The sequence below is a fragment of the Rhinolophus sinicus genome, chromosome 13 (genome assembly GCF_057876585.1).
Source record: "Rhinolophus sinicus isolate RSI-liver-muscle chromosome 13, RSI-T2T, whole genome shotgun sequence".
In the NCBI taxonomy this organism is placed as follows: Eukaryota; Metazoa; Chordata; class Mammalia; order Chiroptera; family Rhinolophidae; genus Rhinolophus; species Rhinolophus sinicus.
The window spans coordinates 9972212-10116390 of NC_142513.1; the positions used below are offsets into that span (position 1 = coordinate 9972212).

The following is a 144179-nucleotide window of genomic DNA, read 5'->3' on the forward strand; positions in this document are numbered from 1 at the left end:
CGTGACTAGAGTAGACAAGCTATTGCGTGGGGACTGACCCCACAGCAGAGATTGCTTTAAACGGGCTATCGTGCCAGGCAAGTACTCCCTTTGGGTGTGTCTGTGGAGCTGGTTGGGGGTGCTCTGGTGTGGTCTGAAGGCAGCCACTGGGTATGTTGGACCTGGAGTGTTATAGGTGGGGCTCTGGTGCACCCACTGTTCATGCCTGGCTTGGGGCCACCTAGTTAGAGCTAAAAAGTGATCTGCAGTTAGTTGCCGCTGGTGGTGGGCGTGGAGATCCCGGGGACAGGCTACGCTGGGAACTGAAGCCAGGCTTGTGGCTAATGGAGGGACCATGCAGTTTTAACCAGTTGTCGCTTGTGTTGGGCTTGGGGCTGCTTAGCAAGAGGCACAGGGGATGCCCAGGCCAGCCACTGTTTGTTTGAGGTTTGTGGGCCTGTGAGAAATTGCAGGAAAGTTCTGTGCCCCCCCAAGGCAGGTCGCTTATGTGGAAAAGCCACTGGAAGTGACTTGGTTGGGGACATGGGAGGCGGATTGGTGTTAGATTAATGGAGCTCAGACTGGCGCCCGCCCACGCCTGCCAGCTGGGTGGAGGACAGACTCAACAAAGGAGCAGTGGTGCCTGCCAATGCTGCTTCTGTCCTGGGAAGGAACTGTCCTGACCCTCCAACTCTTGCCTGGAAGCTCCAGTTCCTCCGATATGCCCCGGGCGGTTTTTGAGCTGCTGTCTTGGTGGCACTGGAGCCCAGGGCAAGTGAATGAGCGAGTCTGTGCACAGGTCACTCAAGAAGAACTCCTGGGAAGCCAGCAGCCCTCCGTCTCACTTGGATGCAATTCCTGCTGGTTTTCACTGCTGCGTTATGGGGACTCTTCCTCCCGGCACTGGTGCCTGTAGCTGGGGAGCAGAGTGGGGGTCTGGGACCCATCACTTCTCAGGAGGGACCTCCTCAGCTGAACTATCCTTCCCAGTTCTTAACTGCCACACTGTGTATATACGGGAACTCCCCGCCCCTCCTACCAGTCTTATTGGAGCTTCTTTATCTCCTTAGTAATAGGACTTCTGTTCATGTAGTTTTCAGGTAGTGGTCTATAATTTAGGTCATGGGAAGAGGGGAGCACAGTGTTTAGCTACTTCGATGACTGGATATCCTCCTTGGGAAAGTTCTGTGGCCTCACTGACTGGCCACGTAAGGGTACCAGTAAGACCATCGCAGGGACTTTTTCCCTTGTTCTGGCCTGAGCTCTGTAGTCACAACAGAGGAGGCTGTGTAGGGTTGGCTCCAGGTTACATTTGGACCTCAGGAGTGGGTCTGTCCAGCCTTCCTAGGACCCTTAGGCCTGCTGTCTGGGAGTGGCAGGACCTGTGGGCGGGACTCCCTTTTTGCCCTGAGGTTGGAGACAGAGCAGGATCCGTGTTCTCAGCTGACATTTGCTGCAGGTTCCTGGAAGCAGCATTTCCCCCTCCAGATGCAGAAGAGTTGACTCTAACTACTGGCAAGAATATGGTGCAAGGTAAATAAATCTCTTCTCATTTGGTTCCCCACTTCTCAAATAGGTCTCCTTTTGCATCAGGCCTGTGAAACGTTTCCCCGAGCTGTCCCCTGTGGCTTCCACGTTGCCAAGTTTTTCTCTCCCATCAATTTATAAGGCAGGAAACGCAGAAATAGGGAAATGAATCCATACACTTCATGGCTGCCTTCTCCTACCACACAGGAGCCTAACACTAGCCTTTACCATCTATCATGCAGCAACCCCAAAGAAGAGTATTAATGTTCCCTTGTAAAAAGACTCAATAATTTGAGTGAATTATTTGGAAAAATTTAAATTCATCATAAAATGGTCAGAGAACATCAAAAACCTGTCCTTAAGATGTTCTTAGATACATATTTTAGGGTTTTATTGTGATTACAGGCTTGAAACTATGAAATGTGCACTTGGCGAGTCACACAATGGACTCTACTTACATTTCCAAATAAAAGCATAAGGAAAACAGACGAAAGTACAAAGGACAAGAAAAACAAGATGGCAACAGCCTCAAAACAAGGTTTAGTAACAGACAAAGTCTTCAGTCCAGTCAGTGTCCATCAAAATTTTAAAATTATCACACAGTGCAAATGCTGAACATTAATACTTGGCCCTTGAAGCTGCAAACTGGAAACGCCACCCACTTACATTTTTGATCACACAAGCCACCTAATTTGCTCAAGCATTCTTTACAAGATGGAATTTGTGAGAGGTTCAAAAGAAAACTTGCTTTGTTTCTGCGCAGCTGTGCTGAGAAGTCACCTGGTTTCCTCAGAAACCTTCCTAGGCTTGGCCAAATCGCTCAATGCAGTTCACAGCAGTGTCACACTGGCTGCCTGAAGGTATCCTTGCAGATACTGGAGCGCTTCTGCGTTGAGGCTGGTGCTCACCATTGATGGAACCTACAAGAGACGGGAAACGGCTGTTGGCGATCCTGACACATCAACACAAACCCCACTGTCTACAGGAGAGCTGCCACAGCTCTGAGAAGGGCAGTCTGTCACCGACAACTGTTAAGATTCCCAAGTAACTCAACTGCTTTTATGCCTTCAAAAATGGGTAGGTCTAAAACGCGAATCAGTAAATTACTGTTGTTCAGTGTGACAGTGGCCTTGTGCTTATGTGTAAAAATGCCCTATGGGTTAGTGATGCATAATGAGTACATATGGGTGAAATGACATGCTGCCTAAGGCTTGCTAAAACTCTCTAGCAAACAAACAAGGAACGAATGAAAGAAAATTGGCAGAATATTGGAAATTATTGAAGGTTGGAACATGAGAGTTCATTGTGCTGTTTCTATCTGTTTGAAGTTTTCCATAATAAAACAATGAAAAATATAAATTTAAGACTATAAAAGGTACTAATGGAACTATACAGCCATTATTAGGGTTTACTCCATATTCCATTATTTAATTTATGGGTGTGCTACAGTTAATAAAATCAATAAATGCCCACATTTTAATAACAGAGATTATTTTAATCTGGAAAATAAATCCATTTCTAGTCAAAGGACTTTATCCCTTGAAATGTTTCACTCCTAAAATACTTTCTGTAGCACATCATACAAAAAAGGGGGCCTACCGTTTTACCTAAAGAAAAAGAAGCCTTGCCTGTAACTCGGTAGGATGCTGTTTGGTTATGCTGACCCATGACAACAGGCACCAGAACAACTCCGACCCTCTTCCCTTCCCGTAAAGGTCTCCATTAATCACACAAAGACCTTACCCTTCCGGGACAAGCAGTAGACAATTTGTGAAGTGACTGTGCCAGGTGAATCTTGGGGTTGTTCACCATCTGACCTACGGGATCATGCTCTCTTCTCCCAGCAAATGCCAATTGTGAGAAGGCAGTCTGGTATCCTGGTGCGTCTTCTATGTCAATAAAATGTTCTTCATCAGGAATGGTATCATCTTCAGGTAACTCAAAAAGGCCAATCAGAGACTGCAACAAAGGAGTCCTGGATTAGAAGAAAGCAAGAAGACAAAAAATTAAGTAAATACTTTGAAGATCTTTATAGCAATTCCTCAGAAACACAAATTATGGACTCAGTCTCAAGAGTAAGGGACTGCTGACATTAAGAAGGACATCAGTGCTTATGCCCACCCAGAAACCATCTTTCAATTCTATTGGCTGCAGCACCCCAATGTCTCTCTTGAAAACTACTCCATCTTCAGAGCTCTCAAACTGGCTGTGACCCAGGCCTAGCTGCCAGAAGGCTATGTGACTCAACCTAAACCACGGAGACTCAATGCTAGAAGTTGGAAGAACTAAGCCTCAAGTTGGAAATTGCTGCTTGAGTGAAACCATAATAAGAAAAGGAGAAGCAAGAGGCCAAGAAACGCTGTCTGCCGGACACTGAGCACAAGCATGTAAGATCGTCTCTTAGTCTGTTCAGTTTCTCCTCTTAAAGACTTAAGCCAGTTTGCTTGGGCATCTACTGTAAGATAGTCTTAGAGATGATCTAGAACAGGCATTTTCACTAGACTCTCAAGGGGCTCATGAATGGTCTCTAACTCCCCCAAAAGTTAAGAATCAGAAAACAGGATCTTTTTAGGCCCTGAAGGATCCATAAGTCATATCTTGGATCTGGTGGTTGCTACTGGAGAAGCCGAAACCAGAACCCAATTCTCTTAGCCCTAGAGAATAAGCTTGGTTAATTCTGCAGTCATAAGGAAAGGAAGTTGTAATTTCCAAAAACTTGAGAGGACTTACCATAGCTTGGTATACTCAGTGTCCATCATTGGGGGACATTCTGTTAGTAATTTGGTTATACCAACCGCACAAATCTTTTTCTCTACATTTCCAGATACTTTCTGAACTTCAGGAATAATGATTTTTTCCAAAACCATTCCAAACATTCTGTTAATCGAAGCAAACAAACCCAGTCAATATTAAATCAGACTACACTATAATTAAAGAGTGAATTGCTTATTATAAGAAAACTTTACAAAATAACAAGATTAAAATATTTGGTCAGCTGAATGGAAAAGACCTAGAGATGACAAAACATCAAAGCTCTACCCAGTGGCCAGTCGCCATCTTTTGTGAACATTACTTAAGCTTATGTGCAAGTGGAATCTTTTCAGCCATTTTTCGGTCTTGTATACTTTTTAAAAAATTACTCAAGAAATCTTTTAAAAATGAGAAAACAGGGATAAACAAGAGCAAGAAGAAAAAAGAATCACCCAAATAACTGGTTTTAACATTCTTGAACTACAAACTTCCCAACTGTCTATGCTTGCATACCTATAACTAAATGTTAATAGCTATATTAAAAAAAAGATTTAGCCAATCATTCTCTGTTGTTGCAAGCATTCAAACATCCTAGAAGTAGTTTTTCATGCTTCTAAATGATGCAAATGTCTCTGTATACATTAGTAAGTTCTCTGAAGTGGAAATAGTGGTATCAAAGAGTATGGACATTTTAATGCTCTATATGAAGAGTGACTTTTGCTCTATAGAAAGATCATATCAAATTAGGCATCCAACTAGCAGTGCGTGGAAACCGATCTCCTAACAAACCTTTAATGCTAAGAAAGCATATTTTCTGGTACGACTTCAGGTTAATTCATTTTTTGCACTGTATTCAATTTGGAATTTTTTTTTTTTGATACAATACAAATACAGGGATCTAACTTGAGTTTTTTCTCCAATTTCTTTATATCCTTCCTTTCGCTTCTTAATGGGGAATGCCACCTAATTACCTTCTTTGCATACACCCCAAAGTTTTATCGATCCAAACTCTTCTCATTTGAAAAGTCACACTATTCGCCTGAACAAAGGCAGGCTACTGGGGACAACATGGACCATCTAACTTCACATAGAACACTGGCTGTAGAGAATGTCAGAGTGGGGAGTAGGTTAGGGAATTAGGAAAATGTTTACAAGGATTTTCTTCTTTATGACCCAACACCCCAAGAATATTTTGAAAACCACAGATACTATTACTGCACCAAGAACTATTAAATAGATACTGGTTTATGCTAAAAGAAGTCAAATTTTTCACTTTTAAAAAGAAAATAAAAACAAACTTACTTTGGTTGTATACCATCAAATATTTCTTGTAGTGCCAGCGCCCCGTATTTTATGCAGTACAGATTAATAAAGACTAAGAAACCTGTTGAAAGGAGATGCAGATCATCAGTACAGAGGTCTCACTGCACTAAACGTGCGATTTAGTGGAAGTCGGCCAAATAAAATATTCGTTAATCATTAAAACTCAACAACTAACTTTGGCATCAACACTTGCCTTTTAATACAATTTAACATAGAATTTCTGCCTTGACAGTATAGGCATAAAAAGTCTTCACGTGCAGTGTCTCTATTTCTTCATATTATTTCTACTAAAAATATCTGGAACATGGGGGGTGGGAGATGAGGGTAAGGGGGATCAAATATATGGTGATGGAAGGAGAACTGACTCTGGGTGGTGAACACACAATGGGATTTATAGATGATGTAATGCAGAATTGTACACCTGAAATCTATGTAATTTTACTAACAATTGTCACCCCAATAAATTTAAAAAATAAATTAAAAAGAAAAAAAAATATTTGAAACGTAATATATTTGAAACTGATTTAGTGTTTGAGGAATATATACATCTTACAGCATTTTATATATAACATTTATAACTGACAGAAAGTTTATCTATAACCATAAAGCCTAAGTGTTTGTAGGAACACCCAAATCATTTTACTTACTCTTAATAAACTTCGTTGTCTTGGAATTTTGAAGTCTTTGGAATAGTAGAATGAAGATTTGCTTCCTGTATTGGTCAACTGACTCACTAAGGAATTGAATAAAAGCAACGATATAAAGTCAGCATTTTCCTGAGTCTATCTAACAGAATCCTTGTTTAAAAGTACTATGAGGTTCTATTCATACTCACGGAGGCATGTGCTCTATTATACTATTTAAAAGATAAAAACCTTGGTGGTCGTTGGCTTTGGATGCAATCAGCTTCTGGAAGACACCTAATAACCCAGGCTACAACAAATCAGATAAAATAATAACCAGTTAAAAGGATTAACTATTCCAAAAGTTAAACAGGTGATGATACATCTTAGAAAAGAGTACATGCTATAATCCAAATAAACAGGTAATAATCTAATTAGCATTTTTTCTTTAGTTCTTACTTTTGAAGTGTAGACAAAAAAATACTCCACCACAATAAGCCCCTAAAGTTAAGTTCTTGAAATCAATCTATGTGGCTCTTATTTTCCACCACGGAGATAACTACAAGTATACCTAATTCTAATAAAATATACATTAACGTTTCCTAACAATCATTTCCCTTTTTATTAAGTTCATTTTAAATAGAGAATTTTTAATGTCTGCCATCCCTAGTTTCTCTCTGCTACCTTAGAAAATTCAAGTTACATCAAATTAAATCCGACTCACAATTTTGTCAGCTGCAGCGTTTGCTATTGTATTTGAGCCACGTTCTAAGAATGCTTGGAGAAGCCTCACTAGAGCAGGGATATTTCCTGTTCTTTCCCAAAGCACTGGCTGAAGGAGATGAGGAAATAAGGCCATATAGGAAGACGGGATATCATTTTTGTGTGTTTCCAGAAGCAAAGACATCACTTGAAAGACATACGGAATAAACTCTGTTGATAAAAGTAAAAACAGAGCAGTCAGTTTCAGAAGCAATGGCTCTGACACAAGACACATATCTCTTAGGCTGCGTTTTATAACTTTAATCATTTTATTCAGTTAGAAAGAAAATAATGCCCTTTAACTTACCTTGTACATCATTTTGTAAAATTTCAGTAAACACCAGAAACAAAGCTTCTTCAAAATTTACAACAGCAGCAGGGTTGGCTTTGCAAGTAATTCTTATGGATAAACATATTGCTTCGAACATGTAGTGATTAAAATGAGGTTTGCTTGGGTTCTGAAATTAAAAGATAAAAAAGCTTATTACTCTAATAATCCAATGACTACATTAAATATCATTTAAAATACACCTAACCTTTCTAAAATACACTGAGATGCCACCTTTAAAAAAAAAATCACTTAAAAAAAAACCAATTAAACTAAAAAGCCTGCATATACATTAAAAGTTTACATTGACTTGAAGATTCAGAAAACGAAACAATACGTGCTAATACCTGTTTATTTGGACTTTTTTTTTAAATGAGCAAGTCTACTATGAAAAAATACTTCAGTCACAGGGAGGTGACAACACTAGCTTCAGCTGCCAGTGCTATAAGGAACTTGTCTTAAACTCATCTGCTCTCAGAGCTGTCACTGTAAATGGTGGAAGAAACAAGCAGGAACATATAAGTCCTGGTTCTGCCACTAGCCTTTTGTGGGACCTTAGACAAACCTTAACCTCTACAGGCTTCAATGTCTGTATCTACAGACTTACAATCCTTCCTATCAGCTGTTCCCAATTTTTAAGCAACAAAACCCTATTTTCCTTTGAACAAAATCCTTGGAAGGCTACCATATAAAGCTGATGAACTAGGAAGATGAGTGAGAGGGAGGGATTGAGGCATGGAATGGGACCCTGCTTCTCTCTTGAAATTTCCCAAGGCCAAAAGTAGTCCAAGACCCTTACACAAAACTCAGTGGAAAAATAATCACTGCTTTCCAAAATCCCTCCAATACTTCCTATGAATTTATCTCCTTTTCACAGTTATTAAGAATAAGCATCTAAAAAAGGAATTGTCAGCCTTGAACTGATTTTTTACTTTCTAAAACTTAGTTTTAATTTTTAAATATGAATCAAAATATCTAAAATTTTTGATCAAAGAAGGAGGGAACCTTATTTTTGGGAAAGGAAGAACAGTTAATTATCATTTATAGCAGTCTGAATAGCCTCTTTTGTGTCTATTTGGTACAAAGCCCACTTTCCTAAGATACTTCAGATCTGTACTTTCTCAATTTTTTTCAATGAACACGTTACTTTTTTAATTAGAAAGTGTCTTAAAGTTTCTAAGCCTACACGTAAAGGTGAGTGCTGCCACGTTTCCAATCGAATGCCATCCCCACACTTTCAGAAATGTACACTAACTGTCCGGTCAGGAAGAATTCAAAGACCTTTCCCTAAGTCTGACCTATCACCAGGGAGTCCTGAGGTGCAGTCTGGAGCATCAATTAAAAACCAACTGTACTTTCCAAACAGATTCTGTTACCTTACTAACGGCTAACAGCTTCTGTGTAAGCTGTGTGATGAGAGTAGGGATGTAGGGGATGATGGCTTCTTGTAGGAGGGAAAAGCTTCTCATGATAGCTGGAAAATACAAAAACAGCAAAAACAAACAGTTCAGTTAAACTTTAGAACACAATAGTGACTGGGGGGAAAAGCCCACTGATTCATCAACTAAAAATTTAAGACCCTTAAACCACAAGACAGCTCTCTACATTTGAAATAATCTCATTTTCCCTTCATTTTAAAATGAGGCCAAGCATTGGCAATGGAATTTAGCTGGGAAATACCAAGTATTTCCAGAGGGTGTAAGGCTTAAAGTATTTAAAAGAGGACAGTAAGAAAAAAAAGGTGACTAAAGAGGCAAAGAGGAGGAGGAAAAAATAGTGCTGTTTCAAGTTTCTTTCACTTAGAAGTAAGTGGCAGGAAATGTTTAACCCTAGCCTGCTGGAGTGCAGCCTACCCAAAAGAGAAGTCCACCTGCCCATTCCTTCTAAAAAGATTAGGAGCCTCAGAAAAATCCAAAAATACATATAAAGCTACGGAAAGTCCATATATTGCAAAAATACTGCTCATTAAAAGATACCAAAAAGCATTTGGCCTGGGAGATAAAAACATTAAGCTAAAAATGTACGACAGCCACTTTTGCACCAACAGAATAGGTGTTTACTAGTAGAGCATCTACTATATGCCAGGTCCAGGGGACAGAAAGCTATCCTCTCTTGCCTCCTAAACTCTGCAATGATGTTTCCTCTGTCTGAGCCAAAGATTCACCCTTCGACTTGCTGACTGCTACCTACCCCTCACCTCAGCTTGGACACCACTTGCTAGAGAAAGCCTGTCCCTGAGCTGAAAGCCTTCCCTTCCTCCATCCAGGCTGGCACAGAACCCTTTCATTCGCTCATGTACCAGTATTTACTGAGAAGGTACTACTTCCGGGTGCTCTTACATCCGCTAGGAACACAATAAGACCAAAGACTAGTTTGCTGCCTCAGAGAATTGGGCAGTAAACAACAGTAATTCCACTTCACTGTTGTGAGAAATACAGTGCTGAAAACACACAAATACACACCTAGATACACACTTACACAACATTCACACCCCGAGGGTCCTGACCCAGGACAGAGTCATCAGGGAGTTTCTTTGAAAAGCATTTACTATCAATCCCACTGTGCTAGACTCTTGGAATGCAACAGTGAATGAGATTGAGATTGTCCATTAAGTCAGAGCTGTCACCAAGACACTCCTAATGTGGCACCTGGCAGGTGGTTACAGCTGCCCGTGGCCCTGGCAGTATGCCCATGAAGACAGGACCCGTGTGGGGTTCACACCGAGACCCAGCGAGCAATAAGTGTTGCCTGACCTGACCTGTGCCCTCAAGAAAGTCAATCTAGGAAACAGAAAAAAGGAGTTTGCTACTTTAATAGAAAGAGTTCTCTATCAAATTAGGGTAAAACTTTTTCCTGAGAACACTGCTGATAGTAAACAAAACAATATTCTTCATTTTAAAATGTCCAAACCTACCTAATTCTTGGCAAACAGTATACAAGTCAGTGATTACCCTTTAATCTGAGATTAGATACTTATAGTCTATACACCAGGAAAACGGCCTACCTTTCATAATATATTCATTTTCTGAAGAGCCAGGAAGTGTGAGAGCTTTGAAAAGGTTTGTTAGCAGAATCTCAACAAACGGTGCGATTTCTGCAGCTGTAAAGCTATAGATGAAAAAACAGCTTTCAGTCACTGCCAACTCTTGAGTTTGTCACTTTGGAATACCCTTGGCAACTACTAAATCACACTTCTCAGCATAAAAGTGAGGCATCTCCATCACTGACTAGCAGCAGACAGCTTAGGTAAATAATTTTTTACATGTGCTCATGTTAAGTTCCTAAGAAGGCACATCTGGGACCAAACACAATTAAATACACCCCAACCCCGGCAAACCCCTCATCTAAACTGTTCAGGACACCCTTGGTTCCTATCACCACCGAGAACAGAACTCAGACCCCCAGGGGTCTCAGTCATCTCTTTTTCCTGGAGGTGGAACAGACTTGGAACTGTCTTCTGCATACATTCTAGGCCTGAAGACAGGTACTGTCTTGACTCACCTCAAAGGATGTCCTTTCAACCCTTAACTGGCCACTGAGAATATCTGCACTTCCAAGTTCTTGATGAAGAAAACCTAGAATTGTTTTCCATCTCTTACCCAAAGCTCAGTTTCAACAAATAACACTGTTGAAGAATGGCCTGAAAGACATGCAGACCCTCCATTCCTCTACATTTCATCCTTGGATCAGGCCAGAAGAGCTATTATCTTGGACCCCAGAGAATTATTTTCACTGAGCTGTCTTAGCTCAGCACTGAGTAAGATTATAAAAACAGCCCAGTGAAAATGATTCTGTTGCTTGGTGCTACTTAGAACACTGACACACAAAGAATTCCCTTAATGAAGGCCCACTTCTGAGATGCCTCTAAATAGTTTAAAGTTTAAGCTCATGGACACTGTGAAAATTTTACCTAACTAAATTTCCCTCTTTGCCTTCATTTCTAGAAGACTCTACATAAAATTCAGGAGTTTCTTTAACTACAGGATTCTCTGACACACATTTCTGTTTATTAAACTTACCCCATTTATTTTCTTTTGTTCTAATTTTCTCTATTTAGCTTTGTTACCAGAATGTATCTATTTTCGTACAAGTGAGTAAAAAGTACACATTTATTTTACAGCAATTAATGAAATGATGAGTCCACTCAGTGACAACCCTGACCACTCCAGCATCACCCCCGCCCCCAAGCTGACGCAGGTGCCAACACTCACAGAGCAGCGCTGTTCGGGCCCCTCATGGTGAACAGCCTCTCGAGAGCATGTGCTGCGTAAGAATGGACAACAGTACTTTCAGCTTGAAGATGGTTGATCAAGAGAGGAACAGAGACTAAAAGATGCTCTTTTGGTACCTGGAAAATACAGTAATATACATGCTCTAACTCAATGATGCTATCTTTGAGTAAAAGATAAGGGCGTGCTGATTCTAAAAAGTTTTTCCAGCTGTTAACAATGGGAAATGATTTGTTGAGAAATCAAAACTTCTACCCCAAATAATGGTTCAATTCACATTCACTTTTCCAATTCCTTTTCTCTGAGCATAGAAACTATGATTAGGGTAAAATCTTACAGATAAATGAACACACCATAAACTACCACGGAAAAGCAGACTAAGGTTTCATTAGTATTAAGAACTATACTTTTCCCTAGCAAGTATTTCTTGGAAAAGTCATTCAGCTCTTTGTGCCTTATTTTCTCTTATTAAAAAAAAAGGGGTGGGGAGGATATTAATCTTCATTAAAAGCCTCTAAAATTTTAGAATATCCATTAGACTTTAAAATAGAACAGCTTCACAAGGTTGCACATAACCTTTGTAAATACTTGCTAAAGACACATACAAATTATAAATCAAGAAATTAAAAAATCATCCACAGGAAATAAACTATGTATGCATAGTCTTATGATGGAATACTGCACAGCTATTAAAAATGAACTATAACATCTGCTTGATGAATAACTCTTTAAAACAATGTTAAGCACAAAGTAAGAGAAATGTAAATTAAAACTGTAATAAGATACCATTTCTCGTGTATGAGGTGGCAAAATTCCAACATACACTATTGTAAAATGACATTTTACATTATATTTACATTTATTACTGTAAAAGGACATTTTAAGACAACTGAGGAAAACTAAGCCTGATCTGGAATCATAAGTTCTTAAGGAGTTATTAATTTTATTAGATGTGAATGTCATATGAATGCATAGAAGGGAAAAGAAGCTGGTATAAAATAACTCTTAAGAGATTAAGTGGCATATAACATATAAATGAAAAGCTACTTACTTGATTCCTAAAAATCATAATGTATTTGATACCATCAGCTTTAAGGACAGGAAATTCATTCACTATTAAAAAAAATAAGTCAAAGTTATTTAAGTGCTAAGGACTATTACTCCCAAATTGGTGGCAACATTATCAGATTTTTTTTTCATTATCAGATTTTTAAAACATGGTCTGGGTAACCAAAATGTCAAGTAACTGAAGCTTAGTTATATAATGGTCTACTATGCAGCTATTAATTCTGGTTAAGATTATCAATACATTTTTTCCTCCCTTTGAGTTTCATGACAAATGAACATGTATTACTTATATAATTGAATAAAAATGATTTGGACCATGAACTAATGACCATATCACCTTCTTTCCAGAACTGAAGCTATTCTGAATCAACAGCATGTCTCTGGCTGAGAGTTGCTTTAAATTGCACTAGTGGTGGCAAAATAAATTAGTGTATGGGATACAATATTGGCCAATTGATAAAAATTCTTCAAGATGGATGATATTAACATGGAAGTTCATTACAATATTCTCCCTATCTTTTAGTGTATTTAAATTTTCATATATGAATTTTAAAAGGGGGAGTATCTATGTATCTTGATCAACAGTTTCCTCAACATAGGAAATTATCCTTAATATTTATCAGTTTCAATTACTTTAAACTTCAATTTTTAAGAGTACATTTTTCAAGTGAGAAGGAAAAGAAAACCAAAGTGAAATTCCTAGACTATCTACCAGGATAACAAAAAGCTCAGTTACAATTTAATCTTACTTGTTTCTATTTTCCTTCTACACAAGCAATATTTTCTTTATAGAAAGTTAATTTCACCTGGGCAAAATCTGGGGAAAGTATTTGAGATTTTATTCAATAAAAGAAACTCCTGCAACAAGGACAGGAATTAAATGCTTTTAGTATAATAGTGATTTAGAGACCCTATTATGACTTTTGCTATAATGTTACTTGTTTTGTAATATAAAATAACACTGCAAATAAAAATGGCAAGTACAGTGTTACAAGTTATATAAAAGTTTTTTTCACCAAACTCACCATTAGTCGATTTTAAATCAGGGAGAATGTGGTTCACAAAGAATTCAGTCAGATTTACAAGTTCATTCGCTTGTGTAATTCCATGCTGAAAAACAAGTTTATAACACGGTAAAATAACATGGAATACCTGTATATATCTACATTGGAAATTTAGGCAACTTTAGAAAACCAGTTTAAAAATGGAGATGAACACGTCAAAACACAAACTCCTTAAAAATAAACCAAGACTATTTTAATAGACAATAAAGAAACTTCCCTAAATTAAAGATCACTGAGTCTCAGCTAAGGGAACAAGTATGCCATCTGTCAATTTTTTGGTCCATAAGAAACTCAGGTGCTTCATACATCAACATAAAGTCATCCCTGGAGATTACACTGATTCTAATCAGAACTAATAGGTTATATATTAGAGTAGGCTGTGTCCTCCCTCAGAAATATATTACTTCTTTTTTACCTTTGTGGTTAATGACAAGTCTGTTTTCAAAACAAAACTATATTGAAAAGATTCACCTTCTGTGTCTGGGCTTTCGATGCCAAAGATGTCACTAAGTAAATGGCTGCATCTTTATGTTTCCAGTTGACAGATGGATTTTTTGCATATTCTTGCAGCATGGAATTAACATAACCAGAGAAGATTCCTGTCACAGGTCCCTCAAAAAACTTGCACAATCCTCGTACTAGATCACAAGCAGCCCTGCGTCTAGTATCAATATCTATAAAATCAAAGGGAAATATATCATGAGAGAAAGAAACAACCACCAACCAAGCGATCAAGTTTAAAAGAAAAAAACATGCTATCTGATAGCTATCAGCAACATAAACAATGAAAAGAACATTTCCCCCTCCCCACAAGAAACACAAAATGAGAATGAAACTGAAAAGGTCATGGTAGTAAGACAAGCATTAATAAGTATATGAAAAAGAGAAGGCAAATGATTCAACTGACACAGCTCACATAAGAGCTGCTTTTTAAGGTGTTCAAGTGAAAGGAAAACAGATCTTCAATGAAAGCCAGTTGAAATGACACGCTAATCCTAATTCTCATTCTTCCCCACATTTACTACCAAGAGCAACTTTAAAACTGGCTTGCTAATAGACTAACAGTTAAAACTCAAAATGTATTACCAGAGCCTTCCAAATCTCTTCTGATGTACTCCTCGGAGTTATCTTCAAAGGCTTCTTCATCAGCAGCTACAGAGAGAGGACATTTCAGATAACCACTCAAAAGACATGATGACAACACTGTATTTTGCAGCTTACTATGCAGAAAAGTATGTGGAATTGCCATGTTTTACATACAGCAAAGTGGTCTTTCCCAACAACATATGACTACTTTATATATTCTTTTCTTTTTTTTAAAGAGGGCACAGCTCACAGTGGCCTACGTGGGGATCGAACCGGCAACCTTGGTGTTATTAGCACCACGCTCTAACCAACTGAACTAACCGGTCACCCCAATTCTTAATCATTACTCAGAGCAGCAAATGCTACCCTGAAAGGTTAGGCAACAGGAAATCCACACAGCTATGATACTAGCTCACTTGTTCTAAAGGGACAGGGTTCTCAGAATTGGACTTTACCAGCAATTTTCAAGAGTGAGGGTCAGGAACCAACCTAGTATGCCAACCTTTTATTTTGCCAGATAAGGGCATTAAAAAAACAAACAAGCTAACAACTATCATCACCATCATTTCACAAAATTCATTTCGTCACCAAAAATGTAGGACAGACAGTATCAGAATAAAGATCTGTCCTTTAAATAAATACAGTTTTTTGACGACACAAAAGGAACTAAACCCTCTCATCACTATTGTCCTCTATGCCCTCATGTTGTCCCAGGTAATTTGAGAACCACTGACTAATGACTCCTGTGATCCAACACACAATTCCTTCCACATTTACCACTTGCTCCTCCCAGCTGTCAGAAGAAAGATGTACTGTATACAAATAGACTCTTACGACCATCTTAACCCTGGGCACCAACTAGGTGGGCTTCCACTGTTAGCAGTCACTTCTAGTCTCAGGTCAACGATTTAAAAACAGCTATTTGCCTTGACAAGGTACTAAATCAAACAAAAGCAATTATTTTCCTAAGTTCAGATTCTGGGTAGTTTACTTTCTTCTCAAAATGACAGAATTAGAAAGTCTTAATCAATATTTCTATGAAAAAACTTCCAGTGTAAAACAAAGCTCATCATAGCAGCACTCATTTCACAAATGCCTTTTATACCACATTTTCTGTCTTGGTTTAGAAAATGACCTACAAGAAATTGTCCCTAGCAATTTAGAAAATTAGAATATGCTACAAAAAGCAACAAGGAGAAGACTTATTAAATTTATATAAACATATTCTTTAAAAAAGTGAGCTTTTGGGTCCCTGAAAAAGCTTCCCACTTCGCCGTAATTACCTCTGAACTCCATGTTGGGCACAATGACCTTCTCACAGATGCTCGTCAGCGTGTTCTGGTCCTCAAACAGCTTCTTATAGTGAGGTCTCTCACAAACCGAAGCCAGAAACTGAATTGCATTACTTACCAACTAGAATAAAACACAAAAAGAAGTCTATTTTTAAATGCATAACTGAACCATTATTTCTTGGGGGAGGCCGGGAGGGGCATGTCTTAATCCTTTGTCTCCACCACCTTACCAAGTCATATTTAACCTCTTGACCTGTTGTAACTAGTAAATTCCAGATGGCTGTGACAAAAGGAGGCAGGTACTGTTGAAATTCTTCATCATACTTTTGTGCATACAGCGCAGCATTATCACAAATCTGGGATTTTAAGAGCTCCAATAAGCCTGCTTCCTCTTCATCCTCACATGAGAAAACAGAAAACTCAAATATACAACTTTAATGCTTCCATAATACAGAGAGCAGTTGTAATTCCTGAACTCTTTAAAAATTTAAATCCAAAGCTAAATGTTGTAAATGACATTTATGCCACTGTCAATTTATTTACTTGGTCTTTCAAACAAATAAAAGATGAAATACTTTTCATTTATTAATCACTGAGAGCAGCTCTCAAAAGTTTTCAAGTTAAATAAAGTCTTCTGGTTGTGGAATTAGAAAATATTTACATATAAGATTGAAAATAACACATTCCTACACAAACCTGAATGATAAAGATCATATCACACTTTTCTTTGTAACGTGGTTAGTGGTATTGTCTTGCTCTCTCCCAAAAGGTTCTTGTTTCAAGTATTACATATTAATACTTGATGTGTCCTCCCCCCAATAAGGTAATGCTATAGGAGTCTCACAAATAATATTTTGGCTATAAAATATTAAACATTTTAAATCTAGGGTCAGCAAACTATGCAGGTCTGCTGCCTATTCTTGTAAGTAAAATTTTATTAAAACATAGCCATGCTCATTACTTTTTTTCATTTATACAACATATTGAATTGCCTACAGCTCCTTTCAACTACACCTGCAAAGTTGAGTAGTTGGAACAAAGACTGTATATAGCTCTCAAAGCCAAAAACATTTACTACCTGGAAAAGTATGACCAATCCAATGTAATCCAGGACAGCGATTTACGTAATAATCTCTATTATAATAGCAATCCACAGATACTTTTTGAGCTGTAGTATGTGCCAGGGAACTCAAAAACTTCCCAACAGCTGGTTTCTCAAGGCATAAATGGAGGGGATATTACAGTGAGACGACACAAGGGAAATACATGGTCAAATGGGCAAACAGCTCCCTGTAAGAATCCTGTGAAAAACTTCCTTTAGATGTAAGCATGAACATAAGCTTTGTTTTTTGAGGGAGGGTTTTTTCCTACTGGACTGACAGAATATTTTATGGAGCCATTATCTTTTTTGGGTGCTTTTTATTTACCTAATATATCTCAGAGGCAAAATTTGCTATACACTCACAGTAATGATTCTTCCTCTGCACCCCACTCCCCCAAAGTGATTTGAATCACCAATTCTAATTTTTATTTTATCTGGTGTTGAAGTCTCTTAATACTCTACTTTTTATGTTTTTGTTTCTTTGGGGAAAGGTAGATCATAAATATGTTAATAAATAAGCAAATGAATAACACAGAATAAGTACTGTATGTTGAAAGGCACATATTACAAAACCCAGATCAGAAATTTACACATTGTAAGCTTTCATCTTGCCCCCTATTTCCCACACTGTGGATGACTTTTTTTTAAAGAATCTGTTATTACAGAAGTTTAAGTTTTCTTAATATCGTCAATGATAATTTTTATTTCATAAACACAATGTGAATACTCTATGGCCTTACTTTCAATAATATAATGAAATAGTCTTATCTATAAATTGTGATCTAAGCCAGGCCCACAATAAAAATAATTCTCATAGTACAAGTAACCAAATAGGAAGCATTCCACATAACCAAATTATTAGTTGCATTCTTAGAATTTTATCTATTAACAATGTAAGAGTAAATAATTTTTAAGGAACCAGAATGCTAAATGTTCTCAAATCACTTTATTTCCTGAAGTCTAATTAACCTCCAAGGTTTTCAGGATATTCAAATAATTTTTTTAATTTAAAAAATTGAGATATAATGGATATATTTAAAATAATTCTTAATTTTACCAAAAGGCTACTCAGGAAACATTTTAAGCAATACTTACATCCGTTTGTAGAAGCTTATTATCTAATGTCAAGAGGGTATGAAAATTGTTCATCCAAGTTTCCATATTATCTTCAAAAAATTCAGGGAGATCCTAAAGAATAAATGCTGACTTGAGAATTTTGATTAAGAGAAGTACGCTATTTACATAAGGTTTCCCCACCACGTCAACATTTTCCACATGCCTACAGACTCACACACTTCTCAGCCTGAGCCAACCAGTACCTATTCTGACAAGAATTCTGTCTGCTCCAACTAGGTCTGGCAGCTCAATAAACCATCCTGACTTGTCTCTGTACATTTTCAACCACAAATGATGCCACCTCTATTTCCTGTCCCAATCTAAATCTACTTATTTCTTCAAGGTCGAGCTAAGACTGTATGAAGTTTTTCCTTAAAAAACTCAGCACTTACTTATTCCTTTTCCTTTCTGAACTACTGCATTTAGTCGAAGATGACCACCAAATCAGACTTATTGTCATACAGTTAATGACTTCCTGTGGCAAAATACTGCCTTCTTAATGAGGGATAAACCCCCCAAGGGTAAAGATTATGCCTCCTTCCTTTGGTGGCCCTGACTATTCCTAAAAACTTATTAAGAGCCTCATTGTACCTTACTTCTAGGAAGTAGAATTCAAAAGAAGAAATAAGCAATAACAGTGGTATCCTTTAATTAAGAGTTTCTCAAATTGCTGTTCAGCTAAGCACTGAGCGGGTATGCCATTTTGGGCTGTTCATTTCCTATTCTACCTGTTCCTTTTGTGGAATGCTCTCACTACCACTGTGAGTGTAGTCATGTTGTAAGGATTTAAGTCCAGGTACTTGGCTCTGGCTTTCAGCAATGCAAAGGCCAGATTCTTCCTCCTGCAACTGTTTAGTAATCTGTACCAATTAAGACCCCCTTCTCGTTCCTGGAGCCCTGAATCTTAATGATTCAAGAACAAAGAATGATTAGAGGCCACTTTCTCAGTAGCAACAGAGTAACTAGGCATTTTCTGCTCTGAGACTGTGGCTACATTTCCTCTGAAATGCTATTGGTTCTTATACCTTCCAAAGCCTGGTTCTTCAGCCTTTTGTCTGCCAGATGTGCTTCCAATAAAGTCTTGTTGTATAAGCTAGCCACAGACCTCTAATCAAAAGATACCTCCCCCACTGTTAAAATCCACTTAAATGAACAAGAAGGCCAGAGAAAGTGACCTCTAGTGTCTTCAATAAAAGTATAGAAGGTAACTCTCCAAAACAGTGATTCAGGACGTGGGGTTTCTCTAACTTACTGGTCTACAAGAGAATGGCACTTTTCCCCATGAAACATCTACAAGCATCCCCTAGGAACTACTATAAAGGAGAATACTATCTGTAGATAAAGAATGGGGCGGGGAGAGGAGGGTCAGAAAAAAACTAACTTCTTTCAGAAAAATCAATGCTGGCAAAGAAGTCTTTATCAAGTGAAAAACTGTGTATTTGATAACAAAGAATAAGAATCAAAAGCAAGCAATAAAACAAAGCTTACCTGAAAGTTTAAACTGTAGAACAGTTTTGAGATCAGGATCAGGGAAGAAAAAAGTATTCTCAGGGCAGAGGCATCATTTGCATGGGTACTGCAGAGTTCAATAGTGGCCTTGGAAAGGAATTTGGGAACATAGTTTTAGTGTATTGTAAACCTTAGTGAAATAGCCTTGCACTGGGCTAAGACTACTTATTTCTTCTCCAAGATTTGGCTTTTAAATAGTAGATAGTCATTGAAGAGATTTTAGAAAATATTTTAAAGTAAGTATTTTAAAATTGCCAATCATGGCACTACTGAAAAGTCCAATATTTTGGACTAGATCCTTCCACTCTCCTTTGTGCATTTATATAAATATATTACACAAAATCGTCTTTATATGCTCAGTAATAATTCCCGTCACTTGGCATGTTTCCAGTCGTTTATTATTCTAACAGCAATAAGTAGGCTTATCTCTAAAACTTTGTGCACACCTCTCATTTTCATAGGTTGAGATTCTAGAAGTGTATGCAGAACCGTATGCTTTGAGCACAGGTTTTGGAAGCCATACAGAGCTGAATATAACCCAAATTCTATTACTCACAATGAACCTTACTTTGAGCAAGTTATTTTATGAGCCTAAATCTCCTCATCTGTAATATGAGAACAATGTCTGCCTCACAGAGAATATGAGAATTAAATGAGAAAAATCTACCTAACAGGTCCTAGTACTTTGTGCACTACTACTATGTAAAAGACACTCAACAACTGTTAATTCCTATGTCCTGGAGTTAGGAAAAAATGAATATTAAGGCTTTCTTAATGAAATGTCAGACTCCATAAAGCTAGTACCATTTATAATCCAATGGAGAGGACACCAGAATGTTCATTTCATTGCACTCTGCATTTCTTTTAACATCATTAAAAAGAAATGAAAATCTTTGCCAATGCAATAGGTGGAAAAAACTTAATCACATTTTGTCCAATATTAGTTTTTTAAATAAAAATGGGCCATCAGTAAGACATTCTAACCATGAAAAATCCCGTGTTCACTCTACATTTTAGAAAGTTGTGAATCTCACACCTCTTTCCCTTTTAGAAACAGGAAACGAGCACCTTTTCTAGAGTCAGCAAAAGTAGATTTGAGGCCTGGCTCGCTCTCTTTTTTTTTTAATTAGCTGTCATACTGAACACTCTTTCCTTATCTGGAAAAAAAATGGTTAACAATACATCTCTTTCAATCTTACAGGATTCTCACAAAGATGAAAAACATGTTTAGGAAAGTAACCTGTGCACTACACAATGATGTACAAAATATTAATTACTCAAACTACATAAACAATCTACTCAAAATGTGGGTCTAATTCCTTTAAAGACACATACTCAAATACTTGAGTGAAATAATATGATGCCTGGGATTCGTTTTTAAATATTCCTACAAAATGGGGAAGGAAACAAATTTTTGAAAAACCAAAATGTTAGTAGCTGTTAAACTTCTGTAATAGACAGACATGCGGGAGGGAGTTCATTATATACAACCTGCTCTATTTCTGTGTAGGTCTGAAATTTTTCAAAAGAAATACTGGTCTAAATATTACTTAGCGAATAAGCTTTCAAGACATTCTCTTAAAATTTCTACAAGTATTTAAGCAATCTTAATCATTAAGTAATTTTTAAATATCACTAGGATAGTATTCCATACCTTAAATAGATTAGTCAAAGGCAAAGCAAAGGCATCCAGAACAAGTTTAATTTCAGTCCATAACTCGTTTGACTTAAATTCATGGCGATATCTAGAAATTTAAGGTAAAATAGGTAAGTTCACACGTCTTTGTTTGCTTACTTTAGGTCTTCAAGGACAGTTTAGAGAAAAAGGTAGGGCTAAGCAGCTTTATGAAATTCAAAGGAAATTCTTGGGTTTCTTTTCAAAGGAATCAAGCACAGTTTAACGACACTAGATATTTCACAAATAACAGGCCAATATGAAATATCGTATTTAAGAAGAAACAAACTCAGTAATGAATTGAGAGGCTTATGTTCTTATTCTAGGATTGTCATATTCAAAGGAATTACAATAGGCACATAATGTAATTGCACGAGCAAAAGCTTTTGAAAACAAGTATTTTAAAAATATGAGTATCAATACCTTTTAAATAAAGAATGTGCTGTACGAAGGACTCCATTAATAACATGAAAATCTCCACTCTGAAAGCGATTCACCATTTCTGTCAACAAGTCAGGCCATTTCTGAGGGAAATCTTCTCTGCCAATGATGCTAATGGCATCACTTAACTGGGGGGAGGAAAAAGGTTAGATGACAGCTCTATAAACAAGACTGCCTAAAAAGCAGGGCCTTGCATTACCTGCTTCTGGATTTGCTCCGGGCTGCTAAGCATCAAGTGCACTATGTTGGCTTTAATGGCTACTCGGTCTGCTTCACAAATTTTGTTTGGTTCATCTTCAACCTAAAAACAAAACATCCGTGAGCAAGTAACGTAAAATCCATGTCCGTGGCCAGATAGATGGGTTTGTAGACAAACAGAACTGTTTAGTACTTCCTGGCTTTCTAAGAAAAACATAGAGGAAGGTAGGGCCTTCCCTCTACATGAATGGGTCAGATTCCTTTAATAATCTGATGAAAGCTTTCCATAGAAAAATGTGCATTACACCCCAAATGCAAATATTTTTACACACAAATTAATGAGCTTCTGACTTCTTGATGCCAATTAAGACTCTCGGTTTCATATGTAAACTAGTCAGAACACGTGGCTAAAATCTTTATGTATGCTACTTAGCCCATGTTCATCTTCAGAAATGTCAATTTTGACTCTCATCTTAAGTTAAAGGTATTTTCAAGGAAAACCTCTTGACCATTAGGATTTTGAATGCATCCAGGACTGTATCACCCAAAAAGGTTCTGGATGCCTTACTAGTTTTACAAATCAAGATAGAGGGAGAAGCCTAGCATATCTACGAGTAGAGGGAGGGACTTTTCAAACATTCTAAGATTCACCAAGTCATTTCTTCACATGTGGTTAACACTTGATGACACAAGCTTAAAAAAAATATTTACTATTTTAAAATTTTATGGAATGAGAAAAAAGATTCTAAATAAGTATTTAAGCAGATTTAAAGTTGACTTTTTAAGAAAAATTGACCATTTTTGTTAACTGTAATGCTTTCTAAATATCATTGCTGCTATCACTACAAAACCGTTCTCATTTTTTTCTTTATCCTAAGCAAGGGTTTCCTCAACCTCACCATTACTGACATTTTGGGTCAGATAAATCTTTGTGGTAGGGATCTTTCTTGTACGTTGTAGGATGGTTACCAATATCCCTGGCTTCTACCCACGAGATGCCAGTAACACTCACTTCTCCCACCCCAAGCTGTGACAACCAAAATGTTACCAAATATCCCCTGGTGGGTAAAAATCACCTGCAATTGAGAACCACTGTCCTAAGCTAAGGTGTGGAAAATACCTTTCTTAATTTATAATTTTATATTAGTCATTAAACTTGTAGCACAATAATATTCACCTTAAAATTAGAATATACCAGGGGTGCCAAAAAAGTGTATACACATTTTAAGAGCTATTAACATTTTGGTCAACATTGATCAACCAGTAGTTCGCTGTCAGAAGTGTCTGGACGCTGATGTAACCACTTTGAGCACCTCTTGTAATTGCAGAAGTCAAACGAGACTTGTATTCATCTTTTGTTATCAGTATGTATTAATACAGTTTTTTCCTTTCTTAAAATGTATATACATTTTTTGGCACCCTATGGGTTACGCGCGCGCGTGTGTGTATGCCGTTCTTCAGCTTTGTATACTTTTAACTAGTCCACAACAGAAATTGCTTCAATGATTCATTTAGACTATGTCTTCCCACACGTCTCTTCAGTAGACAGTGAGCTAGAATTAAATTCCAAATAATGGAAGTTAAAACCAAGTCTCACAACCCTCTAGCAACCTGGGTTATGAAGTTGAAATAATCTATATGAATTCAAATGAAACAACAGGAACTTTGGAAGTGTCCTGCTTTTTGTTCAGATTTTTTACATGCATGATCATGCCATCTGTGAACAAAGACAGTTTTACGTCTTTCCTCCCAATCGGTATACCTTTTATTTCCTTTTCTTATTGCATTAGCAAAGACTTCCAGTATGTTGGAAAAAAGTGGTGAGAGGAGACATCCTTCCTTTATACCTGATTTCAGTTGGAAAACTTCAAGTTTCTCACCAGTAAGCATGAAGTTAGCGGTATGTTATTTGGTAACTAGTCTTTATCAACTAAAGTTCCCCTCTATTCCTAGTTTATTGAGAATTCCTATCATGAATGGGTGCTGGAGTCTGTGAAATGTTTTTTCTGCATTTATTTATATGATCATGTGATTTTTTTCTTTTAGTCTATTGATGTGATGGATTACATTAATTAATTTTCAAATGTTCAACAGGGCTTTCATACTTGGGATACATCCCACTTGATTATGGTATATATTTTTATACTGTTTTGGATTTGATTTGCTAACACTTTGTTTAATTTTACCTTTAATCTGTGTCTGAATCGTTCAGAAGCACTACATATATATAAATCTTGTAAACATACAGGGTATTAAACTATGATTCACAAAATACTTACAATTCTCCAGTTTCTTTTAATATAATTCTTGAATGTTACTGAGGCACACACTTTGATAACATTATCCTGGGACTTCTCCAGTAACGTTAAAAGCAACAGTGGGTAATTCTGATTTCCTTCTACAGATTCAAGAAACTTCTCAGCTGTAAAAGAATTTCCACGTTAGAAGATTTGTTACAACAAAACCTTTCCACTTTATGCATCTGTGAACTATGAATATCTGACTGAAGCATCACAAAAATGGAAAGATTAGTATACTTTCCTTTGGGGAACCTATCAAGGCTCTACTATGCCTCTCACTTTTCTTATCTATTAAATGGACTATATATGATGTTACATTAAATTTACATAATATCTCAGTTTTCAGATCACTTCAATCCATTAACTCATCTGATTCTCACAAACCTATAAAGGGGCCTGATTGGATGATCACCCCATCTGAAGGAGAATCTACTTCTCAGAGAGACTGAGTGACTTCAGGGCAAATGTTATACACCCTGTCTTGTTCCAGAAGGATTATTATTAGTACTATTAGTAATGGTAGTAATATTTCTTTTATAGTACTACTGTGATTAGGATTAAGTGAGTTAACTTGTGCTAATATATATTATTAATATTATGAACCGTATGGGTCTGGTGCTTTACTCACATAGATTTCATTAAGTTGTCACTACTACCCAGAGAGGTAGGTAGCAGTACCCTTATTTTAAAAACAAGGCCAATGAGGTTAAGTAACTTGTTGAACATCACACAGCTAGAAGATTTCATCACTGAAAGAGTTTTAGTCCAGTCCTTATTCTACCATTACTAGCCCTTAATTAATTTTCTTCTTGAATTAAACATTTCTAATACCAGCAATAAATTTACTCAAAAACTTATCCACATATTTAGACTCATATTAGGGATATTAAGTCTCCTAAGTTTACCGATCACACAGTGAAGGTTTACAGCCCGTCTAATTTTTCCCATCTTAAGCTTCACAAAGCAACACCCATTCTATGGTTCCGATATTTACTGAAAAGGTCTGCCGTCAGCATCTATTATTTTCTACAATAATATGACTTAACACTTTTCTTCTTTCTGAACTGAGTTCTAAGTGTTTAACTTCCATCCTCAAGCCTTCCCTACTTTGTATCCACCAGCTACTTCCTGAAAGATGAGAATGTTGAACTGAAAAATGTATTTCAGTAGGGGACACACTATGGTTTTGTATGAGTCCTATGAGGCTGTTTCCTCTTAGGCTGGTCAGCATTTTGTACAGGGCAACACACTGGATCCGTGACTTAGGAAAAAGCCCATGTAGGTTGCCAGGTCTCTTTCCTAAACTGTAATTAATATCCTGGAAGCAGTCTTCTCATGAATTTAAGTCTAATTATTCCTTTCTGAGTTCATTTCTCTCAGTCTGCTCACAGAACAGTCACACCGACATGTTTCTACACACTCAAGCAGCCTCAGAATGTCTTCCAGTTCATCTATTGCACTGTCACGCCTCAATAGCCAAGGGAGGGAGCACAGTGATATCTGTAAGCTGGGCTCCACTACACGTTTCCACATCATTTTAGAAAGATGCTGAGTCAGTCTATTATCAATCCCTGAGAAATGTCATATTCATAACTCTTCCCAGAAACAATGTATTTCTACTCTGTCCTGGATTCATAAAACAACAGCACCTTTGCCTTACAAAGACACAATTACTGAAAATAATTTTTAATCAACAATGTTGGCAGAGGCTTTCTGGGAAAGTCTAAGAAGATTAGAGCCCTTAATTTCCCTTTATCCAAGAACACATTACTTCTTTAAGCTCTAATGCGCAGATAACAATTTTCCATCTCAGAAATCACAGACTTCACTAGGATAGGATGAATGCATTAACACGTTATGATTCTATTATATGTAACATAAAAATACGTGTATTCATTTGTGTCTTCCTGGGGCCCTTCCAAAATCCTCTCCATGAGCACGCACCTTAGTAAATTCTGAAGAAGTGGATTAAGAGCATTTCTGGTTAATATGGCTTACATCAAAGATTCATCAACTGACGACTTACAAAACACATCTGACCCCCGCAGAATAGTTGGTTTGGTTTGTGCGTGTTTCAAAATTGGTTCAAGTTATTAGATGCTATCATTTAAAAATGAGGACACTTCATATAAACAGCCTTATCTTTCAAGTAAAGCTGGAAATCTGGTCTTGCAAAACTGGTTTGAATCCCCCAAAGTTAGCTGGTTCCAAATATTTGCCCCTTAACAAAGGCATATACAGTCACAGGATATCACCAGTCCCCGCTTGGCCTGCCCCCCTCATTTGCCTTCACATCTGACTCCTGTGGGTATTTGAATTTGCAATTCTAAATTTATTGTGTTTCTAATGGAAACTGGTCATATTTGGGAGAGAGGGAGAAAGGAATCCTAAGTTTTAAAATATATTAATTTAATCAAACCAACATGACGAAAATTAAGAGAAAATGTCTGATTACCTGGTTTCATTCACTTAATCATTTTTTTGGCCATTAACTCTCATCTCTATTCCCTAATTATTATATTGCTAAAACAGGCAGGTGTGGGGAATTTCAGAAAGGTGAAGGGACAAATAATTTTAAACATACTAGTACTTTTTACCCCCAAAAGACACCAAATAAAATTCTACAAAATTTGGGTTTTTTTTTATTCTACAAAAAAACCCAAAACAAAAACCAAAAAACCAAACCAAACCCACCCCACACGACACCGTATGTTATTAACAGCTGCAAACAGGCAACCACACATTTTATGGCTAGAGAATGAAAAATAACCATGTCTGAAAATCTAAGTGTAAATCTTTTTCTTTTCTTCTAATTTACAAACAGGCAGATTGCACAAAGGTTTCCCTCACCTGTCCTTTAAGAATAAATCAACCATAGAACAATATTTATTCTCTTTACCTGGACGTCTGATGGCAGGATCTGGATCAAGAGTTTTCTTTAAATATTCTGTTAGTGTTTGCAAATTTGCATCGCTGAGCTCCATTGCAATAGGACCTAAAACAAAAACGACGTTTGGGTAATTGGTCACATGGGGACACAGTAATTTGCGTAAAAGAATCCTTTTCTATTATTGGTCTTTCCCTCTCTGAAAGTCATCCATTTGTTATGTTTTGGGCATGGGCTATAAGCCTGACTCTTAGCTAAAATAAGATGGGCTTTTTGAAACAATGGTGAGACAATTTTGAGATAAAGAAGAAAAAACATATTATTTGAAAGATAGGCACAGAAAAGCAAAGTTGAAGAATTTATCAAAGTCACCATAAAGTTGATCTAATTTAAAACGCTATGAAACAAAGCAAACAAAAGGGTTAAAAAAACTCACTACAATTTTTTTAAAAAGTCCTGCCACAAGAAGTTAAAAATTTAAGCAGTAAATAAGGATCCCATAGAGTTCTGAAATTGAAGACACTAGAATAAATTCCTTTGTGTACAACATGCAATCACAAGTATTCGTAACAAACTACATGCTGAGCATTTGCACCTGGGGAGATAACTTTGGGGTTCAAAAGATGTCAGCTGTGATTATGATTAAAATGCAACTTTCTACACCAAAAGTAAAGGTAACAAAAGCAAAAATGAAAAGAAGTGGAACTATGTCAAATGAAAAAAACCTCAGCATAGCAAAGGTAACCATAAACAAAAGGAGAAGGCTGCCTACAAACGGGAGAAAGTATTTGCAAATCATATATCTGATAAGGGGTTAATATCCAGAATACATATAAAGAACTCATTCGATTCAAGGGAAAAAAACAATTCAATTAAAAAATGGGCAGAGGATCTGAATAGACAATTTACCAAAGACATACAGATGGCCAACAGGTACATAAAAAGGTACTCAACATCTCTAATCATCAGGGAAATGCAAATAAAAACCACAAGATATGACCTAACGTCTGTTTGAATAGCTATTCTCAAAAAGACAAAAAATAACAAGTGTTGGCAAAGATGTGGCAACAAGGGAACCCTTGTGCACAGCTGGTGGGAATGTAAATTGGGGTAGCCACAATAGAAAATAACAGGAAGGTTCCACAAAAAATTTTGATTCTCACATGGGCCAGTGGGCTCTCAACCACAAGGTTGCCAGTTCGATTCCTCGAGTCCCGCAAGGGATGGTGGGCAGTGCCCCCTGCAACTAAGATTGAACACGGCACCTTGAGCTGAGCTGCTTCCCGGATGGCTCAGTTGGTTGGAGCGCGTCCTCTCAACCACAAGGTTGCCGGTTCGACTCCCGTAAGGGATGGTGGGCTGCACCCCCTGCAACTAGAAACAGCAACTGGACCTGGAGCTGAGCTGCGCCCTCCACAACTAAGACTGAAAGGACAACCACTTGAAGCTGAACGGCACCCTCCACAACTAAGATTGAAAGGACAACAACTTGACTTGGAAAAAAGGCCTGGAAGTACACACTGTTCCCCAATAAAGTCCTGTTCCCCTTCCCCAATAAAATCTTAAAAAAAAAAAAAAAAAGAAACTTTATTATTAATTATTCAAAACTTAAACTAAATATAACTTAAACTAAATATAAATCACAGACTGACCAAAAAAATCACATCTGATATATTACAAATTATAAGCTAAATAAATGGCTCATGTGGATATAACTGATAACACAAGGCTAAGAAATATACACACAAAAGCAATAGCACATACATGCAGATTAAAAGTGTGTGCATCATTACCAATGGCCCAAAAAGCTTGAAAATGCTATAAACGGGACTTTATGGTCCAAGTTGTTGGTAAGCAGGTAAAATTAACTGTGAAACAAGAATACTTTTGGGAGGTGAAAGAAGTATCCTAAAATTGGATTGTGGTCATGGATACATGACTGTATAAATTTACCAACACTCACCAAACAGTACACTTAAAATGAATTCATGCTAACTTATACCCCAATAAAGCTATTTTTTAAAACCCCACTTCTGCTTAGATCCCAATAGGCAGCTTTAGGGACAAAGTCACACGTAGCTCCTGGGGAACTGTAGCCTTTTCAGGGCAACCAGGCACCAAATTAGTCAGGGGTCTCAATGACAAAGAAGAAAAAATTAAGTACATAATAATTTTTGTAAAATGTGATAAAGCTAGGTGGAAAGAGGTCAAGTATACCATAATTCAAATTATGTTAAAAATTTGCATACACCTAAATACACAGGAAAAACAATATACTCCAAAATGTAAACAGTAGTAACATCTACATGATAAATACAGGGGATTTTTATTCTCTTCATATCCTTCTAGATTTTTCTAATATCCTACAACTAACTATGTGTATTACATTTACTGTCGGAAAGTTATCAATCAAATAAAGACTCTCAAAGGAGCTTAAAGACTAGTTGGAAGACACAACTGAAATACCAACTACAGACCTATAACCCTTTTCCTTTCAAGCAGCTAAACTTGGCATGAAGTTCCTAAAGCTATAAATTTAATTTTTCTCTCAGTATGAAAATTTATTTCACCAAAGAAATAGTCATATGTTTGATTGCAGGATGCTACCCTCAAGCTCCATTGGGATGTTGCATAATCCACAGTATGTGCATCCAATAAAAAAAATTCTGAAACACATTTGTTCCCTGGAGTAGAAGGGCCAAATGAATCACACAGACAGCAACTTAACTGCTAGGAAGTTAAGAAGAGAGTCACCGGGTATTCGGTGGTCCAAGATGGCCCAGAGGCTGTGAGTCTTTTGCAGAACTTGAAGGATATACAGATTTGGATAGGCAAAGTCCTTGTACTTAGGAAATAATGTGAGCAAAGTAACAGACATGGGAAGACTTTTTAGCTCCTTTGGGGAATAGTGGACTTAAAAGGCTGAGATCAGCTCATACAGGTTCCTCAATACTTAGCTGAAGAGTTTCATGATTTAATGTACAATAGGAAGGTTTTTTGAAATTGGTAAAAACTTAATGTGGAATATAGGACCTTTGGGCTGGTAATAGTTTGCAGAATGGAGGTGAGGAAGAGAACAAGAGAAGCTATGTTAGGATACTTTTTTAAGTGAGGCAAAGAGCAAAGGTCACGTCTATGAACCAGGCACAGTACTGGATGTTTTATATGCTTATTTCACATCAAAACCATTTTACATACAAGGAAGAAGACAAGAGAGATTAACTAACTTGCCCCAAGTCACACATAGTTAACAAAGACCAGCTCCCACTCAGCCTGACTCTAGGTCTACCTTCTTCCTACAACCTAAGGCTATCTATCCCTCAGGTAGAAATAATGACGGAGGACTGAACTTGAGTGGAAGCACTGGGAACAGCAATAGAACAGGATGAGGTGAAAAAGAGCAGTCAGATGGGAATTAGGGAGAGGAAGAAGTCAAAGATGACGCTGAGATTCTGAAGACTGATCCGACCAACAAAACAGCCAAAACCTTTCATTTCACACTAAAAAAAGCAGCTAGAAAGGGGATATATGTGTATCTAATGCTGTGCTTGTGCAGAGTACTCCTCCACAACCAGAAACCACACCTTCTAAGGATAACAATCTGTTTGAAATTATTTGTATTCTCCCTTCCCTTCCCTTATTAATTACAGTCCCTTCCCTTAATTAGAAAACATTTTTATCACAGGGGAAGTCAATATTCTGACTGATTTAACAGATTCCACCACCTGTCTATATACACTTCCTTTGACCCAGGGCAAACCACTCTACAGGCATGAATACCAAATCCTATGCAACCACACTCACAATTTTTAGGAAATTACCCTTTTTGGGTTTTATATCAAAAGTTTGGAAAATGTTACACATTATATACCCCCTTTTTTTGGAGATTCACTTCAGGAACAGTACATTATCAATATAACATTGTTTAATCCAGAGGTCCCCCTACTACTTGGCCTCGGCCACAGAAACACTTTATTATGGGACACACTTTGGAAAGCAGTGATTCAATCAATTCATTTCCCATTCTTTTTTTCTGTATTGAAATGCTGACTCTGAAATCATAAAAGTTTGCTATTGCCAAGCAAAATCATTTACATCAATGTATATGAGCTAAAAAGCTTGTTCTTTCTTTGCCATATGCAAATTTATTCTACCTTTTGGGATTTATGCAAGGCAACATATTAGAAACTGTGTGGCGGGGGTTAGGGGGAGATTACAGAGGTCAGTTGGATCTATTTTGTTGAGTTTTTTAAATACACTCAATAAATCTGCATTTCATTTTCTGTTATGTTCCTATAGCACTGTACACATCTAAACCCAATCTCTTAGATTCCTCATAATGATCTGTATTAAAAATCCAAACCCCTTACTTCCCACGGCAGAGTCCCATGCAATCTGGCACCTGTTAACCTCATCTCACATTCTCCTTGCCTCTCACTATGTTGCGGCCACAAAAGCCGCCTTTCTGTTCCTTGAAGCAGCCTAGACAGTTATCCCTGCTTGTAATACTGCTCCTCCTAATTTGGTATCAGGCATCATTCAGCCGTCAACTCCTCAAAAGGGCCTTCTACAACTATTATCTACCTCATGCCTGTGACACTGTTAACAGCATTAATCCTCACATGAAATATCTTCCACTTGTTATTTCTTGTTAACGTTTCAGGGCTTGGTACGTCTTTATATGCCCAGGACCTTCAACACTGCCTGGCACATAGTAGACACTGGATACACATTTGTTCCATGAACTAATGGATGAGTCACTATGTCAGCCAGCCAGCTAAAACATAAATGCCCAGTCTGGACTGGAGAGTCTTCTTTGAGGATCAGCTATTGTCAGCCGCAGCACAACGTAGGAACTCAGTTACATCTGTCAGATAAACAAATGACCAACTTGCCTGCCATAATTAATTTCTGTTTATTCAAAAGTACTTCAAGAAAGAAGTGAATGTGAAATCTGTCCTGTATTTCTGTTCATATATGGCAGTGCTTATACTTTTGTTTCAGGGTTTTGCACTTACTGTCCCATCTGCCTGGACAGTTCTGTCCCTGGGGAGTGGCATGACTCACTGACCATTTCATTCAAGTCTCTTTTCAAATGTCAACTCTTTTCAGAGATGTCTTCCTAGACCATCCTACCTAAAAGAGCACCCACCTCAGCCACTCCCCATTCCCTTACTCTATTTGTCCAAGTAAATTTTATCAGACACATTAATTTGCTTTCTTGTTTACTGTGCTTCTCCCTCCACTAGACTGTAAGCTCCACGAGTAGGGACTTTGAATTTTGTTCACTGCAATCTCCCTAGAGCCGCACAACACTGATGGGTACCTACTACATATTTGTTGTACTCTTTTCAAAAGCTACTACTCTTGACTGATTTTTCCATCAAAAGTACTACCATTCGTCCCATACGTTCTGGTCACATTTATTATTGTGACAAACAGGAAGAGGCGGAGACAACTGACTCTATGACCACATGATAGAATAACCCAAAAATGACACAGTTGAAGTGGTAGGGGAGGAATGTCTTTAAGTTTTTTAAAAAAGGGTGTTGGAGGGGAAAAAAGTGTGTTTGTATGGGTGGGGGGACGTTGTATAAATATGCATGGTATAGTCACTGAAAGTTAAAACACTACATAGATCCTAGAATTTTAATGTTAGGTAAGGGACTAAGTATTTGTCAACAAACCTTTTTTATATCTCCTTAGTGATAATGTCTATAAAACCAAATTATAAGCTTATCCTTGATTTGGAAAGTATGACAAATCAGGTAGTTTTATAAAATACTCTACAGGTGTTCACAATGTATCAGCAAGATCAGGTCTAATTAAGCCATCTTATTTGGTAACAGATGAAAATGCTGTGACACTTTCAAATATTAGCAACATATAAATGTAAAAAGCATTACTGATTTTAAAATAAAAACTCAAACTAGAAGTGGAAAATCCATTATTTTTTCTTTAAATGAGGGGTGATACGTTACTTTCTCTACAAAGCTATCTTTGGAAATCCCTATCAATACACACACAAAAATGAAAAAGACAGGTACCATAATAAATCAATTATGATAGACTTATCTAAATTCCAAGTTCTTCCTGTTGAGTGAATGGCTGGACCTAAGTCTAGCCTCTTCCCCACAGGCCCTCATAGATGAAGACTTTTGGAACAAAAGCGTTGCTTTCCAATGCCATCTCTTAAACATAAGCTGATGCAAGATGTGTGCCTTTTCCTTAGATATTTCCTCCACATTAGAGAACCATTCCTGAGGCCTTACATCTGGGAAAGGGAAAGAGATCCAATGAATGAAAACTATCTGCACACACATATCAAGAACATACCCCAACATCTCAACCCACCCTCTGCCTTCTAATCACAGGTACGTACCACTTAGAATCAAATCCAAATTTTTCACATTGCCTACAAAGTCCTATGCGATCTGGCCCCTGGATACCTTTCTTCATACACTACTCTCTAGTAAGTTGGATTTTCCTCGGATATTCCATTACTCCAAACTTGTTCCTGTCCCCGAGCTCTTGCACTTTCTATTCACCATTGCAGTTTCTATTCCCTCTGCCTGGATGTTCCGTCCCCTCACTTTTCCATGGCTGGTCTCTCAGCTCAAATGTCAACTTCTCAGAGAAGCCTTCTTCATCTGTCACATCAGCCTGTCATTTCTCATTGTCTGACATTATCGAATTCATTTTTTTGTATTCCTGTTTCTTTCCCCCACTAGAATATAAACTCCCATTGAGAAGGAACCTTGTCTGTTTCTTCACTGCTGTATTCCCCGAGATTAACTGGCTGCTCAATAAAATTATTATATGAAAAAAAGAACAAATTAATTCCAAAGCTTGAGCAGTGCTCTCGAATCCATCCAATCTTGTATAGGAAATGGTTTCCCTCCATCCCAGCCCCCAACTAGCAGAAATCAAAATAACCAGAAGGGGAGAGAGAATTCCCTTACACTATTGGAAAGAAGTAAAAGATAAAGGGTCTTAAGAGGAAAGAGGCTAGGGTAGATTAAGAGTCCCACGAATTGTTCAAAAAATGGAGACACACACAAAAAAGGAGCAAAAATTCCACTATGGGGCCCAAGGGAAGGAGAAAAAGAGCACTGGTGAGATCCAAGAGTAAAATCTCCTTCTGTGCCTCCAAGGAATGCTACTACTTGTGCATACGTCATGTGGCAAGCACTGGCCACCTGGATACAGCAGTAAAAACAGAAAAGAAAGTAAGGTCCTTGCTCTCAAAGTTTACCTCTTAGCAGTTGAGAAAGAAAATAAACTACAAATGATTATAGATACTGATCAATGCTAAGTAGTAAATAAAACTAGGGTGATGTGATGAAAAGTTGAAGGAAAGAGGTCCTTATAGAGAAGTTGGTCAAAGGCCTGAGGTGAATGAAACCTGGAAGGGCAGGGAGCCAGCCTTGCAAAGATCTGATGTTGGTAATTTCCTAGCAAACAAGTCACGTCCACATGCTTGATGGTGGCCATGAGCTTGAGACATTTAAGGAAGGAAGGTCAGGTCAGTATGGCTACCGTGGCTAACGAGAAGAGATGGGTGGGAGAGGTGGACAATGTCCCCCTTCGGGTAGGACTTCGTAAACACGTAATAACTCGGGGGATCCTCATAGGCACTTTACGAGGTAGATTGTTTTCAACCCTATTTTGCAGATAAGGAAATGGAAGCTCAGACAGAGAAACAAATAGCTCCCAAGTTACGCTCCTAGGGAGAGGCTAAATATGGAACGAACCCAGGCATTCTAATTCCAAAGCCCATGCTTCGAACTACCACACCACAGCGTTTCCTTCAATAGGGGGACCCCCCCCCCCCGACCCCCGCAGGCGCATGGACTAGAATTTAATCCTCATAAACAATTCAGCAAAGTGAGGTCACGATGCCCATTTTACAGTCGGGGAGATTAAAGCAAAGGGAGATTAAGTTTCCCACCCTCTTTAAGAATCAGGCGAGTGCCGGGAAGGCGCTGTCGGGCGGCGGCCGGAATCCCTAACCCTGCAGCCCAACAGGCCTCGCCGCCGCTCTCCGCTCACGTTGTGGGTGGCCCAGAGCGCCGAGAACGACGCACGGGCGTGACCAATGAGAAGCAGCCTTCCCGAGCGGCACGGCGGTGGCGCGGCCAATCAGTGCAGCGCAGGAGGGGAAGGGGCGGGCGCTCAGACAGCTCTCGTTAGGCCGCGCCGCGGCTGTCTTCGCCCCTCAGAGGCCCGCGGACTGCCGGACGTAGGCCTGAGACCTGGGACGCCGTGAGATGAAGCGAGGCCGATGGGCGAAGGCGAAAACCTTACCCGAGGACGCTGCCCGAGGCACAGGTCTAAATTCGGCTCTCGCGCAGAGGCGCGGTCCCTGCTTTCCAGCGCTCGGAAGTGCAGGGACCGCCTCATCCCTCCCCCAGCGGGATTCCCAGAGGCCACCCTGCTAAACGATGCACGCCCTGGCCTTACCTTGTGGTATTATGGGAACGGAAAAGAAAATCTCAGCCGCGGACTGTAGCCGGCACTACCCACTCCAGCCACCTCTCCACCGCACATTCAAACCCCGGCAAAATGGCGCGGCGGCGAGACTGCGCCCGAGGCGCATGCGTGCACAGGGCAGAGGCAGGGGGCGGGGCCAAGCGCGCTCGGGCCCCACCCAAGTTCGAAGGGCCAATTTCTAGCTTGAATGACCCCGCTGTGTTTGCGCTGAGGTCACAAGGGACAGTGCCCTTTCCTCTGACCGTTCTAGCGGGCATCACAATCCCCATTTTCCTGAGACGAACACAGAGGCACCGAATGGCTGCTGGATTGTGGCTTTTTCTTGATGTCAAGCACGCTAGTAAGTCTTACATAACTTTTTCACTGCCCAAAGTCATGTCCGCAAGTCGCAGAGTACTTCCGGTCCCTCGTGGAGCTCATGTTTTAGAGGGAGAAACGGAATAAACAAGATAATTTCAGAACTTGATAAGTGCTACGAGGAAACTGAAAACATGGTGAGCTGGCAGGCAGTGACTTGGAAAGTCAGTGGGATGGTCAGAGGCCTCTGCACACGTGACCGTTGACCTGAATTTCAGCGAGACAGCTGTGTGTGTGTACATCAGCGTGGAGAGCATTTCAGGAAGATGCCAGGAGCAAAGGCTCTGAGTCAGGAATGAGCTAGACGGGGTTGATGAAATAGAGCATGTCAGGAGATGACGTTGGGCGAGCCCTGGCCCGGGAGTAGGTCTCCTAAGCCAGTGTTTGGACCATGTCTTAAGTGCGTGACCACCGGATTTATATTTTAAAAGGCCCACCAGTTGCTGCTTGGAGACCGAACTGTATGGGCGGGGGCAGCAGGGGAGAGCTTGAAGCAGGGAGACCAGGGAGGTGGGTCCATCCAGGAAGGCGTGTCATGGCCCGGACTAGGGTGCATAGCGGTGCATGGAGAGAAGTGGACAGCCTCAGGATGTAGCTGAGAGGTAGAGCCCTTGGGATCTTGTGATGCACTGAGTGGCCCTCAGTTTTGGCCACCTCCTCCTCAACAGGCCCAGTTTTCCACTTAGATCCCATCCTTGGAATCCGTTGCTACTCCTGGACTGAAAGGCACACTATTTGGTCATCATTTGAGGAAGCAAATATAAGAACACAAATTATGTAGCCATTGAGAACTGCAGAGCTCTCAGCACATAATGACTCTGCACTAAAAGATGACCAAACTCCAGTATGGCTTCTAGCAGCAGAAGGCCATTTCCCTAAGGACGATTGAAGCACAGGGAGGTTAAGCTCAGTGCTGCCAAGAGAATTGACTGTTTTTCTAGCCGACACCTGAGGATAGGTCCCAACCTCCCTTTCTTAGAGCATTTACTAAAAGGTTTACAACTGTGAACTGTTCCTCTGTCCCTTTGCGATGCATGTGGAGCTCCTACAACTTAGGAGTGTCTTGCAAGGACCTGAAAGCCATTCCTTTGAAACGTATTAGTCAATTTCAGCAGCGGAATATTTTAAGTACAATAATGATTTACAACTTCAGAATATTTCAGAAAATAGACTTTGAATTCAGAGGCAGTAAAGCCAAGCCTAGAGTTTACTGTCTTTATTTGTGGGCACGCTGTATGAACCTTAGATTTGCCTCCCACTCGATGACCCTGTGAAGTCTTCCTCTGTAATCTTGCCCTTAATGCCAGCAAGAGAGATTTATGTCTTTTCTTGGGAACTAATGTACTGATCAAACTAATTACTGAGTGAAAGTGGATTCAAGAGATAAATAAGCATCTTCTCAAGATGATCTTTTTCCCTTTCATGGGGGGGGGGAAGAGAAGTAGGGGATTCTTATTTTAAAAAATTAGAACCCACAATTAATATTCTCCCACTAATAATTATATTTGTTAAACTATAAGCTTATACCTGCCGTAAGAAGAAACTAACCCCAAACTCTGGCTTGATACATATATTAATTACTACATTAAAAATGACTTTTTAAAAGTTTATTGATTTATCACCTGATTAAAGCATGGGATATTTTAACAGTATTATACATAATATTTTTACATAGAAAACTTTACATAGCATTTAATATTATATAATTCTGCTTATTCTTTCAAAAATGTATACATCAGGAATGCTTTTCATTAAATTACCAATATTAAATGCACTTAATCATCGTGTATAGATTAAACAAAAGTAGCTATTAATTTTTAGGCATTTTAAGGAGGTAAAACATTTTGCACATAAAGAAATATTTGATGCAAATATGCAGATAAAATTTTTTTAAAAATTAGAACACTGAGAAAAACTATATCTTTGATGTCTTTTTTTGAGGGCAAGGACTTCCAGATATATTCATTCTTTTAAATATTCAGCTTTGGTTTCTTTGTATCCCAAACTACAAAGCTGCTGATGGCAAAATTCCAGGATTTCGTGTGAGTTCAAGCTATGTTTACCTTAACACAAACATTGAAACAGAATTCAGAAAATGCAGTATTGAGAATCCAGCTTCTGTTTAAACCAATATCCACTTGCATCATAACAACAAACATTTGAATGAGATGGTCATATTTGCATTTGTCAACAGGTATCTTTAATAACTATTAAAGGTTACTAAATGTATAGCCATAATCACAACAGAACAAAAAAGTTTAGGTGTTTTTTTTTTTGCATTTTGTACAAAAGTCACCTGTCAGAGGAAAATGCTCTGTTTTTAGATATACAATTTCCATAATGTATGTTCTTTGGTTGTATGTGAGGAGTGTCAGGGAAAAAGTGTATTTGACTCTAAAGATGCGTATTAGAAATAAAACTTCCCATCTGTTTGTTGTTAAGATACCAAAGCTGGTGATTTCCATAAAGGACAATGAAGAAAAACAAAATTGCTCAAAGCAGCAGTATTATGACAAATAACTTCTCTAGAGACCCAGCACATAAAATCAACACTTAAAGCATTCTGAGAAAAGAAATAAGGCCTTGGAAATGCTTCTCCTTTCTCCATAACTTGATTGATAAATGGTGTCCTGGCCCGGTGCTGCAGAGTCATACACACCCTTTTCACTAGTGTTTGAGTGGCACAAGCCACGCTTATCATGAAATAGATTTACTCACAAAGTAGAATTTAGGGTGAATGGCTTATTACTGGAGGTAAGGGATTTCCTTAATACTTCATGGTCCACCAACAAGAAAAATTACCCTAAATGGTTTTCATCCAGTTTTTAAAGGTCCATGCTGGTACAATTCCAATGCTTCATTCAGAAAACTGAATTGTTTAAAACAAAAAGAAATTAAAACCTGAATATTTCAGCAAGTAACAGATGGACTTACACATTTCTTACTCTGCAAGAAGAGGCAAACATTAAGGGGAAGGCAGGAGAATACTGGAAAAGTCTTGTAGTCACAATTGATGAAGAAAATGTCACATGACAACCTCAGAAGGAAAGGAAAAATCTCAATCGGATGCATTTGGACAGAAAATATAGTGAACTCCCAAATACACCTTTAGTACAAATAGCGGTGGAGATGACTGACTTGCTGAGGTTGTAACGAACTATAGTACCAGAGAGTAAGTCTCAGAACGCAGCTTCCACGTTGCTGTGTAAAGATGTAACGGATTCAAGACAAGTCAGTCAAATGTGCTAACATTTTCCATTCACAGTGAAACACTCTTTCACAGTCCCTTCCTGCTAAATTATATAGCTCCTCTTCGATGTATGTAAGTAACGTAAAAACACAAACCCGCTCTTTTATTCTTTGGTAAAGAAATTAAAATACTTTTGGGAAAAGAAAAAAGTAGACAGTACTGCTGGCCCAAACCAAACATTTCTCAAAGCTGTTAAAAACAAAAAAATTTAAGAAATCAGTTTCTTAATAAACAAAAGCACCAGAAATCCTTCTCTATAAAGAAAAATAATCCGATTTTATAGATAGGTTCCCAACTTACTATCTTCTAAGGCACCAGAGTTGACATCAATACAACCCAATTTACAGGACCAAAGGGCATAGGTAGAAGTCTGAATGTTTTAATAACTCTGTGTAACACTTTTGCTAATGCTGGATGCCGCTCCAGGTGAGTGGATGAGAGGGCAGAGAATGAAGTGTGTATTCTCTTTCTCACTGACTCATACCGCTTGCAGGCTTCAGGCCGTACCTGTCTACTGCCCCACTTTTACATAAGCTGCATCAGATCCAGTTCTACTGCAGTCAAGAGTATTGCACCATCATTAACATAAAAAGGGCCTCGGAATCTAACCTTTCCAAAGAATTCAGCTACTAACAACTGGTACACTCACTGTTCTGAGGTAAAAAATAAAAGGTTTACTCAAATATAAACGAACTCTGTTAAATTACTACTTCATTTTCATTACTACTTCATATATTAGATTTCAGAGTGTGTGAGATGGACAGTGTATTCCGGAAGTTTTAATTTCATACCCATCCACCACGAACACTTACTTCAAGGAAGGCTAATCATCTTCATTACATTTTTTACTGTTTCCTATAGACTTTTCTCCCCAAGTTACTGAAATGGAGAGTCAGGAGGCACTACATTTTTTTTAACTTTGCAAGATCTTAATTCTAACTTAATTACTAAACTCTGCCTTCAATCATATCTTCCATATCTTTTTGTAAAATACTTTAAAATCACTCAGTCATAAACAAAATGGGGGGAAAAAAACCCAAAACCCCTTTGTTCCCTACCTTTCCCCAAACTAATCTAACTACAGCTGACTCACAACTGACAAAAACACTCAAACTTCTCTAACACACTCAGACAAGAACAAAAAACCCAGCATATTTTAGGTGGCACTTAGCCGTTACAAGAAATTTTATTAACATACTCTCTAATAATCACGAACCTATACAACTATGTTCAGTATTTTCAAGGAGAACGACTTCCTCTGACAAAATGTTTACAGCCAATCATGGGACCTTGCTGAAAATGACGGCATGTGCAATGACAGATTTGACAAACAATTCAATCAGTAAAATGGAATGACAGAGATGAAACAGACACCCCACCTACTGTGTTAACTGGGTATGCAACAGCTTAATGAAATACCACAATGCCTTAGTCAGGGATTCGGATGGGACCAGCGTAGAGGCCATCTTTATCCAGACCATTCTGAGCTCCAAGATACTGACTTCTTGTTTCTATGATCTGACCCTTCAGATGTGCCAGGTAGAGGTGGCATAGTGAACATTCTACAGAGGAGTAGTGGCCCGGGCTACCACATTGGTGACAGGGTCCCTGGTACTTGTGATGGCTCTTCTGGAATCCATATCTTATACACAACACCTATCCGTAAGAAGAACTTCCGCAGAACTGCTCGGAGCTCAGGAATCAGGTCAAACTGCATAATTTCACACAAGTAGGGGTAGTACATTGAAGCATGTGCTTTAAACTTGAGGTGGAAAGAGAAGGAAAGAGATAAAATTAGACGTGAAACTATATTTTGGTCCTAGTTTCTCAAAAGTATTCACCTCACCCTGGAACTTATTGCAATACTGGTGCTTTTTCTTGCTATTAGAAAGATGGTACAAAAAATTTGCCAATTAAAGCTTCTTTTAGTTATATTTAACCCCAAATATAAATTATTTGGGGACAGCCTTCCTACCAAAGTCAACTTTCATTTTAGTAAACCAAGTTTCCGGTTCTAAGCCAGTGTTTCCCAATCTCAACCCTCTCTTCCAACACAGCCACGTAATCACCGTAGCTGTTTAACAGCAATATGTATGGTTTCAATTTCAGCCTTTTCCAACTGGGGTTCTTTGAGATAAAAAGCCCCAATAACCTAAGGCATCCATTGTTTGCAATGAACTGACTTTTCTCTGATGCATCTAGCATGGTGTTACTTCTATAACCATCCCTGGAAGAATTGAGAAAATAGTTACCTTGAACTCTTGAAGAGCCAACCCAAACCTACACCCTAGTGGAGACAGAGTGTTTTTCTTTACCTTTTCATCGTTTATTTTGAGAGTTTTTGTTAGAAGTAACAGCAGGAGACTTGTCCAGGCCTCCCGATGGCTTTCGGAGTTCACCGTAATGAAATAGGCAAGAGCTTCACTGCACACACTAGAAGAGTCAGAGAAGAGGAGGCATATCAAACAAAAGATTGACAGTTCGCATTCTACTGGAGTAGAGAATTCTTGATTCTTGCAATGACTATTTACTGAACACCTGCCCTGGCTGTGCCATCTAAAACGAGTCGCTGAGACTCAGTTTCCTCCACTGTGAAATGGGGATCAATAACGGTACCAAACTCAAGGGGCTGTTGTGAAACGGGGGTGTCAAATGTTAGCTGAGCTCATCAGACCTGGCACACAGCTACGGCCGTGTTTGCAGCACAACAAGTACAAGAGTTTATTACCCATACTTAATTACACACTGCCTTTCTCTTCTCATCTTACATAAAAGTGCTAATTTTTTAAAACATGTTATGCTAAAAACATTTATGTATGTCTTTAGAGACACTTTATGAGACTGTAGGTAAGTCTCTTTGGGGCTTGATTTAAGTTGAAATGAGCTACTGGTGTCCCCTTTAATTCCTTTTTCAGTTTATGACTTGTTAAGTCATGTATTCTTACTGCAAGACAACTGAAAAGTGCATAAAATTATAAAGGAGGAAAATACCCATAATCCCTTCATCCTAAGGAACACATGACAGTATTTTGGCATATTTCCTTCCAGCTTTTTTGTCTATGATTTTTTAAAAATTACTGAAAATCATAAGTATGTAAAGCTTTACATCTTTTTTTTCTTTTTGTGTTGAAACATTGATTTTTCACATAGGAAAATTATTTTTTATAAACTTAATTTTTAATGGCTGCAAAATAGAATTCTAATATACGTAATACCACAATTTAGTTATCCATTTCACAGTTGAGCTGTTTTAAATGTTTTCTTTTTTCTTTTTGTAAGTCTGCAATGAGTATTCTATATAGGAATCCTGGTTCCCATTTCTAAGATATTTTCTTAAATAGATTCCATAATAGTAGAATTACTGACTCAAGGAAAAGGGAATGAACATTTTAAGGCTCCTGATGTATAATGCCACTTGATTTCCAGAAAGATCCCATCATTGTTCACTCCCCACCAACAGTACAGGAAAGTCTCATCACACAGATGCACAGGAGCAGCACGGAGTGTTAGTGTTTTTAAGTCTTAAAGGAGTAAAAGGAGGCTCAGACATGAGCATCTATCTAGCTCACAGGTGTCCAAGAAGCTGCATTGTAAAGATCTACTCTCCTCTCTGGGCATCTCTCAATGACGTCCCACTGCCTCTCCATTGCTGCATTTCCACATGATCAAAGTAAGTACACCCTGGCATCCATAGGATTCTGATACAGTCCTCGTGGAAAGGAGGAATGATGGTATGCTAGAGCTGACATTGTTCTAAAGAACTCCAGGCTTGCTGACTGAGTTCAGAGCATTTTGCACTGCTCATGTTTTGGTACCTTAAGAAACTTATGAATGAAAGAAATGAGGCTCTGACCTCTTCGGGGCACTAAGAAAAGTGAAATAGAAAAGTCACCAAACACAAGGAAAAAACATGGAAAACAGCTTGAGAGGGAATCAGTGTGTAGACATTTTTCTCCTACCCTTTTCAAATTCACAGTATCGATGCACTTTTTATACTTCAGATAAGAAATTTAATCAAAAACCAATCTCCTTACTTTAAAAGTCGCTGCTGTATTTCTTCCCAGGAATCCCTGCGGTTCTCATCGACGTACATTCGAAACAAGATCCTCAAACAACAGGCCAGGCTGCTGGTTTCTTGTTTTAGAAGATTGGGTTTAGATTTGCCCTTAAAACCTAGAAATCAAGTAGTCAGAGAAAATTGTGCACATTTATAGGTTAATGCTGAGAAATCATGTGGGAACCAAAATAGTCACTTTAAGCAATACTGAAATATTTTACATTCTTAATACAGCTTGTGATATCAGACAAAGGCAGTTGTGACAGCTCAGCCACTGTATAAGATACACTTCATTCCTCACTGACCTGCACTGTTCTCCACTTAGACTCCGATCACTGGCCGGTGAAGCCATTTGTTTCATTTTCTCAAGTGTAACGCTTAAAAATTCTAGTATATTGCAAGATTTTTTTTCACAAAGCACACATATGAACACATTTTCCTAAACAAAGCAGTACCAATCAACCAGATGTGTAAACCACTCTCATAAGCAAAACCTTATAGGGAAAAGGCATAAAACATCTAGATATTTCAGTCAGAGAAAAATGAGATTTTAATATTGTGGGTTAAAATAGGCCTTTGGGGATAAAATTGAAAAAGTAGTAACAATATAAAAATTACATAAAGTATTGCTTTTGTGCAAAGTTCAAAAAATGAGCCTCCCACCATCACCCCAGGATTTGTGTATTTATTTTTGGAGGTGAGGAACCCCTAAAAGCCTCAGAAAATATATGAACGCTTTGTTTCTCCTAGACTACCACATTTATTATATCATATTTATACAATTTTAATCTAATGTAAAATTTCTTGACTTGCTACACCAACTCAATTCTCTAATTTTCAATTGGTTTTTCCATCAAATACTTAACTGAGAACCTCCTGTGTACTAGGCAGTATTTCTGGTACTGGGATGAAATCTATCCTGCATTTCCTTTCTTTCTCCCTCCAGCATGAAAATACCTGGTAAATTACTCCAGTACTCCAGTTATGTTTATACTATGAGGAATTTCTCAAAGGCTTTAATGTGTTCGGATGATGACAGATGTGGCCACCTGTCCTGTCTACTGTGTGTCCTTACCTGCTCGCCACAGGACAGTTCGCTGCTCATAATTGGAGTTAAAAGCCTTTGAGAATGAATGGGACTCCTGCAAGCAGTCCAACAGCTTGAAGAGGTGCTGGGAAGACATGCACTTATACATGCCCTGATCCTCTGTCTCTATGTGGATATCTGCATCCAGCGTGTCTTGCTAGATAGAGAGGGGAGGATAGGAGAACTGAGTCAAGAAGACGGAGTGGTTTTGGACATTGTAGTTATCAGATAAAGGCAGTCGTAACTCCCCAAAAGTCATCCTCTGTATAAGCTATGCTTCATTCCTCAACAGCCTGAACTATTTTCCATTTAGACTCTGCTCTCTGGCTAGTGAGAGAATATACTGAGCTCTTGCATGGTGGTGGGTTCTGCTGGCTGAAGTTTTAGTTTTGTCAGTAGTGCCTTCTTTGCATGAGCAGAAGTGTGTATTCCTCCAATTATTTCACTATAGGGTTGCACTGTCCTCTTCTTATTTTATAAAGAAATTGGAAAATGAGACAATCTAGATGCAGTATATGTGATAGGAGGTGTAAGTCTCAAAACATACTTGGCTGAAAGACAGAAATTGTTAGGCAAAGCCCAAGTGGCATATTTAGCTTCAACAGGTGATTAAAGAACTGAAGTTCAATAACTGTATTTTCAAATGTGAAGGAAAAAACTCATAAAAATATGTATGAAATGCTAGAAATTTTTCTTGAACATGTTGCCTAAAACGTGAGACATAATTAGAGATTTTATATTTATTGAGCCCTCTATAAGCCATCTTCCTTATAAGCCAGAGGTTACAAAAGGATAAAAGGGGCAGAGTTTGCACTATTCTCCAAATTGATCTATATTCAACACAATCCTTATCAAAATCCCAGCTGACTTCTTTGCAGAAATTGACAAGCTGATCCTACAATTCAAATGGAAATGCAAGTGACACAGAGTAGCCAAAATAGTTTTGAAAAAAGAGAAGTATTTGAGATCTTGCTTCCTGGCAATGTCATCAGTTTGGCTCTAATTAAACTCTTATAAAAATTTGAAGGAAAAAAAAAAAGGAGCACAAAGTAGGAAGACTCACACTTCCCAGTTTCTGTAAGCCACAGTACGCACGACAGTGTGGTACTGGCATACAGACAGACGTAGAGATTAAAGGAGCAGAACCGAGAGTCTAGAAATAAATCCTTACATTTATGGTCAAGAAATTTCCAACATGGGTGCCAGGACAATTCACTGGGGAAAAATCGTCTTTACAACAAATAGTGCTGGGACAACTGGATATCTATGTGCATAAGAATGAAGGTAAATCCCGTCTTCCATCACATAGAAAAATTAACTAAAAAATAGATCAAAGACCTAAATGTAAGAGCCAAAATTATAAAATTCTTAAGAGAAGACATAGGCTTATATCTTTGTGACCCTGAATTAGGCAATGCTTTTTAAAATTTTTTTTTAATATTCTTTTTTCCCCTTCTTCCACCTCTCCGCCCTCCAGGTTCAAGCCGTTGTTTCTCAGTCTAGTTGTGCAGGACACAGCTCCCTGGCCCATGCTGGTATTATGAGCCTTGTGCTCCCCCCGGCTGAGGCAGTCAGTTGGTCAGCCGCTCACAGCAGCTCAGAGCTGCCGGCCATTCATGCAGCCCACGGCAGCACTCAGCAGCCTAGGGCAGCACTCACGCCAACCTCAGGCTGCTCCTGGCAGCCCAGCTCCAGGGAGAGCTGTTGTTCACAATCTTAGCTGTAGAGGGCACAGCCACGTGGGAATTGAACGGGCGTTGAACAGGCGAGCTCAGCGTTAGGAGCACAGCGCTCCAACCACCTGAGCCACCGGGCCGGCCCAACAATGCTTTCTTAGATATAACATTAAAAGTACAAGTGACTAAAGGAAAACAGTAACTTGAACTTTATCAAAATTAAAAACTTCAAAGGACACCATCAAGAAACTGAAAAGACAATACACAGAATGGGAGAAAAATAGTTGCAAACATGTCTGATAAGGGCCTACTATCCAGAATATATAAAAACTCAAAATTCAATGATAAAAAGATAAACAACTCAATTTAAAAGTGGGCAAAGGATTTGAATAGAACTTTCTCCAAAGATACAGAAATGGCTAAGATGTACAAAAGATGCTCAACATTTGTCATTAGGGAAATGAAAATTCAAACCACAGTGAGATACCACTTCACACCCACTCGGATGACCACAACAACTTTTCAAAAAGACAATAACAACCATTGGTGAGGACATGGAGAAACTGAAACCTTCATCCACTGCTGACAGGAATGTAAAATAGTGCATCTACTTTGGGAACAGTCAGTCAATTCCTCAGAAGGTAAACACAGAGTTCCATATGACCCACCCAGCAGTTCCACTCCTATATCCTCAAGAGAATTAAAAACATATGTCCACATGAAAACTTGTACACGTGTGTTCATAGCACAATTATTCATAATACATGGACAATGGAAACAATCCAAATGTCCATCAAAAGGTGAATGGATAAATAAAATGTGGTACAGCCATACAACAATATTATTCAGTTATATGTAAAAGTAATGAAGTACTGAAACGTGCTTCAATTATGATGGATGAACCTGGAAAATATGCTAAGTTACACAAGCCAGACACAAAAGCTCCCATATATGATTCCATTAATATGAACTATTCCCATCGGGCAAATCCATAGAGATAGAAAGTAGATTAATTGTTGACAAGAGTTGGAGCGAGGAGGGAACGGAAAGGGACTGCTAATGGTTCGGGCATTCCCTTTTACAGTGCAAAAAATTTTCTGGAATTAAAGACAGTGGTAATGTTTGCATAACTGTGAATATACTAAATATTGTACACTTAAAAATTAAAGAAACAAAAAAAAAGACAGCCTTTGGACTGGATCTGGCCCACAGATGTATTTTGTTCATCAGTAATTATAGCACTTAATAAGCAGGCGGTTTCCTGTATGGAAAAAAGTCTTGATTCTGGCTCTATGATAACATTATTTATCATAGCTTTATGGTAAATAAAAACTGGAAGACTGTCATGACTTGACCCCAACAGCAACACGCCCCTGGAGCTGGGAGGTGGCTGAGGACGGGCCGGGCTGGAGCTCTCGGCCACAGTCCCACCCACCCAGCCTGCCGCAGCACTCACGGGACCTGCTAGCCCAAGGCACTGAAGTTTGCAGTCCACAGTGTGAGGTCACTGTCGTGTTTTGGACTCAAGTCTCTGTTTCCAAGGAGGCTGTGTACACAGAAGACTGCAGATACAAAACAAAAAAAGGGGACCTTCTCAAGGAAGAACTGGTATCTTGATCCACATACGTATTATTTCCCTCTCAGTTATTTATGGTTAAATTATAGAGCAAATATTAGGAATAGGCCCTGTGATAAGTAACAATCAAGGTGGTGGGTGGCATCTGAGCAGTGTATGCTGGTAAACTGGCTCACTGGGGAATGGAAAAAAAAGCAGCCCTGATGTTTAGCGTTTGCTGATTTCTGTGGTATAAATATTCTCATCGTCGCCAATGTCAGGCGACCAATATGATGGTGAACACGGGGGTGGGAAGGATGAGCATGACGTACGAGCTGGCTCCAGCACACCACTGCACCCGAGCAACCTCCCCGCGGACAGACGCCCTGCCCTTGTTACCTGGGCAGCAACCATGTGCTCTGCATCTTCCTTTTTGCTCGTTGCAGGATAGAACACGATGTTGTCAATGGTCTGGATCAATTCCAACTGGACCACACACTTGATGAGGAGGCTGGCAAACAGTTTCTGATCTATATTAGATGATAAAGATTAACCCTAATAATGACTCAGCCAGTACTGGATAAATATTCACTGGGTTCCTACAATGTGGCAGGCACAGTTCTTGATGCTGTGGCCGGACAAAATGAATAAGCTGGATAAAAATCCCTGCTCTCATGGCAGGGACAGGTAACAAACAAGAAATTCAAGTATAGGATAGAGTATGTCAAACGAGGAGGACATAAGGCAGGGGTGGCGATAAGGCAGGGTGGGGATGCAAGTTTAAACAAGCTGGTCAGGAAAGGTCTCTCTGAAAATGTGATATTTGAGCGAAGATCTAAAGAAACTCATATCCAGAAAAGGGATCCCTGACACGTAAAGAGCACCCCCAAACCATTAAAAAAGAGCAACAATCAATACAAAATGAGCAAAGATTATGAACTGATAGTTCACAGAAAATAAAATAGAAATGGTTCTTAAACACATGAAAGCTCTTTAGGTATTGATTTTCAATGATCTCTAAGATATACTACCAGTAAGTGAAGAAAGAATAATGCATAGTATTCGATAATTTGCATAAAAAGGAGAGAATTCATAAATATAGATAATGTACGTGTGTGTGTGTGTGTGTGTGTGTGTGTATGGATATGCATTTCTTGTATATGAATAAGTGTCTCTGGAAAGGTACATAAGAAACTGGTGACTCTGGGTGCCACAGGGGAGGGACTGGCTTATCATGTTTACCCTTTTGTACCTTCTGAATAACTGAACCATGTAACTATGTTACCTATTTAAAATAAATGAAAACAATAAAAAAAGTGGCCTTACTTGCATATGGTCTCCCTTTCCAGCTCTCATCGGTCGGGTTAGAAAGTTGGCTCTGGCCTCTCTCAGAGGCATTTTTATCTATGCTGCTTAAAGACTGGCGGTCCAGATCCACATCCTAAAAGTAAACCAGAGAGAAATACAACGTTCACTACTCTTCATGCATAATTCAGTACCTGGGCAGAGAAGTTCCTGTTTTAACACTGAGACCCAACCTGAATTTAAGTGTCTTGCTCAGCTTGAAGTAAAATTATACTGTGTGCTTAATGTGGCACTTCTCAGAAACTACGTAGAAGAGATTACGAATTTCAATTATTTCTTTCCTCCTTTAACATTTCACATTTTCTTATTCTACTTTAGAGGGCATTTCTCGACATATTAGGATTTAACTATGAGTGTGACCAATTTTAATGAGATCAAGTTAAAAAATAAACTAGTGCAATAGGTAGCTTTTTCAAATTGACAGTAGAAGACGGAATTAAAAAACAAAATGTTTAAATAAAGGGCTTCGTTGTTACATCCCAAATGCTAATATTACAAATCCCTTTGTAAACCAAAGTCTTTTAAAGTGAGACTTGAATTAGAACTTTATGTGGTTTCACACAAAAATCAGGACTACTATTTAGGAGGGTAATAAATAAGAATAATTACACCAAAGTGTTATTTATGACAGTGGAATGCTACAATTGACCTGTCCAATAAGGGAGAAGTCACTAAATAAATTATAATAACGTGCAGCCACTGAAAAGGCTGTTCTCAGAGAATATTTAAGAATACGGAAAAATGCTCACAATGTCAAGTAACACATTATGTGCCAAGTAAGCCCAAATTTCAAATGTGTGAGTTACATGTGTTCAGTCACATAAATAAAAATGAGAAATGTTTTGTGGTTTTGGAACGGGGTGATTTATTTTCTTAATACTTTCTCTAATTTTTTAAAAATATGTAAATGAACACATGTAGTTTTTAGATCCTGTATTTTTTAAATTTTATTTTATTGGGGAATATTGGGGAACAGCATGTTTTTCCAGGGCCCATCACCTCTAAGTCATTGTCCTTCAATCTAGTTGTGGAGGGAGCAGCTCAGCTCCAAGTCCAGCCACCGTTTTCAATCTTTAGTTGCAGGGGGCGCAGCCCACCATCCCATGTGGGAATTGAACCCGCAACCTTGTTGTTCAGAGCTCGCACTCTAACCAACTGAGCCATCCGGCTGCCCCTAGATCCTATAACCTTTTTTACTCACCTCCCATCAGGAAAGCACAAACTCTTTGGGCTGCTTAAGTTTTTAATATAATATGAGATCAGAGAAAATACAACAACAACAACAACAAAAAGTCTTACCAAATGTTTTTCCGATGTATCTTCCTCCATTCCTACAGGCCTCCATGTCAGCAAACTTGAGGGAAAGCAAGAGAAGAAAAATGATCAATGTGAATGGCAAACCAGAGCTTTAAGACACACTGAACATAGAAATAAGTAACAATAATCACATTAACACTTACACGTGTGGGATAGTTGTTTTGAAAATATCCAGCATACAATTGCATGTTTCATTCCAGACATCGGGACTGAATTTCTCTCCATTGGATATTACTAAGTTTTCTAAGCAATTTGTACCTGATCGAGCCAACTGCTCGTTATCTGCAAAATAAAACAACATCTATCACTAAACTTCAACAGCTGTTTTAATTCCATCCACATCACTGATACTTCATATTATGAGGTGGAGACTATGTAATTGGTGGGTTTGTAGGCTTTCAATTAATGAACCATTGCTACACACAGTGTTAACATTTTTATAGTTTAAGTAGGCTGTAAAGAGGTAAAATTATTTATCATAGCTTTACTGCTAGGGATGGAAGAAGGTCAACATTTTGCTACCCTAATTAACTGGCTTCTTGTATGAGAAATGGTAAAAAAGATGGAAAATATTAGAATAGTGTTTCTAAAAATTTAGTCACTCAAACACTACTCTTACCATATCAGTATCAACTGTTTTATCATTTATTTTAAAACGGAGTCACTTTTTGAAAAACTTAATTAAGCTTTGTCCTCGGCCAAAACTATCTATGGGATCCAAGTCTAAGGTGCTATGTGTGTATTTTTCCTGATACATACTAAAATAAACACATAAGTACTCAAACAGAAAATGTTCATTGAAGAAGCTGTTAGATTTTGACTCCCCACAGTACATTTTAAAAACATTTCCTTATAGAAAATTTCAAACACATATACAAGTAGAAAGAATAGTATAAAATACAAACGTACATCTTTTAAAATATAAAAATCACTACATCCCACCTTAAAGAAATGCTTTATAAACTGGACTGGTTGGGAGATTATTTTTATAGTTTTAAGGACTATGTCAAAACAATGATTCCTAGAGACGCAGAGTACCTTGTTTTACACACCACTGCAACTGTGCAAATACATCAGAAAGAAGGACTTCATTCAAAGCTTCGTAAAACTGGGTAAATACATCACAAATAGCATAAAGTGCGTGATTGCAAGTTGTTGTCATCCACTCGGATTTCTGGAAAAACAATATAAAATAAGAGAGTTTAAAAGCTACTTTCCCTGCAGTGAGATGGGCACTCCCAAACATCACTGCCAAACTGTTCTGGAAAGCAAATTGGCAGTATGTATCAACAGGCTTAATGATGTTCATGTCCCCTGATGCAGTAACATTTCCAGGAATGAATCCTAAATAAACAATCAAAGATTTGTGGGTGTACGTTGTTTATCACACTGGTATTTACATACTGTAAACACAGATACATACTAATGTCCAGCAATGTGGTGATTAAACTGAGTATATCCATCTGATAGAACATTAAACAGTCATTCAAAGAGTCACAAAAAGTTTTAATAATTTGGAAAAAATGAATATGAGATTATGCGAAATACACCATAAATTAAAAATTTAAATATTAAAAATAATGCTGAGTCAATATTTTTCAAAAAAAAACATATAGAAATGACCAACAGCTACATGACAAGGGAAATGCAAATTAAAACCACCATGAGATATCACCTCATGCCTGTTAGAATGGCTATCATCAAAAAGACAAGATATAAATGCTGGCAAGGATATGGAGAAAAGGGAACCCCTGTACACTAGTTGATGAGATTGTAAATTGGTATAACCACTATGGAAAACAGTATGGATACTCCTCAAAAAATAAAAAATAGAACTACCATATGATCCACTAAATTCTACTTCTGGATATATATCTGAAAGAAACAAAAACACTAAGTTGAAGAAATATCTGTACCCCCATGTTTGTAGCATCATTATTCACAATAACTAAAACACGGAGACAACGTAAGTGTCCAACAACAAATGAATGGATAAGAAAATGTGGTATAGATACACAATGGAATACTATTATGCTAAGTGAAATACGTCAGACAGAGAAAGACAAATACTATATGATTTCACCTTTGTGTGGAATCTTTAAAAAATCCAAAAAAACAAACTCAAAGAAAAAGAGATAAGATTTATGGTTACCAGAGGTGGGGGGTAGGGAGTGGACGAACTGGATGAAGGTGGTCAAAAGATACAAACTTCCAGTTATAAGATAAATAAGTACTGGGCACATAATATATAATACAACATGATGACTACAGTTAACACTGCTGGATGGTATATTTGACAGTTGCTAAGAGAGTAGGTCCTAAAAGTTCTCATCACAAGGAAAAATTTTTTTTTCTTTTTTCTTTAACATCTATATGAGATGATGGATGTTAACTGATTGTGGTACTCATTTCACAAAATATGTAAGTTAAGTCATTATGCTGTACACCTTAAACTTAGTCAGTGCTGTGTATCAATTATATCTCAATAAAGCTGAAAGAAAAAAGAAAAAATGATGGTGTAAAATGATCAAAAGACATATTCAAAGAGATTTATACAATTCTGAAAAAGAAAAGGGTTGCTAAGTAAGATTTCAAAACTGGAAACCACAAAGGAAAAAACTGATAGATTTGGTTACTTAAAAGCTAAAATTTTCCAAAACAACAAAGAAATGAGAATAACAAAGTGGGCAAAATCATCTTCAATTTATGTAAGGCTATGCTACATTATTTTTATATTAACTTATAAATCAATAAGAAAAAGGTCAATCTCCTGATAGGCTAAGGCTATGAAAAGGCAATTCACAGAAGAAGTGCAAATGATCAATGATGTGAAGGAAAATATGCAACCTTAATAGCAATTTAACTTCTCTAACGTGATTTGGACTATCAAGTTACCGATTAGAAAAATATGAAGAGCTAGAGTGGGTATGGAGAAGCAGGAACACTCATGCATTGCTGGCAGAAGAGTGAATGGAGCTATAAGTGCATTTGGAGGTCAACTTAGAAGCACTATCAAAAGCCTCAGTAATGTGAAGCTCCAAACCCAACAGTCACACCACCTGTTCTAAATAAAAAAAGAATGAGTAAAAGTGTAGCTGCAAAAATGTTCATTTCATTGCTGTCTAAAGAAAGAAAAATTGGAAATAATTTTTCATGGACTATGGAACATTTCACAGGTAAGAATGTTTTGCAGCCCCTAACACTGTAGAAGACAAGTTACAGATGTGGAAAAACAGTCATGTATTAAGTTAAAAAAGCAGTTTTGGAATATGTGGTGGGATTCCATTTTTATAAGAAAAACATGTATCTCAAACACGCACGTGTGCGCACGTGCGCGCACACACACACACACACACATTCAGTGTGTGTGAAGGGGTAAATGGTGGTTACCTATAGAAGAACCGTTGGTGTTAAAATTTGTTTTCTGTTTTCTGATTTGCTTTATAATGAACAAAAATTTAAATTACTTTAAAATAAGATTAGAAAACTGTATACTATGACTTCAACCATATTTAATTCATGTAAAAGACTGAGGGAAATTTGCCAAAATATTAATTCTAATTTCTGAATGGTAAAATGACAAATTTTCTGTATATTCCTAATAGTCCATATTAAGCATGTCACTTTTATACCAGGGGGATGAGGGAATGATGTTTCTAAAAGAAGGCATAAAATCTTAAGCTAGAATATCCTCTCCCTACCCCTCTACTTCCATGGGAGAAATAACAAAGGCAACTAGAGGCATCAAACATCCTTTTAAAAAAAAATTTGCTAACATCATCTCTGACTGTAACTTCATTAAAAACCCTCTTAATGGGTTTTTAAAGGGACCAGAGTCACTCCACTTTTTATTGACTCTTCAGGAGTTTATATGAACCAAACAAGTAAGAGGACCAGTCAGGTGGCCTGGCAGGTATGATGCCTGAGGGCCAAGCGGGCAGAGCATGGTGACTTATTTCCTCTCACTCGTCCGCAGATGGGGAGAATGTCTCAGTACTAGTTGATCCTGGTAGAAGAGTGCCAGGAAGGGTGTTTCCATTTTCAAACACACCATAAGTGGCTCAGGATTTAAGACTTCCGTGGGGATGACGATGTAGCCCCCCGAGGCAGACAAAGGCCAGAGAGGGCAGTGCTCCAGTCATCACCTACCTCCGACTGCTGTTCAGGGAGCTTCATGTTGTCAAAAATCCTGAACACGATTCTGAACAGGTCCTGCCACCAGTGCTTTTCAAAGGTGTGGCCATAGCTCTTCATGATCTCGAACATGACTGTGAGTCCTCTGGAGGAACAAAGCCAGGTGCAGGACAGAGAATGAGGTGGGGGAAGAGCAGAGCAGAGCAGAGCAGAGCAGAGCAGAGCAGAGAGTGCGAGAGCACGGGGTCAGGTGAGCAGGTGACTGAGACTCACTTGGCGACGGAGGGGGCACCGCCCTGGGACACAGTTACCTTGTCCGTACATCTAGCTTGCATCTGTTAATGATGCAGGAGAGCTCAAACAGGATGGGGAACCAGCCTCGGACCCAGACTCTGTCACCAGGAGCCACATTCATGTCGTCACTTGTGTATTCTTGTAGCACCTACAATGAAAGTCACCTCACAGATGCAGACTATGCAAGCGAAAGGAAGGAACTGAAAGGGAACTATACAAAGAGTAGGGCCCCGCACATTTCCTTTCCTAAAAACATCCATTCAGCAATGGGGAATCCCAAAGAGCTAGAGACAAGTCTGTCCCAATGACACCGGAGCAGTTGCCCCATAGGAACCTATGGACCTTGTGGGTTTTAGACTAAGTTGAGTGGGTCAGATCACAGGAGTCCTGGGGCTGGAGGTGTTACATGAAGAAGAGCACTACAGGTCAAATGGTGTTAGCAAAACATCCAGGAAGATTCAGTATCTTAGGTCTCTCTGGGATGTTACGGTAATACATCCTACTAAGATAATAGCAGCAGCAGCTACTATTTACTGGGTGCTTGCTGTGGCCAGGAACTGAGAAGGTGCTCTACACAGGTTAACAATTCTCACAATAATCCTTTGAGGCAGGTGGAAATAATGGTCCCATTTTACAGATGAGTCAGTCAAGGTACTACAAGATTAAGTAAGCTGCCCAAGGTCATGCAGCTAGGAGCTGGCAGTCTTCCCGCAGTCTGGATGTGAAACCCTATCTCGGAATATCAAGCCATCTGCTCTGTAACCTCTCGTGAAGTGGTGTTGTCTGTTGTAATGGAATTTCTTTTGCAACTCCAGTTATCTAAAATTAGGCAATATCTCTGTGCTTCAGTTAACTCCCCTGCACAATGGGGATATAATTACCCATCCGCTTGGTCTGATGTGAGGATTAAGTAAATCAACACAGAAAGTACCTACAATGCTGCCTGACAGGAGCTAAGTGGCTTTCATGACCACCACATCTTAATGAGCTGTTGCAGGGATCAGACATATCGTCTCACGGGTTTATAGTTCCGTAAAGAATGCTTAAGAAGAGATCTATATAGGCCACTATAGTTTAGTTGCTTACTCCCACCCAATTTCAGTGTTTTGAGACTTCTATTTAAACCAAGCAGAACTCTTTGGAAAGGTGAGACATAAGAGAAAAACCCCAAATGTTTTCGAGAGAAAACAACAGTTGATTTGTAAATGGGATTTCTCAGCCATGTCCCAATGGCATAATGTCATTTCCTAAAAGGGAGGTTTGTTTTCTTTCAACTAGAAAAATATCTAGCTTCTTCAGCTTTGCCAAAATTCAAAGGTAAAATATTATCTTCTACAAAACAACTTGTAGGATACCATATAAAAGTTCAATATGAATAAAATAAATAATTTCATGCATACAAAATACAGAAAAGGTGTAACCCCTAGAACGGCAGCACTGTGAAATAACACCTAGCTTAGGGCAAACAGGCGTTTCTAAAAGAGAAGCTGGAAAGCTCTTGCCAGGAGTGAGGGTTTTGGCCCCATGGCTCCTTCCCCTCACCGCCCATGAGTGAGGAAGGAAAGTGTACCCGCGGCCTCTCCGAGACATATTTCCCGCAGAAGCGGATGAGCCGGATGGCTTCCATGCTGGTGTCAGGGAAAGCGGCGTTGCAGGCAAACTCCGACAAGCACTTCACAGCATCCTGGAAGGAATCAATGGCTGCGGGGAAATGGTGCTGGAACGTAGTTGCTGGGGAGACAAAGGCACATTTATTTTTGTGAGAACAGGATTCAGAATGGGGATTGCATGTGCGCACACACGCATACACCCCTGAGATGATTACTTTTGTGCAAATCTAAGAAAAGCATGTCAGATTCTCTGAAAGACAGTTTCTTATTAAATTATTCAGGAATAATTAGCCCACAGCTTGGGCTACAATGGTTCCCGAGCCCATGCAATGATGTAAAGGCCCAAATATTAATTTATTCAATGAACATCTGAGTGCCAACTATGTGCAAAGTATGGTTTTGGGGACACAGAGGTGACCAAATTTCCTGCCCTCACAATGTTATCCATGGTAGTTTGTTCTATAAAGTGGCTGTGAACACTGAATGCGCAAATACTGAACCACTGCTCCTGGGGGAAATACAGGGTTAGGTTTCTGCGAACCTCGAGCCACATTTTCATGAGCCAGTCAACACATAACCTTGTTTTATGTGTGCTTCTGTTTAAAGACACTTCATTTATAAATGACTGATTCAGTCACAATGAACGCCAGGCCGACAGCACTAGAGCTCATGCTGGAAAGAGTTTATGTAAACAGGTATTTTCTCCTTAAGGCACACCGCAGCCTTCCTGCACGTGGGGTTACTGGACGGCACCATGCTTCAGGGCCACTTTAAATGGCGAAGTCAGCAAGCAAAGGACAAAAATGTGGCAGTAGGTACACCACAGAAAGAACACTTGAATGCTTATACAAAGGGGGCAGAAGCAAGAAATCAGAGGGTCGTCTTGTTCAGCCTCAAGCTGGGAACGTGTGCCCTGGGCAACTCAAGTGTTTCGCTGCTCTGCGCATGTGCATGCCCACCAATGACCACAGAAGCGCCAGGAGCACTGGTGTTGGGGTTACATGTAACTTTAACAAAGTGGTGAATCCACAACAATGGAATCTGTGAATAATGGGTGTCAACTGCATTTTCGTCACTGGGTTGTGCACATGACATGAACTAACACCACTGCCTGGCACGTTACTGTATCGCAGTACCGCTAACACAAGGAAGCCTCTTTGGGGAGTACAACAGACAGGAAACAAGCGGGCCCTCTTTTCCACTTGCAGATGGGACGTCGGGGGGAAGAGAGCCACGTACTGACGATGTGGCCCGTGGTCTGGAAGGCCAGCTCCACGATGTTCCCGTCGTGATCGGAGGCAGCCTGGTGGAACACGGCAAAGATGTTCTTCCAGCCTGAGCGGATGTTGGCCGCCTGGGAGCTCACCATCTGGGCAATGCAGCGGATCACCATGTCCCGGATGGTCGGAGACCTGAGGATCGAATGGGGCAGCCATGTCATTCGTACTTTGCACAGTGGGAAGACATATAGACACAGCTCATCATGTAGAAGGAGCACTTAAAAACAAACAAACAGTTTTTAAAGCACACAATAATCCACACTCACCAAGGAGGTGAAAACAATTAGAGGTAAAAACAATTAGAACAACAAAAATTAATAATAAGACAATCACTGTGGCAGGCAGTTAGCTGCCTACCCCGGAGCCCCCCTGCCACCTCCTCGGTAACAGAACTCTGAATTCCTCCAGGCAGCAAGATGTCCGACCTCAGGAAACCATCATGAACAGTCTAAGATAACACAGCAATCTTGTCTCCTGTGCCAGGTCCTCAATTTCTAGTCTCCCTTGCCACTAGGGGCGCTACATGACCTGCTCTGACTAATCAGATGTAAGAAAACATCCTGGGGATGGGAAGGGAGGTTTCTGGGAAGGTTCTGCTTTTATCTTAAAAGGAATATAGTGGCATACTCTGCCGCCTGTCCTCTTATTCCCATTCTGAACACAGCACGATGGCTGGAGCTAGAGCCTCTGTCCAATAATCACAAAACAATAGGCTCAAGGATGAAATGCGAGCCTGTGGATGGGTCCTTGATGACAATTTGGGCTATGGAATCACAACGGGATTGCATGCCTCTGACTTGTTAAATAAACAATACATAGCCTTGTAGTTTAAGCCATTGTTGGTCAGTTTTTCTGGCCCAAAACTTTTAGACTAACATACTTTTAATAGTGCTACCCAGAGACCAGCATTCCTAAATTCTTAGCGCAGCTCCTCTTAGATTTTTGGACAGGGATAAACATGTATGGTAAACACATACACATGGATGGGAGTACACACATATAATTTAAGATGCAATATTTTAAATTTAATTATTACAAAACAAAACCCGAAGATAGGAAAAATGGCCCATTTTCTCAAGCAGCTGCAAGGTTCAACATGCTACCTGGATACTTGCAACAGATTGGCATACGTATCTTGCAACCTATTAGGACATATACGACTAAGGGGTGAACTAACTCTATTATTTCACAAACAACAAGAAGCAAGGCTACACAAATCTATTGCTTCTGTAGCACGAACTTTGAAAGTTGTTAAGAGTGGCTTTGGGATTACAGACTTGACTTGCAAAATCCAGCATTCCATCTGGCTTAGGATAACATTCATGTGTGTCTGCTGGACCCATACTAACTCATAATAGGAGAGTTCAGTTAGAGAAGGCAAGAAGAAAGTCAAAACAGTTAAAAATTAGCTAAAAGTCCACAAGTAAATATGTCACCTGCAGATAACGGAGAACTGATTGCAACCTAGATGACGTTAATACATAATACAACTGAATTCATGGTTGTCTCCCCATGGGGAAAAAAGTGACTTCTTGCTAAGAACTAAATATACTTATTAAAATGATTTTTGTCTGATTGTTAAAAGTAATAAATGATGACAGTAAACATTATGGAAAATGTAGAAAAACATAAAGAAAAAAATTCCTTTATGTGACGATACAGTACTTCATAAGGAGAAACACGTATTACTATCTTTATTGTTATACTGTCCAATTCGATAACCTGCCCTTTTCTTTAAACTATTAAACATTTCCAGTGTTAAAAACTTTGTGAATGTTTTTACAGCTGCACAATATTCTATGCTGTGGCTGTACCAAGATTTACTTTAATACTCGTGTGTATTTAGGTGGTTTCAGCTTTTTAAAAAACTGTTCTGTGTGAATCACACCATTTTATTGTATTTCGAACAAACTCCTTAGGAGAGTTACAGAAAGATAGACTTACTGAGTCAAAGGGCACAAAAACATTAAGGTTCTTGATGCACAGTGCCAAAATGCTTTTAACAATGTGATAGGAATTTACAGTTCTACCAACAGTGTCTGAGAGTGGCTGGCACTGTGTGACTCGAAGCTTATGTTGTCCCTTTTCCAATGCTGGGTGAGCAGCAGCAGGACAAGCAGGGAAGGCCTAGAGTTAGGAGAGGAGGGATTCTGCGCCATCGGCGCCACCAGCCATCCAGGCAGCCTGAACACGCTGCTTTGTCCCATGAGGCCACCCTCTCCTTAGGCATACTCATTAGTGTTCCCAAAGATAGGAAAATTATTTTTGTGTACATGCTAAACGTAGGGGTGATGCCAGATTCTGGAGCGGGCTTAATTTTGGTCTCTTAAAATAAGCAGCAAGGTGAAAAATACAGACACCAAGAGAAAGAGACACATGTCAAGGAGACTTTTCTGCGGCCCTTCTTTTTGCTACCTCAAATGGCCCACATTGGCTTAAAGCCTTCGAGCTTGTGAGCTTTCATTATCTTTCTAAAAACAATGATCCAAGCAGATCTGGAGTACACTCTTTCAGAGTGGGGAAGACATAAAGGATTATGCCCAAAAGTCATCCTTGACATTTCTTCCTTTTATCCATCCCCACCATGACCCCCAGCTAAGTCATCAGCACGTGCTGCAGGCTTTGCTTTCAAAATGCATGCAGAATCCAATCCCACGAGCCTGAGCACCGCACTGCTATCTCCTTGGTCCAAATGCGAATGACCACAATGGCTGCCTAACTCATCCCACTGCTTCTTACTTCCCATGGATAAATGCAGGATGACTCTCTGAAATACGTCAGATCATTTCACTTCTCTGCTCAAAAGCCTCCAATGGCTTCTGTCTCTCACAGAGAGGAAGCCAAAGTGCTTACACAGGCAGACAGTTCCTACATGACCTAGGTGCCCTGCTACCATTGGGACGTCATCTTCTAGGACTTTCTGCCTTGTTCAATCGCCCCAGCTACGCCGGCCGCCTTGCTGCTCCAAGCTCATCCTGCCACAGCTTTTGCTCTCTGTTCCCTCTACTCATAACACTCTTCCCAAGACCACACAAAGCCACTCCTGTCTCGTTTCGCTCATCGCTCTACCAAACACATCTCAGCTCACTGCCCGCACAAAGGAGTGCTTCTACCCGTATCCCCTTATCTGGATTTAATGTTCTTTAGAGCAATGATCACCACTGCTTTACTGAACATTTACTTATCTATCCCACTGGAATATAAACAGGGGTTTACTTTTTAATTTTATTATGGAAAATTTGACACATACATAAAAATAGAGAGGACAGGGTAATGAATACTATCACCCAGCTGCAACTATGATCAAATCAGGGCCAACTGAAAATGGGTTTTTCACTGTTTCCTTTATTGCTGTATGCTTGGGAATAGGACCTAGCAGATGGCAGTTTTCAATAAATACAGGCTGAGTGGATGAATGAAGGTGACTGCTGCAGAGGGATAGCTACCTTGACCTCTTTTATCACCTCCCTGGGGCAGACATGTTGGGTCACATAATCCTTGACCTTGTCAGAGGCTGCATCGGCAGTGGCTTTTTCTCTAACCTCCCTCAGCACCAGCCTCAGGAAGGACATCTGACATATTTCTACTAGTTGCAGTGGTGTAATCTGTCCTATGGGAAAGGTTACACATAGACCTTAGTGTGGTTTACGTAGAGACAATAAATGCGAAGCACAGTCTGTTTATTTTATTTGCTTCCACCAACAAGGGAGGGAAAAATTAATCCTGTGGTTAGTGGTAGGGGGTCTTTGGAGGCCCCCCATGGGGAATTTGACCAAGGGTCTTTCAGAACAATGCACATACCGGTTTTTTTTCATGATATGCTCAAAGGGCCTCAGAAAATCTTTCTGGAAACGGAAGTTGGCTAATTCTCCCTTCTCAAGAAACTTCATGGAGAGTTGCCTTAATGAATCAACAGCAAAGATAGCCACGTCTTCATTAGGGTTACAGCCAACCTGGGCAGGAAAAGGAAGTGAGGTGAAATAGGCACAGTGCAATAATATGGATGTGGGGTTCTGAACCTCAAAAATGGACAGACTGCCTTCAAAACAAATACTCTGGGAAAACATACCTAAGGAGAAAACAAATGATTTTTTGTGGCTCTGACCTGTACAATTTTAAGTGTAATGATGAAAAATCAGTACTGCATATTTAATTAGAAGCGCTTTCAAAATGTGCTATTTAATTTGTTAAAAATTGTGGCTAAATGCTCGTAACATAAATTGTAGCATCATAACCATTTTTAAGTGCACAGTTCAGTAGCGTTAAAGACATTCACACAGCAGTGCAGCCAATCTCCAGAACTCTTTTCATCTTGCAAAACTGAAACTCTATATCCAATAAACAACAATTCTCTATGTGCTATTTAATTTTATCCGACTATACACAAGAGGTCAAAAGACTCTGAGGTCTCTGTAAAGACTTTCATACTTGCCCCATCTGTCACCTAAAACAAATGATTATCAATGAATATCATCAGCCTCAAAAAATTCAGTAGAAATATGGAGGCTTTTCAATTTCCTTAGAACTGTACTTGTCTATGGTGCACCTACTTGCAGGGACCGGAGTTATGGGTGTCTATTCGGCTGGTGCTTCTCAGACTTCTCCCTCTGGAAGAATCCCTAAAAGCAGAGCGAGGGGATGTTTCCCAGCAGAAACCCTGCCGAGGGGGCTGGACCACTGGGCAGGAGCCTGCTCCAAGTGAGAAATTTTACTGACATGTGGTCTGACCTGAACATCTTTTACTGTTACCGAAAGTCAGGCTGCAATATTTTTTTCCAAAAAAAATAATGAAGCTTCAATGAGAAAATGGCAATGTAACGGTACGTTCATATACATGGAATTACTTTTGGCAGTTAAAAAGAAAGAATGAATCCAGCCTTAAAACAAAGGAGGGAATTCTGTCACATGCCACAACATGGAGGAACCTTGAGGACATTATGCTAAGTGAAATGAGCCAGTCACGAAAGGACAAATACCGCACGACCCCACTTACATGAGGTACTTAAGAGTCAAGTTCACGCAGACAGAAAGTAGAATGGTGGTTGCCAGATACTGGGAGAGGAAAGATGGAAAGTTGTTTACTGGGGACAGAATTTCAATATTGCAGAATGAAAAGTGCTCTGGTACAACAATGTTAATGTACTTAACACATTCCTGAACTGCACATTTATAAATGGTTAACATGGAAAATTTTGTGATGTATATTTTACCACAATTAAAAAAATAAATGCATATATGAGACCATAGTTAAGTCTTTAGGATTCCTTGATAAGTGGAAAAGCAAGTTATAAAAGTACATGTGTAATACTATTTATGTTTCTCTAAAATAACAAAACACACCAAGATAATATTATCTCTACTTCTGTGAGCTCCCAAAAATGTCTGGAGAGATATATAGCAAATTGATCAGAACAACTGGCTTTCGGGAGCAGCCTGTTGGGGATGGTGACAGTCAAAGATGCTTAGCTGTAATTCTTTTTTTAAGGTGTTCATGTAATTAGAGACTAATAAAAGAGAATATTCCCTTCCTAAAAATCCAGGATTCAAGGATTCCTGCTTCAGGAACACACACCATGCTCTTTGTGCAGCTTTGCACACCCTAGGACACACATGTGCCCCAGTTTAGAAGAGAAACATGTGGCTGTTCCAGTGACTCTGCTAAAATCCTGAGAGCCATGTTAGAACTGTGCACAGCCATCCAGCTCTTCAAACCTACAGGATTCTCATGCGCTGCAGTTCCCAAGGGGAAGCAGACTATCCTCCTGAGGTGGTGGAAAGAATGAAGGGCACCAGAGTGAGAAACTGAGTTTTCCACAACTTTGTGCTTAACTGCACTGATTAGATGGAACGGACATTTGTAATGAAGGTGACAACCATGAAATGTCTAATTCTTTTCTGCCAGCCTATGTCCCAAGCTTGCCCTTGAGTGACCCACTGATAACTGAGAACTGACATGTAAAGAGTCTTGACAACAGAATCGCAGGTGGGAAAATAACTTGTACAAACTGATGTTCCTTCCCCCAAAAGAAGTCCCACTGAACATGAAACCTAGACTTTGAAAAGTTAGGAATGGTTATCAAAACACTTTTGGATAATCATTTCTGAGAGAAAAAAAGGATTCCACAGCTGTTATAGCCAAAAGATCCGTGGAATAAATGACAATGTTTGTTCTAATTTAGCTGTCACAGGCTTGGTCAAGAATGCAAGGTACAGTAAAGGTAACGGTTCATATTTTCTTTCCAAGCAAGTTCATATCAGTTATGTCAACTGGTCCACTAAGAATTTATTTACCCAGAATGGTGGGAAAGAGGGTTGCTGAGTAAGCTGGTCACTTTCGATGACCGTGTTACTATTCACTCAACAACAAACAGTGGTCCTGGGTCATCGGCAGGCTCTGCGGCTGCCTCCTCATTGAGGGTTCAGACGACAGGTCACCTCCAGAGAGGCCTGACACACAGTACTGCCCGACTCTTTACTATCTGTTACTCACTCATAAAATGTGGGTGAGCTCCATGAGGGCAGAGGCCTCACCTGTCCACTTCCTGGTAAAGGCACTCAGGTATTTTGTTGAACAGATGGTGAGAGGTACCTTACCTTGAGCCGATAAGGAAACAAAGTAAACAAAGAACTCGGATTAGTGATGAATCAAGTTAGAAGCAAGACTACCTCTGACCATGCCTCATTTCAGTGGGGTCCTGGCACAGACTAGCAGCTGCCCAGGAGAGCCAACGGTGCCCGACTCTTCCTTAATCTGCATTTAGTGGCATCACACTGCTGGCTTTAAATCGGGCCTGCTGGGGGATTTCCACAGACACCAGCAGTTGTTACCAGTCATTTATGAGTACTCTACTGCTTGTCCTGTATCCCCATGGCAGGCTTCTTCTTTTCATGATTTTCTTCTCTTCAGTGTAGAGACTGACTCTCTTTTGAAGAAACTGTTTTTTACTAACACTATTTTTAAGCATCTGTATCACACCTCTTTATCTCCAGGCCTGAGAAATTGTTTTAAAAATCATGAACTGTGTTTTGGTAAGAAACAGTGTTGTTACTTTTCCCTTACGAAGCAAATAACGTGACAGATAAGTACATACACACAGGTAATACATATATATTCTTCTGATTTTTTAAAAATTTAATTTGGTCAAAATATGTGTGGCTGTGTCTATATGTAGGTAATGAAACCTCTAGTGGAGAGAAAGAAGTTTAGTTTGGTCTTCTCTCAGTAGTTCTCAGTTTCAGAACCCAGAAGTCTCTGGCTTGTTTCTGATTTAAAAATAAATGTTACTTTCCTTGACAAAGGTTTCGGAAGTGTGGTGGCAAAGGGAGGCAGAATATTAGAAGTAGTGACATTTAATAGTGGAACTATACGAAATGTAACTTAATCTTTGGTCGCCCAGAAAGCACCTCAGGATTTTGCAATGCCTTCAAACACCGCTGTTTATTCAGTGACTAATGATCTTTGTGGTCCTACATCCGGGATATGGGATGTTAAAGTATTTTCAACACTGCTGGATTTTTCATTTATTCTCCATGAGTGCTATCAATAAGTCAGTAGGCATATTGAGCTGTCCTCGACTCCACAGAGACAATGAATCACAGGTACCTAAACTCTCGATCACCTTCTTTTTTGGATTTAGCTGCTTGTTTTTTTTTGGACATCGGTGGAGTGGTTTTTGAATTTGAAGAGTTACCTTATTGAAGTGATCTCCGATCACGTGCCATATTCGGGACCACTGCAGTCGGATCCGATTCATGTTGTAGTACGATATCTCCACAATCTTCTGTAAGCTGAACATGCGGGGATGGTGGGGGGAAGCCAGCTCGTCCATGGACACGGCACACAGCCAACGGACAAAGTCAACTACAGGCCAGACCCAACAATACACGCGAGGCCTTATTAGTAACGGTCAGACAGTCACAACAGGAGGCTTCTGTAGCTGTCACAGGTGAGTTAAATACATACCTATTGCATTGCCATCCAGTCTGGTAGATCCAGTAAAAATTCTAGAAAGATAATTCCAGACATATTAAAATAAAAATTAGATTTGGAAGCCTAAGTTGCGATTTCAAACAGAAAAGGCAGGAAGGAAATATTTCAGGTTTGGCACCTTCACTAAAACAAATGAGGCGTTAGAAGTACAGAACTGGTCAATGAACGGAGCTGAGACAGAAATGCCTAAACTGATAGAAAGAGAAAGCGATACATCAAGAGGAGGGGGGAGAGTCAAAACATAGTAGCACGTGATGTCACGACAGTGTGAGTGGCAAACTGAGGCCTTCCAAAAGCTGCTCCTCCATAAGAGCAACAAAAATTGACTTTTTCAGAATTGAAATTTGGAAATTACCAAAGGCTTGTAAAAATGCTTATTCAAGAAAAATGGCTGAACCTCAGTAGTAATAGTGAACACTGTGGCATTTTAACTTAGCTTATTTCCATCACCCTCTCCCCAGCTCCACAGGATTCTTGAAAACCAACAGCTTTGAAGTGACAGTAACTGAAACTAGCAGGCTGGCAGCCACTGGAGAGGACAGAACAGTATTGGAGTTTCCCCCAAAACACCATTCTCAGAGAACTGACATTGTTTGACCTGCGTGGCAGTACCCTGGAAACCCCCATTTGCAGGATTTGTCTTTATTTGACCTGACTCAGACCTCATTCAGTGGGAATAGCCTTTTCCCAAGGGGTTTTATAAAAAACAATCAGCAGTAACTGTTTAACACTGCAGCTACCTGAGGTGGCAAAAACAACTGGGGCAAACCAGGACCTGGCCAAAAACTCAAAAGGAAAAGCTGGGCATGAGATGTCCACGGAAACTTTAAAAATCCCCAACATATTCCTGCAAACCTAGACAGCCATCGCATGTGTAAGGCTTTGCACACACCCAGGAAAGATACGAGAAGGCCCTGAGCTCTCATCTTTGGTTGGCCTTAGGTTCTATATGAGCAAGAAGAGAAAGCAAAGGCAGAGTTGTAAACTGCTAGAAAATGAGAAAATATCCATTCAACACAAAAGGCAGCAGTAACAATGAAAGAATAGGGGAACAAAAAAGATGCAACACATTTAAAAACAGCAGACATAAATCCTACCTTATCAGCAATTATATTAAATGTAATTAGGTTAAACACTCCAATCCAAAGGAAGAGATTGGCAGAATGAATTAAAATAAATATGGTCCAACTACAGGTTCTCTAAAGAGACTCACTTTAGATTCAAAGACACAAATAGGTTGAAACTAAAAGTATGGAAAAAGATATACATGCAAACAGTAACCAAAAGAACTAGAGTGATTGTACTAAGATCAGACAAAATACACTTAAACAAAAATCACTACTACAGGCAAAGACTATTTCATAATTGTCAAGAAAACATAAAAAATTATAAACACATGTGCATCTAATAACAGAGTCCCAAAATATGAAGCAATAAAAGATAGAATTGAAAGGGAGAAATAGATAGTTCAACATTATCCAGAACTGGCAAATTTATAAAGACAGAAAGTAGATTAGCGATTACAGAGACTGGTTGGAGAGGAAATGGGGAGTGACTGCTAACAAGTACCAGGCTTCTTTATGGGGCGATGAAACGTTCTGAAATTAGATAGTGGTGATGACTGCACAACTCTGAATATACTAAAAACGACTGAATTGTACATTTTAAGAGTAGATCTATGGTACGTAAATTAAAAATTAATTTAAAATTAAAAAAGGTACTAGCACACAGAGAGGTGTTGGGCAAACTTGCTATTGTCTACTATCTGCTAAGGCAGAGAAATAGGAAAAAAAAAAAAAGTGTTGGAAGAATAAGCATTTTGTTCCGTGAGCCGAAACCTAACTGAAAAAAGTGGGGGAAACCCATCAAAAGTACGTTGCAGATAATCTCTGTTAGAGAGAGGCGGAGAAGCAACAGAAACAAGGTAATCAAAGTGAGCTGATAAAGAGTTTAAATACCGAGAGGGTTGTTCAGAGAGCAATACAAATTATGTCAAAAATTTTATACTGCTATCATCTCAAAACTATCTATGTTTAATGCACTGTGATAGGTCATTAACTTAATGAATAGCAGTGTATGTGATTATTCAATGGTAATTTTCAGGAGTTTGCTGATTTTAAGAAAATTCACATTTTAAGCACTGGTACTTAATGGATGTCTTCAAATAAGAACACCTACATTTCTTCTGTATGTTTAGTTTCAAGTAAACAGAAATAATGGAAAGATTTTGAGGAAAAAGAACTTGTCAACACTCATGTTTTATATCCTAAACCCTTCTTGAAATTTTTAAAAAAAGAATTTCTACTAAGGAAACAAGGTAATTTAAAACATCGGCACAAGCAAAAACTCTTATTTCTGATATAGTTTGGTCACAATGTTATAGTTTTTTAAAAGGTCATGATGCAATTTAAGGTCAAAATTCAAATGAATTTTGTATTAGTAGTTGTGGATCATGTGTACCACTTTCAAACTTTCTTAATTTGAGTGATCTACAACTGACAACACTGAAAACAGTCAAACACATTAGGAATCATTCACATCCAGTAATGACCCAGGGGATGCCAAGCCGCTGGGGAGTCCAGCTTGACTGGAGAACAAAATCATTACCTGTCTACAGCCACGACCACACTCTGCGAACTGGTCTCGCCAACCGATTCCTGGAAGCTGGCCATCTGTCTCTTGTCCACTCCACCACTCACCAAATTACCTGAAACACAATGCGCAAAATCAACAGTGCTTCAAAAACAGCCATGTATTTAGAACAAAGCATCCTGTAGCATCAATATGCAGAGACAAGAGACATAAATGAGAATGACTGCAGGCGAAAACCCACTCGACTGATGAAAGAATAAAATTAAATTTGGGTTTTGGCACTTGGCTTTTAAAACACATTCTTACTATAAGCTCTCTTGCTTGTATCAACCATCTCCTTTCTTGATAGTCTTTTACATTTTTATAGTATTAAGTGCCTATATTAAGGAAAACAAATTAGAATGAACTGATACTAACCCAGAACTCCTAGAACATGTAATGGCTTACACCTGCTGAATGTTCGGTGTGCTTTGCAGGATTTCACTCCTGTTATCCTCACATGTGCCCTAAAAAGTAGGTGCTATGACAACAGCTCCCCATTTTCAGAGTCCATGCTTCTAACTGTTGTACTATACTATTCCAACCTGTATGTGGGACCTAGGAGGCTACTCTCTCCAATCGGGTGGCCTGGTTTGAAACCTACCTCTGCCACTTCCTTGCAGTATGACCTTGCTCAAGTCACTTCACCCCGTGCCTCACTTTCCTTATTTATAAAATGGGGATGATAACAGTACAAGGATTAAATGAGTTAAAAATACATAAACTGAGAGCTTAGAATGTGACCTGGCATGTTAGTTTGCCCTATTTACTATCATTACTGTGTTATACTACCGACAAGAGATTCTCTCAATCCAATGTATAGCCAGAAATAAATCTTTCATAAAGATATCGTTTAATAAAAGTCTCCCAAACGAACATGGAAGAGATGCTGACTCTACCTTTTAAAATCTAGAGCTACACTCACCCACTCCAATAGCACCTCCTAAAGCTGTAGCCTTTCTAAAGCAAATGGCACCCCTTCCCCAGTATAGTTATGTATCTAGAAAGAAGAGGAATGCACCCTGCTGATTTTGATAAAATGGGCATTTACTTGACTGTTTAATCACAATTAAGATTGCTGAAGCAGCATTTCCACTTCCACTAATAGACAGATTGTCAGCTGGCACAAAAGGAAGAGACGGTTTACGCAACAGTCCTGATGAGACCAGAAGTATTGCACTCCGGTTAACTTGAGAATCCATGACAGCTTGCTGTGGGGCCTGGTGTCTTACCCAGGCCAAGGCCCATGAACTCTTCTCCCGCCAGTGTGTGGCCCTTCAGGCTCCCCTCTCTTTCACGCCCAGACCCAGACAGGTAGCGGGTCTTCACCCCGGTTCCTATCAGCTGAGCGAGCTCCAGCTGGCTGATGCATTTCAAGATCTAACGGGAAAAAAAAAGCATGAAGAAACGAGTTCCCACTTCATACCCTAAAAAGGACGTAATCTTAAGTTAGTTATTAACGAGTTCTTTGAAACACACAACTTTGCAGGTGAGAATAAAATCTGAGGGTCTCAGCATGGCTGCCCTAGCCCCAGCGAGGCAACCCAGAGTGTGGGTCTGGATGACACACTTTACTTTCTTTTTTTAAAAACTATTAAAAAGGGAAAGAGAGAATGAGCAAAAAGAAAAGCTGGTACAATGGAATTATGCCATATAGCTGTTTAATTATGCAAGTTTAATAAGTGTTCAATGAAGAAAGTATTCACTAGAGCAGGGGATTCCACCCACCACGCCACTAAGTATGCCAACTAGTCTGACTTAGCCACCCCCACCTCCCTTCCACTCTACACACACCAGCCTCGCTGCTGGGGCTCCTTTAAGTTGACATGTCTAGTCATACCCCAGGGCCTTTGCACTTGCTGTTCCTTATACTTCGAACATGTTCCTTATGCTCTTCCCTGTGGCTCACAGCTCACACGTGTGTCCCTCAGAGACCTCCCTTGACCACCTTGAAATCACACTCCCTCCCCTGGCCACACTCTTTTTTTTCTTTTCCCTTAACTAAGAAAAGGCAATTACCAGGCTTTCAAAGAGACACACACCTCGTGCCAGGAATTCCCAAGGTAGTTGCCATCAGTGTGAGCCACTGTAATAAGCGTCTTTATGGTGTCAATGTTTTTCTGCTTCATTTCTGTGATGCTGGAGCTGGCCGTCAGCAGGGAGAAGCGAGCGAGAGCTTGCACGTAGGCATCGCGTTCCAGCTGTAACACAAGCCCAGGGCAAAACAGTGACGTCCCGCCCTTAGCATGATCTTCTCCTCGGTGGGGCTGGTGCACAGGGCTTCTCTGACACCTTCTGCACACGTATCAACAGGCTTTCTGCACATGAACACGCCTGGTGTCCTCTTGCTATTGGAACATCCCACAGAGGCTCCCTACACAACACATGTTGGAGAACTAGCCCTCTCCTTTCCAGCTGACCTCAAACTTATGTTCCTGTTCCACTCCCTTTGGAGGAAGTGGGGGAGGAATCTGTTGAACGCTAAAATTGTCACATAAATTCTAGTACCTGCAACAATCCTGCAAGGTAGGTTTATTTTCTCAAATTTACAAATGTCTTAGAAGTTAGCTGGGCCAGTGTCACATGGCTAGAGAAGTAGCAGAGCTAGGCACTGAAACCCAGATGGCCTGATGTCAAAACCTACGGTCTTGGTACAACACAAAATGTCTATTAAATAAATGGGAACAGATGATTGAGTTTTTCCAAAGAAATGGGTGCAAATTCTTACTGACTTAGAAAATGAATGGGCTTGACAATGCCCTGATTTCATGACAATCTGAAAACTGTATTTTATTTGCTTGAATTTTCCAAGATTCCAAAGGTTTACCGATCTAGGCATTTTGTATTGAACTATTGGTTTCCCCCAGACAAGACCTGGAAATAAGGAAAATTACAATACAAATTGATTTTAAAACGAAAAATAGTAATTTAAGCACCAGGGGCAGCCAAGTAATGCAGATCAAATCCAATCAAAGAAAGTTTATCAACCGTAAAACCTTTCAACAAAAGTTTTAATCCAAAGCTCCACCTTTTCCCCGTAATGAGGCTGTTGCCAGCATAAATCTGTGGGCTGCTTCTCAGTGGGCACAAGAAAGGAGCTGGCTGAGACTTTCTCTGGCTAATTGCTAGCTCACACCCACCTGCATTCCAAAGATGCATGCGATCCGGATTGCACACCGGATGCCTTCCAAGCACAGGGAGGCCACTTCGGTGTCATCGCAGTTTTGCAGTCCGATACTGTAGGCAGCCAACAGTGGCGTCCACACCAGCTACCAAGGAAGGAAGGTTTCAATAACGTCTAGAATTTCAGCGTGCAAAGAGCACTTAGAGGCCACACTGTTAAATTATGAGCACAACCAGGATGCCAAATTCACTGCTATTTTGAGTTCAATCAATAGACTGAAATATAAAATAGTTCCTCCTAAACTGTGGTCAAGGCTTACACTATAGATGTTCCATTTACTAAACGTACAGTTCAAAAGGAAGGATTGTAAATACGTGGCTAGTGTACCACCGCTAGGCCTACCTGTGTTCATGGCAGACATCACTAATCAATCAGAGATGTCTGCTGAGCCTATTCAGGGCTCAAGAATACTTTTTTATACAGTACAGCAGGCAGCCATTACCAATCAGAGGTTGGCATGCAAAATAAAATCTATAAGCAACTCATGTTCTATAAGCTGAGTTTATTAAAAGATTCCTAATTCAATTATTTAGACTTTACATTTCCTCCAATTTTTTAAGGAATTCCCTGAAAGGAAAAGCTCACAAAAATCTAGAATTGATCAATAGGATATTGACAGTTACTATAAAAACATCTTAGAGAAAAATGAATGCTGTATCTAGAATGAACATGTATCTTCTCCAGACATTTTAAAAATAGGGAGGCCTATTGTCATTTACTTCCACCTGTTCTCATTTGATAAACTAACCCTGAGGCCACTGCAGTGAGCTGTCACAATAAAACTGTCTCTTTTGCCAGAATAATCATTCAATCCCCCTAGCAGCCCTCACAGCAACCCTGTAGTTGTCCCCATTTTACAGATGATGAACAGAGAGAGGCTGAGTAACCTGACCAAGGTCACAGGGCTCCAACCCAGACATTCTGACTGCAGAGCCCACGCTCTGGGCGGGTGCTGGCACACCCCCAGCATCATCGAAGGGCTTTCTAGGAAGGACTTGCTGTACTTATTGTTCAGAAAGCAACACCCACACCTGGCCTTTCCTCTCCTCAATCTCTTCGCCATTAGGCACTTGCTGGTTAACCTCCAGCTGGTCAACTCCAGAAGCAGGCTTAGCCATGTCCCAAGTTCTCAGGATACTCACTTTGAACATTGGCCGGACGTGGTCCAAGTGAGTGGCGCTCGTAAACGGGGCTTTGGCATGGCTCACAGCCTCCATCAGAGCTTTGGCTGTTTTAGCCATTTGTTCCATCTCCACATTGTACAGCAGCCGTCGCTGCTTTTCACTAGCTACATCTACAGAGAAATAAGAGAAGAATAGCAGTTAACGCTCACTGAGTGTTTGCTGAGTGCCAGGTGCTGCTTCAAAAGATTTAAAATGATTAATGTACAAATCCAACCAACCACCTCATGAGTCTGTTACAAATATTATTACCATTTTACTGATGGGAAAAATGAGGCACAGAGTGGTTAAGTAACTTGCCCATGGTCATGCAGCGAATAAGTAGTAGAGCTGGGACTTGAGTGGCTTTAGAGCCTGTGCTCTAAACCGCTATACTCTGCTGCCTCTCGAACAAAGAAACTGAAAGCTCCACAGGGGCCTTAACTAACAGAATTCTAATCGAGGTCGGAACAACCACCATTGGTATTAAAGCAAAGTTTTAAGGAACATTTTTTGGGGAGTAATTTAGCTTTCAGATTATTTATTTTAAATTCTGTCTTGTAACTAATCCCAAATCTAGCAAGAAGATGGTGATGTGAGAGAACCAACATAATCACAATAATTAATTTAATCACATTTCTTATTCAGATGCAAATTAACCAACAGGGAGCCTAATCAAGCATTGGGATACACTTAAAAACTGTAATTAACAGAAATAATTTGCCATTAGACCTTACTCTGCTTAGTAGATTTGGTTGCGATCGTATGCTCTTTTGTTTCTTTCATTGCAATTTTCTTGCCTTCTATCTCTTCGTAGATGCTTGAGAGATATTCTTCTGGTAGATCTTTACTATCATTGATGCCCCGATTCATTTTAATATACTGCTCTTTTGTCATTTTGTTTTTTACCTGAAATTTTAAAAAATTAAAAAAAAATTTACAAAACATCCAATGGCCCAATTAAAGCTACTTATTTAGCTACTACAATATATAAATAATTAACATATTTTACCTGAGGGCTGTGCAAGTCGGTAGTTAGCATAATAATCGAATACGCTAGGACATACGCAGTGTCAGCACTAGCAAACAGAGTTTGCCTGGAAGAAAAGATTCCAGATGTCAGAACGTGCATGGCGATGAGGCTGGGATGGTCCAGTGCTAACGGACACACACTTCACTAAAAGCAGGCTGACTGTTCCATCTGATGCCAAACTAGTCAAGAGTTTTCATGCTTTCATCATCACTGATTGACAAGTAACGACCCAGAGCGTAGAAAAATCTAATTAAGAATATGTGTCAGCTTTAAACTTCTTTGAAGAAAGCAGTTTGAAGCCAGTTTTTAAAGAAGATCCCCACATAGCCTCCAGGGCCGGGGACTAGGCTGAGGCCCCCTCCCTGCCGGTGTCGACCCTGCAGTGCACGACCCTGCGAGTGACACCCAGCATACTCGGCACACTTAGTGCCTCACTTGGGTCCTGTTCCTGAGAGCGCCCACTATGTGCTAGGCACTGGGTAAAAGATGACTGAAACTGCTGTCCAGTTATCAGCTGTTTATAGTTTACATGACCCACTATACTATTTAACAGGAGAAACACCAAGGAAATATTTATGTATTCTAAGGAATATGCTGGTGAAGTCTGAGTTTTTTGTCTTAGGCAAGAAAATAAAGACAAAAGCCTGTGGATACACAGCCTCATAATATGTGAGGCTAAAACCAGAAAAACTGGTCTGTCCAAATCGCCCCCAATGGGAAAGGGAGAGATTCTGAAGAACACATGAAAGGTCTGCATTCTGATGTGAAATGTAATGAGGTCACATATTTACTGATTACGGGAAACAGACCAAGGTCTCCGGGTCCACATGGGAGATACAGGCAGACCTCAGACATATTGCAGGTTGGGTGCCAGACCACAACAAAGCAAACATTGCAATAAAGCAAGTCACATGAATTTTTTGGTTTCCGAGTGCATATAAAAGTTACATTTACACTATACTGTAATTTATTAGGTGTGCAATAGCGTTATGCCTAAATACACACACACACACACACACACACACACACACACATCCATCCAAATTAAAAATACTCCATTGCTAAAAAGCGTTATCTATCGTCTGACCTTCAGTGAGTCGTAACCTATTTGGGAGTGGAGGGCCTTGCCTTGATGTCGATGGCTGCTGATCGATCAGGGCGGTGGCTGCTGACGGCTGGGGTGGCTCTGACAATTTCTTAGCTAACCACCTGGTGCAAGACGCCTTGCTTTCGGCCTGTCTTGGCTTTTGAAGTGCTTTCCTCGATAAGCTTAATCATTTCTAGCTTTTGATTTAAAGTGAGAAATGTGCAACTTTCCCTTTCACTTGAACACTTAGAGGCCATTGTAGGGTTATTAATTGGCCTAATTTCAATATAGTTGTGTCTCAGGGAATAGGGAGACCCAAGGAGAGGGAGAAGGAGAGGGATGGGGGAACAGCCAGTTAGTGGAACAGTCAGAACACACACATTTATTGATTAAGTTCACTGTCTTGTATCGGTGCTGTTTGTGGTTCCCTCAAACAATTACAGTAGTAATGTCAAAGATCACTGATCACAGAACGCTGTAACAAATATAATAATAAAAAAGTTTGAAATATTGTAGATTAACAAAATGTGACACAGAAACCCTAAGTGAACAAGCGCTGTTGGAAAAATGGTATTTGCTCACAGACTTGCTCGACGCAGGGTTGCCACAAATCCTTAATTTGTAAAAAATGCCGTTCTCTGAAGTGCAATAAATGAGGTATGCCCGTATGTTTAAAGTAAATAATCTCTAATTATGTCTTCACAGCAAATTCTAGTGTCCATCTGGTTAAAATGACCAGAGGCTGCCTCTGCCGACCTCATGGGGACAGCTTGCCATGCGTGCCCGGGAGGATTGGGACCAATCCGTATGAGAACCAAGTTGACCTGAGAGGTAAAACTGTTATCAAAATGTTCCCATTGAACAATTCCACATCATGTCCACAGTATATTCAGACATTATTAACTTCATGTTCAGTGGAAAGAGCATGAGCTGTTGAGTTAGACAAACTCCTATTTAATCCTGGCTCTTCTGTTTAGTAGATGATTAATTATGGACAGATTGCTCAATCTCCCAGTCTGTTCCCTTATCTATAAACCAGGGCTACTACTCCAGGGCTTACCATTAATTAAATGAAATGCATGTAAAGCTCATGGCATGGCTGACACCCAGGAGGTGTTTAATAAAGGTTAGCTCTCTTTTCAATTTCCACTTTCTACAAAACACATGAACTACCAAAAAGGCCCCAAGATGGAATCATGTACTTGGGTGGGTTTTATTAGTTATAGAGCTATTTTTGTAACCTGCTCATTAGTATGTAATTAAAGAAAAATTAAAATCCTTGAGATCTCCCCCACATATTAAATCAGGGGGTTGTTCCTGATTAGGTAAGAGGTGCCCAAAGGCCTCCTCTCAACCCATAAAACTCTTTCATTATAATGAACAGCGTGGGCTCTCGCTGGGATCTTGGGCAAGCTACTTAGCTCTCAGGTCCTCAACCTCACTGTCTGTAGAAAGGGGACACAAATAGCTGCTTGGAGGCCTTACGTGAGATAATCCCTTAGCACAGTGCCTGGCACATGGGGAACAGAAACTTCAGCTGCTTGGCACAGATTTAGAAAGCTTAAACTCGACCCCCAACCACACTCAGTTTCGTGTTCTGATGCCAGCAAAAAGATGACATGGGAGGGACTTAAACACGATGCTCACCCCTGGTTACACTCTATGTATCTGGCGGCAAACTTCTCCATTAACCGATCTATCTTCTGGGCTTCTCCAGGTAGGCGGAAACCTTCTAGAAATGTCCTCAGGGCTGAGACAAACTCCTTCTCATGGAAGTCAAGTTGGTCCACGTAGGCATACATCACTTCCTTGTTGAACCTCGTGCTGTCTCCCAGAAAATCACCTACTTGGGTCTGAAACATACGTACTTACTCACATCTAGAAACTGTCAAATATGAACGCACAGCGAAAGACACTTCAGTCAAAGGGGGGAGGCAGAATGGCCCGGCTCTATACAACTGGAACAGGCTAACCTGCTAGGAAAGCAGGAGACTCCCTGAGCCTGTCCACTCACCCAACCACTCCAGGTTCAGTCTGTCCTGCCACACATGAAGGAAGCGGAGGAGGCACAAGACTTATAAACAGAGGAATGATGGGGCACGCTCAGGAGGGAGGTTAGTGGCAGGTGGGTAGCCACAGAACAGTTTCTAGCAGTCAAGGCACACTTCTAGCTCTGATACCGTCCCACTAAATACACAACCACCTGTCAGGAGGCTAGTTCATTCCCTACAAAGAGTTTCTTGCAACACTGGCCAAAGAGATGAGTAGGACTGCTGTAAGCAGGGGTGTGGGCAATATTGCACTCAGGGTCGGGCCATCTCTAGGTTAAAAGCCGGTAAGGTCTCAGAAGGGCCCGATCCCCAGTCTCACAGAATCGATGCCCGACCCCCAGTCTTACAGAATCAAGGCGCTCCTCCTGGTGCAGGAATTGGGCAATCTCTTCAACTGACGTTCCCAGCATGCCCTGCTCCTGGAGAAACTGGATCCCTCTCTTGGGTTTCTTGTTGAACCTGTTTCAAGAAGAGATGGCACACGGGTTGCTTATTTCAAAATTGAAAGGACAGAAACAGCTGGCATTTGAGGCAAGTCACAATAATACCATGATCATGTCATCATGTGTCAGCCAGGAAGGTCCTGTGCGTCTTGGTAGCTTTTCTGAATTCCACCTTCAATTTCTGACCTAGCTGTAGCCAAGTCTGCTGGTTGTCACCCAATAGCCACCCTCCCTTTCTCCAACACTAATGAAACCCTAGATGGTTAGCTGGGCACACAACTACCTGGAATAAAAACTACATTTTCCTGCCTCCCTTAAACAAAGTACATCCATGTGATATACCATGTTTCCCCCAAAATAGGACCTAGCCGGACCATCAGCTCTGATGCGTCTTTTGGAGCAAAACTTTGATGGCTGGTGCTCCAGTAGTCATCTTAAACCATGAAGCAACAATGAAGATAAAACTGTGCTAAGGATGGTGAAGCAGAAAGATAAAAGTAGCCTGGATCTCTGATGTCCGTAAGAGCTACTGTAACAGTCCAATTTTGTATTTCCTGTTAAAGGCAGGCAAACTTTCAACTACTGTATAAATTAAACTTGACATTTACCACGCCATGCATTGGAGAATGACATTCGTATATGAGCACAAACTGTGGCAAGGGCTGTGAAAGAAGGGCATGAATAGGGTGCAAGAGCAGAGAATAACTTGGGACCTGTTCAGACAGGATGGTTACAGAAGGCCTCTTTGAGGAAGACATGTTTTGCCACACTTGAAGGATGAAAAAGACCCAAGAGTATTCCAATCAGGGGGGCATGATAGCAAAACCAGCTTGAAGTGTTCGAAGAACTAAAATGCATCACGTGACTTAGGGTACTGGCAGGAGATGAAGTCACTGAGGGGGCCAGAGGCGGGATCAGGCTGTGATGAGAAAATGGCAAACTGGGATGGAGAGTTTTAAGACCTGATATAAGCATTTAAAAGATTACTTTAGCTGTTGTGGGGGAAGAGACTGAAGGGATGCAGGGGTGTGAGAGTGGAAATAAAGAGATCAGCACTTCAATCATTCAAAAGTTGGACAGGATATGAGATTGTGTGTATTTTTGTGTGTAAAAGACTATAAATGAAACATTAAGATTTACCAATGATTATAATGATAATGGTATGGTTATATGGGAGAATGTGCTTATGTTTCAAAGATGTAGGGCTGAAGTATTATGATAGCTACAAACTACTTTCACATGGTTCAGAAAAAAAACACACACACAGATAATACCAATATGGCAAATGTTAATTTTTCTGTATGTTGAAATTTTTCTTAATAGTTGTAAAAAAAAAATGTTACCAGTGGTAGTTTCTAGGTAGCAATTGTATGAGCAATTTTAACATTCTCACTTTATACTTTTCTGTATTTTTAAAATTGGTTTAATTTTTGTCATTAGAAACAAAAAAAAGAAGACCAGGTATCAGCCACGCAGAGCTACTAAATTTCTCTTTCTCTCCAGCACACACAACTCACTCACTCTGCCTGGCTCAATCAGGCTCAGCTGCAAGTGCCAGCGCTGGCCTTTCGTAACAGGCATTTCCCCCGGAGGAGTCAGTCCCAGGTTCCCCGAGAAGACGTGGCTTTGTCAGAGGCCCTGAGATTTTCAGCTAGAGTAGCAACCACACTCACAGCTCGATGCCATGTTCAATGATCTCCTTTTGTTGTTTGATGACCTCGAACTGCTCCGGATCATCCTGCACAGTTGTCTGCGTCCCCGAGGACACCGTGGACTCCATGGACGTCACGCTGCTCCGTCTCGCCATGTCAAGGCCTTTGCCATCCCCCATTTCCTGATCCGTGGGCCTCTCCTGACCTGCAATGATTATCAAGGCAAAGGAAACCGAATCAGCAGATGGGACCCAGACCCGGCTGAGCTCAGGTCTGGCTCTGCAATTCCCTTTCCCAGACCTACAACAATAGTTTGTATTGTCAGGATCACAAGCATGAAACCTTACTTAAAAACTCACTGTTTTGGAGAACTTGATAAGCTAATTCTAAAAGTCACATGAAAGTAGAAAAGGGCAAAACCAGTCAAGACACTTGTAGGTGCAAGTACAGCCGAATGCGTAGAACAGAATAGAAAGTTCAGAAACAGGCTTAGGCACACAGGAGAATCTGGTATAGCATAAAAGTGGTGCTGCAAATCAGTGAGGGATGGAGAGACTAGTGAAAAAATGTCAGAACGACTGGCTCTCCATTTGGAAATATGAAGTTCAAGCACAGCTCATACTATTCCCCTCCCCCAATTCCAGATGGATTAAAAAGCAGAACCTTTACACAACTACAGGCATTTAGCTAACTGAAGTGTTTCGCTAATTCTATGACAACTCTATACCAAGACAACTTTTCCCCACAGCCGGAAGTAACCTGCTGTGAGTGGAGGCAGCGGTGGCAGCAATGCTTTCTCACCGAGGCTAGTCTGGTGGTTGGGATTCACATACAGGTCTTTGCTCCACTCCACCATGCACTTGAGAATGGACACGAGGCACTCCAGGCCTTTTTTCCTCAGACTGAGCTCCTAAAGGACAAAAGAGGCACGGCACAGAGATTTAGCAGGTAAATTCAGTGCAGACATCTACAGGGCTCCTAGGGAATCCTGTGAGGATACGAGACGATCACTGATGTTCAGAGCATAAAACCCAAGGAAAAGTTTACAGGTGAGACAAGTATTAAGGGCTCATCGCAAAAACCCTGAAAATCTCTAAAGCTGTATCATTACAAACACTCTAGCAGTAAAAATACAGGATGTGTGCTTTTCTAAAATGAAGTGTTATCTGAATTTTTAAAAGGAAGTTTCCATTCATTGTTTGTATAATTTGAAAAAAACACGTAAAATATATATATTTTTTTTAATAAACAGGGTCTTAACCAATGATTCTGCGAAAAGACAAAAGGATCTTGTATTTTGCAGCAAATGACTGATCCTGGACCATTCTTATCCCCCCAAACACCCACAAATGCATTCTACTTTAAAGCTCACTCTACATTAAAAATACAGAATTTTTTAAAAGTAGCATTTCTTAAATAAAAAATTGAATGTGAATTGCAGGTAATCTAAAAAAAAAAAAAAAAGCAACTATTTTAAGCTCAAAACAGCATCTATGGTGGCACAGATCTCTCTGTAAATCTAGTGACAGTCTGGACCTTCTTCCAGGAAAAATGCCCTATACCAAAATTCTACACGTTAACTCCAGGCAGCTCACAGACCTCCTGGCCAGTTCATTCAGATACGTCAGGTTAAGGAGCTTAGTCTTTGTAGGCGCTCTAATAATGAGGCAGGCTAATAAGACACAGTCTCCTCTGCCTTTCCTGGAGGCCGGGAGCCTGTTTGCACAGGTGATCTTTGGCAAGGTGACTGAGCACAAACCTGCTTACAGGTCTCAGCTCAAACGTCATCTTCTCAGGGAGACTACCCTGATGACACTATTAAAAATGACAACACCCCCACCTCCAGCACGCCTTCTCTATCGTCCCTGCTTTATTCTTCTCTGCAGCGTACTTCTTCATGTCTGCTTGTGTCATAACTGTGTGCACGTATGTGCATGTGTTTGTGTTTTTTCACTGCTTGTATCCCCAGCAGCAAGGACAGTGCCTGGGACATGGTGGCACTTGATGTTTATCGAAATGAATGAACTTTAAATATACATGAGTGTTCTTAGTATTTTTACCTGCAGAGGTGTCATTCCCAGCTCGTGCCCACTTCTTCCCTGAGCGATTTTGGATAAGTCATTTACGAGGCGCTCAAAAATATTAGCAGCATTTAAATCACAGTCGTAGTTGACATAAATATCTACAACACACTGGGCATCTTGGAAAATAACACACAGACATTAGAAATTCTGATTGAACATCAATAGCAGTTATGTTTTCTTATTAAACGAGATTCCTTTGTCAAAAAATGCTCCAGGGAACTACCAACTCGGGAGGATACAGCTCACCCAAGAAATGATGTCGGAAGCACTACAGTAGCAAGCGGGGAGGCCCTCTCCAGGCCTCGCACACTGAAACCTCAGGCAGCTCATTCCACCTCTCCAGGCTCACTTGCCTCAACAACTGCCCGCTCCACCTCTTCAAGTTGTGTCACTCTTGTGAAATGACGTGTGAATGACAGGCAAGTGGGAAGCTCGCTGCACAGCCACACAATTGTATGGTGTAAGGCACATCCAAATTGACCTCAGGCCCCAGTCAAGGGCTGGCAGCACCCATACCTTGGACCCTGTGACTAACAGAGCACATTCAGCTCATAGGTGGGGTGCCAAGTGTCCCGGTTTTCCAGGACGTGCGACTTTCAATGCTAAAACCCAAATGTCCAGGGCAAACCAGACGGAGTTGGTCATCCTCTAAAGGAGGAGAGGTGGGCGGGACTAGTCGTTAGGTTAGCAGCAGCCTATCAGGTAATGATTTTCCCAGCACTTCGCTAAAACGCTAAAAGGAGGAGTTAAAGGTCTCCATCTGGACTTGGGAAAATGAAAGCATCTAGAGCGTTTCTGGGTATGGCAAAGGGATGAACGTCCTCGGGGTGGAAATACCTGCACAGATCCTTGTCAGAGTCTGAATGACCATCCACCGGTGCTCGAAAGAACTTGTTGATGTTTCTAAAATGTTCAGGAAAATCTCTTTGAAAAAGACCTATATGACGTGAAGACAAAGGAGGACACCAATTACTAGTTTAAATTAGGGCTCAAAACCCCAAAGGCTTTCGAGGACAGGAGATCCTAGGAGTGCAGGAGCCTGGGCAGAAGGAAAAGAGTGGGGCACATGCGCTGTGGAATCGCCTCAGAACCCTTGCTGTGTGGGAACAGCTGGTAGGGTAGGGACACCGTGAACAGTGAACTAGAGAACACGGGCCCTAGTCGGAGGGAGCAGCTGCTCCTGGGTAACTGCCAAGAGCTTCCATGTGGAAATGCAGGGCCAGTGTCGTGATTTTTGGAGAGAAACCAGAAATCTGGATTTTCATGTAGAATCTGATTTTTCAACTTGGCAACTAATTCAAGTTATTTCGAATAATTTACAAACTAAACAAACGTGGGGGTGGGGGGAGGGCTGAGCTTACCACACAAACCGTGTGATTTAAAGCTTTGGTTAGAATGAAAAGCATATAAGAACTGGGGGCAACAACATTTTATGACGAGGTATTCTTCTCTCACTCATGCAAAAAGTTCTTTGGGGTGGCAGCCAGTAGACTGTGTTAATGTGTTAAGTGGAGTTCCTGGTGACTCTGTCACCAGCAGTTAGCGCATCTGGCACAGACGGCATTGAAATTCAAAAGAAATCAATTTGGAGTCCGTACCTCTATCTGCATTTTCAAGTGCATCTTAAAGTTTGAGAGAAGAGTGAGAAAAATGGCCAGAGAGAGCTCAAAGACATCCGGCACTGAGGAGACGCCGTTCTTGGACAAGGCCACGCAGAGGTACTGCTTGATCGCATTGATAAACATCTCATGAGTCCGGAAGACCGGGCCAGCATTCTGCAGCACAGACAGCAGCAGCTGCAGGGAGACCACCTTGGAGCGCAGCTCGTGGGACCTGGCAAAGAAAACGAAAAACGACGGTGGGGCTGAAAGATAAGATTGAAAAAGCACGTCTCTAGAGCAGGCCTCGCTCCTCTCTCTACCAGTGTGAATGTTGCGAGGGGCCAACGAGTAGATTAGCAACAGCACCCAAATGTCAAGAGCACGAGGGCAGATGGCATGAGGTGGGTCCTCTTGGAACCTGCAGGCCCTGTGAGAACAACAGCTGCCAGCTCCTATTCGCCTCGTCTCTGCCCTCCATGAAGTAGGGAACACATACAGCAGGAGCAAAAGACACGTCAACTGGCCCTGGAGAGCGGGTCCTGCGACTAACCTGACAGAACAATTACGTCACACCATTCGTGGGAGACTGAGACATCTGTCCCACTCTGCCTTCAGACAATGGAGATGGCGCTCTTTATCCCCCTGCTTCAGGCCCCCACCCTGCTCACAGGGATGGTAAGAAACGGGAAATTTCCATAAGCCACTTCCCGAATGGTTATCGGATTCTCAACAGAAGAGTTGAGGGTTATAATTAATGACTAATAATGATGGTAATAATAGTGACTATAAAACTCTTACAAAGTGCAAGGCCCCAGGCTGGGGACATCACTGCATTATTTTACTTAATGGATCCTGTAAGGTGATTGCCCACATTCCCACGTTTCAGGTAACTCCTACAGCATGGAGCTGGTCTCAAGCGGAGGGACCAGGACTGAGCGCAGGTCCCTCGGCTCCAGAGCCTCCGCTTTGACTCCCCAGCACTGCCGTCCTGGTGGTAGTTCCCTCACTACAAAGAAAGATCTGGCTTCTCTGGGTTGAATCTGGGGCTTAAATCTGTATCCATGAAGCAGAGGGTCCCAACCAGAGCAGGGAACTGAGGTTTGCTCATCCTGCCCCGCCCCCATCAGTAGATTAAATAAATCTATTAGCAAAAAGAGGGTGCATGTTTAATGTAATCATTATTTTAGTATATAAACCACGGAAAGCATAACTGGGCAAAATCCTGGTTGGTGGGGACACAGAGACAATTCATTATGAAAGAATGAATATCCTCAACATATTATAAGTTCTTATAGTTCATTAAGGAAGTCTGGAAATCTTCCCCCCAAATGAAAAACAGGCAAAAAACCATGAGTTTGAAAAGCTGTATAACCATCCTGAGCAAATGCCTGCACTCACACCAACCAGGGACCAAGACACTGGGGCTCCTTGGAGTCCCAAGACCGCCCTGGATCATCCTGGCTATAGCTGGCCAGGAACTGCTGTCTGCTTACTTTGGATCTGGGGGGCCTTCACCAAGGGGTTTCATGGACAACTTGCAAAGGGAGCGAAACACAAGGAAGGCATCCTTCTGGAGAATGTGAGAGAACCTGGCGGCCACGTGATGTCCTTGTGCGTCTGATTCCTAAAATTAGGAAGAAATAAGAGAAAATCAAAGGGATAACTCTTTTCAAAAACAAGAAATTTAATTATATCACGGAAATGTAAATTCTTTACTTATTCAATGGGGAAGTGAGGGTTGTGGAAGAGGGGAGAACATGGCAAAATAGGAGCGATGGGGGAGTCAGTAAGGCAACTCCGAAACCTTGTTCCTCGTCCTTCAAAAAGTAGGTATGGAGAGTTTAAGATGATAAATAGGCAAACATTAAACCAAAGAAAAAGTAGAACAAATATAGGAAATTATTTATAGTAGCTTGGGCAAAAAGGTACTTCTAAGAATAGTTTTACAGGATACAAATGGGGAAAAAATGAGAGGTGTTTTAAAATAAACTTCGTTAAATAAGTAAGCTATGTTTAAAGATAAAAAATAAGTATTTGTAACATATGACAAGGATTAATCCTCAACATACAAAAATTCTTGTAAGGAAATAATGGAAGCCCTCCCCCCAAATGAAAAAGAGGCAAAACAACAACAACAACAACAAAAACCCCAAACTGAAAAAAACACCAATCAGCAATTCACCAAGAAATGCAAATGACAAATAAACCTAAATAACCTATAGCTAATCATGAAGGCAGGATCTTTCGCGTATCAGACCAGCAAAGACCTGAATGAATGCTACTGCCCGGTTTTAATGAGGGAATGGGAACACGAGAACTGACAGCCTACAGGTGGGCAGAGATTCAAGTATTACCTTCCCAGCAGGCTAATTTGAGGTTAAGGATCAGAAGCCTTAAAGCTTCCAACTCTTGACCCAGCAATACCACTTGCAGGGGCCTATCCTGAAGAAAGAATTAAGGCTGTGCACAAGATTTATCTATAAGGATGTTCATTACAGAACTTTTGTTTCCTGTGATAAAACTGAAATAACCTAAAAGCCTAGTAGGGAACTGGCTAAACAGATTCCAGTAATCCATAGGATTGAATTTGACATGGCCATTAAAAAAATGAGTTATATCTGCATGTACTGATGTGGAAAGATGTCCATGAGATAGCGCTGAACGAACAAAGCAAGTTAGCCTCGTATAGGACACGAGTCCCTTGTATGGATTTAAGTACACCCCCATGTGCATCCTTAACGGGGGTAAGATAAACCCAAGGGGGGGTGCTGCAGACTGAATGTTTGTGTCCCCCAAGATCGGTATGTTGAAACCTAACCCCCCAATGTGATGGTATTTGGAGGTGGGAGCTCTGGGAGGCGATTAAGTCATGAGGGTGGAGCCCTGATGAATGGGATTAGTGTTCTTATAAAAACAGGCCCTGAGAGCTCCCTCACCCCTTCTGTCACGTGAGCACACAGTGAAAAGACGTCTGTCTCCGAACCAGGAAGCTGACCCTCACCAGAAACCAAACTGTTGGTGCCTTGATGTTGGACTTCCAGCCTCCAGAAGTGTAATAAATGTCTGTTGTTTATAAGCCCCCCAGTCTATGGGATTCTGTTACAGCAGGCTGAGCGCATGAAGACAGGGGCAAAAATTGGTCCTTGGGGCGGGGGGGCAGGGAGTGCGAAAAAAATCTTATTCCTTTCATGTATAAAACACAAATGCACATGCAGTATATAAACAGACATCTAGTTTATCAGTAGCTTTAAAATTTCACAAAGGGTGGGTGGTGATTAGGAAAATGAAATATCTAAAAAGGCTCCTTGAAGGGGGGATAATGAAAAAGGTTGAGAAACACTGGTGAAAAGGTACAGAGTTCAAGTGGGTTGTGAATGTTGTGTTACTTCCTCTTTTGAATGTTTATATATGTAATATGTTCAAGAGAACAAGAAAGCTATTTACAAAAAATACCTATGGGCCTGAAAAAAATGTTCACAACATATATTAAGCTTAAAAAGCAGGTTTACAAAACAGCATGTACATTATGTTATTCTATTTAAGTGGGAAAAACATATGTGAGGGGGAGAAAGGCTTAAAAGGATATAAATAAAATGTTAACAAGGGTTGTCTCTGGGTTATGGGATTATGGATGACTTTCATTCCCCTGTTTTTTCCTTCTCTGTATTTTCTAGGTTTTCTATCATGAATGTATATTATTTTGAGAGAGAAGAAAAATGGGCAGGAAATGTTAAGTTTTAAAAATCTTCATAAACAGGGTTTAATAACAATGCTATGGACGACTGACATCAGCATGTTCCAAGCACGGAACCTACTATCAGCCCAGGACTGTGTGACTAACAGCTGAACAGGCTTGCTGGTTTTCAGGTGCTTCTTCTGATAGAGAGTAAATGTGCATCTTCTAAACACAGGTAACAAATCGAAAGGAGTCTGTATAAAAGGATGATGGACATACCAGATTATCCGCGGATGACAAGGACTGCCTGTCGTCTGCTATCCCATTGGTCTGTGAGTTTTCATCAACTGCTGGCGAAACAACACGTCCCTGGCACTCCAGCTCACCCAGAACCCTCTCGGGTTCTGTCAGACCATGCTTTTGTGCCGCTTCTTTAAACACAAGTGCAAAAAGCATTCCCAGATTAGTGCTTATACTGAAAGGCAGACTGACACCAGGAAGAAGTTACTCACCTAACCCTCCAGGTACTTTTTCCCCTTTCCCCGCACCGCTACCCCGTGACTGACATAATACTGGAAAAGGCTTGGCCAAAGTGGTGCTTAGGCTTTCCAGGTGTCTGTTAGCCCTGGCCCCACTGCCGGGGAGGCTTGGCTCACACTGCAGGCCCTGTCAATGGTGCCTCCAGAATTGTGCAATACAGCAGCCCTGCCCACCCCATCCCCTTCTGAAAAAGACAGAAGCAGCCAAACATGAAAAGTACAGTTGCTGGTTTTTTTAAATTTTATTATTTATTTAAGGGCTATTAACATAGGGGTTAGAGAAAAAGAGCCACATAAATGACAGGGTGTGACAGTTGTTACAGAAAACCTCAGTCACAGAAAAAAAAGCAAATGTAGACCTGAGCTTCCTGGCAGCCATGTGAAAAATGGAAAGACAAAGAATTAAATGGATTTCATCATGTAATGACAGACAGCACATCTGATCACTAGCAGAAGAGCTGAACTCTGAGGTATTTGCCATGTGGATCTTTACATGTATAAGGGACACCAAACAACTTTATAAGCACAATCTTCAATAATGGTTTTACAAAGCATGTATTCATTTGACAAATATTTATCAAGGGCCTGTTATATGCCAAACTCTGTGACAGGGGCTGGGAGATACAGCAGTGAACAACACAGACAAATGTACATTATGTGAGGACTTCCTGTATTGGTCTCAGAAAAAAAATCTAAGGGTAGGAAATAAAATTATTCTATTTTAAAGACATTTCTAAAAGGAGTTAAATAAATAATGAAATCTGTGTATATAGCTTGGTGGTACCCTAAGTTAACAAAAGTATAGGGCTTAAAGCAGTGGTCCAATTTCTTTGACCATGACCTTCAGTAAGACATACATTTTTAAAATCATGTGTACATGTAACTGAAATGCATGTTTCATGAAACAATGCTTAATTAACATCACTTTATGCAATGCATTCAGCTTGTATTCTACTTCCGTTTCATTCTCTTTCATTTAAAAAACGCTGATTGCAATCCACTAAATTATTGATTTCTCAACCCGTTAATGGTTCACTGGCACTGGAACTGAGTGTTCAATGTGTAGCCAGTGACCTACAGCCATTGAGATTCTGGGCATAAACAGAGAAAAAACCACCCAGTAGTTATTCTGCGCTATACAAGTCTAATTCCACCGAAACCACACTATGAAACTGAGGGAAGTATGAATGAAATCTAACAAAATGAACTAGCTTCCCAGTGCATCTGATACCTGCTGACACAGGGATTCTCCCCGCACCACGTCAATGACTAGCCATGAAAACTCGGCCGCAGTGGATACCGCCTCGGGGCTCACAGCCCACTCCTGGAAAAACCTGGATCTACACGAAGTGTCTCCATGTGGAGCACCCATCCCTAACACCACCAGACTGTGCTGCTTGAACCCAACCTGAATGAGAATAAAATCAATCACAACACACAAGTAATTTTTGAATTACGTGTGAAAGATGAGCAGACACGGTCAGACTCAGTTTCCATGGGGGTGGGGCGCCCTGCCGCTAAAACATCTGGCTGAGGACTTTTTTGGAGGAATGGGGTAGAAGGAAAGGCTGGCTTCTTAGTTCTTACCTTTAACGACGGATGTGACCACATCTTCTAAGATCTCCTTCACCACCTCCTGGGCTCCATCATCCGTTCCTACACACACATCCAAATACACAAACACAAACACATACATGTGGGTATTTCCGGGGGAAAAACAGAAGAAGTAGGAGGAGATTTCATCAATGTTCTCTAGACTCGTGTTTCAGAAGGCAAAGGGTGCAAATAAGTGATCCCAAAGCCAAATCTGATTGTGCCAACAGAAGACACGTCCCATGAAATCTGGAAACTCCCAGGCAGCATCTGCTATGATTTCAAGTTTCCTTTTGTGGAACACTAAACCCTGACTTACACACTCTTCCTTTCTAAGTCACAGTCGCTCCAAGTCCCAGGGCCCTCCCGACCCACCCCAAGTTGGAGGCAGGAAATGAATTTTATCTAGCTACAGTTCTTGGCAGAACCAAAGATGGAGGCTTCTCTTGTGTCTTCACCTTGGGGACCACTGAGCCTTGGTAAGTGACTGCCTTCTGCTGACTCACTTTCCCCACACTGTAAACCCAAAACTTAGCATGAGACTTCTAACGCGACAGTTGAGGACTTACACTTTAAATGGAATTACTCCGTAAAATGTTAACTGTTTACGTGGAAGAGGTTCGGCACTATTTGGTTTCATAGAAAACTAGTTCTGTGAGAACTCATAACCAGCCATTGACTAGACTTTTAGAAGGAAACATGAGTGATTTATGAAAACATCATCACATTGACCAAAAAGGCCATCATGTTAAATAAACAAAACCAAACTAACCCTTTCAATTCTTCCTTAATGAGGATTTTCAATCAAGCCACTATTTTTATGAGTTCTGTGCTTGGTCCACAAGCTCCTGGAGGTCAGCACAAAGTATTGTCATTTCCATTGAGCACTCAACCCACCACTGCTATTTATTTATTTAGCACGGAAAACAGGCTCGCGTGATCCCACTGCACTGTTCCCGCCATCTTCACATTAGATCCATCAGAAATATATGCTATTTTTCTTTAACTCATTTTTTAAGGTCAAACTTAGTAGAAAGATAGTAACAGCAAACCCTTATGTAGCTCTAAGTGCCAGACATTGCTCTCATTTAATTCTCACAAACCTGTATGACAGGTACTGGTTGTAGTCTCATTTTACAGATGAGAAAACTGAGACCCAGAGAGGTTAAATGCCACAGAGCTCCTAAGTCGTGGACTCATGATCTGAACCTAGGCTGTCTGATCAGAACATCCATAACGGCTGTGGATGAGAAATGCTCTCTACTTTATAGTACATAAGAGTTGGGTTATTTTTCCCTTAAAGAATGAGATGCGAGAAAGTGAACTAAGAAATCCATAAATACACAGGCAATTGTGTACCTGCAAGAGCTATATATTAGCTATATAAATGTGAAAATGCTAATGTCTAATGTTGGGAGTTAAAAAGTCAGAATCTTACAAATGAACTTAAAAAGAAAATGAGAAGTGATTACTAATACATACAGGGTTTCTTTTGGGTGTGATGAAAATGCTCAAAAATTAATTGTGGTGATGGTTGCACAATTCTTGTAAACACATAAAAAAGAACTGAATTGTAACATTTTAAGTACAATTTCTGGTAGATGAACTGTATCTCAATTAAGTTGTTTTTTTAAAAACCTGACAAGAAGAGCTGGGCAGCCAGGAGTGGTGTGAATGGACAAATGGGGTGAGGCTCCCTGGGGAAAGGGTGGGAGCTGTGCCCAAAAAGTCACACACGCAAGCACGCCTTAGGCTCAAAAAGCTCATCTTGCGGGTTTACGAAGAGCCACATGATCCACTTCTTGGACAGGCTGACAAATTGACTTTTGTTTATCGACGTGGCATGAAAAACTGCGAAGGTGAAGGAGAAGCGCAGGGTTGTTGGTGAACTGTCTCCATCTACATGGGGAGGCAAATGGTCCCAGGAAGGCCGTGGGGAGGAGTCCCGGTTTGTTAAAACAGGAAAATGTATGTGGAGTGCCCAGTGAGCACGGCGCCTGACTGGCTGATTGGGGAGCTCTGCGATGGTGATTATTACGGGACGGAAAGGTAGGAGAGCTGGACGTGTCGTCTCTATCGCAGAGGCGCTAGAGCCCAGCCTGGGGCACTGTCTCCAGCATCTGCCTCTCAGGCTGCCCGTCCTCCTTGGCTTCCAAGGCTTCTCACCCCGTCTTCTGAAGGAGTCGTTCTTTCTTTAGAGCCACATCTTGAGAAATGAAAGCCATTTGCTCTTTTTAAGGGTGACGGCACACCTCCATTCTGACCTGCTATTTGCAGGTTTGTCATGAGTCTCACAGGCAATCTGGGTCTCCCGTTGTTGGGAGAAACCTCACGGGGTACACCAAGTACAGGCAACAAAACCCACAGCAACATTCTAACTGCAAATCATTCTTTCTTTGTTAGAGTGGAATTTTAAGTTACCATGTGTCTGCAAAACTATACTCTAGAAATCAAGTCCCACCCCTCCAATTTATTAAAAAAGTGTATTTACTGAGTGTGTGCCATGTGTGTTGGGCACCATTCCAGGTACTGGAAATACAGTGGTGAACAGGGTGGCGTGGGTCTCAGGCCGGGAACAAGTAAACACTACCTCAGTAATTTCAGGCAGTGGTAAGTGCTTGAAGAAAAGAGGATGATGGGACAGAAGGGATGAGAAGCTTCAGAGAGGGTGATCTGTTTGAACTGAGAGACCTGAAGATAAAGATGGGGCAGGGAAGGGACAGGAGGTACAAAGGTACCAAGAGCAAGCATGGGACTTTCAAGACCCAGAAACACCACTTGTGTATTGCGTAGCAAACAAGGGGGAAAGAGGTGTAAAAAGGGGGCAGAGAGGTGGGCAGGGGCCAGCTCACACAGGGCCCTGGAAGCCATGGGGGCGGGGCTGGCATAGATTTCACTCTGAATGTAATAGGATGGGAAACTACCACAGGGGTTTAAGTAGGGGAGGGTGGTGATCTAATTCATCCTTTTAAGAGATCACGTTGGCTGCCTTGTAGAAAATGGGCTGTAGTGGAAGCACTTTAATGAAGCTCAAGAGACTTGCTTTTATATCTGCACAGCTATACTTACTACAGTGTGCTTAAATATTAATATTTATTGACTGACCACAGCCTGATAAGGGTTACCGTAAAAACCTCGTTCTTGTCCTGAGAGTTAAGAAGGCAAAGAGGACGACAGACACAGAGGGTGGGTGAGGAGTGAGCCCCTTCCCTAAGACACAGGACAGCAGGACTGGGTAGCCAGCAACTGGGCTTACCCAGAGACACAGCCATTCTTAGTGGCAACTTTCTCTTCTGTCCTTCCCTGAGTGAACTGACACAGTACAACATTCCAGCAACAATACCTGGTCTGTTCCTACAAGGCCAAATCAGAGGAACAAAAGCTGCCTCAAATCCATGCATTCCAGTATGGAACATGCTACCAATGGAAATGATTACCAATAATGTGACAGAAGACACGAGATCAATTATAAGGACAGGTCAGGTAGTTCATGCCAAACCACCAGCTGGAGTGGAGAATTATTTGACAGAAGCACTTGGGAAGGTACATTGCTGAAAAAAATACAAATTTGGGATCTGGTTCATACAAATTACCTACGGAGAGATGCAAACATTCAGAATAATCTTTATGACAACCCAATCCAAAATTTCATTTACTTTAAGACTATAGTCAGGTCTTATATCCCTTTCATTGAAAAAAGCAAACAAAAACAAGTAATGTTCTTGGTCATAGAACGAGAAAACAAAGCGGTCAGACTATATATGTCCATCTATGTATCCACTTTCTCGCTCCTTGTCGCTCAGGGGGCAAGGCATGGAGATCCTCGTATACATGACAGATGAGGTCCTGGTCGCCCTCTGGGAGGATAAGACAAACACTGAATGACTAACCACCCAAACCACGAACTACAGGGAGACAAGTGCTCCAAACCGAACCCACTGCACTGAAGCTGATGTCGAGAGGCAGCAGCCAGGCACATGCCCCTCCTTGGGGAAAACCCCACAGCCGGCAGTGGGCCTCAGACGTCCTGCCGAGCGGTTATGTGCCGTAAGAGAAAAGCAAAGCGAAAGTCAAGGGGAAGAACCAGAGATAGATGAGCTGCAGTGAGACGTTCCCTGCAGATGTTGCCCGATTCCTTCACTGTCCCTCAGACACAGATTCCCTCTCACATCTGGAAAGGGACGGCACAGGGGTATGTGTGTGGGGGGGCATACCTGATAGCGAAGAGCCTCTTTCTCGAGGTACATCTCCGTTCTCTGAGCTTACTTTTCCAGAACCACACCTGGCATGTTCACCGTTGGTTAAATCTGTCTTTTCAGGAGTTGTTGGTTTGCTGTGTGCCTGGTTCTGCTTCAGGCGATTGAACTTTGGGGACCCTGCTGCAGCTTGGATCACAGGGGACTGGGGTTTCGACAGGACTGGTTTTTCCAATTCTCTGGCCTCCTGTAACTAGCAGGCAACAAAAAAAGGGATTCAATCTAAATGGTTCCAGAATTTTGATAAGAAATAGAAAATATGCCAGCCTGTTGCTCAAAAAAATTTCCAAACACAAGGATAAAATTTGAAACAGGAAATGAATTCCTTTGACAAACTCAAGGCAAATTCTGAATGCAAATTTCAAAACCCATGCTAGATTCTCTCTGCTTTTTAAAAGCAAGAACAAAAACCAGAGTGTAGAGAATTCAGAGGTATAAACTTTACAAGAAGGTATAAACTTCAAAATGCTAGTGAATCTTCGCCAGGCACCGAGGCCACATATGAAACAGTTCACAGTGGGGGGCGGTGTCCTGCCCCCAGACTCACCACTTGGTTCTCCATGCGGGTGAAAATGACGTTCAGCATCTGAGTCAGGGTGGCCTTGGCAGTAGTTTGATTGATGAGATTTTTGCTGGCCAAATAGATATTGTAACATGTCCTAACCGTCTGTAGGATGGTGCCCTCATGAATTTCAATGTGCGGGGACGTCACCGCAGTCAGAAGAGCCTAAAACAAAAACCCGAAACCTTTACCTTCATGAACACCCACCTCCCTCCCGTCCTCCCACAGCCAAACTTTTCTACAGGATGTGACTTTGTTTATGTTTGATTTGGTTTGATAAATTTTAAGGTGGCAGCTCTGGAAACTAAACTGGACTATTAGTATCAAGAGACGATTCACTATCGTTCTGAGTTTAAAAACAAGTATTAACTCCAAAAAATCCCAATTATCTGAAGTAATTATGCTGTGTTGAAGTGGGCTTTCTACCAGCTTACTTTTCAAAAAGCCAAAAATGCAGATACTCCTCTCAGGAGGGAAAATGCTCCAACTTGATCTGATTTATATTAATCACAAAATATACATGTATTGATGGGGGGGTCAGTTTCCCCGTTCCCTGGTGGATTTTCACGGGAGCTTTGAGGCTAACAGAGCCGCGTGTCCCTCCTGAAGCTAATACTATACATTCGGGGCTTAAGATGCGGAGTGTGGGCTACACGCATTCTGATCCTGTTCTCCGACAAGCCCCAAGCCAAACCATTCCTGGTAGCAGAAATGAAACAGTGAAATGGAATGGGGGGATAAGAGGACAAGGGCAAATTATCGAGTATCAACAGGATGGGAATCCAGAATTTCAAGGGGAAAGACCAGAGGACTTCAAGCCGATGTAACTCACAAGCAATTTAAATTGTTATTAGCGGAACTGTTTACTCTGAAAACACACCTGGTTCCACTCTTCTTGTCTTGGTCCACGCTAATAAATTCTGACACTTTACAAAAGATCTAAGCGATGCTTACATTTTTCTGTTCCAGCTCAGCATCACCTGAGACAACTAACACATGGTAAATCAGAAATCCAAATTCCCAAAGGGGACCAGTTTCTAATTTAAAATCCAGACCAGGCAAACAAACAGAAATACCTTAATTATTTGTAACTGAACTCCTTCATCGGTCTGAGGGCCCTGAAAACAATTGCAAATGGTTTCAACGATCCTGTCAATCAGCCGCTTCCCAGGAGCTCCACTGTCGGGGGCGTTGCCGGTGATGTGCCCATATGCGATGAGTTTCTAAACAGAGAGGAGAAGATGAGAACTTTCTGCTTGGCATGGACCGAGGCTGCCCAGTGCAGCAAACGACAAGCATGGCCTTTCACTTCCAGTTCCCACAGACCCCCCTCCTCCCTAGGGGCATGATGGGCACAGCCACCCTGGGACTGCAGCACTGGTTCTGTCCCGATGGCAGAGGAGCCCCATGATGGTGAAAGGGTGTCTGATGGAAGGGGCATCGTGTGATCAGTCCCCAGTACATAACCACTAGTGCTAATAATTGAGGGATTGAAAACGATGTGTAATAGAGCTGGAATGTAGTCCGTGGTTGCCTAGAGCTGGGGGCATTAGAGAGAATTAAGGAGTGACTGCTGATGAGCACGGGGTTACTTCTGAGGTGATTAAGATGGTCTGATATTAGACTGTGGTGATGGTTGCACAACTCTGCTAATATATGAAAATCACTGAATTGTACACTTTAAATGGGTGAATCAAATACATGTGAATTATGTCTCAAGCTGTCAAAAACCATATATATATACTTTTTCTTTAAATGGAAATATACATAAGAAACTAATCATAACATGTTTTGCTGGAGAAGGAACTAAGCAGCTGCGGGCAGGGGTGGGACCAAGACACTTCAGAGTATGTACACTCTTTCATTCTCTCTGAATGCTGAATCACATCAGTATATTTTCTATTCCAAGAATTAAAGTCAAAACAGTAACTGAATTCTGCACTTACATTGTCCAACAGGGCATGTCAGCCACGTGGCTGAAGAGGCAGAGCCTGCTGGCGCCACGCCCTCCCAATCAGGTGACATCAGTTTGGACAGGGACCACCTTTCAGAGGCAGCCTGCCTGTGCCACCTCACTGAGGACCTGGATTTCACCATGGAGAATCAGAGAGCTGGAAGGGAACTCCAAGGTCAGGGGCAGGATGATTTCCAAGCCTGGCTGAGATTCAGAATCACCGGAGGGAACTCATTAAAAATACAGATTCCTGGACCTCAACCCAGACCTACTGAACCAGAACTTCTGGAATGGAGCCCAGGAATCAGTGTTTTTTCCCTCCAAGCTAGGTATCCAGGTTATTTCGATGGTTGACCAGATAAAGGAACCACTCATCTGACACAAGCGCTCTGGGACACAAGGAGGCATCCGCTGCTTCCAGGGACTTAGTGAAGACACTTAAAAATGCTGTTCTGTTTATCTTTTTGGTTTCTGGCTTGCCTCTCCCCGCACAAAGTAACACAAGCTCCAGGGTTATCTACAGTGCTGCCACCGTGCGAGGCCTGACACAGTTTCTCAATGGCTTTTCCCTATCATTAGCACTGAAAGCACCACCATTCAATAAGCAGGAAGAAAAACAGACTAAGAGAGAGTGGCTGAAGGTGGAAATATGATACTGCTGAATCGAGTGATTGAGCAGGAGAGAGGCCTACACACATTCTGCTGATTAAGTCCAACCTCAGAGATCTCCAGACAGGGGAGGGGAAAGGGTAGGGGGTTAAGGAACAAGTCAAGATGGCCTTTACCTCACCCCCTCACTGCTGCATATGCAGACTTCTGAAGAGGGCGGCACAGGCCACCTGGTAATGAGCTCTGGTTTGTGACACTGCTTACTCCTTATTCCTAGAGGACTCACCCTAATGGACTCAAGCCCGTTCTGAGCACTGGGTTATGAGTGGGATGGTCTACGAACTCCTAAAATGTGAATGCTGAAAAGCAGGCCCAGCCAGAAAGGGCTCTGGCGTTGAGGAGAATATAACTACCCTGCCTTCCAGTGCTTTGACGAAAGGCGCGGTCTGTGGCCAAGCGCCTGCGATTTCATGTTGTTGGAGCATTCCCCATATCCCTGGGAGTCGCATCTCTCTAAGCTTGCTGTGGCTGAACCAAGAAAGAAGGCATATGCAGATTTCTACAGAAATTATGATTCCATGAAAGATGTGAGAAGACGAGGAAGGCTGGTATCTCCCAGAGCACAGAGTGATTTTGGAATGTAAAGAATGTCTTTGAGTTGAATTCCATGGAAGTTTGTTGCTGACCTGTGTTCCCTCGACTACGAAACATGAACACTTAGGCTAAGGAATAGTTTCTCTTGATAAATAAACAATTAACAAATACTGTGGACAGTAAAAAAAATTTTTTTTTAAATTAAAATGAATAAAATTCGTTCTCATAGAACCCAACACTGATGCTGCAAAGCAAAGATGGAGGTGAATTACTGGATGTTTAATTCAAATACAAAAAAAACCTGGAAGTATTCTCCCCTCTACAGACTCCTTAAAGGGCGCATTACTCTTCAACTTGAAAAGCGTTTTAAGTATGACTTTACTCCCTTGTCTGTGCAGTGAGACAGGGCCAGAAGAAAGAAGAGTCTGCGTCCTGTGGGTCTTTCTAGTTCTGCCTTCTCACCCTTCCTTGTCCCAGATGTTCTGGGTACTGGGGGTACAGCAGTGAGTAAGACAGTCCTTTTACTCACAGGGTTTATATTCTCCAAGGGGTGCAGGCAGACTGAAACTAAAAATCCCGACTGGGACCCACAGGGCCCTGTGTAATTTGTAGACATCTTGAACAAAGAAAGTTGCAGCAATAATGCATTAGCATTATCTCATTTTTGAAAAATAAAAATGATGTGTGTGTATGTAAGTATTTTTGTCAATGCATAGAAAAAAGCCTAGAGACATATCTAGTGGCATGAGAGTGCTTGGCAAGCTCCCTTGGGGAAAGTTCTTTGCACAGTGAGTGAGGTGGGAAGCTACTGGACGGTTTAAGCAAAGGATTAATATGATGTGATATTAATACATTTGCACCAACCTAATACATTTCCAAAGGCTTCTGTTGGTTCCTGTGTAGAGAATAGGTTGGAGGGCAACAGGAGTGGAAGCTGGGGACCAGTAAGGCTACCTCAGCTGTCCAGCAGGGAGATACTGGAGGCTTGGACTTGGGTGGTAGGGGTGGGAGTGACAGAGGTGGAGAGTAGAAGTTCCACCTTATTCCTTGTTAACAGAGTGAGGCGATGGGAAAAGGGACAGAGGAGGGAGGCCTTTGGGCAGGTGGCTCGCTGATACTTGCGTCCATGAGGCTGCATGCACAGGGACGTTCACTGTAACCCTATTTGTTAATGCCCTTCTAAAGGGGCAGGCATAAATAAAATAGCGGCATTAATAGATGGACATGCAAAAGCAATATCCTGTATCTGCCTGTAGCAATACAGCAAGATCTTAAAAAGACACTGTGGAATATAAAAAGCTGCAGAAAAATTTGTACAAGTGATACTATTTATGTAAAAAAAAATTAAAAAGAAAGAAAATTAATTATACACCTAAAGAGGCAACTAGGTTTGGGGCTGGTGGTCCAAGGGACTTCAGCCTTATCTTTAAAGTTCTAAAAATTTTTCAACAAAGAATGTATGAGGCATGATCAAAAAATACGGTGAATGTTTAAATAAAAAAAATTATTACAGTAAAAGACACATTGCCATTATTCCCCTTAAAACACTGCTTCTTGCTTTGAACACACTTATCCCATTGTTCTTGCCCCTTTCTGAAGCAGTTCTGGAAGTCCTCTTTCGTGTCTTTAGTTGCATTATGATGGCTGCCTCGATGTCCTAAAACGATTCAAAACGTTTACCTTTCAAAGTCATTTTGACATTGGGGAAGAGCCAGAAGTTGCACGGTGCCAGATCCGGTGAATAAGGTGGATGAGGACACACCGTAATGTTTTTATTTGGCGGAAATTGCTGTACCAGAAGCGATGTGGGACACGGAGGACCGTTGTCATGATGATGATTGACGGCACAGTTTAAAACACACCTCTCAACTGTAGCTCACACTGGACTGACTGCACCAAACAAGTTGAAACTTGTCACACACTTGTTACTAAGGTTCACCGTACTGTTTGATCATACCTCGTAGTCATGTACAACTTATATAATTACAAATGGATTTTTAAATATGCATGAACAAATCCAAAGTTTTCTAGAAGTAAGAATTAAAAGACAAGGCTTGTGGTATGAACAGGACAGTGGTTTCCTACTGCCTTTCCTGGGTGTAAGAAGAAAATATTAGAACTCAATTTCTATCTATTTTTCTATTTTACCCTTTTAAAAGTTCTATTTTTGTATGTTTTATAGTGTATGTAATTTAATAACATTAGCACATACATATAGTCTAACAATTGAAGAAATATGAATATATTGGGAAGGTATTCTTAGAAACATTTTGTTATTGCCCGGAGAAACTTGGAGATCACTCACTAGCTTAGACAAGACTGAACCCTAATGCTCCTTCCCCCAGTCCTGGACCTGTGACAGACCAGGTGCTGAAGGAAAGGAACACAGAGGATCTTTGTCATTTGGTAGAAGTGAGCAGAAAGGAAGACTTTAGGTTCCTCCCAGCGGGGAGAGGGCTCTGAGCTACACGTGCTCACGCAAACCCAGAAGCCCCTTTCACCTCCTATCACCTCTCCATGCTCAAAGAAGACACCTTTAGCCGCCCAGGGCAGAATGTGGATGTCTCTGCACCTGGCTCCAATCCTGCCAAACCAACCTTTACCCCTAGATGCTGGCCTTCCACGCCAAGACAGAAGTTACCTCGCCCACACTGGGAAGAAAAGCCAGTCAAACAGGCTTTGCAAGGACAACCACCAAGAGGAAATGAAATTTTCATTCAGTATTCCAGGGAGTACCCAGCCACTTTCTATGTCATAAAAAAGATGACACACTTTACATTTTCAATACTAACCCAAGAAATCCTAGTGTACCCATTGAATTGCAGAGAACTTTCATTCTTAAAATAAGAACTAACCCTATGTCATAAACCTCAAGACAGGTACTACACTCTTAGATTTTCAACTCAAGTCAAAGCAGGACATCAATGTTTTCATTAGAAATCATACACTTTGACACAGAGTTCTGGAAATGGACTATTTCTAGGAAAACAGAGCATATTTTTAATTAAAGAGGCCAGATCTACAGGGTAATAGCTAAGAGTAGGGTTGGCAACCTTTTTCTGTAAAGGACCACATATTAAATATTTAGGCTTTGCAGGTCCGTTCCACCTATTCAACTCAGCCATAGTAGTGGGAGAGCAGTCAAGAGATGATACATAAATGAATGGGCGTGGCTGGCTGTTGCTATGGACTGAACGTTTGCGCGTTCCCCCAGCCCCCAATTTCTATGTTGAGGCCCTAACGCCAATGTGATGGTATCAGCAGGTTGGGCCTTTGGGAGGTGATTAGGTTTAGATGAGGTCACGAGGGTGGGGTCCTCGGGATGAGATTGAAGAAGAAACACCAGAGAGCTAATGTGTTCTCTCCACCATGCGAAGACACTGAGAATTCGGCCATCTATAAACCAGGAAGAGGGCTCTCACTAAGAACTGAATCAGCTGGTACCTTGATCTTGGGACTCCTCAGCTTCCACAACTGGGAGAGAATACATGTCTCTTGTTTAAGTCACCAGTCTGTGCTATCTGTAATATCAGCCCAAGCAGACTAAGACAGATGTGTTCCAATAAAACTTTATTTACAAAAGCTGGTGGCCAGCCAGATTTGGCTCATGGCTACAGTTTAAGGACCCCTGGTTAAGAACACAGACATGGGGTAAGGAAGACTTAGATATCCACTCAATTCCATCACTTCCTGGACCAGGGGAACTTGGCGGGGCTGGTCACTTTATTCTCTAAGCCTCAGTTTCCTCGACTCTGAAATGGGGATGATTAAACTCAATGATGTGGATAAAGCAAGTAGCACAGGCCGAGTGCTCCATACCTGCTAACCATTGTTCTTAGTGCATCAACAATGTCAACTATCAGCACCAGCTTCAAAACTAAACCTGACCATGAGGAGAAAACAACTCAAATTACACGTTTGCCAAATTTTCTCAGAAAATGTTCCACAGCGGCAAATATTTTAAGATAGAAGAAGGACTTGAGCCTGCCATTTAAAAATTCTTGGCTCATTATATGTTTCATAGGACAAGCTGTGCACAATTATACTGAATGAAAAAATGACTTTTCATTTGGAAGAGTTGCTTCTCTGAAAAAACGGTCATCAATTTTCAAGTATAGATATAGCAAAGAAGAGAGATTATTAGACTAAATATTAGACTAGAGATGCCAAAACTGTGGCATGCCCACCGCCACTTGGCAGGCCTGTGCCTCAGCAGACATAACCAATCAATCACAGCACTTTCTCAAGAAACTCAGATGAGGCTTCATATATCTTTTCAACATAGCTTCTAAGCAATCATAATATAGAACCTAGTCACTATTCCTGTTCTAGAAAGTACTGGTAAATTGTGGACCTCTTCAATTTTTAAAAATGTATCATTGATGTCGTCTGCTCACTGGGGTTCTTTGAGGTAACCATAAACCTCAGGAGTACATCTTAAGAAAAAATACAGGAATGCTGGGGCAGGAATTAAGAAATCCAAGTTGTGGTCCTGTTTCTGTCTCTCATTATCTGTGTGTCCTTGAACAAGTCATCCTAATTTCCCTACTCCTGCTTCATCAGTAAAAGGTATTTATAACAAGGTTACTGGTGGTCTAAATACAGTCACTCTTCATTTTTGCAGATTTTATACTTGCAAATGTGCCCACTCACTAAAATTTATTTGTAAGCCCCAAATCAATACTTGTGGTGGTTTTGTGGTCATCTGCAGACATGTGCAGAGCAGTGAAAAATTTGAATCATCTGACACATAGGTTCTCAGCTGAGGTCTAACAAGGAGACGCTCTGTCCTGGTTTCAGCTCTCATACTGTAAGCAGTGTCTTTTTTGTGGTCTATCTGCTGCTGTGTTTTTTTGCATTTTGGTCCTTTTGGTTGGTGATTTTGCCATTTAAAAATGCCCCCCCAAGCATAGTGCTGAAGTGCTGTCTAGTGTCCCTAAGAACAAGAAGGCAGTGATGTGCTTTACAGAGAAACTGCGTGTGTGTTACATAAGTTTTGTTCAGGCATGTATTATGGTGCTGTTGACTGGGAGCTCAATGGTAATGAATCAATAAAATATAATAAATAAGGTGTCTTTAACAGAAACACACAAAGAATGATTACATATTGATCAGCTGACTAACATGTTGAGATCAGAGGCTTGAGGGAACCTAACCCTGTATTTCCTTTAGGAACAATGGTTCAGAATTCGCGAAATCAGTGTTCGCAATAGCCTTATAGAACATCACTATAAATAATGAGATTTGATTATATTCATTTTTTTGACTTGATTTCATGAGTTTTAATGCCATCAAGAAAGAGGTTGAACAAAAATACCTTATTGCCCATGTGTAGGAAACATTCCAATTAATGCTAAAGGTTTCATTTAGAAAAACATACATAAGAGATAGCGACAAAATATTTCCAGGGAAATCAACTCTCTCCTTTAGTACGGAAGTCTGGCCCCTCTTCTCTTCCCACCCTCATGAGACCTCTGTAAAGAAGAAGTTGGAATGCTCCTTTTTCTGTCACCTCACACAACGTTCTGAGGAGCAGGGGGGTTCACCAGCATAGCTCCTGTGTAAAGACCACCCACGGCCTGCAAAGACCCCCCTTTACAGCATTAAGTTTGAACATGGTACCTGCAAGCAGTCGAGGGATGTGCTGACCACCCGTGGGGATTTGGACTGGCAAGCTAGCTCGAATGGAAGGAAATACTTGTCAGCTTCGATGAAGTTTGCCTTTGGTGGTGCAGCAGCACCAAGCCTGGGAAAAAAGCAAGAGAGGGCCGGAGAGAGGAAATGAAACAACAAAAAGCTGGCTTTTCCTATACCTCACTCTAGCATCCCATCCCACTTGCAAGTGTTTAATTAAAAGTGTCTGCAAACTGCATCTGTGGGGATAAACAATTAGAAGTTACCATGTGCATTAAGACAAAATGCCCGAGTGCCACATGCAGACAAGCAAGGCCTCTGATGAGAGAGTTGGACTGACTGTTGGTATCACGATACTCGTGGTATCAGAGCTCTATTTCTGCAGCGTGACTAACTGGCTTCATTACGAGGAAGACGAGGAGCAGCCCCTTATAGGGCAAGCTGTCCGCCACTTAAGGAAGCATGACACGCGAGGGACAAAGGTTTTGACTCTTCTGTCAAGAAAAGGTACCACAGCATTCAATTGATCTTTCTTCCCACTCCCTCCAAATACAGTGATTAAGCCAGTAACCTGTTAACCTAGTTGGTTCACACCACACAGAATTCTGAGATGGGCCCAGCACGGGGCTGGGAGAGTCGTGTGCTACCCGAGGACCAGAAAGCTGAGAAAACATGCCGAGAAAGGGGTTCCCACAGCCACTACCTAATCCCCTAACACTGTGCTTCAGCAAGGAGAAAGTGCCCCAGCTTACCTCTGCTTTTCTATTTCCGCTTTAATTTCATCTGGTGAGGAAGAAAGAAAGGCCTGTTAGGAGCATGCAATATTTATATAAAAGAAAACTTTACTGAAAGATATTCAAAAACTATTAAAAAGAATGTTTACAAGATTTTAAAGTACAGAAATGCTGATAGGAAGTGATATGAAATGATTGTAGCAATAGCTAACATATAGCAGTTACTATACGCTAGGCACTGTCCTAAGTACTTTACAGATTTTAACTTGTTTAGTCCTCACAATTCCATGCAGTAGGTATTCTTATTTCCATCTTATTTAGAGCAGGGTTTCTCAGCCTCCGCACTACTGACATTTGGGGACAGATAATTCACTATGGGGCCGTCCTGTGCACAGCAGGATGTTTTGCAGCATCTCTGGCCTGTACCCATTCGATGCCAGTAGCACCCCCTGCAGTCCTGAAAACCAAAACTGTCTCTAGACAATGCCAAGTGTCCCCTGGGGCAAAACGGCCCCAAATGAGAATCACTGATTTAGATGAGGAAATCAACGTACAGTAAAATCAGGCAACTTGTCTCCTGGTACCTATCAGGACCCGGGGAACCAGAATTGGAACCCAAACATTTTGGCTTCACAGTCCACATTCTAGCTACTCCTCTATTCTGCAAAATGTATGTTAATAATACTTATCACAACAGCACGGTGATACAATGACATGTCAACTGTGTAAAAATATGGATAGTAAATTGGAAACAAATATAACAAAATATTGAAAATCATCTAAGTAGTGGGATAATTATTTTTCCTTTCTCTTTTTTCACATTTTCTATGATAAGCATATATACTTTCTTTTTTTAAATAGCAAATGCTTTTTTTAAATTGTGGTAAATACACATAAAATTGACCCCCTTAACCATTTTTAAGCGCACAGCTTAGGGGCATTAAATACATTCATATTCTTGTGCTAAGACATATATAATTTTTATGAATTAAAATTAACTTTAAAATCTTTACCATGGAGGTTACAACAGCTATGCAGTTAAGGCTGTGGAACTAAAGAGTCGTTATTCAGAAATCACAATCCCAAAGAGACAGTCTTATTTCCAGAAAAAGGTTTTGTGCAGTTGAAGCAAGAGAACACCCTATCTAAATATGCAGAATTCCCCCACACCCAGTCAAATGTATGCCTACGTTAGGCTCAATGTATTACCAAAGCAGGCCAATGAAGCAGGTTAATTATTCATTTGTTTTTTTCAGTTACAGTTGATATTCAGTATTATTTTATATTAGTTTCAGGTGTACAGCACAGTGGTTAGACATTTACATAATTTATGCAGTGATCCCCCGATTCGTCTAGTACCCACCTTGCACTACACGTACCGCGTTTCCCTGAAGATAAGACCTAGCTGGACCATCAGCTCTCATACGACTTTTGGAGCAAAAATTAATATATATTATTAATAAAAATTAATAATATATTATATTATGCCGGGTCTTATATTAAAGTAAGACCTGGTATTATATTGTATTGTATTATATTATATATACTATATTATATTATTACACCCAATCTTATACTATAGTAAAATAAGACTGGGTCTTATATTAATTTTTGCTCAAAAAGACACATTAGAGCTGATGGTCCGACTAGGTCTTATTTTTGGGGAACCACGGTAGTTGTTGCACCATTATTGACTATATTCCCTATGCTTTACTTTACATCCCCATGGCTACCAATTTGTACTTCTTAGTCCCTTCACCTTTTTCACCCAGCTCCCCAACCCGTCTCCCCTCTGGCAACCATTCACGAGTTTGTTCCCTAACCCAGCCTTCCTTACACCATCTCTTAAGAGCCAGTGGTTTGGATATGGCATTAGTTACCCTAGCAACCCCAGAACACAGATCTGGAAGGTACAAATTTCCTTTTCTTGGACAACTCTATTCTAGACTGAACTTTAGGACGTGAAAACTGAATACCTGGACTCACCAGAGGTGGCAAATTCTCACCTTCAAGCTAGTCTTTCAATGTCATCTTACTACACACAGGAAACAGGACAGAAACACCCAGAGGCCTAACATCAAGCATTCTGCTCACGGACCATAAGGCCGGTGACACATGGTTTGTTAAAGAGAGCTCTGTGGCATGGTTCCTGCCCCTCGTGGACAAGAATCCACTCAGGAAGTAGCTCTGGCTTCCTCTGGCTGAGGCCCCCAAGCTGTGGGAGTCACCCAGGAAATCCAGCCCATGAGGCTGGTGGCCAAGCTTTCAGCTTTCAGAACTCTGCATCCGTAACACCAAGGCTCTGCCTGGGGGTCAAATCGTCTGTCACCGTGTGACATGTCAGAAGGGCACTGCTGCCCAGACTCAAATGTAAGGTTTCCTTCCAGTTATGGCTACCTTGTCAGAGTTAAGTTCAGGTATATCTGAAGCAATCCGGCCTTTGCTAGAATCCCTGCTGGCCCCTAAGCTTTAAAATAATCTGTTCTGAAATGCCACTGGTTCCAACCCACTCAGCTGTGAGTCAATCACCAGGCCCGCTACTTACTGAGGCACCCAGGGTGATAAAATCAAGGGCAGGACTTACACACTCAAAGGCCTAGGGGAGCCAGGCAGGGGACCTCAAGGAGAGACACTGGTGAGTGGAAGACATTAAGGGTAGGGAGGACCCCTTCCCTACCCAACAGGGCAAAGGGTGCAGTGGCACCTTAGCTCCAGCTGACTGGCACCGCTGACAGACCCTGAGCCTACAGGTGCCAGCTGTTCCAATGTCTCCAGAGGTCAAAATTCAGATTTTAAAGGGAACACTCTGATTGCAATTCAAAGTAACTCCAACTACTTAAAAAAGTATTATGGCTCAAATGAAATTGGTTTGCAGGCTGCCCTGACCCTGGGGCTACCAGTTTGCAACCTTTGTGTTAAGAAATAGGAAAAGAATCCAGGAGAAAGTACTCCACTGGCTGCAGAAAAGTAACTGCAGAGGATAAAAGTGGCTTTTAAGGACCATGGCAAGCACTCAGAGGACAAAACATCCAAGTTCTGTTCAAGCCAGATGTGGCTCGGCCAAAGAGCCAAAAGCAATGAAGGAGCCAGAGGGCAAGGGGTCAAGGCCAAAGTCCACTCAATTTTACAGACGAAAAACAAGACCCAGAGAGGTTACAAGATAGCAAGTCATGGAGCAGGAACTGAACCCAGAAAATTGGGCTCCAGAACCTGTGTTCATAACCTTTTGGGTACCTTGACTCTCAAATAAGCATGCAGAATGACTCTGTAAACTATAAATGCAGCACAATATAAATGTTGGCTTTGCTATGACTGAGACAAACTGTGAAGGCCACACAGCACTGGTACGAGCTAGTACGGGGAGCCCCGTCCGCCTGGCCCCGGAACCTCCCTTCCTGGTCAGCTGCTGCAGGACCACAGTGAAGATGCACCCTGGTTTTCCAAAGGGAATAAACAAGGGCCAGAGTGACATGCAGCAGTTGTGGGGCGTGAATAGCCGGGCCCTCCACCAGGAGCAGGAAACAGGAGATACCTACCTACTAGGCAGACAGCTACTGCAGGGGGCCAAGAAGCTGCCATGGCCGCAATTTGTATTGTTCACAGATGTCCTTCAGTTTTATTAATTTATACGTAAGTATTCCCACAACAATTAGGACTTGTTGCATTCTCTAAACCACTTTTTGTTAAAGAAAAAATATGAAAAATCCTCTCTACTTGGCACAGCAGAGGCGCAGTGATGGGACGACCCAGGAGGGAAGGGGCGCGGCCTGAGCAGACCTAAGTGCTGACACACAGATCACTCAGGCTGCTTTGAGGGTAAGGAGGGGGGCCACAACAGAAGCAGGGAGCCAATCAGGCGGCTACTGCTAATAACCCCCCAAGCAATCATGGGGGCTTGGACCAGGGTGGAGGCTTGGGGGGGTAGAGACAAGAACCCGTCTGAACCACAGGGAAGTGACATTTTTATGGTTAAATCTTCCTAGTTTCATATGGCCCAATCTAACAGTTGGATTCCGGATGTATCTGGAGAACACAATAGTTTTTTTTCCATTAAAGAGAGGCAGAAAAAGGAACAGGGAAAAGGGATGTGGCAGATAGTTTGACACAGCTTGGTGTGGTGGAAAGAAAAGAAATGCACTAGTGATTGAGGCAGAAGTAGGTCCAAGGCCTGGCACGGACATCTGTTAGATGAATGATGGGGTTATTAAACCTCCCTGAAGCTGGATTTCCTACTCGAAAAAATGAGGATGCTACAGGGCAGCCCTGTGTGCTCCAGAGATCCTGACTAGACAGCTGGGTGCAGGTAATTCTCTTGAGAAGGCAGTGTCTGGCATACAGCAGGTGGTCAATAAATGTCAGTTCTGCTCTTCTCCTAAAACAGGAGTCAGCAACAGTGAAAAATCTCCGGTGCCATAGAGGAACCAGGCAAAGCCAAGGGGAAAAAGAAAATGAGTGCAGCCCAAATCCTCGCCCTAACAGCTGACGTTCCTAGGGGAAGGGTCCTGCCCACACCCCACGGAGGCAAGAGCACGCGTGCCCGTCACAGGTACACAGGTGAGGACCCCGAGCACAGAGACGTGAGGTGCTACCGCGCAGTCAGGACTCAGACCCAGGCTGGCTGGTGCAGAGCACGCACTCCAGACCCCTGTGCGGAGGAGGAGGGTGGGTGAAGGACGAGGAGCACAAGGGGGGGCACGCCTGCTAGTTCACTGCTCCCATCGCACCAGGCGCTGCCTTCCCAACGCCAACTGGGCGATTAGCAGCAATAAACGAGCAGGCTGGAAAGGAGGGAGCCCTGAGTGGGGTGGGGCGGCTTCCGCTGAAAAACCACACTGCTTCCTGGGAAATCCTTCCTGGGCTTCGCTGCCTCTCGGGTCACACCTCCCCTTTCATCAGCGACGTTGGCACCGGGTCACATTCTCTGCTCCACTCCCAAGCTGAGCCCAACAATGACCATCACCAACCTCTCCAATGTCATCACGGGTCAGCTCGCCCAAGTCCCACAATGTCCCTGCAACCCTTCCCCTCGCACCTCTGATCTGCCACACCCCTGCCTCCTCTGCTGCCTTCAGTCCCTTCAACTCTTCCCAGTGACCTCCTCCCCTACTCCAAGCCTGCACGGCGGGCTGCTCACACCGTGACGCTTGTCCCACGTGGACTGTGGCACTTCAGTTCCTCCCGCCTGCAACCTCTTCTCCTTCCAACTGCCCTCTCAGCTGCTCCCACCCAGCAGGCCGTTTCTTTGGCCTGTCAGACTCTGACAAGGCTTGTATGTATGTCAGCTTTCCCTTTTCCTCACTTTCCAGGACACGTATCCGAATGATAGGCAACCACTAGTCTTGACTCTCTCTGACCTTCCTTGTTTTAACTTCTGGCAAAATCCCAAACTTATATATACACCACCATCTCCTTTGGACCCGTGTCCACCCGACAACCAGACCTCTGACAACAGGCCAAGCTGACAGGTCTAAAGCCATAATCACACCCACAAAAGGAACCCTCAATACTGCCACTAACGCCCATCTTCTCTGACTCTCCACAGTGACCACAGCGCATTTCTCTGCTCTTCTCAAACTCCCCATGGCTCCCTCCTCATCCTCACCATTCCTCCACACTCGGATGGAGCGGCCATAAGGCGACTCCCTCAACTTCCTGTTCGCGAACCTACACACTGACGTACTTCTGTACCCACCCTCCACTCTCCTGCTGGAAGACAGTCTGTGTCCAATGCCGCCAGCTCTGTCATCGCCCGTCCCTACCTGCCTTTACAGCAACTTCACGCTCTCCGTACCATCTAGAATCTCATCACTTCTCACCGGCCACCACCATCGTCTCTCACCTAGACCACCACACTGCCTCTTAACTGGTTTCACGGCTGCAGCTCTTACCCTCCCTCTACCTCACACTTTTCTCCACACAGCAGCCAGAGAGATTCCCTGAGAACATGAATCACATTCCATCTGCTCAGAACAGATTATCCAGAACCCTCATAATATAAATCAAATTGTAGCCGCTTCTCTGCTCAAAACTCTCCACTGGCTGCTCATCTCACTCCGAATAAAATCCCAAATCTGGACCTTGGCCTCCAAGCCTTTACAAGATCTGCCCCTCTGCCATCTCCCTCATCTCACCTACCACCACCTGCCTCCAGCCTACCTGCTGCATTTCCTGTCTCCTGGGCCTTTGCACTTGCTTTTCCTGCTGCCCGGAACGCCCTCCCTCCCCCAGATATCTACATGGCTCCCTCCATCACTTCCTGCAGACCACTGTTCAAATGTCACCTCTTCAGAGTCCCTCACTCACCTCCTAAAACTGTCATCCCTACCCCTCATCATTCTGCATCTCCTTATCTGCTTTAGTTTTTCACTTTATCCTGACCTATTTTTCTAATCTTTCTTCACAGTATTTATCACCCATATCAGTTCATTTATTATCTGTCTTAGTTAGTAGAATATAAACTCTGTAACAAGAGACTTCTATCTGTTCTCTTCACGGAATTCCCAGCACCTAGGAATTCCTCGGCACAGAGCAGGCACACAATATTTGTTGAATAAACTGTCCTTTCTCTTTCCTGCATTGTTTATCCTCTCCCTCAACTGGCTCCCTTCTCAATGATACTTAAACAAGTTCCAGTCTCTTCTACCTTTAAATAAAAACAAACAAACTAACAATAAGCCTTCTATGATCCACATCTCATCTTCCCCTTCACATCAGAGCCAAACTCTGGGAAAGAGTCATCTGTGCTCCCTGTTTCCCTACTTCCCACTAGTGCCTCAGCCCACTCCAGCCTGGCTTTCTTTCACCTTCATTGCACCACCAAATGACTCAAGCGAAGGTCACCCATAACCCTCCTGTCTCTCAATCAGATGGGCATTTTTCCAGTCTCTGACTTGACCTCCCCACATTTGACCTTACTTACCTCAACCTCCTTGAAATTTTCTCTACGTCTGGTGTCATGAGCACATAATGTCATTCGCCCTCTGACTCTTGCTGTGCCATCTCCTCTCCGTTTCCTCTGCAGACTCAGCCTCCTCTGCCCAGCCACCGCAGCTGGGGTTCCTCAGGCCCAGCGTAGGCTCCCCTTCCTCCCCGTCTCTGTACCCTCGCTCTCCAGGCCACCTCATCCTCACCGACACCTTCCATTCCCACCCACACCCAGGCCTGTCACGACTATCAGGCTCGTAGACCTGCCCACTGTCTACGACACCTGTTCAACTGGATGCTCAAAGGCAGGTGATACTCAAGACATCCATCCAAGTGGCAACTCAGCTCACCTCTCCCCCGCCTCTCCCCAGGGGGGCTTCCCACACTCCCATCCTAAAGAACGGCACCAACGTCCGTCTAGCTGGGTGAATCAGAAACTTAACGGGCAGCCTTGCCTATCTTCTCGCTCATGTTCTTATCCAATCTATCACCAGATTTTGTTAGCTTTACCTTCCAAACCAGTGGGAAATCCATTCATTTTGCTCTACGTCTACTGTCATCACTCTAAGTCCAGGCCACCAACATCTCTCACCTGGATGACGGCAATCCCTCTGGCTTCCTCTAAGATGCTCTGAACACATGGCCCAAGTGATCTTTGCAAAACACAAACCTGGTCATCCTATCACCTTCTTCCCTGCTTAGAACTCTTCAGTGTCGTCTGAAAAACAGCAGCGTCGTCTCACTGCTTTTGGTCTAAAAGTCACACTCCACCATGACCTCCAAAGTCCTACGTAGTGGGGTCCTGGCCTACCTCTCCCATCTTATCCCCCAAAACTCTTCCCTACCTTTTTTTCCAACTAAAACTTGTTTTGTTTTGAGATAATTATAAATCCACATGCAGTCGTATCTTCTAGTTTCCTTAACAGTCCTCCCCACTTCCACAGGGCCTTCGCACATGCTGTTCCCCTGCTGCCAATCGCCTCTCACCCCAAGCTATTTACTTTGTACTTATCATTCAGATCTCAGCACTTCCTCAGGGAAGTGCCCTTTGTTCACCCCCTCGCAGGACAAGGTTTCTTTCCTTCCCAGGACTTCCCTGCTGGTTAGTACGACCCAGAGGATGTGAGCATTTCAGCACTGCCCTTCTTTCCTATTAACTGCAAACTCCGTTAAGAGCTGGCTCCTTGTTTGCTTTGTTTCCCTTGCATCATGACACCAGGTGGGAGACCCAAATAAATATCTTCTGAATGAACATCAGCCTGGGTTAGTCAATAAGCAAAAGGACTAAATAAAGAACAAATACGCACTGACCAGACCCTAGGCTTGAGGGGAAAGTTAAGAATTTTCTGTCCTAACACAAGAAGGCTGTTCTCCCCACAAACCTATAAAAACCTAATAAAATACCTGATAAAAAAAGCTAAAACACTTATTTACAACCAAGACAATGAACCAAAAGAAGCTTCTTACAGGAAGACTCCAAGAATGAATGAACAAAGATAAAACTTTTTTCTAAGATACCTGGCTGGAAAAAAAAGTCAACTATTTTCCTGGCAGGCACCTCAGCCTGGTGCCAACGGTGAGAACTAAACACAGCGCTGAGCTATTTATACAGCAGACTCCATGTACTCGCTGATTAAGTACACGTTTTTCACAAGTTCGCTTTTTTCCATAAAGAACAGTCTTACTGTTTTCCCCAGCACTGATTACAGAGTCTCCCCTGAGATTTACAAGCACAGGATAGAGCTCTAAATTCATCCAACCACTTGCTTCACTGGTGTCGCAATGGCAGAGATGAGCAAAAAGGTCCACAAACCAATGACTAGGGAAGACAGAGTTCTCCTTTAACTCAGGGAATCCCAACGCCTCTGAATTCCAGCAGGTCATCTGTGAGGTGCCAGGTAGTGGGTCAGTTCCTTTACGGCACTGGCTCACCTAACCTTTACAATACTCCTGTGAAATGGGTATTACCACCTTTATCGGCTCAGGAAACTGAGGCTCAAGGAAGCTGAATTATTGGGTTCACAGGACTAATCAATAAGCACAGTTTCACACTCAGCTCTCAATGAATTTTCTGCCAGTCCTATACATAAATGTTTAATAATTAAAATCTAACCTTTAGATGCTGCTTCTAGATAGATGACCTCCTCCCGAAGAATCATCACAAAACGTTTCAACAAAAAGTCATTTGTCAGGGCTCCAAGTCCCGTTATTTCTCAAAACTTTTATAATCTACAGCACTCGTAAACAAAATGTCTAGTCAAAACACCAGAATTTGCTAAAATTAAAGATTTCATTTTGAATTTTAATTTAAAGCCTTATTTATTTGCTATGACAATTTAGGGATATTTTTGGTATTTTTCAAATTTTGCACTTAGGTTCTTCCTAATGGTGAGAGCAGTTATTTTGAGTACATCAGAATTAGAAGAACAACAACATCATATGGCAGAAAAAGTATTTACCACATATCATATGGATGGGTAAATACTGAATTTTTTTGCACATTAATATACAACTAAGATTTATGAATGCACTCAAAGCTTTAATTGGCTCCCTTCCCAACGACATTTAAACAAAGTCTTTTCTACCTTAAAAAAACAAAACCAAAAACCCTCCCATGATCCACATCTGTTCCCCTTCAATCCACAGCCCAACTCTGGGAAAGCATTGTCTGTGCTCCCGATTTCCTCACCTCCCACTTGTGCCTCAACCTACTCCAGTCTGGTTTCCACCTTCATCGTGTCACCCAAACAGCTCAAGTGAAGATCACCAAAGACGCGCATGTTTCTAAGTCCCACGTATTAAACAGCTAGAGTAGCAAATCTAAAAATGAATTTTATGATTTATATGTCAGGATAGAGCCTGCGTTGCAGCTGTTTCCCCATCTGGCTGCGCAGATGTGGGCAAGTTGCTCTCTGAGCCTTGGTTCCCCTTTGCCTGCTGTACCCAAAGACAGACATCAATGACACGTCACCAATCCAGAATTAATAAGAGGGAGTTTACTGCTGATGAAGAGAGATGTCATAAATCAGAAAAACCTAATAACTCAAATGAAACATATGGGAACCCCATTCTTGACCCGCATTTCTTTCTTCCCATTAGTCCCTAAATTAAAGTAAACCAAAGACATATGCAGTAGAAAGCTGCAGGAAAAAAGCTGCGATCTTTTTCACGAAAGGCTTTCAAATACATCTTGAAATTCCACTATAGAAAATATGGTCTCTATACGTACAGAATAGTTTACTTGCTGAAACTCCACTAAAACTTCACTGCAGTCTAATGACTGTTGAAAGACTCCACTGAGTATTTTATATACAATACAAGAGCTTTCATATGGAGAAGCAATACAGCATGATAACAGTGGTTAAGATCTTGGGCTCTCGAGCCACACTGCCCGTGTTCACACTCCGGCTCCACTGCTTCCCGGCTGAGATACACTGGCCAATTTCTCTGGGCCTCAATGAGGATAATAACAGTAAGAACTAAACTGCATGTAAAGCACATGGCACTGTGCCTGGAACATAAGAAACGCTCAGTACATGACAGACACCACGTAGTTATTACATAACGTGGTTTTAAAAAGTCACTCAGTTGGGCGACTACATTAATCATAACGTATATTCATCAACTATAAGAAATGCTCCCCTCTGGTGAGGGATGTTGATAATGGGGAGGTTGTGCACGTGGGGGGGGGGGGGCAGGGGGTATGTGGGGATTCTCTGTTTTTTTCACTTAATTTTGCTGTGAATCTAAAAACTGCTCTAAAAAAAACAAACCTTTTTTTTAAAGTCACTCGATTTCATGTGAAAAACATATAGGTATGTTGATTATTGCTTTTACAGTTTCTTGATAATGATTACAAATAATGACAGCTGGCAATGATAGAGCACTTACCCCTTACTTAGCCTGTTGTGCGTACTAAATTATTAAATAAGATACTGCATCTCTTATCCTACATATATGAAAAAAGTACTGTTAGAACAATTCAGTTAAAATTTTCCAGCTTTCAAGACAAAGTTTCAATTCAAATACACTCAGATTATCGTGTCCAATCTCTAAACTCCACATAGTTTTAGAACAGAAGTATAAGTTAAGGAGAGATCATGGGAAAAAATGGCTCTTAAATAAGACAGTTATGAAAGGGAGGTTTAATGATGTCATTATGTTCCCCAACAAAGGGCTGAAAGGTTCAAGATTTCTAATATACAAAGCTTCACTGACAAGGAAAAGAGCGACAACGTCCTGGGGTGATGAACAGTCTCACAGGCTCTTTTGCGTTCTCCAGGAAAGGCTGGAAGGACACCATCCCCTCACTGGGCAGTCTCTATCTATGCACTTGGCATTTAGTGCAGACGGATCCCTGACATTACTCCAAACCTTTTCCATCTTGACCATCACGGTTTCCACATGGGATAACAACCCCTGTCTTCACTGAGCTTTGTAAGTTAATACTCCAGTAAACACAGCCGTTTACTCATGTGAATTCTTATGTATTGCATGTACACCAAATAGAGCAGTAAGCCATTCCTGAACAAGGAACCAAAGTAGGTTAAGAACATCAAGCCAGAGTACTTACAGTTTCTGTGGTTTGTCGCAGCTTAAAATAGAAATAAATAATAGTAGCAAGGCTTTACACAGCACTTACTACATGCCAAGTTCTTTGCACATGTCAACTAACTTTATAATAATCCGATGAGGAAGGTAGAAGATCTGTCCAAGGTCACAAAGATTGCAAGCGGAAGGCGAGGGATTTGAACCCAGGCATTTGAGTCAAGAGAACAAGCTCCTAACTCTTATACTACACTGGCCCTGCAGCGCCAATGCCGTCCCACAACATGCTAGGTTCATGCTATTGGTGGCCTCGTTATCATAGAAGCTGTTTCCTGTAAGTGGTCTCTCTCATTCAAGCCTTTCAACTTTCAGTAGTCATTTGCAGTTCCTCTTACCAAAATTAACGGTAATCCACATACGGTAACCTCTAAAATACTGGCCATATTGCAACGCTTCTTATACACAAGCTCATCTCAGCTACTTTCACTGGACACAGGACTGTGTGTTGAGATGCAGAGTGAAATCTCACCAGGTACTTTGCTATGTTTTATGTTTATAAATAAAAGCAGTCATTTCTGTTGACCAGCAATGACACAATTACTCTCTTAAACAAGACGCCAGTTTAACTCCACACTATGCACAGGTTCCTACAGGATGGTTCCTATTACTCAATCTGATGATAATCAGGAGCCACCACGTCAATTTGCTCTTCACTTAACCTGTGGTCAAATTACTTCCTGTATAGGCTACATGTGACAATTCACTACTAAAACACTGAATGTGCATTCCACAATTTGGGTTGGAAAAATCTGGACTTGTGAACAAAGATATCCAAAAATATCTAATAAGCTCTCAACATTATGGCCCTTTATGACCCTATGCAACAATTTTATAAGTAGGTTCCCAAAATGTGATATACAATTTGGTGAAAATGATATGTTAAGTTTCTGACAGGATAGACTCCAGGCAGATTTCAACGTGGACTTATAAGTATCAGGCTTTTGCTTAACTAACAAACAGCTTTGTAGTGCTTATCCAGCACTCCTGATAAAACAGTGTTCAAACAGTTAGCCTTGGTTTTCTGAATAGAAGCGCTTTACAAATCTAAATCTCAGTAAATTCCTCCAAGGTTATCTAAGCAACAACAACCTCTATACCAATAATTCTTGATCCTTAAGGGAGTCTCAACCTTTATGAGAATCTGATGAAAGCTATGGACCTTCTTCCCAGAGAAATGTAAAGTTCACAAGCGCATTCCCACACCCCAAGAATCCCAGCGCTATACCTCGTACCAAATGGAGAAAAGAAAGGTGATGGCACCCTCAAACTCTGCAACAGAAAGTCAAACTTGCAATTTTCTCAGTTTGTTAGGGAAAACAGGTCTGTTTACAGATTCCAAACCAAAGGCATTGGGGTGGTGAATTAACCTGAAACCACCTCTAGTCCAATGTATTGATTCTCCCCGCCCAGTACTCTCTTCTCCCAAACTCCACATGGATACTTCTTGCCTTTCAGTACTCAGCTCAAATGTCACCTCCTCAGAGGATCGCTTTCTTGACACCCTATCAAAAGCAGTCCGCAGGCCTTCATTATCACATCTCACTCTTATTTTCACAAAACTATTTATTAGTATTCAAAAATGTCTCAATTTTCTTATTTGTCTCCCCTATTAGAATGTAAGCTCCATAAGGGCAACTTGTCTCTCAGTCCCCACCGGACCCTCCGTGCCCATCACAGTGCTTGGTGCACAGTGGGCATTTGTTGAATGACTGAAACTAAGATAGTTTAGATGTTGATGTTGGAAACTACTCAGGTTTTAACTAGCTATGAGTTACCTAGCTACGAGTTAGCATTCTCCCCCTTTCCATAACCTGAGTCCATTCAATTAGCATCTACTATGTGCCAGGTAATATTGCAAGTGTAGGGGATCCAGAAGTGAGTAAGACAGACAAGTATCTTTGCCTTCACAGACCCAGTTTTAGTGGACCGCCCAGAGTCAGATATCCTACACACTACAACACATGGGAAATGCGGGATAACCCTCTACATTCCTTCCTTAGAGGAGTTATGGAGACATCCCCAAATGAAAAGAAAACATTGTCCAATCCGGCACTTCCAAAGCAAGCCTCAGGGGTGTCCCTAAATCAGCTCTCCCCCCCTGCCCTGCTCACATGGGGGAACCCTAACAAGCAGAATGAGGGTAAATAAGAAACTTAGAGTAAGGGCTACCGCGTCTCAGGGTGGTGAGGGGAGGAACCAGGAAACAAGACGGCAAGGAGTCGTGGCAAGAACCCGGAGCTGGGAGAGCCAGCCCTGGCTGTCACCAACTTGCTAGGTGACCTTGGGCCAGTCCCGCGGTGCCAGGGCATCAGTTTCCCCCGGGGTATAATGAGGAGGCCGGGAGGGTGGGACTCGGGGTCGTGGGGCGGGGGGGGGGGGCGGAGGTGGAGCCCAGGAGGCCGGGCTGAGGTCGAGTAGGGTAACGGCTGACGTGGGGAGACCGGCGCGGGGCCGGGCCGGGGCGGCTCACCCACCGAGCGCCACCTGGCAGGCCCTGCGCAGCTGGGAGTGCTGGGGCCGCTTCACCTCCTTATCGGCTAGGATCTTCTCCAGGGCCCGGGACACGAACATGCTCTTGGTCTGGCTCTCCTGCATGGCCCCGGCCCGGCGGGGGCTGGTAGCCCCGCGGGCGGACGGCGCGAGCGAGCAAGCGAGCGAGGCTGCGGGCCCGGTGTCCCGGCCGGCACCGGCCGCGTCCGTCCGCGCCTCCCCGTCAGGAAGCGACGCCGCGGCCCCACGGCGCCGCCATGTTGGAGCGCGTCACGTGACCACGTGACTGGCTGGGCCGCTACGGCTGCCGCGCGTCCGTCGACCCCGTGACCCCAGTGGGGCGGGGCCTACAGTTGGGGACGGGGCGGGGCCAGGTGGGCAAGGAGCGGAGCTGCGAGGGTGGAGGAAGGAAGGGAAAAAGGTGGGGCGGAAAGTGGAAGTGGGTGAAGGCAGGAGAGGACCTGAAGAGCAGAAGACAGGAAGTGAACGGGTGGAGAGATGATGATGGGGGGTGAAAGGAGAGAAGGTGAGGAGAAAGAAGCAATGGGCATGAGTGGAGATCAGGGGTAAGAGAGATGCAGGAGATGAGAGTAAGAAGAGGAGGTAGGAGGAGAGGAAGGAAAGAAGAAAAAAGAAATTTGGAAAAAAGAATTGGTAAGGGAGTGAGAGGTGATAAAGGAGCAAGAGGAGGCGAGGAGGAGAGAAGCAGCTAGGGGATTAGAGGTGAGGTGGTTAGAGATGAGGGGAGGCATGTAGGAAAGAGTAGAAGGGGGGTGGAGACAGGGTGAGAGAAGGTGCAGGGGTGAGGGCAGAGGAGATAGGCAGAAGGGAGTTAGGAAAAGAGCAGAGAAGGGGAGAAATGAATAGGAGATGAGGAGAAGGATAAAGGGAAGAGGGGATGAGTTAGGACAAGAAGAGGAGTGAAATGGAAAAAGAAATGGTGTTGGAGGGAGGTGAGAAAGGAGGACGAGGAAACGTGGTGGGTGATAGAGAAAAGGAAAGGAAGGGATTAATCGGTGGATGGAAAGGAAAGATGAAGGGAAGGCAGAGAGAGAGATTCATGCACCCTCTTCAAAACGATTTCTCTGTCTGTCAGCGAGACACATACACCTTCCACACAACCCTCCGGTCACCGCAGTAGCGCTGACTTCTGGCCACCTAGTTCACGGTACTTTTGTGTATCTAGTGCCACATCTGTGCACACTGCTGCCAGTAAGAACCACACCAAGTGCATCTCCCTCTGGACTATATTCGTCTATTTCCGTAAACCTGTGGTTCTCAGAGTATGGTTCACCAGGACGGGGTATTCGGTCGGGGCTGTCTGAGAGGAGAAGAAACAGAGATCGCCAGTGTCACAGAGCTGTGAATGAGTGTAAGAAGACAGATATTCTGGCTCCAGGGCACGTTCCACTCCATCCCACTGCCAGTAACATCACAACACCACTGGTGATGTCCCCTAGACTCCCTCCTTTCACACTGCCCACCTCCCTCAAGGGGAGTGTTGGTGACATTGGGCTCATACAAGGACATGTATTTCCTGGAAAGCTCAGAAACTTCCCATGCAGGCATGCTCAAATGCTCAGGTCTCAGCTCAAACATCTCAGGGGGTCCCTCCCTGACCAGCCTGTCTAAAGGAGCCCCCTCTCTCCCTATGTGATTTCACTTTCTGACCTTTTTTACATGTTGACTTGTTTGCTGTCTGACTAGGGCATAGGCCACAGAGGAGCAGGCGGTATTTCCTAGAGCCTGGTCCAAAGCCAGGTAGAATGTTTCATAGCCATAAATTCCATTGTTGTAATGTGGCTTTAGAGCTCCTCCTGTTAAAAGCGGAGTCTGTCCACGCACCTTGAATTGGTCTTGTGACTTGCTTTGAATGTGGTGGAAGTGTTGTCCCGAACCTAGGCATCAAGTAGCCTTGATGCTCAGGAGGCATCTGAAAGAAAGTACATGGAGAGAGAGGCCCAGTCATCCCAGCTTTCTGAGCCGAGCCAGGTCCCCAGCTGACCTACCAGCTGAATACAGCTGCATCAGTAACCTTGGTGAGGACCAGAAGAACTGTTCAGCCAAGCCACAAAATAGCAGTAAACAACCAATTATTGTTATTTTAAGCCATTATATTTGGGGGTAGCTTGTTACACAGCAATAGATCACGGAGACACCCCTCAGTCCTTATGTGTTGAATGAATGAGTGAGAGATTGAATGAATGTGTGAAATGCTTAGAAAAGGGCAGCGAGACGGAGTAACAGAGGTTTTGAGCCACCCCCCCAATGGGGTCAGGCCATGTCATTACCCTGCTGAAAACCCTACAGTGACTCCCCATTGGCCTTGGAATTGAGTCCAAGTGCAGGTTTGCCCTGCTCTCTGAACGTAGAATGTTCCTATGAAACCTTTCATAAGCCAAAATGGCATCAGGCAAAGAAGCAATTACCATTAATTTATATGGGAAATTATTTGAGCATTCCCCAGATAACTTAACGGAACACCACGCTTTGTACACCCATCAATTTGCTCAAGCAATAGACCTTCCATTTTATCCATTACTAAATGCCGACTTAAGGAGACCACTTTGCCATGAGAAGAACCCATAGTAACTTCAGCAGCTTTCAAGATTCTCTCTGTGTGTAAATAGTACAAATGGTGAACACAGGCAAGTTCAATGGACACACAATGTCTTTTTTCACACAACCGAAATGCTTAATTACATCCAGTTTTATGCTAAGCCTAACATGTTTACCAGCTCTCTTAGGCTTTCCCGATATTTTAGGGCACATCTTGCTAACGAATGTACGAAATAAAAGGAGCTAAAGCGCAGATGCTCACAGACAGTTCGAAGCCCTGGGGGCTTGATGCTGAGATGCTGCGTGGGATTCCCAGGGAAGAATCTTGGCAGTGTCACTCTCACTGCTGGGGGTACATGCTGCGTCTATAACGGCTCTCCCCGCAAAAACAAACGCTGAACGCTATTTTTGCTTTTCCTTTTCGAATTTCTTTCAGTTAGCGAAAACAGGTACCAATGTGTAGGTCTTCCGTAAAAGCCAAACAGTGGAACTTGAGCTTTCAAAACGCGGGGCATACCTGTATCTCAATATGGCCGACTTCTCTGCCCACACCTCTCCCTCCTCTAGACTCTCCAGCCACGCTGGATTCCCTTTTTGTTCCCATCAAGGGCTTGACTTATGTTCTTCCCAATCATTGCTCCTCAATGAGGGCAGTACCACCCTCTGAGGCATTTTGAAATTTTGTGGGGGAAGTATTTTTATTGTCATGCTGTGGGGAGCAGGAATGGTTGACAACATCCTGCAGAGAGCAGGATAATCCCATGTAGCAAAGATTCACATGCGTCCCATGTGGCTGGATTAGACATCCCTAGAGGTGAAAAACCTATTAATAATCATCTGAACCTGGAACCTACATCTGCTTTATGTATAAATGCAAAGTATGTTTCATCCGGTTTTAATATGTATCAAATATTCCAGGAATGCAATTATTATTGCAATTCAAGGGAAAACTGTATTTTGTCTGGAACTTTACCAAATGTTGTTCACCGTTTCAAACCACATTACCACCGTTCATGCCAGTCATGGTACTTGCATCGCCACAAGGGCACCCTTGATCAGTCTTCATTTGCAGGGGTCATCATTCGGGGGATTCTTCTCTTAGGTTCCAGTATCTGACTACTTTATTACATCTCTTAGTGTAATTGTGTCTGAGCATTTATACATTGAAATAAAATTTGCAAATTGTACATTGCTTGCCTTTTGTTTCATCTTTGTTTGCTAGGTTATTATCTTTTTAAAGAAATAATGTGTGTAGGAAGATTATATTATCTATGAATTTCACTTCCGAATAGTTAACGGAGGCCTTGTGGTTATAAAAAGGGGTGTGTAGTGTCTCTTGGGGTTGGAAAGCACTGCTGGCTGGCCCCTTTCTGTCATTCTGCTCTCAGCTAAATGTCACCTGCAAGGGAGGCTTTCACTAACCTCCCAGTCTTATCACCCCTGCCCCCACCACTTGCTTCCACATCATCTTGAATTATTTTCTTTACTGTACTAAACTTAATTTGAAATGGTGGTATTTATTTACCTGTGTATTAGGTATCTACTGCTTCATAACAAAGTACCTGAATGCTTAGTGGCTTCAAATTAAACATGATCTCCTAGTTTCTGGGGGTCGGGAATTTGGGAGCAGCTTGGTTGGTTCTGACTTAGGGTGTCTCATAAGCCTGCAGATAAGCTCTCAACTGGGACCACAGCCATCTGAAGACTTGACTGGCGCTGGAGGAGCCACTTCCAATTTGGTTCCCTCACGTGGCTGTTGGCTGGAGGCCTCAGTTCTTTGCCTCTCCATAGAGCTGCTTGAGTGTATTACCAATGACATGGCACCTCACTTTCCCCAGAGTGAGTGATCCAAGAGAAATAAGACAAAGCAATCATAGGAAGCCACAGTGATTTTTATGACCTAGTCTTCACAGTGGCTCACCACGCAGACTGCGATGTTTTGGTGACTCAACCATAGTTGGCGTAAATGTGGGTGATGTGGTTTTGAAATGGTGAACAACATTTGGGAAAGTTCCAGACAAAAATGCAGTTTCCCCTTGATTTTCATATGATTGCTTTAGAAGTGAATGACTAAGTCCAACCCACACTCAAGGGGAAAACAATTAGGCTCCACCTTTTAAAGGAAACATCTGTTTTCACATGAGCTTATTCCCTTGCCATCGTGTCTTCTCCAAGTAGAATGTGCATCCGTGAAGGTAGGGACAGTGTCTTATTCACAGCGGTATGCCCAGAGCACGTAAGAGGTGCCCAGTAACTATTTATGGAACGAACGAATGAATGAATGAATGAAGCTGGATTGGAGTCCACAAGATTTAATCATTTAATCAGCAAGTTATTTGGAAGGGCAACTTCTGTGTTTCTATGATAGGCACAATAATGGTCCCCTAAGATCCCCAGAACCTGTGACTATGTTACCTCAGAGGGCAAAAGGGACTTTGCAGATGTGATTCAGGGTTTCAAGACGGGGAAATTATCTTGTAAGCTCAATATAATCACAAGGGTCCTTTTAAGAGAGGTCAGAGTCAGAAGGAGATGTAATGATAGAAGCAGAGGTTGGAGTAATTGTGGGGCCACAAGCCGAGGAACACAGGCAGCCTCCAGGAGGCAGAGAAACAAATTCTCCCTTAGTGCCTCTGACAGGAACACGTCCCCGCTCATCTATTTGACACTTCTGACTTCCAGAACTGTGATAGAATTCATTTGTGTTGCTTTAAGCCTCGATATTTGTGGTAACTTGGTATGGCAGTTAAATCTGAAATTCAGATAAAAAAACGAATAAACTTTAGTCTAAGTAAGGCGCATGCAATCCTGGGGACATAGTTATATTTTAAAAAGTACTTGCTGTTTACCTGAAATTGCAATTGAACTGGATACGTTGTATTTTATCCAGCATCCGGCTCCCAGTTCCCCTGTGTCCAGCAGCCATGAGGCAAACTTGGAAACAGAAGTTTTCTCAGCTGAGCAACAAGACAGAAGGCGCCTGGGTTCTGACACCCGGGACAGTCATGGCCATTCTGGGGTGCCATGCCAATTCTGGGGTTCTTACCAATTGACTTTTACATGAGGTAGACATGAGTACCTTCTATTTTCGGCTCCCTATCTCTCGCAGCTGAACCTAGTCCTAACGACTAATTAAGTTGGCGACAAACAGTATTTGCTCTGACTCCTGCTTTCCTTTGAGTAATGTCTCAACTTGGTAACATGTGCCCATCATTTAAGTCCCGTGTGGCTGTGACTGCTGTTGGCTTTTCCGGTTGCCTGCTGGTTTCTGCCCACTATACACAGACAATGTGCCTGGCCATCCTGCCTGAACTGTCCCCGTGCCCACAGTGCCTCTGTGTGTCATGGCTCCCTTTGAAACCTGTTTATTTTCTGTGTTTACTTTAAGGCAAAACTCAAATGCAGCCTCCTGTCAGCAGGGCTAGGGAGGGGGCTCAAGGCAGAGGCACCATTTGGTTGGGGCCTCATATTTAGAAAAAGCCTCAAATACAGGCTTTTCTCTGGGATTCTCTCCAAAGGTTACATACATAGCAATTGCAGTCTGCTTGTTTGTGTACGTATGTCCAGCTGTACTAAAAAAAGTGTTAACTTGTTCAATGTAAATATTTAAGACACCGTAGTATGGGGTTTTGTTGTTTGTTTGTCCCTGGGCCTTGTTCTGGGCTTCCTGAGAAGTGGACCCCAAGACAAAGATTTGAGTGTGTTTGAGAGGTGATCCCAGGACACAGTAGCAGAGGAGTGGGGATGCCGCCAGTACAGGTGTGATATCAAGCCTGTCACTACTAAGGGTATCTGTGGCACTATCCCACTTGAGAACTTTGGGAGCCAGCGTAGACGTGCCTCAGAGTTACCCCAGCCAAGGGATGAGGGACCCGAGGTAGCCATTCACCTGGTTTCCACCCTAAAGGCTATTTCTGGGGGCTTTGGCTCTGACACTGAGCCCCACGCCCACGGGCAGCAGCCTCCTCCAGCTGGGAGAAGCGAGAGTCCAGGGCACCAATAGGGCCTGCGACACGCTTTTGGTTTTTAAATATGCCGCACTCTCAGCCTGAGAACTCTCTCCGGCCAGATGTGTGCTCGGCCGAGCATAGGGCAGACCAGAAGTGCCCGTGGGTTGATACCCTTAGGAAAGCCACCCAGTGAGGGACAGCTCTGGGGTATGCTCTACTGTCTCCCAGAGGTCCCTGGCCAGGTGGCATACCTGTAGTGACTTCCTTCCCTTCCCTGCTCTCCTACTGGTATTTCCCAAATAAACCATTTGCACCCAAATCCTTGTCTTGGCATATGCTTCTGGGGAACCGAACTGCGGTGGACAGAATGATGGCTCCCAAAGATACCCCACATCCTAATCCCCAGGACCTGTGAATATGTTATTTTACATGGCAAAGGGGCCTTTGCAGATGGGATTAAATTAAGGATTTTGAGATGGGAAGATTATTCTGGATTATCGGGGTGGGCTGAATATAATCACAAGGGTCCTTACAAGTGAAAGAGGGAGGCAGAAGAGTCAGAGCCAGAGAAGGGAGATCTAATGACAGAAGCAGAAGTCAGAATGATGTCATTGCTGGCTGTGAAGACACAGGAAGGGGCCATGAGCCAAGGGATGTGGGCAGCTTCTGGAATCTGGAATAGGCAAGAAACTGGATTCTTCCCTAGAGCCTCCAGAAAGGACATAGCCCTGATGACACCTACGTGGAATTTGGCCCAATGAGACCCGTTTCAGACTTCCAACCTCTAGAACTGTAAGGTAACAAATTTATGCTATTTTAAGCCCCTCAGTTTGTGGCAATTTGTTACAGCAGCCACAGGAAACTAAGAGCTAGACAGTGAGTGCATCAGACAAGGTTCTGAATTGTAAACAGAATTTACTCTAGATCATTTAAGCAGAAAAAGGTTTTATTAAAATATACCAAGAAGCTCATAGAAATTCTGGGAGGCCCAGAGGATCAGGTTTGGAGGCTCCACAGCTAAATGCAATGTCCACATTTCACTGCTGGGCTGCCCAGAAAGACCCACTGCCACCAACCTGGGGTGCAGGCCAGATGCCCACGTGGGCAGCACTGGGCATGGGATACCATTTCCAGGACCCCCCCACTTCTGCAGCTGCTTCTGAAAGCCGCAGGCCCCCTCTGCTACTCTTCACCAGATGGGTTTGAGGTGTGTCTTCTTCATGTCACTCACTTCCACATGGAAGGCCCATGACTGATGGGTGTGACTGAGTGGCAAAGCCAAGGCCACCCACCTGCCTCTAGCTGCAAGGGAGGCTGGAGATTAGGTCTGGTTCTGCCTTCCACTCAGAAAGTGGGACATCCCCCAAACATAGGGTGGCCATAAACCATGACACATGCTCCCTACAGGTAACCTTTACATAAACCGGGTAGAGAAGGAGGGCCCTCCCAGGTGAAAGGGACAGCATTCACAATGGCATGGAGGCTAGACTGGGCTGGGACTGCAGGATAGAAAATAGAGCGGAGAGATGAGGGAATCAAGGGTCAGGGGACCTGCCTTGACCTTTGACCCAGGGGACATTCAAGACAAACAGGGAAGGAACAAAAAAGAATTTAATAAAGGAAATTAGAGAAAATTAAGAGGGGAGCCAGTTGTGGGTCAATGTGATAGATATTGGCAGAGTGCCTTGCTCTCCCGTGGCCACAGACTTGTAGCCTGGCCCGGCTCTTCCATGCAAGGTTGTTGGTTGAGCAGCAGCAGAAATAGACCAGGGCAGAGATCCCTAATTGCCTACCCCAGCAGTCATTCCTTCCTTCCTCTTGAGCATCATAACCCTGATTTTTAGCTGGAAACCTAACTGCTCAGCTAAAGACTGCCCATTCCACTAGTCTCGTACTTGAGAGTGGTCTTGTGATTAAGTTCTAGCCATGAGGTGTTAAGTGAGATGTCTAGGAGGACTCCTTAAAAGGGAGGGGCATGTCTTTCTTCACCCGCTCCTCTTCCCTTCTGGCTAGAGTGTGGACACACTGGCTGGAGCTTGAGCAGCCGTTTTGGACCATGAGGCAGTGTGCTAAATGGAGCCAGAGCACCAAAACATAAGGATGCTGGATCTCTGCTGGCCATGGGGCACCTGGACTGCTGACCTCTGCACTTCCTTCACAAAGAGAAAAGTGGGTATCTTGTTTAAGTCACAGTAATTTTGGGTTTTTCTGATGTATGCAACCAAACTTAATCAATACACTAACTCTTGCTAACTTAAGCAGAAAAGGGGCTTTACCAGAATGACGGTGGGTCTTTTACAAAACTAATCATTAGACTGGAGAACCAGGCTCAGAAAATAAGTGGGAAATGAGGGATGTTAGGGAATCAGAAATTACACCAAAAGAAGATTCTGGAAAGGAAGCTGCTGCTGTCTAACCTAGATCCTGGGTTCCCATTTTTTATTTTGTTTCAGTGGCTGCCACTGGAAACAAGATGCTGGGCTAGTGCCACCACCTCCTTTCAGAACAAGTCCTAACCCTCCTGCGGTGCTGCCCCGCTCATTCCAGATTCAAAGGCCTGAGCCCACATATCCGCTGGGCCAAGCGGCAGCCATGGACCTGAACCCTGGCTACCAACTGGGACAGGAACTCAAGACTTCTGATCTGTGTTCCGCCCTCTTCACTGAGTGGGCAGCCAGCCAGCTGTGGAATCCTGAGATCAGATTCTCCACTGGCCTTCTGCCCACCAAAGTGGTCTTACTTCTTGTTTTGGCTATCCACTGCTGTGTAACAATCTACCCCAAAACTTAGCAGCTTAACACAACAATTTGTTATTTCTCCTAATTCTGTGCCAACCTCTCCAAAACGTCCCGGTATATTCAACTTTTCTCTTGCGATAAAGGGAACGAATAACTTCTACCCTATTTCTGTCCTCAACCTTGATGCAATTTATATCTCAACCACCTGAGGGCACTAGTGTTTAGGCAGTTCCGTCAGACTCACCACCTGGTCCTATTTTACTCTGGGGGGGGAAAAAAAACAGGAGGGAAAAAGGTTTTGCCTTCATCATCTGGCCTTAGAATCGTTCTCATGAACTACCCTGGCACCAGAAGAAAATCTGATAGCTATGTCATGTGTGAGGTTGGTACTGGCTTATTTTATCCTTCAAAGATAATCAGAAAAAAATCTTCCTTACCACAACTTTCCATGAGCCCCTCTCACAAAATCTGGGGACTTCTTTTCATTGCCAGCCTTAAGCAAAAGTTACGTTTGATTCCGATACACTTCCACTTCTGCCCTATATTTCCTATGACCCGCCTCTCATCTATTACCCATGATTCAATCCCACTCCACCCCCCATGAGTTGATGTGCTTATTGTCTGTTTCCCTACATTAGAAATTAAGCTCAATGAGGGTAAGGACTTGGGCGTTTTGTTCACTGCAGTGTCCCCAGTGCCTAGAATAGGGCACAAGAACCATATGGTGATGGGACAGGTGGAAACGTCCGCTTCACTTCTCTGCATGGCTTGGGCCCCCCCGGCATCCTTCCCTATCCAGCTCACACTCTCCTCCGAGGCTCTCTTAACCTTTTGTAGGTAGAATTTGCCTGTTCACTTGGGAGTCACTTAGTCATATACTAAGTTGCCATATTTTGTTTCCTTTCCTCATTTCTGTGCTTCCAGTAGTGAGCTGTGGGACTGGAAAGCAGAGGATAATTCCTTTCCATAATGAATTCAGCTACAACAGCCCCCTCTGCCCCTCCTCCAAATTCATCAAGGGGAGGTGGGGTCTCAGAGTCTCACAGACCTCAGCCCCCTGGTGTCTGCTGCCCCAGGTATATCTTCCTTTTGTTTCTTCATGATGGCACTAGGACCCCGTAAGTCTCCTGACTTCCTGGGACTGCTGCTTCCCTCCCAGGTGACTGACACGTTAAGGCTAATTTCCAAGCTGGATCCTATCAAAGGTAATGGTTCTCAGAGCCCCTGGGGCCCAGGAGGAGAGGCGACTAAACCTTCCCACTGTTTTCATTAATGCCCCAACTGGAAGAGATTATTTGGCAATAGAATCTCTCTGTTCCTAAAGGTACCAAGACTATAGGAATTGCAGATTCTCTCTGGTCTGGTAAAAATTATCTCCCAGACTTGTGGGCGCATAGAATTCATCTCAGCCTGCTCAGAATCTTTGCTCCCCAACTGGTTTTCCCACGGTCAGAACTAATTTCTGTCTCTGGGTTCTCTTGTTGCTTGTGCCTCGATTAAAGCAATTATCCTGGCTTTTATTCTTCTCTGAGCCTGAAGTTCCTTAGAGCAAGAACCACTTTTTATACATCTCAGGATTCCCTAGAGCTGGGGTACCCACGTCCTCCTCCTCCCCCTCCCTGCCCCCAGCCTGGCTAGATTGTGTGGAGGTGTGTGTGTGTGTGTGTGTGTGTGTGTGTGTGTGTGTGTTATCAGTTCATATACTTTGGGGAAAATAACAATGTAGTGAAATTTTCAGAAACCTTAACTTGTTTATTCTAATATTTTAATCTTTTTCCCCTTTTGGGGTGGTAGTGGTGCTGGTTAAAATGTTCTTTTCCTCTTATGTAAAGTCTTTACTTGGCAATATAAAAAGCAGACCATCTTATGTAGATCACCCAATCATTTGTTTTGTTTTTAAGAAGTTTTGCCAGCCTTGAGAAGACCAAAAGGCTGGGAACCATTGTCCCACCATATCCAGCACAGTCCCCAAAGCAGAAAACATTCAATTGCTATATGACACAGCAATCCCACTCTGAGGTATCGACCCAAGAGAACTGAAAACAAGGCTCACAAAATCTTGTACAGGAATGTTCATAGCAGCATGATTCTCAGTAGCCAAACACTGGAAACAACCCTAATGTTCATCAACTGATGAATGGATACACAAAATATAGTATAATCGCACGATGGACTATTATTTGGCCATAAAAAGGACTGACGTCCTGATACACATATGCTATAATGTACATGAACCTTGGAAACATTGCACTAAGTGAAATAAGCCTGATGCAAAAGGACAAATACTGTATAATTCCATGAATATGAAATATGTAAGATACGCACATTTATAGTGACAGTAAATAGATTAGAGGTTACCAAGGGCTGGGAGGAGAGGAGGATGGGGTTATTGTTTAATGGGTATAGAGTTTCTGTTTGGAGGGATGAAAAATTTGGAAATAGATAGTGATGATCGTACATTATGAATGTAATTGATGCCACTGAATTGTACAGTTAAAATGACAAATTTTATACATATGTGTATAACGATACCACAATAATTTAAAAAGTGGAAAATGTGGAAACAATCTAAATGTCCCCCAACTAGTGAATGGCTAAACAAAATGTGGTCTATCCATACAACAGAGTAGTATTTAGCCTTGAAAGGAACAGGATTCTGACATGTACAACGTGACGACTACAGTTCCATTTATATGAATGTCCAGAAACGGTAAATGCGTGACAGAGAAAGTAGATTAGTGCTGCTGGGGCAGTGGGGTGGGGAGTGACTACAAAAGGGATTGAGGGATCTATTTAGGGTGATGAAAATGTTCTAAAATTGAATTGTTGTGATGGCTGCAGCACCCTGTAAATGTCACAGAAATCATTGACTTCTATAGCGAAAATGAGTGAATTTCATAGTATGTAAAATATCCTTCAATAAAGTCGTTTTTAAAAAAGAAGGAAATAACAAGCGTTGGTGAGGATGTGGAGAAATTGGAACCCTCGTGCACTGCTGGTAGGAATGTAAAATGGTGCAGCTACAGTGGAAAACAGAATGGCATTTCTCCAAAAAAGTAAACAGAATTACCGTATGAACCAGCAGTTCCATTTCTGGGTATATGCGCAAAGAAATTGAAAACAGGGAACTTGAACAGATATTTATACACTCATATTCATAGAAGCATTATTCATAATAGCCCAAAGGTGGAAGTAACCCAAGTGTCATTGACAGATGAGTAGAGAAACAAAATGTGGCCTATCTACACAATGGAATATTATTCGGCTTTAATAAAAAGGAATGCAATTTTGACATATAATTTTGACATATAACATGGATGAACCTTGAAGACATTATATTAAATGAAATAAGCCAGACACAAAAGGACAAATACTGTATGATTCCACTTCTATGAGGTACCTAGAGTAGTCAAAGTCATAGAGACAGAAAGTAGAATGTGGGTTGCCAGGGGCAGGGGGGTGCGGTGGGCGGGAGGGAGGGAGAAATGAGGCATTCGTGTGTAATGTGTATAGAATTTCTCTCCAGGGAAAGGAAAAAGTTCTGCATCTGGATAGTGGTGATGGTCGCACAACAATATGAATGCACTTAACACTACTGAACCTGTCTACTTAAAAATGGCTAAGATGGCAAATTTTATTGTATGTATTTTGCCAATATTAAAAATAAAAAAGGAGGGAGTGAGCAATTGTGTCACATGCTGCTGAGGGGGTGGTCCCAGATGGATGAGGACTTTGAATGACCATGGGATGGAGCTACGCACAAGTCAAGGGTGAGTGAAGAGAGATAAGTGTGAGAGAATATATAGACTGATTGAGGAGTTTTGCTACGAAGGGAAAGAGAGAGATGGGGCTATAGCTGGAGATGAGTTAAAGAGAGTTTTTAATTCCCCTAAAGATGGAAGAAATGATGGGAAAGATCTAGTAGTTGACCCCTTGTGGCCCAAGATACCTGCTCTACCACGGGTCATATTTCCAGGTAGCAGGGAAGAGCCAGGAGCAGGTAGGTGCAAGGCCTCTCCTTTAAAGAATATCCCCACCTCTACCATTACCCACTCCCCACCACCACACTGCATTTCCATAAACATCCACAGCTACAACTTAGTCACATGGCCACACCCAGATGCAAGGGAGTCTGGGAAATACAGTCTTGATTCCAGGCATCAGTGTGTCTAACTAAGGACTGGGGGGAGAAAAGTCATTGGGGTAGTACTCACAGCCTTTGCCACAGTCGTTTATAGTTTACATGGGCCTTTCTTGCTTTTCTTCAAATTTCAGTGCAACCAGCACCTCCCAAGGGCCTGGTATGTACCAGGCAGGGCTCCACAAAGTATTTTGCACAAAGAATCTCGTGTATTTCTTACAACCACATGTGAGCTGCAAGAGACATTAACCCCTGTTTTGTTTCCTCACTCCTGTATTCCCGGAGCCTATGGCAGTGTCTGGCACATAATTGCCGTTCAATAAATGTGTTTGGTTATTAGTGTTGTTCAATTTTATGCATTAGAAAACTAGTTCTTAGAGGTTAAGTTGCACATCCAAGGACAAACAGAGACTCTGGCAATCAAACATAGGCCTTCTGATTCCAAATCGTATGCCCTCCCCCCCCCCCCCAGATCAACTAGTTTGTTTGGCATCACCACTAAGTAAAACAAACGGTGTGTATACATCGGTGCACGAGTGCAGACATTTGATAACAGCTCCCCATTATTCTCAGGAACCATCTCACTCCCATTCTTGGGCCCTGTGGTTTGGGGATGCTGACCCCCCTCTCCAGCCATATGGGTTGGGTATGGAACCCAGTATCTCATTTAAGCAGAAAAAGAAATTTCTGCTTAAACCATTTGGGGTTGGGTTTCTGTCACTTGCAATCAAAAGAGTCTTGACTAGATACATCTATCAGACACATTTATTCTCATATTCAGGAGATGGACTTTACGTATTGACAAGAGCTCATCATCTTGATATCTAAGAGGATGGCCTAGGAAACCAAATCCTGTAGGTACCATTTTCCCCCCAAAATAGGACCTAGCCAGACAATCAGCTCTAATGCATCTTTTGGAGCAAAAATTAATGTAAGATCTGGTCTTATTATACTATAAAACCAGGTCTTATATTAATTTTTGCTCCAAAAGACGCATTAGAGCTGATTGTTCGGCTAGGTCCTATTTTCGGGAAAACAGGATAGCAGTCACAGTCCAATCAGAGAAGCCAAAACCCCTCCAAGTATTTAAACTGAGGGAATATAATACAGGGCATTGGTTACATGGGGGATGGAATTGCTGAGAAGCCAAACGGGGTGCTAAGCAACCTGGTGATTAACCAGCAGGAAGATGCTGCCACCCCTGTGGGGGGGGAGGAGTAAAGAGAGGACTCTCTTTGCTTTGGAGTCTGGGCCACCTGGTGAAAGCCTGGCCAGGCAGCTGGAGCTGGGACCCCCAAGGGAGGAGCTGAATGGTGGAAACTGGAGTCACAGAGGAGACACAGCAGCTGTGGAAGTTGCTGTCTGAGGCAGAGAGAGGAGGGAACATGCCCTGGATTCTCCTTTCCTCTCGTGCTCCGGCCTCCATCTAGTGACTCCATCGGCTGAATCCACCCAGAAACCAGTGAGGTTATATATGCACAGTAGCTCCCTGAGTCCTGGCACAGAACAGGCCCTTAGGAGGTGTTGGTTGAATTTGAATTTAAAGACAAGCGCGAAGTTCGTAGTTTCTTCATCTGTACAGTGAAGATAAGGAGAGCAGTGCCCAGTGAGCTGGACTCTAGGGTTGGAAGAGCTGATTCACATTAACATGGGCACAGCCACGGGCACATAGTGAAGTGGTCAATAGACACTACAAGTAATGACAATCCTTCTGTCACCATACCAGGCAGATAGGACTACATGAGTATCCCAGTTTTACCAGAAGGCTGACTTATTCTGAAAGCAGTGGTTCTCAACTGGGGACAATTTTGCCACCCAAGGCATACTTGGTGGCCACAATGGGTGGTGGTCTCTAGTGGGTAGAGACCAGGGATGCTACTAATCCCTCAAGGCCAGGACAGTACCCACAACAGAGCAGTATCTAGAGAGAACCCCACGCACACCCCACAGCTACAGTGGAGCCCAGTTTATGTTTCCTTTTCCCCCTGAAATCCTCTTCTTCCTCTCACCCAACTCCTGACACTGCTTTCAATTCCCCACTGTGTTCTGGGAAGCATTTCTTCGTATTTATAGAATTGCAAGTTTGCAAGGGCCCATCCGAGTCACTCAGCCCGGGAGCTTTGAAGGTGCTATCTCACGTAATCCTGACAAAACCCTAGTGAGGCTGGTGGTTTCCATGCCCTTGGCAGAAGAGACAGAGGTTCACAGAGGTTGAGTGAATTCCCATGGCCGCACAACTAGGAAGTGCTGAGCTCCTGAGCTCGAACCCAGGGCCATGTGCTTCCAGAGGCTGGAGATGACACCACCTTGACTCTTCTGATCTCTCTCTCAAACACTAGCTGTGGGGAACCAACAAACAGGACCCACCCCTGTCTCCAAGAGTCAGATCCCAGCACAGCCCAACTGAGGGGTGTTCTGGGCTCGTAAGGGAAGAGGGATATTAGACACCCAAGAAGCTGCAGAATGAATTTCACAGAACTGGGAGAGAATGGACAGACCGAAGGCGCTGGATCCAGGGGCGCGGGTGTAGGGAGCCAAATATGATACAGGATAAAGGTGGGTTTATCATTTGTGAGCACTCTCCTGTGATACCGGATTTAACACTCGGCAATTCCCCAGGATACCACAATGCTCACCCACTCCCAGGAGGGCAGCTTGGAAAAACGTGGACCCAAGTGTGGTAAAAAGGCCAGAAATGTCCCCGACTAGACCATGAAGGAGGGGAGACAAGACACAGAAAGGCAGGTTTGCCAAGAGTGAAGACATCGTATATAAAGTTGAAAACAAGCTCTGCAAGCCTGCTCTGCAGAAGGGTCCAGAGAATACTCCATTCCCCAACCCATAGGAGATGTGGGGTGAGAAGTCCAGCGGGGCTGGCCTCCCGTAGACCAGGGCTGCTGATAGAAGATGCTGCTGTCCACCTGGGCTCCCCAGGAGGCGTGGGATTGCTGGCCAGACCATGGTTATCAGCTCTCGTCCCATGGACCTCTGGGTGTTACCAATTTATGGCCATTATGAGCAAAGTCTCAAAAACATCCTTGTACACTATTCCATAGAATAGCTCAGCCGGAGGATGGGTGCAATTTTAATTGGATAGCTAGGCCAAATTTCCCTCCAGACAGGCTATCAGTTTATAAGCCCATTTCCTTATACCCGTTCCAATACCCAATGACACCAAACTTCAAAACCTGTATTTCATACCAGCGAGGTTGAAGTTATTTTCATGTGTTTGTTGACCCTCTGTTTTCCCTCTTTGCTGAATTGCCTGTTTCTCTCCTTTGCCTGCTGGTGTATTGGGTCATTTGTCTTTTAAAAACATTAATTTGTAGAAGTTCTTCACATATGTGGGGCACTGACACAAGCTACAACTATTCCCCCCCCATCTTTCACTTGCTTTTCAACTCCATTTCTGGGTTTTCCTCTCGTGGTTGCTGAAGTGATATGTATTTACAAAACCTCGCCACAATTCCTGGCACATAGCGAGCATCCAGCAAACAGTAGTAATAACAATAGCTAACATGTATTGAAGGCTTCCTCTACGCAAAGCAAGGCCAGGACTAGGTAGGGTGACACTTCCAGGCAAAATGTAAAAGGGGGGGAACCAAAAAAACTCCGTGATTAGGATAATTATATTTGTCAAGCAATATTTACAAAAATCAAAATGAATGCAAAAAAGTCCATAATAAAATACCAACATTTTTTATAAAGATAGGATCAGTAACACTGCTACGCCCGAAGCTATTCTGGAGCCTGAGGCAAAAGGCACAGTCAGGGATATTGCTCTTGTCTTTACCGTGTTTCCCCGAAAATCAGACCGGGTCTTATATTAATTTTTGCTCCAAAAGACACATCAAGGCTTATGTTCAGGGGATGTCATCCTGAAAAATCATGCTAGGGCGTATTTCCCAGTTAGGTCTTATTTTCAGGGAAACACGGTATTTACCATTGTCGTGCCGGAGACCCTGCTCGCTGCGCCATTTGTCATGCAGGGAAGCCTGCGGGGTCTCTGGTCCCGCTCCCCATACAAGAACGCAGGATATGGTGAGGCCAAAAAGGAACACCCACGGAGCCATAGATGGGGGAGTCATACCACTATATTCTCTCTGGCGGCACTATACTCTCACTGGGGGCTGGATCCACACTGTCCGCAAACCGCCATCCACACTTGCCAGCCCAGCCGCCATCTTCTTGCTAGCTCCCATTTTCTCTTCTCCTTCTCTTCTAGCATAGCCACAGCAGTTATATTAGTGGCCAATGGCTCACTGGATACAGCTGACGGCCAACTAGCCACAGCTGATGGCCATGCAATCACAGTTGGCCATTTACTACCTGAGCCAGCACCTGTCTATGTGAGGCCGAGAGCCTGGAAACTACTCTCTGGGGCTCCGCCCCCACACTCCACCCCTACAGGCTCTCGCCTCACAATCTACGCGACAAGCGTCTTCCGCGAGGGGACCTGTGCGAGGAGCCTGGGGGTGAATGCAATATCCTGGACACAGCCAGGCTCTCTGGGCACAGCCAGGGTTTCTCAGGGCACCACCAGTGCTTCTGGGCACGGCCAGACTTCCTGGACTTCTTAGGGTACCACCTGTCTTCCCGGACACAGCCAGGGTTCCTCAGGGCACCACCAGTACTCCTGGGCACAGCCAGACTTCCTGGACTTCTTAGGGTACCACCTGTTTCCCCGGGCACAGCTAGGATTTCTCAGGGCACTGCCACTTTCTCTGGGAACAGCCACACTTCCTGGACACAGCCAGGGCTTTCAGGGCACTGCCACTCTCTGTGGGCACAGCCACACTTCCTGGACACAGCCAGGGCTCTCAGGGCACTGCCACTCTCTCTGGGAACAGCCCGACTTCCTGGGCACAGCCAGGGTATCTTCAGGGCTCAGCCAAACTTCCTGGACTCAGCCAGGGCTCTCAGGGCACTGCCACTCTCTCTGTGCCTCTCGGGGTACCCTGCTGGAACAACAGCGACTCACAATCAAGGTGCTTACATATTCTCAATGGCGGCCAGTCAAGAGACAAAAGCAAATATCCCCCAGTTCCACTAACAACAGTTCCCAAACAAACAGTCAAGCGGTCCATTAAATTAGGGATGGAAGGCAATTCCCCATAGTCCATAGTCATTCGCCAGGACTGTCCTGGGGGTGAGGGACGACCTTGACCTCACCCTCATCTCCCACGGAGGACTCAGCAAGCGTTACCTCCTGGGACTGTAAGTCCTGCATCCGGGCTGCCTGAGCAGGAACTTCCCGGCCCACAGGACTGCAACGACCTTCGCTTTCTCCGGCTGGCCTGTGCTGGTTGGGGAACCGTCCACATCTTTCCACCTCCCCACGGGGCTCCATCTCTCCAGCAGCTGCATGGCTTTTCCTGTGCTGGTGGGAGAACCGTCCACGTCCTCCCACCCCTCCACGGGGGTCCAGCTCTCCGGCAGCTGCTCCTCCTGGTCTTCCAGAGACTCAGTGTTCATACACACAAACTGCTCCACCGTCCTTTGGAGAGCTTTGGCCAGCACCATATCCTGCCGACTACGCCATGTGTCGTGCTGGAGACCCTGCTCGCTGCGCCATTTGTCATGCAGGGAAGCCTGCGGGGTCTCTGGTCCCGCTCCCCATACAAGAACGCAGGATATGGTGAGGCCAAAAAGGAACACCCACGGAGCCATAGATGGGGGAGTCATACCACTATATTCTCTCTGGCGGCACTATACTCTCACTGGGGGCTGGATCCACACTGTCCGCAAACCGCCATCCACACTTGCCAGCCCAGCCGCCATCTTCTTGCTAGCTCCCATTTTCTCTTCTCCTTCTCTTCTAGCATAGCCACAGCAGTTATATTAGTGGCCAATGGCTCACTGGATATAGCTGACGGCCAACTAGCCACAGCTGATGGCCATGCAATCACAGTTGGCCATTTACTACCTGAGCCAGCACCTGTCTATGTGAGGCCGAGAGCCTGGAAACTACTCTCTGGGGCTCCGCCCCCACAACCATGTTGATATTTTGTTCATTGTGGAGTTTTGACATTGATTTGGATTATTTTACAAAATTGCGTTAGAAATACCTTTTATCCCAACCACCAAGTTCTTTGGCGCCCTTTAAATTTTTCACCAAAGGCAGTCCTGGCCTGGGTTCCAGGTTTCATGCTAACTGCTTTCCACTATGAATTCACTGAATCCTCGTAAGAATGCTAAGAAAGATGGAGAAACTGAGGCACAGAGGTATGTGTTAGTTTGTTCAAGGTCATATGGCCGGCAGTAACAGTGCTGGAGTTTGAACCTGTGCTGAATATCACATGACTTTGGGCAAATCACCTGCCTTCTCTGAGCTTCAGCGTCCTCATTGCTATTCCCTCATTGCCATTCCCCATAGGGATAATACCTGCCCCACCTACTTTAAATGGTTGTTGTGAGGCTTCAATGAGATACTTTTTGCCTAAAAGCATTTTGCTAACTGTAAGGTATTGTGCACATGGGAGCAGAACATGTAAGTGGTCAAGAGCATGGGCCTTGGAGCCAGCGTATTTGGTTCACAACCCAGTTCTGATTTCTGTTAGCTGATTGACTTTTGGGCAAGTGACTGAGCCTCTCTGTGCGTCAGTTTCCTCATCTGTAAAATGGGGATAATGACAGGATATTCCTCCTGCGGTTGTTTTGAGAGTTGAATGACTTCATGTTTGTAAAAGCTCAGAAGAGTGCCAGGCACCCAGTGGGTGCTGCATAAATGTTTGTTCCTATTTCTGCCATCTACTTAACTTGTGAGGCTGAGCTAAGCCGGGGTTAGAACAGCTAGAACAAGTCCCAGCTCAGCTCCTGTACCTGCCGTGGAATCCTTGCCAAAAGTCCCTTTGTCCATTTATTCTCCACCACCCCCATCCGCTGTGTCAGCTACTTGGGTGAGGTGACAATTGGTGCCGTCTAGGCATAGCTTCTGGATGCTTCCCTAGAAAGGGACAGAGCACAGCCTGGAGAGATGAGGCTCCCAGTCAGGAAATTAGAAGAGGAGAAAATATTTCCCAACTCATTCTATGAGGTCAGTATTACCTTGATACCAAAGTCAGACAGAAACATCACAAGAATAAGAAATTATGGACTAATATCCTTATGACCAGAGATGTAAATATCCTCAATAAAATACTAGCAAGCTGAATCTAGAGACATACCGTGTTTCCCCAAAAATAAGACCTAGCTGGACCATCAGGTATAATGCATTTTTTTGGAGCAAAAATTAATATAAGACCCAGTATTATATTACATTATATTATATAAGACCCGGTCTTATATTATAGTAAAATAAGACCAGGTCTTACGTTAACTTTTACTCCAAAAGACGCATTAGAACTGATGGTCTGGCTAGATCTTATTTTCAGGGAAACATGGTATAAAAAGGATTACACACCAGGAATTTATCCCAGGAATGCAAAGTGGATTTACCATTAAAAAAACAATTAATAGAATATATCATATCTATAAAGGATAAAAACCACATAATCTGAGGAAGTACAAAAAAGCATTTGACAAAATCCAATACTCTTTCATGATAAAAACAAAATAACGCTAAACAAGCAAGGAGTAAAAAGAGACTTCCCCAACCCCATAACGGACATTTATAAAAACTCCACAGTTAGCATCCTACTTAATGATGAAAGAATGAATACTTTCCATCTAAGATCAGGAATAAGACAAGGATGTCTACTCTCACCACATCTACTAAACACTGTACTGGATATTCTAGCTGGGTCAACTAGATAAGAAAAAACAAATCAAAGGCATCCAGATTGGACTGGAAGAAGCAGGACTATTCTATTTGTTCATCACATCCTCTTGTATGTTATAAATGGTAAGAAATTCATTAAAAAACTATTAGAACTAACAAATAAGTTTTGTCAAGGCTGTAGAATATGAGATTGATATAAAAAATCAATCATATCTTTAAAACATCAATGAAAATTTGAAAATGAAATTAAGTAAACAATGCAATTTACAATAGCCTCAAAAAGAATAAAATACTTAGGAATACATTAGCAGAAGTACAAAACCTGTACTCTGAAAATTATAATACGTTACGGAAAGAAATTAGACAAGAGCTAAATAAATGGCAAGACATCCCATTTTCATGGATAAGAAGACTTAATATTGTTGAGATGGCAATACTCCCCAAATCAATCTACAGATTCCAAGAAATTTCTATGAAAATACCAGTTGGCTTCTTTTCAGTTGGCAAGCTGATCCTCAAATTCATGAGGGAATTCAAGGGACCCAGAATAGCCAAAATATCCTTGAAAAAGAACAAAGGTGGAGGACACACACTTTCTGAATTCAAAACTTACTACAAAGCTACAGTAATCAAGACAGTGTAGTATTGATATTAGGATATACATATAGATCAATGGAATAGATTGAAAGAGTAGCAATAAATTCTTACATGTATAATCAGTTGATTTTTTTTTTTTTAAGGACGGCGCAGCTCACAGTGGCCCATGCGGGGATCGAAACAGCAACCTTGGTCTTATTACCACCATGCTCTAACCAAATGAGCTAACCGGCCACCCCTAGTCAGTTGATTTTTGATAAGGATTCCAAGACAATTCAATGGGGAAATATAATCTTTTCAACAACAGGCACTGGAGCTAGTGGATATCCAAAAGAATGAATTTGGACCCCTTCCTCACACTAGATACAAAGAACGACTCAATGGATCATAGACCTAAAAGTAAGAACTGAAACCAAAAATTTTTAGAAGAAAAAAATGGAGCAAATCTTTGTGACATCAGGTTAAGCAAAACTTTCTTAGATACAACACAAAAGGAGCACAAGTGACTAAAGAAAAAAATAGATAAATTGGACTTCATTAAAGTTAAAAACTAAACAGGAGAAAATATTTGCAGATCATATATGTGATAAGGGACTTGTACCCAGAATATATAAAAAAACACCTACAACCCAACAAAAAGACAATAAATTAATTGGAGAGTGGGTAAAGGACTTGAAGAGACATTTCTCCAGAGGAGACATGCAAATAGCAAATAAGCATATCAAAAGATGGTCAACATCATTAGTCATTAGGGAAAAGCAAATCAGAGCCATGATATACCACTTCACGCGCACTAGTCTGACTAAAACAAAAAAGACAGACAATAATAAGTGTTGGTGAGGCTCTGGAGAAATTGGAACCCTCATACACTGCTGGTGGAAATGTAAAATGGTGCAGCCACTTTGGAAAACAGTTCGGCAATTTCTCAAAATGTTAAACATAGAGTTTCCATTTAACCCAGCCGTTCCACTCCTAGGTATGCACCCAAGAAAAATGAAAACATATATTCATGCAAAATCTTGTACACGAAGGCTCATATCAGCATTTTTCATAATAACCAAACCTTGGAAACAACTCAGATGTCCGTCAATTGACAACTGGATAAACAAAATGTGGTATATCAATAAAATTCCTTGTCTGTAAAAAGGTATGAAGTACTGATACACGGTACAGCATGGATGAAACTTGAATACATTATGGAAAGTGAAAGAAAATAGTCACACATGAAAAACATACAGTATGATTTCATTTATATGAAATATACAGAGTATATGCGGAGTCAGAAAATAGATAAGTGGTTGCCAGGGACTGGGGTTGGGGGTGGGGGTAGGGGAATGGGGTGTGACTACTTATGGGTACGGGGTTTCTTTGGGGGATGATGAAAGTATTCTAAAATTAGATTGCGGAGATGATTGTACAAGTCTATGAGAAACCAATAAACGCAGGGTACACTTTAAAAGGGTAAATTGTACGGTATGTGAATTATATCTCCGTAAAGCTGTTACAAATATGTTAATAAATAAGGAAATTAAAAGGCCAAAAATATGATAGAAACTGTCTGACAATTAAACCGAAAGATATGTTTATTAAAAGGAACACTTAAAAAGCACTTGTAGGAAAGATGTATTGCAGAGTTTAAATTCTTTATGATGGAAAACACTTAAACATACACATATACCAAAGTAAAGGAAAACAAACGCCCATGTCTCCATCACCCCGTCCAGCAATGATCAGCTAGCTCATGGCTCATCTGGTTTTAGCTGTACTCCCACGTACTCCTTTGCGCCAAATTTTTGAAGCAAATCCCAGAATCATGTCATTCCATTATCGTGGGACTATTTTTAAGGACACTACGTTCCATGTCTTCCTCATGAAGACCTGTGGGTAGACTTTCTCTTTAACCTTTGTATTGGGAAAAGGTAAGTTTTTTTCCTGAACAATCGGTTGGCTTTCTTTGCTTAGATAATAACTCTTTATATTTAGTCATGGAGTCCTTTCTGCCATTGTTACTAGGATGCTCAGAGACAATTTGGTACCCAGACACCTAAAAGGTCTTTACAGTAGGCAGTTTTGTGAACCGACGGAAGTGGCTTTATTTCATTTTCTTACCCCTAGCAGAGGTTACTAGTGGCCTACCTGTTATCCATTCTCCTTTCTTTCCTAGTAACTGAATCCTAGTTTTATTAGAAGTGGCGTTGTGCTGAGCTAAAAGACTGCACTTCTTAGCCTCCTGTGCAATTAGGGCTCAATTCTGGCCAATGCTATGTAAATAGAAGTTTTGGGCTGGAACTTCCAAGAGGCTCCTTAAAGAAAGCTGAGATTGCGGGGTGTTCTCCCTTCCTTCTTCCTGCTGCCTAAATGTGGCTGCAATGGCTGGCGCTCCTGTTCCCATCTTGAACCATAAGGGGCCTTTGAGGATGGAAGCCACATCCTAAGGATTTAATGAAGCAGGATGCTAAAAGCAGGATGCTGAATTTTGTGGAGCTGACACACCAGTTCTGAACTTCCTTCCTCCAGATTTCATTTATGCAAGAGCAAAACAAACATCTGTGGTGTTTAGGCCACTGTTATTTCTGGTTTCTCTTACCAGCAGCTGAGTACCATACCTATCAGATATACTATTACTCATTTTTTTCTTCTCTCTGATTCCCTCTTGTATTGATTTCATCTTGTATGTATTTTTATAAACCACTTTAAATCCTTTATGGACGTAGAGTCAAAATAAATAATTTATTAAACACCAGCATTACACCATTGAGCACATGGATTCTGATTTCAAAGAGCCACAACGAAAAAAACATTTCCAGACAAAAAGTTAAACTGTGTCTTGTGATTCGCAAGACTGAAGTTTGAAGCAGGAAGGAAATCCGTTGCTTATTACTAGAAAGATGGGCACCACATGGAAATTCAATTTCCAACAGAGAGAGTTTTTAAAATTTGAAAAGCTGAACAAAAACGGACCATATGTCCCACGGTGGAGGAAGGGTTAGGCCAGCCATAGCATGTTAAAACAAAGGAATATCAGATTGCCACGAGAAATGACAAATATGGCCATGATATAGAACTAAGGGAAGGAGCTCAACAAGGTAACAGGCAGGGAGAGAGACAGGACTTGGCCTCGTGCCCATGCCTGCTTAGTCACCGCTGTGCAAAATTATGTCTCTGGCATCCTTGGGATCAGAAGAGGTTACACAATTTAATGATAATTGGTAATTTGAGGGATGGAGGGTGAGGCGCTCTTATTTCATGGAGCTGTTGATAATTTACTGTTCCCACTTAATGTATGCATACTGAAGAGTTGATAGACGTACCCAGAGGTGATATCAAAAATATGTAGCATGGAGGAGGCCGCTGCCAGCCCTGGTGTTAACCCTGTAGGTGCTAGATTGTGGGTTGTGGGCTGGGCTGGAGGATTGATATATATATATATATATATATATATATATATATATATATATATATACACACACACATATATATATATATGTATATATATAGAGAGAGATAGAGACAGAGAGAGAGACAGAGACAGAGAGAGAGACAGAGAGACAGAGAGAGAGAGAGAGAGACAGAGAGAGAGAGAGAGAGGTTGGGTGTGTCCTGGAGATCCAGAACGGTGCTATTTATCAACCATTACAGAAATATTTCAGTATTTAAAAAACCTGTGTGGCCACCCTGGTACCAAGTGAATGTCAGCCCTGGTTTTACAGAATTTTAAACATTGTTTTCCCTCCTTAAGTAAAAGTTTTAAAAGTGAAAACAGATTTCAATATGTGTGCAGAAGCTGGAATCAGAAAATACTACTAATAATGACTCTCGTTTTTTGAGCACTTGTGCTGAGCACTCTGTAATTTACAATCTCGTTTAACCATTACAACAGCAATTCTTCAATGTGGTCTTTTGGTGACAAGTGACTGACACCCAACTCAAATTGACTTGAGCCAAGAAGGGCATGTAACTAAAAGTTATTAAGGCTTATAACCGAAAGACTAATGGGATTCAGGCAAGGCTGAATCCAGGGGCTCAAGGATCTCACCAGAACTCAGTTTTCTTCTCCCTGCCTCACTGCTCTGCTTCCCCAGGTTCTTCTCAAGTAGACTCTGTCTCTATAGCTCTGGAGGCTTAATGCTTACACTATCCTTCTGACAACATCAGCATAAAGAGAGCTTTCGGTTTCTAATAAATCCAATGAAAGTTTCAGGACTGAATCTCATTAGATTGACTGAGCTGGGTTTCTGATACTCACTACTGCAAGAATTCTGAAGGAGATGTCACGTATACTGAGCCCCACTATGTACTTGGTTCCTGAAATGGATGTCAGGATGGTTTTGTCTGGGTTTTTGCTCCTCACGAGCTCATCGTTGAATGAAATAAAGACTCTGTACCTTTTTCCCTGCCTTCATCGAGATTATAGACTCCTTTTGCACAGTTTTCTTTTTTTTCCCCTTACCTTTTCTGTCCCTCCCCCAAATGGTGTTTAACAGTTTGCTTGAGGATGTGACTTCCAACAAGAAAATGTTAAAAATCCAGAGTGGTTGGGAAACCTGCTTGCCTCCCAGGTCTGATTACACGTCCAAGAGTCCCCCACTGCCCCATCTCATAGACCCCTGGCTGGCAATTAACCAGGAAGTAAAAGGACAGAAAACAAGAAAAGCTTTATTCCCTTTTTTTGATTCCAAGGAGGAGTTAGCTTGATAAGATCAGCACTTGGCCACCTCCTGCCATCTTTCATGTTGCATTGGGTTTCATTTGTGTCCTCTAAGGGGCTGATCCCACAGCCAGGGCTGTCTCCAGAGGACGCAGGTTGGCTTCCATCCCGCCCACCTGAAGCTAGGTTGATGAGAAAAACAGTTTTCCAACCTCTGTCTTAACAGTAGACCTGGGCTGGAACCCGTTGGGGAAAAGGCTTTCTGACCCAGGGACTGGGGATAGGATTACAGGATCTGTCACCCCCATCTGCCACCTCAACCTCCCCAAAAGGTGTGTCTTTGTGTGGAGGGAAAGGGGGAAGGGCGCTAAATGCCTCACTCTAGTCCCTTGGGGTGAGAGAGCACGGAGGTGAACCCAATATATTATTACGAACCATCTGATCCTGGAGCTCCCCGGTGTCCGTGTCTGGCGTGGGAGGCTCTGCACAGCCTATCCCTGGCTGAACCGCCCAGCATTCCTTTTTGCCCTTCACCTCCAGGAACCTAAGCTCTTACCCTTCCATCACTTTCACCGGCCGAGCACTTTCAGAAGACACTGGCTTTGCTTCTGCTGTGCCATCTGCATGTTGTATCCTCCCCCCATCCTTTCTTAGTGATCTCTGATTCATTCAAGACCTAGCTCGGATGTCACCTTGTGACACCTTCCAAATGCCAATCCCTTCCTCACCTCGTCCTCTACTCTACACCACAAACACATCAGAATTTGTTTCGTTTGTGCTTTGTTCAAACTCCATGTAATGGGCTTCTCAAGTGTTGCAATTGAGGCAGCCTTTCGAAACCTTGAATTTTTAGCTGCAGGTTAAATCATATCCAATCATCACACAATTTATGCAGTACCTACCCAGGCCCTGTTTCAGAACCACTTGCTGCCCTGCCCTTGCTCTTGAAGCCGTTCTTGCACAGGTCATATAAATGCACACTCCTCTGGCAGCAGCCTGTGG

At 42.0% G+C, this 144179-nt stretch overlaps 2 protein-coding genes across 5 annotated transcripts; both read right to left on the reverse strand.

The window, feature by feature from the left end:
* Positions 1-1864: 1864 nt before the first annotated feature.
* Positions 1865-35857, reverse strand: CSE1L (chromosome segregation 1 like). 4 transcript variants are annotated; one of them, XM_074317177.2, is made up of 26 exons: positions 35724-35839; positions 33308-33534; positions 27273-27368; positions 24353-24495; positions 22075-22176; positions 21858-22003; positions 21414-21504; positions 19739-19846; positions 18230-18322; positions 16263-16430; positions 16024-16153; positions 14741-14806; positions 14126-14328; positions 13616-13700; positions 12574-12635; positions 11505-11641; positions 10298-10401; positions 8670-8767; positions 7273-7423; positions 6928-7136; positions 6416-6513; positions 6228-6313; positions 5560-5641; positions 4237-4383; positions 3250-3481; positions 1865-2426 (listed from the first exon to the last, which is right to left on the reverse strand). In XM_074317177.2, exons 3-26 carry the CDS (start codon positions 27355-27357, stop codon positions 2337-2339), a joined length of 2916 nt encoding a protein of 971 aa, XP_074173278.1. In that variant the 5' UTR covers positions 27358-27368; positions 33308-33534; positions 35724-35839; the 3' UTR covers positions 1865-2336. The 4 variants fall into 4 exon arrangements, with proteins under 4 accessions (XP_074173278.1, XP_019611714.1, XP_074173279.1 ...); XM_019756155.3 differs by lacking the exon at positions 33308-33534 and having other exon boundaries at positions 35724-35857; XM_074317178.2 differs by lacking the exons at positions 33308-33534; positions 35724-35839 and adding an exon at positions 35212-35316.
* A 1845-nt stretch (positions 35858-37702) lies between these two features.
* ARFGEF2 (ARF guanine nucleotide exchange factor 2) lies at positions 37703-117112 on the reverse strand. The gene is made up of 39 exons (XM_019756154.3): positions 116809-117112; positions 102821-102851; positions 102057-102180; positions 94354-94500; positions 93263-93442; positions 92674-92908; positions 88454-88522; positions 86607-86758; positions 84145-84275; positions 82649-82883; positions 81888-81987; positions 81027-81166; positions 79768-79876; positions 78988-79171; positions 77219-77330; positions 76468-76673; positions 73713-73797; positions 73438-73609; positions 72683-72834; positions 71497-71625; positions 70399-70557; positions 69589-69736; positions 68333-68432; positions 65699-65739; positions 65427-65596; positions 61537-61688; positions 57695-57867; positions 56416-56576; positions 54863-54993; positions 54567-54696; positions 51456-51591; positions 50561-50699; positions 50400-50454; positions 49062-49176; positions 48135-48265; positions 44493-44661; positions 43395-43533; positions 41676-41793; positions 37703-41122 (listed from the first exon to the last, which is right to left on the reverse strand). The coding sequence occupies exons 1-39, from the start codon at positions 116927-116929 to the stop codon at positions 40946-40948; spliced, it is 5358 nt and encodes a 1785-aa protein (XP_019611713.2). The 5' UTR covers positions 116930-117112; the 3' UTR covers positions 37703-40945.
* Between the last annotated feature and the right edge of the window lie 27067 nt (positions 117113-144179).

What these genes read in the sequence shown, in the direction of transcription:
- CSE1L (XM_019756155.3), bottom strand. Translation starts at nt 27,357, where the DNA reads ATGGAGCTCAGCGATGCAAATTTGCAAACACTAACAGAATATTTAAAG. An exon ending in TTTACAAAATGATGTACAAG is followed by an intron (nt 7,137 to 7,272) that starts GTAAGTTAAAGG and finishes TTTTATCAACAG; the next exon opens with AGTTTATTCCGTATGTCTTT. An exon ending in ACGCTGCAGCTGACAAAATT is followed by an intron (nt 6,514 to 6,927) that starts GTGAGTCGGATT and finishes GATTTGTTGTAG; the next exon opens with CCTGGGTTATTAGGTGTCTT.
- ARFGEF2 (XM_019756154.3), bottom strand. Translation starts at nt 116,929, where the DNA reads ATGCAGGAGAGCCAGACCAAGAGCATGTTCGTGTCCCGGGCCCTGGAG. An exon ending in GAAGGCCCCCCAGATCCAAA is followed by an intron (nt 82,884 to 84,144) that starts GTAAGCAGACAG and finishes TTTCTTTGCCAG; the next exon opens with GTCCCACGAGCTGCGCTCCA. An exon ending in TTGGGAATTCCTGGCACGAG is followed by an intron (nt 69,737 to 70,398) that starts GTGTGTGTCTCT and finishes TTTTCCCGTTAG; the next exon opens with ATCTTGAAATGCATCAGCCA.